The sequence below is a fragment of the Nerophis ophidion genome, linkage group LG24 (assembly GCF_033978795.1).
Source record: "Nerophis ophidion isolate RoL-2023_Sa linkage group LG24, RoL_Noph_v1.0, whole genome shotgun sequence".
Taxonomy (NCBI): Eukaryota; Metazoa; Chordata; class Actinopteri; order Syngnathiformes; family Syngnathidae; genus Nerophis; species Nerophis ophidion.
This window is the reverse complement of record NC_084634.1, coordinates 42,045,348-42,167,992: the sequence shown is the minus strand read 5'-3', so window position 1 is coordinate 42,167,992 and position 122,645 is coordinate 42,045,348. Positions and strand designations below refer to the sequence as shown.

At 39.6% G+C, this 122,645-nt stretch overlaps 4 protein-coding genes across 10 annotated transcripts; 1 reads left to right on the top strand and 3 right to left on the bottom strand.

Moving 5' to 3' along the window:
* Window positions 1–1,584: 1,584 nt before the first annotated feature.
* On the bottom strand, window positions 1,585–3,821 carry LOC133542214 (splicing factor 3A subunit 2-like). Its single transcript, XM_061886111.1, has 2 exons — window positions 3,777–3,821; window positions 1,585–2,691 (listed from the first exon to the last, which is right to left on the bottom strand). Exons 1-2 carry the CDS (start codon window positions 3,819–3,821, stop codon window positions 1,726–1,728), a joined length of 1,011 nt encoding a protein of 336 aa, XP_061742095.1. The 3' UTR covers window positions 1,585–1,725.
* Window positions 3,822–6,991: 3,170 nt separating this feature from the next.
* On the bottom strand, window positions 6,992–87,772 carry LOC133542400 (gephyrin-like). 7 transcript variants are annotated; one of them, XM_061886475.1, is made up of 24 exons: window positions 87,490–87,772; window positions 80,965–81,043; window positions 80,836–80,893; window positions 80,678–80,770; window positions 70,668–70,762; window positions 70,501–70,567; window positions 60,396–60,710; window positions 48,926–49,045; window positions 43,908–44,045; window positions 39,851–39,893; window positions 39,638–39,775; window positions 39,476–39,568; window positions 28,223–28,278; window positions 25,080–25,199; window positions 24,950–25,008; window positions 24,722–24,875; window positions 24,538–24,659; window positions 18,375–18,462; window positions 12,004–12,077; window positions 11,612–11,676; window positions 9,836–9,939; window positions 8,468–8,564; window positions 7,240–7,378; window positions 6,992–7,162 (listed from the first exon to the last, which is right to left on the bottom strand). In XM_061886475.1, the coding sequence occupies exons 1-23, from the start codon at window positions 87,551–87,553 to the stop codon at window positions 7,245–7,247; spliced, it is 2,376 nt and encodes a 791-aa protein (XP_061742459.1). In that variant the 5' UTR covers window positions 87,554–87,772; the 3' UTR covers window positions 6,992–7,162; window positions 7,240–7,244. The 7 variants fall into 7 exon arrangements, with proteins under 7 accessions (XP_061742459.1, XP_061742460.1, XP_061742456.1 ...); XM_061886476.1 differs by having other exon boundaries at window positions 48,926–49,027; window positions 87,490–87,771; XM_061886472.1 differs by having other exon boundaries at window positions 39,476–39,775.
* A 17,692-nt stretch (window positions 87,773–105,464) lies between these two features.
* LOC133541994 (uncharacterized) lies at window positions 105,465–111,005 on the top strand. Its single transcript, XM_061885753.1, has 5 exons — window positions 105,465–105,617; window positions 105,723–106,301; window positions 107,421–107,552; window positions 108,453–108,776; window positions 109,110–111,005. The coding sequence occupies exons 2-5, from the start codon at window positions 105,960–105,962 to the stop codon at window positions 109,344–109,346; spliced, it is 1,035 nt and encodes a 344-aa protein (XP_061741737.1). The 5' UTR covers window positions 105,465–105,617; window positions 105,723–105,959; the 3' UTR covers window positions 109,347–111,005.
* On the bottom strand, window positions 110,535–112,789 carry LOC133541993 (uncharacterized). The gene is made up of 2 exons (XM_061885752.1): window positions 111,892–112,789; window positions 110,535–111,329 (listed from the first exon to the last, which is right to left on the bottom strand). Exons 1-2 carry the CDS (start codon window positions 112,717–112,719, stop codon window positions 111,003–111,005), a joined length of 1,155 nt encoding a protein of 384 aa, XP_061741736.1. The 5' UTR covers window positions 112,720–112,789; the 3' UTR covers window positions 110,535–111,002.
* Between the last annotated feature and the right edge of the window lie 9,856 nt (window positions 112,790–122,645).

Here is a 122,645-nt window from a genome sequence, read left to right as displayed (position 1 = left end):
TATATATATATATATATATATATATATGTTACTGTACATGCAGTCGTCTTTCGGCCAGGCCAAATTTCTTTTAGTCCAACGCGGCCCCCGGGTGAAAAAGTTTGGACACCCCTGGTACAGAATGCAACATGCCTGTGATCAGTAATCATTTGTGATCAGTAATCATTTGTGATCAGTAATCATTTGTGATCAGTAATCATTTGTGATCAGTAATCATTTGTGATCAGTAATCATTTGTGATCAGTAATCATTTGTGATCAGTAATCATTTGTGATCAGTAATCATTTGTGATCAGTAATCATTTGGCCAAAATCCAATCCGTGATCATTTAGGGAGGAGTGCAGTCTCCCTTATTTGGACTTCTGAGGATTTTATGAATCCCCAAAATAAAACCAGCAAACTGCTGACAGCTTTTTTTCAACAACAGAGGAGCAAAAGAAAAATGAGAAATCCACAAAAGTTATTCCAGTGTGTCTGACTGAGTGTTCCTGTCCACAGACAACACGACTGAGTGTTCCTGTCCACAGACAACACGACTGAGTGTTCCTGTCCACAGAGAACATGATTGAGTGTTCCTGTCCACAGACAACATGACAGAGTGTTCCTGTCCACAGACAACACGACTGAGTGTTCCTGTCCACAGACAACATGACTGAGTGTTCCTGTCCACAGACAACATGATTGAGTGTTCCTGTCCACAGACAACATGACAGAGTGTTCCTGTCCACAGACAACACGACTGAGTGTTCCTGTCCACAGACAACATGACTGAGTGTTCCTGTCCACAGACAACATGACAGAGTGTTCCTGTCCACAGACAACACGACTGAGTGTTCCTGTCCACAGACAACACGACTGAGTGTTCCTGTCCACAGAGAACATGATTGAGTGTTCCTGTCCACAGACAACATGACAGAGTGTTCCTGTCCACAGACAACACGACTGAGTGTTCCTGTCCACAGACAACATGACTGAGTGTTCCTGTCCACAGACAACACGACTGAGTGTTCCTGTCCACAGACAACATGACTGAGTGTTCCTGTCCACAGACAACACGACTGAGTGTTCCTGTCCACAGAGAACATGATTGAGTGTTCCTGTCCACAGACAACACGACTGAGTGTTCCTGTCCACAGAGAACATGATTGAGTGTTCCTGTCCACAGACAACATGACAGAGTGTTCCTGTCCACAGACAACACGACTGAGTGTTCCTGTCCACAGACAACACGACTGAGTGTTCCTGTCCACAGACAACATGACTGAGTGTTCCTGTCCACAGACAACACGACTGAGTGTTCCTGTCCACAGACAACATGACAGAGTGTTCCTGTCCACAGACAACATGACTGAGTGTTCCTGTCCACAGACAACATGACTGAGTGTTCCTGTCCACAGACAACACGACTGAGTGTTCCTGTCCACAGACAACATGACTGAGTGTTCCTGTCCACAGACAACATGACTGAGTGTTCCTGTCCACAGACAACATGACTGAGTGTTCCTGTCCACAGACAACATGACTGAGTGTTCCTGTCCACAGACAACATGACTGAGTGTTCCTGTCCACAGACAACATGACTGAGTGTTCCTGTCCACAGACAACATGACAGAGTGTTCCTGTCCACAGACAACACGACAACTGCACCAAACAGGAGACCAAGGTTCAGTGGACCACAGCTGGACTCTCTCTATAGCTGAGGAGTCCAGAGGAAGGCCAGATGCATTACCCGGGTAATGGACTGTGTGACCTGGGTAATGGACTTTGTGACCCGGGTAATGGACTTTGTGACCCGGGTAATGGACTTTGTGACCCAGGTAATGGACGGTGTGACCCGGGTAATGGACGGTGTGACTCGGGTAATGGACGGTGTGACCCGGGTAATGGACTTTGTGACCCAGGTAATGGACTGTGTGACCCGGGTAATGGACTGTGTGACCCAGATAATGGACTGTGTGACCTGGGTAATGGACTTTGTGACCCAGGTAATGGACTGTGTGACCCGGGTAATGGACCTTGTGACCCAGATAATGGACTGTGTGACCCGGGTAATGGACTGCGTGACCCAGGTAATGGTCTGTGTGACCCGGGTAATGGACGGTGTGACCCGGGTAATGGACGGTGTGACCCGGGTAATGGACTGTGTGACCAGGGTAATGGACGGTGTGACCCGGGTAATGGACTGTGTGACCCGGGTAATGGTCTGTGTGACCCGGGTAATGGACTGTGTGACCCGGGTAATGGACGGTGTGACCCGGGTAATGGACGGTGTGACCCAGGTAATGGACGTTGTGACCCGGGTAATGGACTGTGTGACCCGGGTAATGGACTGTGTGACCCGGGTAATGGACTGTGTGACCCGGGTAATGGACTGTGTGACCAGGGTAATGGACTGTGTGACCCGGGTAATGGACGGTGTGACCCGGGTAATGGACTGTGTGACCCGGGTAATGGACGGTGTGACCCGGGTAATGGACCAGGGTAATGGACGGTGTGACCCGGGTAATGGACTGTGTGACCCGGGTAATGGTCTGTGTGACCCAGGTAATGGACTGTGTGACCCGGGTAATGGACGGTGTGACCCGGGTAATGGAAGGTGTGACCCGGGTAATGGACTGTGTGACCCGGGTAATGGACTGTGTGACCCGGGTAATGGACTGTGTGACCCGTTTCCTGAACAGATACATTAAACTAGCACTACACCTCTTTCAAACAGTTTTTGCCCCCCGTCTAAGGACACTTATCCCCGAGCAGGGACTCACTCCTCTGGATAGGGTGTGCAGTTTTACCTGTTTGTCCCGAGTCGTCTAAGTGCAATATTCTGACTTTTGGCCAGTATTTATACATTTCCCTTAATGGGGAGCATCACGGAACATTATGTTATGTTGGCATAATGACTAGAAAGAATCTTGAATCTTCCAATCCATCCATCTTCTTCTGCTTATCCGAGGTCGGGTCGCGGGGGCAGCAGCCTAAGCAGATAAAAACCCAGACTTCCATTTCCCAAGCTACTTTGTCCAGCTCTTTCCTGGGTATCCTTAGGCATTACCAGGCCAGCCGGGAGACATAGTCTCTCCACCGTGTCCTGGGTCTTCCCCATGGCCTACTACTAGCCCCATGTGCCCTAAACACCTCCTCCTTGATGTGGAGGAGCAGCGGTTGTACTTTGAACTCCTCCCGAATGACAGATCTCCTCAGCCTCTCTCTAAGGGAGAGCCAGCTGAGGAAACTCATTTGGGCCGCTTGGACCCGTGATCCAGTCCTTTCGGTCATAACCCAATGCTCATGACCATAGGTGAGGATGGGAATGTAGATCCAACAGTAAATTGAGAGCTTTGCCTTCCTGCTCAGCTCCTCCTTCACCACAACGGATCGATACTGCGGACGACGCGCCGCGCCGATCCTCCTGTGGATCTCACCATCCACTCTTCCCTCACTGTTCAACAAGACCCCAAGGTACTTGAATTCTTCCACTTGGGTCAAGACTTTGTCCCCAGGATGGCAATCCATTCTTTTCCGGGCGACTTGCAAGTACACACTCAGCTGCGAACCGATCCAGTGAGAGCTGAAGATCCTGGCCAGATGAAGCCATCAGGACCACATCATCAGAGACCTAATCCTGCAGCCACCAAACCGGATCCCCTCAATGTCCTGACTGCGCCTAGAACTTCTGTCCATAGAAGTTGTAAATGGAATGGGTGACAAAGGGCAGCACCGGTGGAAACAGGTCCCACTTACTGCGGACCAAGCTCTGACACGACCATACAGGGACAGACCGTGGTCCCATACCCCAAACTCTTGGAGGACTTCCCCAGGGACATGGTCCAATGCCTTCTCCAAGTCCAGTGGTTGGGCAAAGTCCCATGCACCCTCCAAAGTCCAGCAGGATCTTCAATCTTAAAGATGGTAAAAGCCAAACTATGTCGCTCCAAAAGTCAACATCTTGTCTTGGAGGTGACGATTAGATGAAGATGCAACAATACATCTCATTAAGAAGGAACTTTACTTTTACAATCTGGCTCTCTGACGCACTTTGGACACACTTCATGTACAACCTGTGTGGTAGTGATGTAAAAGGTGTGCGGTGGTAGTGATGTAGAAGGTGTGCGGTGGTAGTGATGTAAAAGGTGTGCGGTGGTAGTGATGTAGAAGGTGTGCGGTGGTAGTGATGTAGAAGGTGTGCGGTGGTAGTGATGTAGAAGGTGTGCGGTGGTAGTGATGTAGAAGGTGTGCGGTGGTAGTGATGTAGAAGGTGTGCGGTGGTAGTGATGTAGAAGATGTGCGGTGGTAGTGATGTAGAAGGTGTGCGGTGGTAGTGATGTAGAAGGTGTGAGGTGGTAATGATGTAGAAGGTGTGCGGTGGTAGCGATGTAGAAGGTGTGCGGTGGTAGCGATGTAGAAGGTGTGCGGTGGTAGCGATGTAGAAGGTGTGCGGTGGTAGCGATGTAGAAGGTGTGCGGTGGTAGCGATGTAGAAGGTGTGCGGTGGTAGGGATGTAGAAGGTGTGCGGTGGTAGTGATGTAGAAGATGTGCGGTGGTAGTGATGTAGAAGGTGTGCGGTGGTAGCGATGTAGAAGGTGTGCGGTGGTAGCGATGTAGAAGGTGTGCGGTGGTAGGGATGTAGAAGGTGTGCGGTGGTAGTGATGTAGAAGGTGTGCGGTGGTAGTGATGTAGAAGATGTGCGGTGGTAGTGATGTAGAAGGTGTGCGGTGGTAGTGATGTAGAAGATGTGCGGTGGTAGTGATGTAGAAGGTGTGAGGTGGTAGTGATGTAGAAGATGTGCGGTGGTAGTGATGTAGAAGGTGTGCGGTGGTAGTGATGTAGAAGGTGTGAGGTGGTAGTGATGTAGAAGGTGTGCGGTGGTAGCGATGTAGAAGGTGTGCGGTGGTAGCGATGTAGAAGGTGTGCGGTGGTAGCGATGTAGAAGGTGTGCGGTGGTAGCGATGTAGAAGGTGTGCGGTGGTAGCGATGTAGAAGGTGTGCGGTGGTAGCGATGTAGAAGGTGTGCGGTGGTAGTGATGTAGAAGGTGTGCGGTGGTAGTGATGTAGAAGGTGTGCGGTGGTAGTGATGTAGAAGGTGTGCGGTGGTAGTGATGTAGAAGGTGTGCGGTGGTAGTGATGTAGAAGGTGTGCGGTGGTAGTGATGTAGAAGGTGTGCGGTGGTAGTGATGTAGAAGGTGTGCGGTGGTAGTGATGTAGAAGGTGTGTGGTGGTAGTGATGTAGAAGGTGTGCGGTGGTAGTGATGTAGAAGGTGTGCGGTGGTAGTGATGTAGAAGGTGTGCGGTGGTAGTGATGTAGAAGGTGTGCGGTGGTAGTGATGTAGAAGGTGTGCGGTGGTAGTGATGTAGAAGGTGTGCGGTGGTAGTGATGTAGAAGGTGTGGTGGTAGTGATGTAGAAGGTGTGCGGTGGTAGTGATGTAGAAGGTGTGCGGTGGTAGTGATGTAGAAGGTGTGCGGTGGTAGTGATGTAGAAGGTGTGCGGTGGTAGTGATGTAGAAGGTGTGCGGTGGTAGTGATGTAGAAGATGTGTGTTGGGAAAGTGCAGTGATGCAAGCCTTTGAAGGATGTTTCAGTTGTATTGCAAGTGGAGTGCAGCAAGAATAGTTTTAGTTTGGAGCGTTGCTCACTGCTCATTGCTCACTGCTCAGTGCTCAGTGCTCAGTGCTCAGTGCTCAGTGCTGCTGTCCACTTCCTCTTCTTGCTGGCAAGGAGAATTGTTCCCAAAGAAGAGACAAGAAGCAGCTGGCTTGTTGTGACTTCCTCTCCCCTCTTCACTGCCTGGCAAATCTCTACCAAATGAAAACTTCTGGACAAAAACACCAGATCACAAATCCAAGTACCGTTGCACTCGTATTATTGGACAATTTAAGAATCAAGTGGAACTTTTAGAAAATACCCCACAGGCTACATGTACCGAAAGTTACAGACTATAAGCCGCTACTTCATTCCTACACTGTGAACCCTGCGGCTTATAAAATGGTGGGGCTTATTGGAGGGTTTTTCTGCACTGACGGTCATAATACAATTAGCTTTAAAAAACAAGCAAACACACTAAAATGTGTTTTATTGTTTGTGCTATGGCGCCATCTTTTGGACGAGTTGGCTGCGGTGTCCTTCTATTGAGTGCTTTAAACCAGAAGTAGAGGGCTGTCCATAGCGTTTCTACTGGTATGGATTCTTCATTCATCGCTCCAAGCAACATTGGCAAGTTTTACAATATAACTAAAACTGTTTATACTTACTTAAGTGTCCCATGTGTGATGTCTGCAAGACTGTTTTCATGCATATTTTGACCTGCTAATGACGCTAGCATCGTTAGCATTAGCTAACTTGCTAAACGTTAACTTACGACAGCATTCTTTTTGTATGGTTTCACTTTCACAAATTCCGCCAAACGTCAGTGATGAGTTCTTCAGTCTGTTTAGCTGATTGGAGAGCTAGCTTGCGCAGGGTTTCGTTTGGAAAGAAATAAGGTGTGTCAGTAAACATTTACAAAATCTTTCTGTATAAATAACTCATTTTGCAACGTATATATCTGCCACTTATAGTCCGGAAGAAGAAAACAATTCCTTTAAATAGAGTGGGTGGGGCTCACGAAGCACAAATGCGGGAGGTGACCCTAAACAGGCTACGTCAGCAAGAATTCAACTTTTTTGTCACTTGTATCAAATAATAGTCAAATATGCCACGTGTAAAAAAATTTGACTTTTTCTGCCGATGTTTGTCTTGGTGACAAAGTCATTGTGGTAATATTTGATCCACCTGAGGTCTTCTGGCTTTCCTTTAGCAAATAGCGAGCAGGGTTGTGGACTCAAATGCAATATCAGGGATGATTGAGGACTTTGGCTCAATGAAAGTATGGAGCTGTGATGAGGAAGCAGGAGTCCTTCTCCAGCGTGACTACGCAGGGAACATGAGGAGGTGAGCACCACTAAGGAATGCCAAGAATACTAGAAGATGAAGTAAGAAGAATCATTCTAACCAAGATGGTGATGTGGTATTAGAGAAGAAATGTCATATTTATACAGAGTTTGAGTGACTTTCCTCAATGCAGACATGAGAGTTGAGCCTGTGCTGTTGCATATGACATCACAGCTAAGAGCGGCCAGGTAGACATGCTTCAGGAGCTCCCAGCACCACAGTCACAAGTGAAAATCTCATCTGGGGAAAGAAGGGTGGAATGGTTTTTCTCCTCCACCTGACACTGGAGACCTCCATCCACCCGGGAGAAGAAGTACCTGCATCATAGTCGTCCGATGACCATGACATCCACCACCTCTCCCTTGTGCAGCTCCACGTACTGCTCCGTCTTCGGGGGCAACATCAGCAGCCCGTTGGCACTGCGCATGGACATGAGCCTGCTGGACACCTGGTTACCTGGGGAGTTAGCACACCTTCACACCTCCACTCACACACAGACATGAAGTTGACCTTCACACTTGCCCTCTAGTCCCTCTCTTGTGCATTGCTCCAAACAAAGTGCTGGACGTCAGCTTAGCGGGACCAGAAAGGACACGTGTGAAGGCCTCCTTAGATAGGCGCACACACTTGTGTGGGCGAGGTGGACGGGAGATGTCAACAACCTCATTTCAAAAGAGTAACGCTTCAATTAGCAGCTTGCACTGTTTCTTTTCCCGAACACTTGCTACCCTATTTGCCAGACTATAAGAAGCACTCAAAGTCCTTTTGTTTCCTCAAAACTCCACAGTGTGCCTAATGGAAGGAATAATTGTGGTTTTGCTTACCCACCTCAAAGCTGTTTTATTTGGTACATGGTGTAATGATAGGTGTGACCAGGAGATGGCAGTCAAACATAAGACATATGTTTGGACTGCAATATGACCCAAGAAGTGGTGTCCCGGTACCAAAATTATTTCGATACTTTTCTAGATAACGGGTACCACCAAAAATGTCATTATTGGCTTCAACTAATCTTAGTGTAGATGGAAACATGTTTATTATTGTCATTTAGTGCCTCAATAAAATGTTGAACATACTAGACAACTTGTTCTTTTAGTAGTAAGTAAACAAAGAAAGACTCCTAATTAGTCTGCAGTAACATATTGTGTCATTTATACACCTATTATTTTATACACATTATGAGGGACAAACTGTAAAAATGCATTATTCCTCTACTATATGGTAAGGAGAGGTGTAAAATGTTACATGGTAAGGAGAGGTGTAAAATGTTACATGGTAAGGAGAGGTGTAAAATGTTACATGGTAAGGAGAGGTGTAAAATGTTACATGGTAAGGAGAGGTGTAAAATGTTACATGGTAAGGAGAGGTGTAAAATGTTACATGGTAAGGAGAGGTGTAAAATGTTACATGGTAAGGAGAGTTGCCTTGCTTTTAGCAAGATACATGAAGATGGAAATGGAAAAAATCTCAAAACAAAACATTTCATAAAAATATTGTTTTTATTTGCACCAGTGTGTGTGTGTGTGTGTGTGTGTGTGCTCACACCTGTGCTTTGAGCCCAAGGCAGTGGCTCCTGGTGATGCCAGGTGAGAATACAGCGATGGTACTCGGGTCTGGGATCTAGCTTCACATCACATGAAAGCTAAATAGAGACACAAGCAAAAGGCAATTACTGCTTGGACCTCAAGTATTCTTATCTGATTTAGAAAGAACAAAAAAAACTAAATGCGTCAGAAATGAAAAAACAACTTTTTGACGCTTTGAACCCTGCGGCCTGTATAACTGTGCGGCTAATTTAAGGATTTTTATTGGCTGACGGCCACAACACAAATCGTTTTCATTCCATTTCTTTTCCATCCTTGTAAGTAAGCTATTGTGTGGAACAATTTCCCCTGTGGTTTGTGTAAGTCTAAGTCCAAACTGAGGCACTGAAAAGTGTGTGATTGTTTGGGATGACTTTGATCACTGCATGTGCTGCTGGGTAAACGCCTGCAAGGGTTTCCTGACCTTTAAAGCTTTGAACTGGAAGTAAAAGCGCCGTAAATAGTGTTTCTACTCGTAAGGATTCTTCATTCATCACTCCGAGCAATGTTTGGAAGTTTTACAATATAAGTACAACTGTCATACTTACTAAACCGAATATTCAGGCATAGTTGTACATGCTCTCATAATGTGAGGAAGCTAGCATCGCTAGTCCTAGCTAACACGTCTACCAGTGTCCGTGTTAGTATTATTAACTTACGACGACATTCGGTTTGTGTTGCTCCAGTTCCACTCACCATGACCACATTGTCCAGTTATTGAGTCTGTTTGGCTGATGGGAGAGCTAGCTTGCGCAGTTCGTGGGTTCATGGCAATGACTTCTGTTTTTTTTTTGATCAGCCGTTTTACTGCCATGTTCCGTTTGGAAACAATTATATGTAAATAAACATTTAAAAAATCTTTCTGTGTAAATAAGTCATTTCACAACATATATATCTGCGGCTAATAGTCCGGTGCAGCTAATATATGCATTTTTTAATGATTATTTAGTGGGTGCGGCTTATCAGAATCAGAAATACTTCATGAATCCCTGAGGGGAAATTCAGACCGGGTGCGGTCTGTAGTCCAGAAAAAACGCTATCTATTGAACAATGAAGAATTGTGGTCTTTGTCTGTTTAGGTATTGGCAAAGCCAAGTGTTCGGAAAGAGGAAAGTTCAACCCCAGAAGAGGCTCTCTAGGGTCTGGCTCCCCCTTGATACTTTGACTAGCCAGGACCTAAGACTGGGCTGCACTGGATGTGTTTGACACTCACACTCCACCTACATGTACAGTAACTAAGACATAATGCTGCGTAACATTCCTTTCACATGTTTGAGCTGGCGCAGACCAAAGCCCCGCCTAACGCGCACTGAAAGAGGAAGTGTGTTACCCTGGCTTTAATAATCGTAGGTCTGGGGTCCAGAATGCCTTGCATCTTTCTCAGTGCAGGAATGACAAAGAGATTGCATGTCACCACTGCAGACACTGGGTTACCTGCAAGACACAACCACCACAGCCTGATGAGCACTTTGGAGGCTTCTACGCTGTACCACTGCCAGCATAGTACCGCCATGCCCTCTTCTTTTGTTTTACGGGCATGACGGCGCGTGGTGACATTGCTGCTTTTAGGAGCAGAGGAGTACTTACAAGTGTGTAGACAGAAAAGGGAGAATGGACGGATCTTGGTGTAAAAAGTCAAGATAAAGGTGAAGTTATAACACTGAAACAGCCTCAGGAAGAGCTGCTAAGCCACATGCTGTCTGCCATCTGCCCTGAACAGGGAAAACCGGGACTCATCCATGAGGAGAAGACCTCTCCAACGTGCCACACACCATCGGGTGTGAGCAGTTGCCCGCTCAAGTCGGTTAAGACGACAAACTGCAGTCAGGTGGAGACCACGATGAGGACGACGAGCATGCAGATGAGCTTCCCTAAAACGGTTTCTCACAGTTTGCGCAGAAATTCTTTAGTTATGCAAACCAATTGTTGCAGCAGGTGTCCGGGTGGCTGGTCTCAGACGAGCATGGAGGTGCACCTGCTGGATGTAAAGGTCCTGTCCTGGTTAAGTTAAAGTTAAAGTACCAATGATTGCCACACACAATAGGTGTGGTGAAATCTGTACTCTGCATTTGCCACACCCCTTTGTTACCCACTGGTAGTTGAGGGGGGCAGTGGGCAGCAGCGGTGGCCGCGCCCAGGAATCATTTTGGTGATTTAACCTCAAATTCCAACCCTGGTGTGGTTACACCTGGTCTGCGGTTGTGAGGCCGGTTGGGTGTACTGCCAAATTCTCTGAAATGCCTTTGGAGACGGTTTATGGCAGAGAAATGAACATTCAATTCACGGGCAAGAACTCTGGTGGACATTCCTGCAGTCAGCATGACAACTGCACGCTCCCTTAAAATGGTACATGGGTTACACCTGTATAGCACTTTTCTACCTTCAAGGTACTCAAAGAGCTCTGACACTATTTCCACATTCACATAAATTCACACGCTGATGGCGGGAGCTGCCATGCAAGGCCTTAACCATGACCCATCAGGAGCAAGGGCGAAGTGTCTTGCTCAAGGACACAACGGACATGAAGAGGTTGGTAGAAGGTGGGGATTGAACCAGGAACCCTCAGGTTGCTGGCACGGCCACTCTCCCATAACGTGGGACATCTGTGGCATTGTGCTGTGTGATAAAAGTGCACATTTCAGAGTGGCCTTTTAACAGGCACACCTGTGCAATAATCATGCTGTTTCATCAGCATCTTGATATGCCACACCTGGGAGCTAGCAGGGATTCTCTTGGCAACAAAGAAATGCTCACTAACACAGATTTAGACGGATTTGTGAACAATATTTGAGAGGAATAGGCCTTTTGTGTATATAGTCAAAGTTTTATATTTTTGAGTTGAACTCATGTAGAATGGAAGCAAAAACAAAAGTGTTGTGTTTATATTTGTGTTCAGTGGAAATCTATTTAAACAATATATCTGTGTAAACAACTCATTTCCCAACGTAACATATCTGTAGATTATATAGTCCAGTGCGGCTAAGATATGGAATAAAAAAAATTTCGCCCTAAAATTGAGTGGGCGCGGCTTATAGGGACACTATAGTACACTCTATAGTGAAGAAAATAGGAGATCTAGAAATGTGTCTCCATGAAAGTGTAGTACCTGGCAGAGCAAAGATGAGTTTCCGGGCTCCATCAATGTCAACGGTGGCAAAGGTAGTCGGAAGACTGAAAACACAAGCACACTTCAACATTTACAGGTTAGGACTACATTTTCATCAAAATAGGTCTTACTATGTAACAGACATGTGACTACAGTTACCTTAGGAACCAATTACAAGTCAAATTCTAAACGTAAATGTTTCAAAACCAACATGATGATGATGATATTACACATAAACACTCTGCACACCATCATAGCCAAGTGATTGAGTAGTTTAGGTCTTAATGGGCCACTCCATGTGCAATGACTGATGACATTGTAGAAGATGAGCCAGTAGGGGGCAGTGTAGTACAACAGAGTACAGGATGAAAAAGGCAAGCAACAAGTCTCACCCTGGCTTCATAAAGACACGCCCAAAGTGGATCTGAGCATGAAGATCGATGTCCAGTACTTGCTTCAGGTAGTCCTGGTTGGACACAATCAATGAAATGTGCCAGTCCAAACTCATCAATTGATGTCAATCCTCATTGATACGTGCCTCAGTGTTGCCAGTTGGGAAATGAGAAATGATTGTTCAGTAACTGTCAATGACCATACGTACTCCATTTGGCGCTACCCAAGACTTTGGGCTAAAATAAAACATTACCACAGACCTTGAATAGTATAACACATGTGTGTCCAAATTTTGACTCCGACTACATATTTATAAATGTGTGTGTGTATAACTAATATGATTGGATATTAAAGGAGACACATTTATAAATGTGTGTGTGTATAACTAATATGATTGGATATTAAAGGAGACATATTTATAAATGTGTGTGTGTATAACTAATATGATTGGATATTAAAGGAGACACATTTATAAATGTGTGTGTGTATAACTAATATGATTGGATATTAAAGGAGACATATTTATAAATGTGTGTGTGTATAACTAATATGATTGGATATTAAAGGAGACATATTTATAAATGTGTGTGTGTATAACTAATATGATTGGATATTAAAGGAGACGCCTCCATTGCTTATTTCCATGACGACTTCCTTCCGAGTTTTGTAGTCAATCGGAAATATCAAGCAGCTAAAATGCGTCAACCATACCTTCAATCAGAAGTATGGAGAGAGTGATTTGCATGTTTCCCATCATGCATTGCAGGGGATTTAAATGGGTGTGATTTGGAGTGATCCTAGCAGGCACAGAACATTGACACAAGGTTGAGAGCATGTTGAATTAGGTCTGAGCGCCGAGCAACTCAAACTCCAAATTGGAACAACATGCTTCTTGACAACCTTTAGTCAATGTCAGGTTTGACCTTGATTTGACATTGAAATTTGCTCAGTTCCTAACCGATATTCTAAAAACGCAAATACAACTTTGAAACAACATGCTTATTGACAACATTTAATCAATGTCAGGTTGTGACCTTGATTTGACATTGAAATGTGGTCATTTCCCAACCAACAACATGGATCCAACGTTGTCTCAATTCACAAATAGTAACTATTTTGCAACTTTGTTTCAAAGTCAGTTTTAAAGGACATCCATCCATTTCCTACCCTCTCAGGGTCGCTGGAGCCTATCCCAGCTGCACCCTTGAGGAAGGCGAGGCGGGGTGCAGCCCGGCCTACTGGGATGTGTTCGAACATTTTTTTTTATAATATCCAGAAAAGTTGAGTGCGTAGTTAGTGTTATGTCTGACTGTTGTGTTTTGTTGACTTGTTGTGTTAGTTTATACTCGCCATGAGTGGGAAAGCTTGTTTGAACAGGGGACATGTGACCTGTTTACCATCCTTTCCTCATTAACTTCAATTACTCCTTATGTCCACAAGATGGTGACAAAGTACCAGCAAGTATACTGAATCCTGGATGTGTTTGCCAATAACCATTATTATACTGAATCCTGGATGTGTTTGCCAATAGCTATTATTATACTGAATCCTGGATGTGTTTGCCAATAACCGTTATTATACTGAATCCTGTATGTTTGCCAATAACCATTATTATACTGAATCCTGGATGTGTTTGCCAATAACCATTATTATACTGAATCCTGGATGTGTTTGCCAATAACCATTATTATACTGAATCCTGGATGTGTTTGCCAATAACCATTATTATAATGAATCCTGTATGTGTTTGCCAATAACCATTATTATACTGAATCCTGTATGTGTTTGCCAATAACCATTATTATACTGAATCCTGTATGTTTGCCAATAACCATTATTATACTGAATCCTGGATGTGTTTGCCAATAGCTATTATTATACTGAATCCTGTATGTGTTTGCCAATAACCATTATTATACTGAATCCTGTATGTGTTTGCCAATAACCATTATTATACTGAATCCTGTATGTTTGGCAATAACCATTATTATACTGAATCCTGTATGTGTTTGCCAATAACCATTATTATACTGAATCCTGTATGTGTTTGCCAATAACCATTATTATACTGAATCCTGTATGTGTTTGCCAATAACCATTATTATACTGAATCCTGTATGTGTTTGCCAATAACCATTATTATACTGAATCCTGGATGTGTTTGCCAATAACCATTATTATACTGAATCCTGGATGTGTTTGCCAATAACCATTATTATACTGAATCCTGGATGTGTTTGCAAATAGCCATTATTATACTGAATCCTGGATGTGTTTGCCAATAGCCATTATTATACTGAATCCTGGATGTGTTTGCCAATAGCCATTATTATACTGAATCCTGGATGTGTTTGCCAATAACCATTATTATACTGAATCCTGTATGTTTGCCAATAGCCATTATTATACTGAATCCTGGATGTGTTTGCCAATAGCCATTATTATACTGAATCCTGGATGTGTTTGCCAATAACCATTATTATACTGAATCCTGTATGTTTGCCAATAGCCATTGTTATACTGAATCCTGGATGTGTTTGCCAATAACCATTATTATACTGAATCCTGTATGTGTTTGCCAATAACCATTATTATACTGAATCCTGGATGTGTTTGCCAATAACCATTATTATACTGAATCCTGGATGTGTTTGCCAATAACCATTATTATACTGAATCCTGGATGTGTTTGCAAATAGCCATTATTATACTGAATCCTGGATGTGTTTGCCAATAGCCATTATTATACTGAATCCTGGATGTGTTTGCCAATAACCATTATTATACTGAATCCTGTATGTTTGCCAATAGCCATTATTATACTGAATCCTGGATGTGTTTGCCAATAACCATTATTATACTGAATCCTGTATGTTTGCCAATAGCCATTGTTATACTGAATCCTGGATGTGTTTGCCAATAACCATTATTATACTGAATCCTGTATGTGTTTGCCAATAGCCATTATTATACTGAATCCTGTATGTGTTTGCCAATAGTCATTATTATACTGAATCCTGGATGTGTTTGCCAATAACCATTATTATACTGAATCCTGTATGTGTTTGCCAATAGCCATTATTATACTGAATCCTGTATGTGTTTGCCAATAGCCATTATTATACTGAATCCTGGATGTGTTTGCCAATAACCATTATTATACTGAATCCTGTATGTGTTTGCCAATAGCCATTATTATACTGAATCCTGTATGTGTTTGCCAATAACCATTATTATACTGAATCCTGGATGTGTTTGCCAATAACCATTATTATACTGAATCCTGGATGTGTTTGCCAATAGCCATTATTATACTGAATCCTGGATGTGTTTGCCAATAACCATTATTATACTGAATCCTGTATGTGTTTGCCAATAGCCATTATTATACTGAATCCTGGATGTGTTTGCCAATAACCATTATTATACTGAATCCTGTATGTGTTTGCCAATATCCATTATTATACTGAATCCTGGATGTGTTTGCCAATAGCCATTATTATACTGAATCCTGTATGTGTTTGCCAATAACCATTATTATACTGAATCCTGGATGTGTTTGCCAATAACCATTATTATACTGAATCCTGGATGTGTTTGCAAATAGCCATTATTATACTGAATCCTGGATGTGTTTGCCAATAGCCATTATTATACTGAATCCTGTATGTGTTTGCCAATAGCCATTATTATACTGAATCCTGGATGTGTTTGCCAATAACCATTATTATACTGAATCCTGTATGTTTGCCAATAGCCATTATTATACTGAATCCTGGATGTGTTTGCCAATAGCCATTATTATACTGAATCCTGGATGTGTTTGCCAATAACCATTATTATACTGAATCCTGGATGTGTTTGCCAATAACCATTATTATACTGAATCCTGGATGTGTTTGCAAATAGCCATTATTATACTGAATCCTGGATGTGTTTGCCAATAGCCATTATTATACTGAATCCTGTATGTGTTTGCCAATAGCCATTATTATACTGAATCCTGGATGTGTTTGCCAATAACCATTATTATACTGAATCCTGTATGTTTGCCAATAGCCATTATTATACTGAATCCTGTATGTGTTTGCCAATAGCCATTATTATACTGAATCCTGTATGTGTTTGCCAAAAACCATTATTATATTGAATCCTGGATGTGTTTGCCAATAACCATTATTATACTGAATCCTGGATGTGTTTGCAAATAGCCATTATTATACTGAATCCTGGATGTGTTTGCCAATAGCCATTATTATACTGAATCCTGTATGTGTTTGCCAATAGCCATTATTATACTGAATCCTGGATGTGTTTGCCAATAACCATTATTATACTGAATCCTGTATGTTTGCCAATAGCCATTATTATACTGAATCCTGGATGTGTTTGCCAATAGCCATTATTATACTGAATCCTGTATGTGTTTGCCAATAACTATTATTATACTGAATCCTGGATGTGTTTGCCAATAACCATTATTATACTGAATCCTGGATGTGTTTGCAAATAGCCATTATTATACTGAATCCTGGATGTGTTTGCCAATAGCCATTATTATACTGAATCCTGTATGTGTTTGCCAATAGCCATTATTATACTGAATCCTGGATGTGTTTGCCAATAACCATTATTATACTGAATCCTGTATGTTTGCCAATAGCCATTATTATACTGAATCCTGGATGTGTTTGCCAATAGCCATTATTATACTGAATCCTGGATGTGTTTGCCAATAACCATTATTATACTGAATCCTGGATGTGTTTGCCAATAACCATTATTATACTGAATCCTGGATGTGTTTGCAAATAGCCATTATTATACTGAATCCTGGATGTGTTTGCCAATAGCCATTATTATACTGAATCCTGTATGTGTTTGCCAATAGCCATTATTATACTGAATCCTGGATGTGTTTGCCAATAGCCATTATTATACTGAATCCTGTATGTGTTTGCCAATAACCATTATTATACTGAATCCTGGATGTGTTTGCCAATAACCATTATTATACTGAATCCTGTATGTTTGCCAATAGCCATTATTATACTGAATCCTGGATGTGTTTGCCAATAGCCATTATTATACTGAATCCTGTATGTGTTTGCCAATAACCATTATTATACTGAATCCTGGATGTGTTTGCCAATAACCATTATTATACTGAATCCTGGATGTGTTTGCAAATAGCCATTATTATACTGAATCCTGGATGTGTTTGCCAATAGCCATTATTATACTGAATCCTGTATGTGTTTGCCAATAGCCATTATTATACTAAATCCTGGATGTGTTTGCCAATAACCATTATTATACTGAATCCTGTATGTTTGCCAATAGCCATTATTATACTGAATCCTGGATGTGTTTGCCAATAGCCATCATTATACTGAATCCTGTATGTGTTTGCCAATAACCATTATTATACTGAATCCTGGATGTGTTTGCCAATAACCATTATTATACTGAATCCTGGATGTGTTTGCAAATAGCCATTATTATACTGAATCCTGGATGTGTTTGCCAATAGCCATTATTATACTGAATCCTGTATGTGTTTGCCAATAGCCATTATTATACTGAATCCTGGATGTGTTTGCCAATCACCATTATTATACTGAATCCTGTATGTTTGCCAATAGCCATTATTATACTGAATCCTGGATGTGTTTGCCAATAGCCATTATTATACTGAATCCTGTATGTGTTTGCCAATAACTATTATTATACTGAATCCTGGATGTGTTTGCCAATAACCATTATTATATTGAATCCTGGATGTGTTTGCAAATAGCCATTATTATACTGAATCCTGTATGTGTTTGCCAATAGCCATTATTATACTGAATCCTGGATGTGTTTGCCAATAGCCATTATTATACTGAATCCTGTATGTGTTTGCCAATAGCCATTATTATACTGAATCCTGTATGTGTTTGCCAATAGCCATTATTATACTGAATCCTGGATGTGTTTGCCAATAGCCATTATTATACTGAATCCTGTATGTGTTTGCCAATAGCCATTATTATACTGAATCCTGGATGTGTTTGCCAATAACCATTATTATACTGAATCCTGTATGTGTTTGCCAATAGCCATTATTATACTGAATCCTGGATGTGTTTGCCAATAACCATTATTATACTGAATCCTGTATGTTTGCCAATAGCCATTATTATACCGAAGAGCACAAATGATCATAAGTTAACAGATTTTCCGTTTTTAATTATTGATCCAACATGATTGATTGTGTGAAATGATTGCAGTGGACTAGTGATTTAGGGCTATATAAGTAAACATTGATTGATTGATTGCTAGAAATGTGATGATTATCTGGCAACTCTGAGACGTGGTGGGAGGTTACCTTCTCTCCCATGGACACACCCCCTGAGGTGATGATGACATCCGCACGACTGATCCCTTCATGGAGTGCAGACAGCAGGTCATCAGGACTGCACATAAGAGTTATGATACATTAGAGCAGTGCTTCTCAACCTTTTTCAGTGAAAATAAAGAAGTGAATCAAGTATAAATGCAGATTTCTCCACATAGAAGTAATCATCAACTTAAAGAGCCCTCTTTGGGGATTGTAATAGAGATCCATCTGGATTCATCAACTTACTTCTAAACATTTCTTCACAAAAAAAGATATCTTTAACATCAATATTTATGGAACATGTCCACAAACAATCTAGCTGTCAACACTGAATATTGCATTGTTGTATTTCTTTTCACACTTTATGAACTTACATTCATATTTTGTTGAAGTATTATTCAATAAATATATTTATAAAGGATTTTTGAATTGTTTTGCTATTTTTAGAATATTTTTTAAAAATCTCACGTACCCCTCGGCATACCTTCAAGTACCCCAGGGGTACGCGTACCCCCATTTGAGAACCACTGCTTTAGAGCAGTGGTTCTCGACCTTTTTTCAGTGATGTACCCCCTGTGAACATTTTTTTTTAATTCAAGTACCCCCTAATCAGAGCTAAGCATTTTTCGTTGAAAAAAAGAAATGAAGTAAAAAACCGCACTATGTCATCAGTTTCTGATTTATTAAATTGTATAACAGTGCAAAACATTGCTCATTTTGTAGTGGTCTTTCTTCAACTATTTGGAAAAAAAGATATAAAAATAACTAAAAACTTGTGGGAGGTGTTTCCGACCGGTAGGAGGCCACGAGGAAGACCCAGGACACGTTGGGAAGACTATGTCTCCCGGCTGGCCTGGGAACGCCCTCGGGATCCCCCGGGAAGAACTGGACGAAGTGGCTAGGGAGAGGGAAGTCTGGGCTTCCCTGCTTAGGCTGCTGCCCCCGCGACCCGACCTCGGATAAGCGGAAGAAGATGGATGGATGGATGTCCACAAACTATCTAGCTGTCAACACTGAATATTGCATTGTTGTTGTATTTTTTTCAGTTTATGAACTTACATTCATATTTTGTTGAAGTATTATTCAATAAATATATTTATAAAGGATTTTGAATTGTTTCTATTTTTAGAATATTCTAAAAAAATCTCAAGTACCCCTTGGCCTACCTTCAAGTACCCCCATTTGAGAACCACTGCATGAGAGTTCCTCAATAATGAAATAAGTTAATAAGTACATTTTATTTCTAAAGCTTTTGGACGGTTCTGGGTGTCTAAAGTCTGGCATCTGAAGTCTCTTTAGCGTTGACTAGTTGAGAAGAGTGAAGAGAGAATTGCAATAGTCAATAGCAGATGATATGAAGGTGTGAATGATCGTTTCCAATTTTAACGGCAAATTTCTCACTTTAGAAATATTTCTGGGGTGACAAGAACAGTTTTTGGTCAGTTGAGGACAGAGACCCTCCAAAGACTTGGACTCATCCGACACAAGCCCAAGGTTTGTGAGGCTGCTGTGAACGGATGCACCCAGAGCACCATGGGAGTCCTTGATCAGGGGGATCTTTTTATCGGGAGCAAATATCAGAGTTTCCATTTGGTTAGAATTTATCTGGAGGAAATTTGAGGACAAGCAGTTTTTGATAGAGGATACACATTCCAAGAAGTGAAAGTGAATCACTGAAGGAGCATAAGAGTTGAATCTCATCTGCAAGGAAATGATAAGAAACATTTGTGACACTAGTGATGAAGACATCACAAGGTTTGTGTTCTTCAAATGAAAGATGCAAACTAAGGGCATGTACTGTGTTTCCCCGGTCATTGGTCAGTGGGAACTATTGAAATTGCTGTCTTCTTTTTTCTCCACGTTTGGACGCCTTTTTGAGGCGCTTAAGATGCAGGAAAAGCCCACATGGGTTAGGTATGGTGAACCCACAGCTTTCTGTTCTAGGGGGACTTTTTTCTTCCTGCTGTCCCCAGCTCATTGCCGAAGTGAGGTTTGTTCGGCTTTAATGAATGAATGAGAAACATGATTGTAGACCTGCCTTTTGTTGTCAGTTGGTTTTCTATACAAAAGCCAAAAGCAGTGAAGTTGGCACGTTGGGCAAATTGTAAATAAAAACAGAATACAATGATTTGATCCGGAGAAATCACTGCACGTAAGCAGCAAGGCCCGAAAACCAACTTTAAATGCCAGTGACCTTGGATAACTACGGCGGTACTGCGTCAAAAAACCACATCAGTGTGTAAGGGATATCACCACATGGGCTCAGGAACACTTCAGAAAACCACTGTCAGTAACTATAGTTGGTCGCTACATCTGTAAATGCAAGTTAAAACTCTACTATGCAAAGCCAAAGCCATTTATCAACACCCAGAAACGCTTCGCTGAGCCCGAGCTCATCTAAGATGGACTGATGCAAAGTATATAAGTCTTCTGTGGTCTAACAAGTCCTCATTTCAAATAGTTTTTGGAAACTGTGAACGTTGTGTTCTCTGGACCAAAGAGGAAAGAACCATCCGGATTGTTGTAGGGTGAAAGTCTTCTAGGCAGCATGTGTGATGGTATGGGGGTGTATTAGTGATTGTTGTAGGGTGAAAGTGTTCTAGGCAGCATGTGCGATGGTATGGGGGTGTATTAGTGATTGTTGTAGGGTGAAAGTGTTCTAGGCAGCATGTGTGATGGTATGGGGGTGTATTAGTGATTGTTGTAGGGTGAAAGTGTTCTAGGCAGCATGTGTGATGGTATGGGGGTGTATTAGTGATTGTTGTAGGGTGAAAGTGTTCTAGGCAGCATGTGTGATGGTATGGGGGTGTATTAGTGATTGTTGTAGGGTGAAAGTGTTCTAGGCAGCATGTGTGATGGTATGGGGGTGTATTAGTGATTGTTGTAGGGTGAAAGTGTTCTAGTCAGCATGTGTGATGGTATGGGGGTGTATTAGTGATTGTTGTAGGGCGAAAGTGTTCTAGGCAGCATGTGTGATGGTATGGGGGTGTATTAGTGATTGTTGTAGGGTGAAAGTGTTGTAGGCAGCATGTGTGATGGTATGGGGGTGTATTAGTGATTGTTGTAGGGTGAAAGTGTCCTAGGCAGCATGTGTGATGGTATGGGGGTGTATTAGTGATTGTTGTAGGGTGAAAGTGTTCTAGGCAGCATGTGTGATGGTATGGGGGTGTATTAGTGATTGTTGTAGGGTGAAAGTGTTCTAGGCAGCATGTGTGATGGTATGGGGGTGTATTAGTGATTGTTGTAGGATGAAAGTGTTCTAGGCAGCATGTGTGATGGTATGGGGGTGTATTAGTGATTGTTGTAGGGTGAAAGTGTTCTAGGCAGCATGTGTGATGGTATGGGGGTGTATTAGTGATTGTTGTAGGGTGAAAGGGTTCTAGGCAGCATGTGTGATGGTATGGGGGTGTATTAGTGATTGTTGTAGGGTGAAAGTGTTCTAGGCAGCATGTGTGATGGTATGGGGGTGTATTAGTGATTGTTGTAGGGTGAAAGTGTTCTAGGCAGCATGTGTGATGGTATGGGGGTGTATTAGTGATTGTTGTAGGGTGAAAGTGTTCTAGGCAGCATGTGCGATGGTATGGGGGTGTATTAGTGATTGTTGTAGGGTGAAAGTGTTCTAGGCAGCATGTGTGATGGTATGGGGGTGTATTAGTGATTGTTGTAGGGTGAAAGTGTTCTAGGCAGCATGTGTGATGGTATGGGGGTGTATTAGTGATTGTTGTAGGGTGAAAGTGTTCTAGGCAGCATGTGTGATGGTATGGGGGTGTATTAGTGATTGTTGTAGGGTGAAAGTGTTGTAGGCAGCATGTGTGATGGTATGGGGGTGTATTAGTGATTGTTGTAGGGTGAAAGTGTCCTAGGCAGCATGTGTGATGGTATGGGGGTGTATTAGTGATTGTTGTAGGGTGAAAGTGTTCTAGGCAGCATGTGTGATGGTATGGGGGTGTATTAGTGATTGTTGTAGGGTGAAAGTGTTCTAGGCAGCATGTGTGATGGTATGGGGGTGTATTAGTGATTGTTGTAGGATGAAAGTGTTCTAGGCAGCATGTGTGATGGTATGGGGGTGTATTAGTGATTGTTGTAGGGTGAAAGTGTTCTAGGCAGCATGTGTGATGGTATGGGGGTGTATTAGTGATTGTTGTAGGGTGAAAGGGTTCTAGGCAGCATGTGTGATGGTATGGGGGTGTATTAGTGATTGTTGTAGGGTGAAAGTGTTCTAGGCAGCATGTGTGATGGTATGGGGGTGTATTAGTGATTGTTGTAGGGTGAAAGTGTTCTAGGCAGCATGTGTGATGGTATGGGGGTGTATTAGTGATTGTTGTAGGGTGAAAGTGTTCTAGGCAGCATGTGCGATGGTATGGGGGTGTATTAGTGATTGTTGTAGGGTGAAAGTGTTCTAGGCAGCATGTGTGATGGTATGGGGGTGTATTAGTGATTGTTGTAGGGTGAAAGTGTTCTAGGCAGCATGTGTGATGGTATGGGGGTGTATTAGTGATTGTTGTAGGGTGAAAGTGTTCTAGGCAGCATGTGTGATGGTATGGGGGTGTATTAGTGATTGTTGTAGGGTGAAAGTGTTCTAGTCAGCATGTGTGATGGTATGGGGGTGTATTAGTGATTGTTGTAGGGCGAAAGTGTTCTAGGCAGCATGTGTGATGGTATGGGGGTGTATTAGTGATTGTTGTAGGGTGAAAGTGTTCTAGGCAGCATGTGTGATGGTATGGGGGTGTATTAGTGATTGTTGTAGGGTGAAAGTGTCCTAGGCAGCATGTGTGATGGTATGGGGGTGTATTAGTGATTGTTGTAGGGTGAAAGTGTTCTAGGCAGCATGTGTGATGGTATGGGGGTGTATTAGTGATTGTTGTAGGGTGAAAGTGTTCTAGGCAGCATGTGTGATGGTATGGGGGTGTATTAGTGATTGTTGTAGGATGAAAGTGTTCTAGGCAGCATGTGTGATGGTATGGGGGTGTATTAGTGATTGTTGTAGGATGAAAGTGTTCTAGGCAGCATGTGTGATGGTATGGGGGTGTATTAGTGCTTGTTGTAGGGTGAAAGTGTTCTAGGCAGCATGTGTGATGGTATGGGGGTGTATTAGTGATTGTTGTAGGGTGAAAGGGTTCTAGGCAGCATGTGTGATGGTATGGGGGTGTATTAGTGATTGTTGTAGGGTGAAAGGGTTCTAGGCAGCATGTGTGATGGTATGGGGGTGTATTAGTGATTGTTGTAGGGTGAAAGTGTTCTAGGCAGCATGTGTGATGGTATGGGGGTGTATTAGTGATTGTTGTAGGGTGAAAGTGTTCTAGGCAGCATGTGTGATGGTATGGGGGTGTATTAGTGATTGTTGTAGGGTGAAAGTGTTCTAGGCAGCATGTGTGATGGTATGGGGGTGTATTAGTGATTGTTGTAGGGTGAAAGTGTTCTAGGCAGCATGTGTGATGGTATGGGGGTGTATTAGTGATTGTTGTAGGGTGAAAGTGTTCTAGGCAGCATGTGTGATGGTATGGGGGTGTATTAGTGGCCAAGGCATGGCTAACTTACACATCTATGAAGGCACCATTAAGGCTGAAAGGTACATACAGCTTTTGGAGCGACATATGTTGCCATCCAAGCAAGGTCCTTTTCATGGACGCCCCTGCTTATTTCAGCAAGACCATTCCAAGCCACGTTCTGCACGTTAAAACAACGTGGCTTCGCATTAAAAGACGAGACTGGCCTGCCTTTAGTCCAGACATTGAAAATGTGTGCAGGCTAAAATATGAGGCAGGAGACTGTTGAACAAGTTAAGATGTACATCAAGCAAGAATGGGAAAGAATTCCACTTCAAAAATGTGTCTCCTCAGTTCCCAAACCTGCACTGAGTGTTGTTCAAAGGAAATGCCATGTAACACACTGGTAAAAATAGCTTTTTTGCAATGTGTTGTCGCCATTAAATCCTAACTTCATGATTATTTGCAAAAATAAAAAAGAAGAAAGTTTGTCAGTGTGAAGATGAAATATCTTGTCTTTGCAGTCTATTCAATTGAATATAAGTTGAACAGTTTTTTTTGTATTCTCTTTTTATTTAGCATTTACACAAGCTGACTAATCCACTGCTTTTGGGCTTTGTGAAAAATATATAATATATAACATGGAGACATTTCTATCCACTCACTTGTCTCCAACAATGCCCAGGTTGATAGTGGGGTAGCCATGTTCCTGGATGGTGGCCAGCAGAGTGGAGCGGTTAGAATCCCTGATCTTACCAGGGTGGAGGTCGTCCTCTGGATTCAGCAGCTTTAATCAAAGAAATGCCATCAACAAGACAGTCCAGAAGACCTGTTTGCACGGATACACACCTCGTTTCCAGTGGACATGACAGCCACCACTGGGAACTTGTGCACACTGACGTCTGTCACTCCCACTGTAGCCAGCAGACCTATCTCTGAGGGGCCCATGTGTGTCCCTTTGGCTAATACACACTCCCCTCGCCTGATGTCATGACCTATTGGTCTAAACACACAATTCTTTCTAACAACAATCATGTGAGAGTTCAGTAGTGCATGTCTTTTTGTTCTCTTTGTTACCTGATGTCCTGCCCAGGTCGAGCTTGGACCATAATCCTGACTTCTAACTCTTCTGTACCCTGAATCACACCGGAAATAATGTCACTTGAGAAGACACATACAACCCCCGAACAAATGATGGTGTGCTGACATCTTCAGACTCCCTTAGTAGTTCTGTATCTTCCACTTGGACCACCGCATCAGCACCGCAGGGAATTGGAGCTCCGGTGGTCACTCTCATTACTTGGCCTGGCATCACTGTGTGAGTGGGCTGCAAAGATAAACATATAGATTTATCTATATATATATATATATGTGGGTATATGCGTGTTTGTATGTATATATATATATATATATATATATATATATATATATATGTACATGTATGTGTATACATATATATATAGTATATATACATACATATGTGTACATGTATGTGTATATAAATATATTTACACATGTTTATACATTTACATGTATAACCTTGCCCTTATGTGGGCATACCGAGGATGTCGTAATGGTTTGTGTTGTGGTTTGTGCAGCCCTTTGAGACACTAGTGATTTAGGGCTATATAAATAATAATTGATTAATTGATTGACATATATACAGTACATGTATGTGTGTATATATATATATATATATATATATATATATGTATTTATATCAGAGCTGTGAATCTTTGGGTGTCCCACGATTCGATTCAATATCGATTCTTGGGGTCACGATTCGATAATATATCGATTTTTTCGATTCGATTCGATTCTCGATTGAAAAACGATATTTTTCCGATTGAAAAGGATTGTGTATTCATTCAATACATAGATTTCAGCAGGATCTACCCCAGTCTGCTGACATGCTAGCAGAGTAGTACATTTTTTTTTTTTAACTTTTATAATTGTAAAGGACAATGTTTTATCAACTGATTGCAATAATGTACATTTGTTTTAACTATTAAAGGAACCAAAAATATGACTTATTTTATCTTTGTGAAAACATTGGACACAGTGTGTTGTCCAGCTTATGAGATGCCATGCAAGTGTAAGCCACTGTGACACTATTGTTCTTTTTTATTATTTTGATAAATGTCTAATGATAGTGTCAATGAGGGATTTTTAATCACTGCTACGCTGAAATGATAACTAATATCGATACTGTTGTTGATAATATTCATTTTTGTTTCACTACTTTGTTCTATGTCGTGTTTGTGTCTTTATTGCAGTTCTGAGTGTTACTGGGTCAGGTTTGGTTTTGGAATTGGATTGCATTGTTATGGTATTGCTGTGTAGTGGTTTGTTGGATTGATTAAAAATAAATAAATAAATACATTATTATTATTTGGGGTTTTTTAAATTGATTTTTTAAAAATGAGAATCGATTCTGAATCGCACAACGTATTTGATTCGATTCGTATTCGAATCAATTTTTTCCAACACCCCTAATATATATATATATATATATATATATATATATATATATATATATATATATATATATATACACACACACACGCGCACAGCTTATTATTTACGCACCATTGAGAGTTTTGGCCAAAAAAAGACAGTTTGATCACCAGAACAGCGCTGGCAAAACCCAATGTTGTGACGACGTAAGCCGTCCACCGGTGTTGTCTGGATGGAAGGCAGCATGTCCGCGCTGTGGTGTACTTGAACATATTGGAGATATACGCGCAGACAGAGATCTTCTGAATTCAAGATGACACTGTTGGCTTTTAAGGCGAGAAAGACTCCCAGCAGCGCAACGCAAGTGCGACGTCAGGCTCTCTGCAGCCTGCTTGTCGTTGCGGACATGGAGCGACATAAGTCAAGAGTCTCTAAACACCTGTACAGTCTACAATAACACCGGAAGTAGATGCTAGATTTGCTGGCAGTTATTTTAATAAAGAAAAGGATTGGAGAAATATCTCTGGAATAAAAAACATTCTCAACATAATACATTATACAAGAAGGAGCAACAATTGAAAAATACAACAATTATGTAAGAAAAAACATCCGTTACTATTATAAATGATAAAAGATTTGTTTTAAAGGTAAGTATGAATTATTTTTGCCTTTTTAAAGAAGATAATAATGGAAATAGAGTGCTGACGTCATATAGACCACGCCCCCAGGGCCACTTCAGGCTGATATGTCACCAGTCATTGTTGTCTGGGAGAAGTCTTCCTCCTGACTAAGTTGCAGCACATGTTCAACAAACAACAAGGTCTGCAAGTAATGCTGAAGACAAAATGGAATTGAGGAAAAACACGGAGCATTGCTGTGTTTCCTTCTATACGTTTGGACGCCTTCACATGCTCCCAAAGTCACCATGTTTGGCAGCTAAGGCGGAAAATGTTAGTTTTGGTGCCTAAAAATGACATTTTGAAAATTGTCTCTCTAGCGCCACCTTCAAAAGCAGAAACCATGAACCCCTCCTAGCAGTTTCATGTAGCCCCACCAAAATCACAGGATACGTGTATGCTGACAGGCCGCACATCAAAGTCCCAGAAACCCATACCGGAAACAAACGGGAAGTCGGCCTTCTTGGTTTTCGTCTTCCATTTTTTGGGGTGAAAAAAAGTAGTCGTACTTTAACAAACTCCTCCTAGGGACTTTGACCAAATGAGTCGCGGTTACAATTACAGAAAGAAACCATGATAAATTGTTAACAAATTTCGCCTGCGCCATTAAATGTGGGCGTGGCATGGCGCTGGACATTGCTCCGATGATACGCCACAAAACACGAAACGTTAACTCCACTCTGAAAAATTCAGATCTTCAACTTATTTGGTAGAAATGATGGCGACACCCGGAACTGCCCGGTTCACCACCTGTTCATCGTTACTTGTAGCGGCGAAAAGGACCCCACGCCAAGTAACTTTCTGCACTTTTTGATCAGAGAGACTAAACTGACGGCTGATCATTTGCAAAAAACGTAATAATCCGGCACCAAACTTTGATCCACTGATTCGCTGCAACACGTTAATAACTCCACCCTAATTGCTACAAATGATGATGAACGTTTGGCCCTGCGATGAGGTGGCGACTTGTCCAGGGTGTACCCCGCCTTCCGTCCGATTGTAGCTGAGATAGGCGCCAGCACCCCCCGCGACCCCAATAGGGAATAAGCGGTAGGAAATGGATGGATGGACGATGAACGTCTAAAGTGGCCTATTTTTATTTTATACAATTTATCTGGACGTTCTGACTCCTTAACATGCAGGAAAAGTCCCCATACTAGAAAAAAAGGTATAAATTGGGGGTCGCGAAACACATATGGAAAGTAGAGAGGCTGACCTGTTGTCCGGCTTGTGACTCTCCCATGATGAAGCGATCTCCTGGGCCATCAGCAGCTGCGGGACAAGAAGAAGAAGAAGAAGAATACATGTCACAGAAAACGACAACCTGGTTTCCACTTTCTTCAAATCCAAACCAAACGTCAATGCACCCTGATTTCAATCCTGCCTGCATCGCTGCCTCTCTAATCCAATACTAACATATTCTGTTGCAAACTCTACACTTGCTTTTCTACGCCACACATTCTCACAGCCTTAAAGGGGAACATTATCACAATTTCAAAAGGGTTAAAAACAATAAAAATCAGTTCACAGTGGCTTGTGTTATTTTTTGAAGTTTTTTTCAAAATGTTACCGGTCCCGGAATATCCCTAAATAAAGCTTTAAAGTGCCTTACTTTCGCTATCTTCAAAACCACTGTCCATTTCCCTGTGACGTCACACAGTGCTGCCAATACAAACAACATGGCGGTTACCACAGCAAGATATAGCGACATTAGCTCGGATTCAGACTCGGATTTCAGCGGCTTAAGCGATTCAACAGATTACGCATGTATTGAAACAGATGGTCGGAGTATGGAGGCAGATAGCGAAAACGAAATTGAAGCTATTGAGCGAATAGCTATTGACGTTACTCGGTCATAGCGTGGGTGTACCTAATGAAGTGGCCCATAGCATGGCTGCCTTATTAGCATTGCCGGTAAAATGTGCGGACCAAACGATCAGGACTTTCGCATCTTGTGACACTGGAGCAACTTAAATCCGTCGATTGGTAAGTGTTTGTCTCGCATTAAATGTGGGTATCTAGTTTCAAATGTACATACAGCTAGCAAAAATAGCATGTAGCATCGATTAGCGTAGCATGTTAGCATCGATTAGCTGGCAGTCATGCCTTGACCAAATATGTCTGATTAGCACATAAGTCAACAACATCAACAAAACTCGCCTTTGTGATTTTGTTGACTTTATAGTTGCAAATGCATCTGCAGGTTATCCATACATCTCTGTGCCATGTCTGTCTTAGCATCGCCGGTCAAATGTGAAGACACTTTGGTACATTCAATGGGGGTCTGGCGGCAGATTTCTTGCCAGTGGTGCAACTTGAATCCCTCCCTGTTAGTGTTGTTACACCCTCCGACAACACACCCACCAGGCATGATGTCTCCAAGGTTCCAAAAAATAGTCGAAAAAACGGAAAATAACAGAGCTGAGACCCGGTGTTTGTAATGTGAAAATGAAAATGGCGGGTGTGTTACCTCGGTGACGTCACTTTCTGACGTCATCGCTAAAAGACTGATTAACAGAAAGGCGTTTAATTTGCCAAAATTCACCCATTTAGAGTTCGGAAATCGGTTAAAAAAATACATGGTCTTTTTTCTGCAACATCAAGGTATATATTGACGCTTGCATAGGTTTGGTGATAATGTTCCCCTTTAAGTTGTGTGGACTTTGTGTTTATTTGGAACATGCATGCTGTTGAGACGCATTTTTAGTGCCGTCTCACCCGACCCGGGAGCAGGAAAACAATTCGAGGAGGCAGGAGTTGAGTCAAGTAGAAGTATTTAATTTAATGCAGTCTGCAGAGAGCGGAGATCGTTTAGTACACTTGAACAGTAGTACCAGGAAAACCCAAAGCGATCTGTCTGAGAGTTTGTTGTACAGCATCTATATACCCTGTGCCAGTAGTTATCTGATTGGTGAGTCTACTGACTGACGTCAGTTGCTATGTGTCTCGTGTCTAGGAACCTCCCTTGGTCTCCTGTTATGTTGGTTGTTGCTCAAGCATCTGTTTCCTGTTAATGCAGTGTTTGGCACACTGAGCCAAATTGAGATCAGGACGTTTGCTTTGTACACTCATTAATCACCCTTTTGATCTCTATTAAAGAGATCACAAATCAAAACATTAAACACATCACCTACGATGACAACTAAAGGGATGCTGAGTCCCAACAGGGGTTTCCAGTTACCGTATAACATATTAGCAAGCAGTGAACTCTTTTGTGACGAGCAAATCTATATCTCATGTAGTCCTTGGTAGGGTTACTCTTCTACTGACTCTTTTAGTTTTTATGTTTTCTTACAAGTACATAGGACAGGACACTATTTTAGTAGTTTCCAATATGCAGAATTTGTTTTAACAGGTTTCTGTTTACCTTATTTGTAAGTGCCGGCTAGTGTCTTAGTCCTTTGTCAACAAGACTCATCACACATGCATGCATACAACATCACACATGCATGCAGACAACATGATGCATTACACATGCATGCATACAACATGATACATCACACATGCATGCATACAAAATGATACATCACACGTGCATGCATACAACATGATACATCACACATGCATGCATACAACATGACACATCACACATGCATGCATACAACATGACACATCACACATGCATGCATACAACATGATACATCACACATGCATGCATACAAAATGACACATCACACATGCATGCATACAACATGATACATCACACATGCATGCATACAACATGACACATCACACATGCATGCATACAACATGATACATCACACATGCATGCATACAACATCACACATGGATGCATACAACATGACACATCACACATGCATGCATACAACATCACACATGCATGCATACAACATGACACATCACACATGCATGCATACAACATGATACATCACACGTGCATGCATACAACATGACACATCACACGTGCATGCATACAACATGACACATCACACGTGCATGCATACAACATGATACATCACACGTGCATGCATACAACATGATACATCACACATGGATGCATACAACATGATACATCACACATGCATGCATACAACATGATATATCACACATGCATGCATACAACATGACACATCACACATGCATTCATACGATATGATACATCACACATGCATGCATACAACATGACACATCACACATGCATGCATACAACATGATACATCACACATGCATGCATACAACATGACACATCACACATGCATGCATACAACATGACACATCACACATGCATGCATACAACATGATACATCACACATGCATGCATACAACATGATACATCACACATGCATGCATACAACATGATACATCACACATGCATGCATACAACATGATACATCACACATGCATGCATACAACATGATACATCACACATGCATGCATACAACATGATACATCACACATGCATGCATACAACATGACACATCACACATGCATGCATACAACATGATACATCACACATGCATGCATACAACATGATACATCACACATGCATGCATACAACATGATACATCACACATGCATGCATACAACATGATACATCACACATGCATGCATACAACATGACATATCACACATGCATGCATACAACATGACACATCACACATGCATGCATACAACATGACACATCACACATGCATGCATACAACATGACACATCACACATGCATGCATACAACATGATACATCACACATGCATGCATACAACATGATACATCACACATGCATGCATACAACATGACACATCACACATGCATGCATACAACATGATACATCACACATGCATGCATACAACATGATACATCACACATGCATGCATACAACATGATACATCACACATGCATGCATACAACATGATACATCACACATGCATGCATACAACATGATACATCACACATGCATGCATACAACATGATACATCACACATGCATGCATACAAAATGATACATCACACGTGCATGCATACAACATGATACATCACACATGCATGCATACAACATGACACATCACACATGCATGCATACAACATGACACATCACACATGCATGCATACAACATGATACATCACACATGCATGCATACAAAATGACACATCACACATGCATGCATACAACATGATACATCACACATGCATGCATACAACATGACACATCACACATGCATGCATACAACATGATACATCACACATGCATGCATACAACATCACACATGGATGCATACAACATGACACATCACACATGCATGCATACAACATCACACATGCATGCATACAACATGACACATCACACATGCATGCATACAACATGATACATCACACGTGCATGCATACAACATGACACATCACACGTGCATGCATACAACATGACACATCACACGTGCATGCATACAACATGATACATCACACGTGCATGCATACAACATGATACATCACACATGGATGCATACAACATGATACATCACACATGCATGCATACAACATGATATATCACACATGCATGCATACAACATGACACATCACACATGCATTCATACGATATGATACATCACACATGCATGCATACAACATGACACATCACACATGCATGCATACAACATGATACATCACACATGCATGCATACAACATGACACATCACACATGCATGCATACAACATGACACATCACACATGCATGCATACAACATGATACATCACACATGCATGCATACAACATGATACATCACACATGCATGCATACAACATGATACATCACACATGCATGCATACAACATGATACATCACACATGCATGCATACAACATGATACATCACACATGCATGCATACAACATGATACATCACACATGCATGCATACAACATGACACATCACACATGCATGCATACAACATGATACATCACACATGCATGCATACAACATGATACATCACACATGCATGCATACAACATGATACATCACACATGCATGCATACAACATGATACATCACACATGCATGCATACAACATGACATATCACACATGCATGCATACAACATGACACATCACACATGCATGCATACAACATGACACATCACACATGCATGCATACAACATGACACATCACACATGCATGCATACAACATGATACATCACACATGCATGCATACAACATGATACATCACACATGCATGCATACAACATGACACATCACACATGCATGCATACAACATGATACATCACACATGCATGCATACAACATGATACATCACACATGCATGCATACAACATGATACATCACACATGCATGCATACAACATGATACATCACACATGCATGCATACAACATGATATATCACACATGCATGCATACAACATGATACATCACACATGCATGCATACAACATGACACATCACACATGCATGCATACAGCATGATACATCACACGTGCATGCATACAACATGATACATCACACGTGCATGCATACAACATGACACATCACACATGCATGCATACAACATGACACATCACACATGCATGCATACAACATGACACATCACACATGCATGCATACAACATGATATATCACACATGCATGCATACAACATGATACATCACACATGCATGCATACAACATGATATATCACACATGCATGCATACAACATGATACATCACACATGCATGCATACAACATGACACATCACACATGCATGCATACAACATGATACATCACACGTGCATGCATACAACATGATACATCACACATGCATGCATACAAAATGATACATCACACATGCATGCATACAAAATGATACATCACACATGCATGCATACAACATGACACATCACACATGCATGCATACAACATGATATATCACACATGTATGCATACAACATGATACATCACACATGCATGCATACAACATGATATATCACACATGCATGCATACAACACGATACATCACACATGCATGCATACAACATGACACATCACACATGCATGCATACAACATGATACATCACACGTGCATGCATACAACATGATACATCACACATGCATGCATACAACATGATACATCACACATGCATGCATACAACATGACACACCACACATGCATGCATACAACATGATACATCACACATGCATGCATACAACATGACACATCACACATGCATGCATACAACATGATACATCACACATGCATGCATACAACATTATACATCACAAATTGCAGTTTTTCTATTCAACATGTTGGAAAAGGAGTAGGAAAAAGCAGAGCTTATTTAATCCTACACCTTTTCCTTTACTTAGCAGTTGCTAACACTTTTGTTCACTCCCTGTTCTCAATATATTCACAATACACACCATAAGTAATAATGACAATAAATAATAATTGGTGAAGTAAATTATATTTCATAAGGTGAGATGAGTAAGATGACGTAGAAAAATGTATGGATGGATGACATAAATTGAGAACGTTTATCATGGTTCTTCTGCTTTGCAAACACTAAGTTAGAAGAGTTTGTTGAAGTGGATCATATTAGTACATTGTTGGAGTTACTGATCCATTGCATCAATTAATTCCACATGCAGATATACTGAAAGTCTTAAGTGTTGTACGCATGTACAAATGTTTTAAATGACATGTTCCTCTCAGATTATATTTCTCCTCTTTTGTTGAGAAGAATTGTTGTACATTCTTGGCTTGCAGGTTATAGTTCCGTTTGTACATAATTTTAGCAGTTTGCAAATTCACTGTTGTTGAATTTCTGTGTTTTCGATTCAATAAATAAAAGGTTTGTATGTTCTCTATATCCAACATGATGTATTATTCTAACTGATATTTTTTTCCAACACCGTTATTGAATGAAGTGCACTTTGGTTATTATTTCCCATATTTCTGCACAATAACTCCGATATGTAACAATAGTGAGCAGTATCGACTTGAAGAAGAGAATGACCCCTGTGGAGCCCATCAAGATCCAGGCCCGGGAGGTGGCAGTACAAGTACCCGGGAGTCCACTTGAACAGCAGACTGGACTGGAAGGACAACAGCAAAGCTGTGTCCAAAAGGACATGAGCAGTAGAGATACGCAGATAGGCAATTATATCATCCGCAACCGCATCACTAAAGTCGTCATCCACCCGAACATTTTATCAGAACCGCAACCACCCGCCCGTTGTTATATATCCGGAGTCGGCGACCTTTACCACTAAAAGAGCTAGTTTGACTTGTGCCACAAAGTAAAGAAGGCAATGGGAGCCGCTAACGTTCTCGCAAATATCCGATGGTGCTCACTCAGATAACAGGAAAAAGGGCATGCTCTGAAGCCATTGCCTTTGACACCTTCAACAACATGTACGAACTGTTTGCCAGTCCAGCAACATGCAGTTTCCGCAAACACACGTACAAGATTGAAGGGCATACTGGGTGATACAGAGTACACTAATGGTTGTGATATAAACAATTTTAACACTCTCACTAATATGCGCCACGCTGTGAAGCCACACCAAACACATTTCGGGAGAACATCCTCACAGTAACACAACATAAACGCAACACAACAAATATCCAGAATCCTTTGCATCCATGACAATTCCAGAATATACTTTACACCCCCGCGACCCCAACCCCGCCCACCTTACCGACGGGTTGCGGGGTTTGCTGCTAGTGGGGTGTATAATATAGTCAGAAATTGTCATGGATGCAAAGGATTCTGGGTATTTGTTGTGTTGCGTTTATGTTGTGTTATTGTGAGGATGTTCTCCCGAAATGTGTTTGGTGTGGCTTCACAGTGTGGTGCATATTAGTAAGGGTGTTAAAATTATTTATATCACAACCATTAGTGTATTTTGTATCACCCAGTATGACTCTCAGTCGTGTGCGTCTGTCAGTGGAAGCCACACACAACATATTGCTGGACTTGCAAGCAAATTGTACATGTTGTAGAAGGCGGCAAAGTCAAAGGCTTCATAGGGTGTGCTATAACTGGGTGGTTGCCGGCAGTCATTCTTCAGAATGTTTACGTCAACTAATGTCTTCTTCGCTTTGTGACACGGGTCCAAAATGGCTCTTTGAATGGTAAACGTTAGTGATCTCTGATCCATGTATATCATATATTTCCAAATGGTTCAACCGCCACCCGCCCGAATCTATTTAAAATCTATTTTTTCGTCATGTCACCCGCCCAACTCCGCGGATAAGACCGCAAACCGCGCATCTCTAATGAGCAGACTCTTTTTCCTGAGGAAGCTTAGGTCCTTTAATGTGTGCAGCAAGATCTGTTGTGGCCAGTGCCCTGTACTTTATCAGTCTGTTGTGGCCAGTGCCCTGTACTTTATCAGTCTGTTGTGGCCAGTGCCCTGTACTTTATCAGTCTGTTGTGGCCAGTGCCCTGTACTTTATCAGTCTGTTGTGGCCAGTGCCCTGTACTTTATCAGTCTGTTGTGGCCAGTGTCCTGTACTTTGCACTGCTTTGTTGGGGCAGCAGCACCAACAGAAGGGACTTCAACCGCATTGAAAAACTGATCCGGAAAGCCGGCCAAACTATTGGCACGCACTTGGAGGCGTTTGTGTCAGTGATGGACAGGAGGACAAAGTCAAGTGTTTGTGTCAGTGAGGGACAGGAGGACAAAGTAAAGTGTTTGTGTCAGTGAGGGACAGGAGGACAAAGTCAAGTGTTTGTGTCAGTGAGGGACAGGAGGACAAAGTCAAGTGTTTGTGTCAGTGAGGGACAGGAGGACAAAGTCAAGTGTTTGTGTCAGTGAGGGACAGGAGGACAAAGTCAAGTGTTTGTGTCAGTGAGGGACAGGAGGACAAAGTCAAGTGTTTGTGTCAGTGAGGGACAGGAGGACAAAGTCAAGTGTTTGTGTCAGTGAGGGACAGGAGGACAAAGTCAAGTGTTTGTGTCAGTGAGGGACAGGAGGACAAAGTCAAGTGTTTGTGTCAGTGAGGGACAGGAGGACAAAGTCAAGTGTTTGTGTCAGTGAGGGACAGGAGGACAAAGTCAAGTGTTTGTGTCAGTGAGGGACAGGAGGACAAAGTCAAGTGATTGTGTCAGTGAGGGACAGGAGGACAAAGTCAAGTGTTTGTGTCAGTGAGGGACAGGAGGACAAAGTCAAGTGTTTGTGTCAGTGATGGACAGGAGGACAAAGTCAAGTGTTTGTGTCAGTGAGGGACAGGAGGACAAAGTCAAGTGTTTGTGTCAGTGAGGGACAGGAGGACAAAGTCAAGTGTTTGTGTCAGTGAGGGACAGGAGGACAAAGTCAAGTGTTTGTGTCAGTCAGGGACAGGAGGACAAAGTCAAGTGTTTGTGTCAGTGAGGGACAGGAGGACAAAGTCAAGTGTTTGTGTCAGTGAGGGACAGGAGGACAAAGTCAAGTGTTTGTGTCAGTGAGGGACAGGAGGACAAAGTCAAGTGTTTGTGTCAGTGAGGGACAGGAGGACAAAGTCAAGTATTTGTGTTAATGAGGTACAGGAGGACAAAGTCAAGTGTTTGTGTCAGTGAGGGACAGGAGGACAAAGTCAAGTGTTTGTGTCAGTGAGAGACAGGAGGACAAAGTAAAGTGTTTGTGTCAGTGAGGGACAGGAGGACAAAGTCAAGTGTTTGTGTCAGTGAGGGACAGGAGGACAAAGTCAAGTGTTTGTGTCAGTGAGGGACAGGAGGACAAAGTCAAGTGTTTGTGTCAGTGAGGGACAGGAAGACAAAGTGTTTGTGTTAGTGAGGGACAGGAGGACAAAGTCAAGTGTTTGTGTCAGTGAGGGACAGGAGGACAAAGTCAAGTGTTTGTGTCAGTGAGGGACAGGAGGACAAAGTCAAGTGTTTGTGTCAGTGAGGGACAGGAGGACAAAGTCAAGTGTTTGTGTCAGTGAGGGACAGGAAGACAAAGTGTTTGTGTTAGTGAGGGACAGGAGGACAAAGTGTTTGTGTCAGTGAGGGACAGGAGGACAAAGTGTTTGTGTCAGTGAGGGACAGGAGGACAAAGTCAAGTGTTTGTGTCAGTGAGGGACAGGAGGACAAAGTCAAGTGTTTGTGTCAGTGAGGGACAGGAGGACAAAGTCAAGTGTTTGTGTCAGTGAGGGACAGGAAGACAAAGTGTTTGTGTTAGTGAGGGACAGGAGGACAAAGTGTTTGTGTCAGTGAGGGACAGGAGGACAAAGTGTTTGTGTCAGTGAGGGACAGGAGGACAAAGTCAAGTGTTTGTGTCAGTGAGGGACAGGAGGACAAAGTCAAGTGTTTGTGTCAGTGAGGGACAGGAGGACAAAGTCAAGTGTTTGTGTCAGTGAGGGACAGGAAGACAAAGTGTTTGTGTTAGTGAGGGACAGGAGGACAAAGTGTTTGTGTCAGTGAGGGACAGGAGGACAAAGTGTTTGTGTCAGTGAGGGACAGGAGGACAAAGTCAAGTGTTTGTGTCAGTGAGGGACAGGAGGACAAAGTCAAGTGTTTGTGTCAGTGAGGGACAGGAGGACAAAGTCAAGTGTTTGTGTCAGTGAGGGACAGGAGGACAAAGTCAAGTGTTTGTGTCAGTGAGGGACAGGAGGACAAAGTCAAGTGTTTGTGTCAGTGAGGGACAGGAGGACAAAGTCAAGTGATTGTGTCAGTGAGGGACAGGAGGACAAAGTCAAGTGTTTGTGTCAGTGAGGGACAGGATGACAAAGTCAAGTGTTTGTGTCAGTGATGGACAGGAGGACAAAGTCAAGTGTTTGTGTCAGTGAGGGACAGGAGGACAAAGTCAAGTGTTTGTGTCAGTGAGGGACAGGAGGACAAAGTGTTTTAAAAAAAAAACATGTTGAGAATGGATGGGAAGGATGTCAAATGAAGATGATGGAGCTTTTGTATACATTTTCTTGTGATGAAAGGTAAAACAACAGCATGCATAAAACATTGGTGGTTATTTTCTGTTCCTGTTTGGTAAACACACAGAGATGATGTGTAATAAGCTACAGCTTCTGGCTATTCCAGTTCAGACTAGATGTATATAAAAAGGTCTTCTCTTTAGCCGTCAGGACCAGCGAGGCCTTCTGTGCTTGTCTAACATAACCAGGAATCATCATCATAATTAAAGTCATTTTTAATGGACTTTCCCTAAATATGTAACATTATTCACATTCTCTTCATGTCATGGGAGGCTCCTTCCAGTGCTGTTGTTTCTACTTTGACTTTGTATCCAATCAGAATTCAGCTAGCTTATGTTGCCATGCTGTTGCAAATCTGCCTGCAGAATCAACAATGTGTGTGCACATACAGTTGATAGATCAGTGCCATAGCCAATCAGATCAACAGTTGTGGTCAGTCAGGCCTTCTAGCTGGCCTCACGCCGTGATTGGATACTCACTGATATTTTTCCCGCCCTAACCATGTGCTGACATAAATGATGGTATCTTGAGAGGTGATTATTGAGGTCACAGGTGGGAAACACTCTTCCCGCCACTGGCCAAATGTTTCAAAAAGGTCTGAAGAAATGAAGCTTGAAACCTACCTCTTACAGCGTAGCCATCTTTAACAGAGGCTGGAAATGGAGGAAGGTTGTCTTTGGCATAGATGTCCTGAGCGAGCACTCGACCCATACCGTCTAGAGACAAGAGGGCGGCCATTGTTGAACACTTCTCTTCAAGAAGACTGATTGTCAGCACACACTCACCTCGGTAGTTAATGACTTCAATCCCAAGAATAGGAGTCATCTCTAGAACAGTGATGAAGGCTTTGTCCATGGATGTCAGAGGAAACGGGGACATGCGATGACGTCGCGCCACCTTGCTGATGTCCACCGCACTGTGACCTGACACATGTCACAGTGACACTTGGCAGCGGAACGACACGCTCGCTGAAAGTCGGAATGCTAAACAAGACTTACTGGCTCTGAGAATGTTCTCGTTACTGCCACACCGGGACTGAACCTGAAGAGGGACACGGGTTGTCAAAGTGAGTATCAACACGTCCATCCGACTGTCCAAGGAGGCGGGTGTCTACCTCGCTAAAAGCCAAACTGAAAGTTGCTTCCACATTTACTTGTGACTTTGGCGAGAGATAAAAGAAGGAGTGATTCATAGTACAGGATCTATGAACCTTGGTGGATTAATGTTGCGTCTTCTATGAAATGTTATACTCTTATTTGATTTTCTTGGATGTTTCTTTTAAATACAACATTTTTAATCAGTCCAACAGAAAAAAAACACAACACAATTCCGATCCAAAGGCGGCTCAGCAACATTGGAAAAAGCAATCGAGAGAGTCATTGAGGACACACAAACTATCCAAAGTAGTCAAAGAAAAATGGAAAATATCAACAACAGCATCCATGCCAAGAAGAATTAAAAATCCTTCATTTACCTTACTATCACTGCCGTTTATAAAGAATTGAAAAAATAACTAAACAATCCCATAAGATTGACAACACATTGTGTGCAATATTTACCACAAAGAGGAAAGTCCTCATATTTTAGGTTCATTTGATACTTGAAACACATTTAAATAATGGATCCCATATTCCAATAAATGACTCATTATTATCTCCACTAAACACTGTTTTTTCTACTGATATCATCTTCATAGCTTGTGTATACCAGTCAGTGTGTATTATGTGTGTGTATACCAGTCAGTGTGTATTGTGTGTGTGTGTATACCAGTCAGTGTGTATTGTGTGTGTGTGTATACCGGTCAGTGTGTATTATGTGTGTGTATACCAGTCAGTGTGTATTATGTGTGTGTATACCAGTCAGTGTGTATTGTGTGTGTGTGTGTGTATACCAGTCAGTGTGTATTATGTGTGTGTATACCGGTCAGTGTGTATTATGTGTGTGTATACCAGTCAGTGTGTATTATGTGTGTGTATACCAGTCAGTGTGTATTATGTGTGTGTATACCAGTCAGTGTGTATTATGTGTGTGTATACCAGTCAGTGTGTATTATGTGTGTGTATACCAGTCAGTGTGTATTGTGTGTGTGTATACCAGTCAGTGTGTATTGTGTGTGTGTGTATACCGGTCAGTGTGTATTATGTGTGTGTATACCAGTCAGTGTGTATTATGTGTGTGTATACCAGTCAGTGTGTATTGTGTGTGTGTGTGTGTATACCAGTCAGTGTGTATTATGTGTGTGTATACCGGTCAGTGTGTATTATGTGTGTGTATACCAGTCAGTGTGTATTATGTGTGTGTATACCAGTCAGTGTGTATTATGTGTGTGTATACCAGTCAGTGTGTATTATGTGTGTGTATACCAGTCAGTGTGTATTATGTGTGTGTATACCAGTCAGTGTGTATTATGTGTGTATACCAGTCAGTGTGTATTATGTGTGTGTATACCAGTCAGTGTGTATTAGAATAGAATAGAATAGAGTTTTTATTGTCATTATTGCAATGAACAGGTTCAAAGAACAACGAAATTGGAGCAGCTCCTCCTAAGGTGCATATACAATATGGTAGTATAAATTTAAAAAAATAAATAAAATAAATAAATAAATAAAAAATAAATTAAAAAAAAAAGATAGAGATGACAGATGTATCCATGTATACATACATAAAACATTATTTCACATTGTAGTCCAAAAAAATAGAAAAACATTTAAACATGACACATGAGGACATGATGGACATATGGACACTCAGTGCCTGTTTAGTGCTACTATGGCTCTTGGGTAAAAGCTATTTTTTAGTCTATTGGTGCTCGCTTTTAGCACCCTGTAGCGTCTGCCTGAGGGTAGCAGTTCCAGGTGGCTGTGCCCGGGGTGGAATGGGTCTTTCAGGATGCTCTGTGCTTTCCTGAGACAGCGGGAGCTGTACAGGTCAGCCAGGGAGGGGAGGGGGCATCCGATTAACTTCTGGGCGGTCTTTATGACTCTCTGGAGCGCCGTTCTCTCTGCGGCCATGCAGCTGCTGAAGCACACGCAGATGCAGTAGGTCAGGATGCTCTCAATGGAGCACCGGTAGAAGGACACCAGCAGTTCCTGTGAGAGGTGGTTGTTCCTGAGTATTCTCAGGAAGTGCAGTCTCTGGTGTGCCTTCTTGATGGTAGCCGTGGTGTTGGTGCTCCAGGATAGGTCGTTGGCCAGGTGGACTCCCAGGGAGCGGAAGTCGGAGACCCTCTCCACACAGTCACCACTGATGATCAGGGGCAGGATGTCCGTTTTTTTCCTCCTGAAGTCTATGACCAGCTCCTTGGTCTTGGAGGTGTTCAGGGCCAGGTTGTTGACTTTGCACCAATCCGACAGCTTCTCCACCTCATCCCGATATGCAGCCTCGTCTCCCTCCGAGATGAGCCCAACTACGGTGGTGTCATCCGCAAATTTGATGATGGAGTTGCTGGAGTGGGCAGGTGTGCAGTCGTATGTGTAGATGGAGTAGAGAAGGGGGCTCAGCACGCAGCCTTGTGGAGAGCCGGTACTGAGGTGCAGGCTTGATGACATGTGGCGACCCAACTGCACCCTCTGGGGGCGCTTGGATAAGAAGTCCTTAATCCACATGCAGATGGAGTTCGAGAGACCCAGGTCTGACAGTTTGGACACCAGTCTATCAGGAATAATGGTGTTAAATGCCGAGCTATAATCCACAAAAAGCAGCCGCACGTAGCTTCCCCCCGTCTCCAGGTGACCCAGGGAGGAGTGTAGGGCTGTGGCGATGGCGTCCTCTGTGGACCTGTTGGCTCTGTAGGCAAACTGGTGTGGGTCGAGCTCGGGAGGGAGGACTGAGGTGATATGGGTCCGTACCAGCTTCTCGAAGCACTTCATAGCTATAGGTGTAAGTGCAACTGGACGGTAGTCATATTATGTGTGTGTATACCAGTCAGTGTGTATTATGTGTGTGTATACCGGTCAGTGTGTATTATGTGTGTGTATACCGGTCAGTGTGTATTATGTGTGTGTATACCGGTCAGTGTGTATTATGTGTGTGTATACCAGTCAATGTGTATTATGTGTGTGTATACCAGTCAGTGTGTATTATGTGTGTGTATACCAGTCAGTGTGTATTATGTGTGTGTATACCAGTCAGTGTGTATTATGTGTGTGTATACCAGTCAGTGTGTATTATGTGTGTGTATACCAGTCAGTGTGTATTATGTGTGTGTACCAGTCAGTGTGTATTATGTGTGTGTATACCAGTCAGTGTGTATTATGTGTGTGTGTACCAGTCAGTGTGTATTATGTGTGTGTATACCAGTCAATGTGTATTATGTGTGTGTATACCAGTCAGTGTGTATTATGTGTGTATACCAGTCAGTATGTACTGCATTATGTGTGTATACCAGTCAGTATGTACTGCATTATGTGTGTATACCAGTCAGTATGTACTGCATTATGTGTGTATACCAGTCAGTATGTACTGCATTATGTGTGTATACCAGTCAGTATGTACTGCATTATGTGTGTATACCAGTCAGTCTGTACTGCATTATGTGTGTATACCAGTCAGAATGGGTTGGACTATCAACATCTATCCATGTTTTAAATATCACCATTTTTGTTGTGATGCATAATGAAAAAAATGCCTTTGTAGTCTTGGCTGAGACGTTACTAAATGGGTGCAGATCAGCAGGAGTACTAGTTCACATTTAGGAATGTGATTGACTGCATTAGGGTGGCACCAAAAATAACTGTTTTGAATTTTGCATCAGACCTTGGTTAGGCTAGAAAACAAGTGAGGTAAAATATTCAGCTCATTTCTGACACTCTTCTCAAAACGGTTATTTTCTTCAAGACAAGTTCTCCGACCTGGACGCAATCATGTTCTAAACGTGTTACTTCCAACACACTTGGACCCGCTGTTGACCTCCCATCTTGTCCAGCCAGCCATGGGCCGTGGGAGGCGAGTCAGAGGCCAGACTACAGTCAAGTGTGCTTGGAACTGTGGCTCCATGCTGACTGGGTAACACACACCTGTGCTCGGCCAACAGGAAAGGTGTGCATGTGTGCCTACCTTGGGAGTCGGGCATGATGCAGTGGAGAGGCGTGAAGTCGCCTGAGTGGCCCGGGGTGACTCAGAAGGGGTGGAACTCAAAGAGGCAGAATCTCGAGGAAGCACCTGAACACCTCGAGAAATGATGGAGTCCGGAATCTACAGGTTAAGACAGCGTAAACATTAAGATCATCCATAAGTTCTTCTTTGAAGCACAACTATGTCCAAGTCTAACTGGAATTGGATTTTTCAACACAAACATTGTTTTATACAGTCTTTATAGCTGATATATATTTATTAGGGATGCACCGATTAATCGGTAACCGAATATATTCGGCCAAATATGGCAAAAAAAGCCACATTTGGCCTTCGGTGGAATGAGTTAAAAACAAGGCCGAATAGTGGCGTGTGACGCAATTTTTGGACGCGGTGACGCAATCAACCAACGTGCGGTGACATTGGGATATGTTGTGTACCTGTATAAGTGTATGAGGTTACAAGCACACACTTAATTGAGATTTAGTGGGTTCTCTCTTTACATTATTAGCCTGTTGTGTAGGCTACCTGTATAAGTGTATGAGGTTACAAGCACACACTTATTGAGATTTAGTGGGGCCTCTGTTTACATTATTAGCCTGTTGTGTAGGCTACCTGTATAAGTGTATGAGGTTACAAGCACACACTTATTGAGATTTAGTGGGGCCTCTGTTTACATTATTAGCCTGTTGTGTAGGCTACCTGTATAAGTGTATGAGGTTACAAGCACACACTTATTGAGATTTACTTGAGCCTTCTGTTTACATTATTAGCCTGTTGTGTAGGCTACCTGTATAAGTGTATGAGGTTACAAGCACACACTTAATTGAGATTTAGTGGGTTCTCTGTTTACATTATTAGCCTGTTGTGTAGGCTACCTGTATAAGTGTATGAGGTTACAAGCACACACTTATTGAGATTTAGTGGGGCCTCTGTTTACATTAGCCTGTTGTGTAGGCTACCTGTATAAGTGTATGAGGTTACAAGCACACACTTAATTGAGATTTAGTGGGGCCTCTGTTTACATTATTAGCCTGTTGTGTAGGCTACCTGTATAAGTGTATGAGGTTACAAGCACACACTTATTGAGATTTAGTGGGGCCTCTGTTTACATTATTAGCCTGTTGTGTAGGCTACCTGTATAAGTGTATGAGGTTACAAGCACACACTTAATTGAGATTTACTTGAGCCTTCTGTTTACATTATTAGCATATCTACTGTGGCTAAGCAGACTTTTGCCAAAAGGACAATAATTCATTTGTTGTGGGTTTATCCACTTTAATGCACTTTATTTTTTTTTTGGAATGCATGTTTTGTTTGAAGGCCTAATATAAATGAAAAACTTTGTGCTTTTTTTGAAAAGCAAAGGCTACTGGAATATTAAAAAAAGGTCAATATTCAATAAAAATTACTTTATTTGAAAAACATGTCTAAATATTTATTCTAGGCTACTTATGCAACATAAAACAAAAATGTGAAAAACTGCATTCATTCGGTATTCGGCCAAGCGTTTAAGTTTTATTCGGCTTCGGCCACAAATTATCATTTCGGTGCATCCCTAATATATATATATATATTTTTTTTTTCTACCGCTTATTCCCTTTGGAGTCGCACGGGGGGCGCTGGAGCCTATCTCAGCGACAATTGGGCGGAAGGCTGAGTACACCCTGGACAAGCACCTTCTCATCACAGGGCCAACACAGATAGACAGACAACATTCACACTCATATTCACACACTAGGGACCATTTAGTGTTGCCAATCAACATATCCCCAGGTGCACGTCTTTATATATATATATATACACACAAAAAATATAATAAAAATTCAAACGACAACACAAAAAGTCAACACAGTCACGCGTAACAACCTGCTCACAGAACTGTGTGGATATAATAAAAAAAAAAGTCACATGATCATAAAAAATACAAAATGACACCTATTTAAATCCGTTAGTGTCAGACGGTTTGGTTATGTTTGCGTTTTCCTGTGTTTAAAATCACTTCCTGTCAGAGTGCTCTTGTTTTGTCAGTGTTTCCTGGTTGGTGATCTTGTTTTGCAGTACCTTTACTTTCTGTTCCATGTCCTGTCAGCACACCTATTCCCCTTTAGTTAGTTCTACTTAGTTCCACCTGGGTCCGTCCTTCAAAATGCATGATTATCCATGTTTGGAGCTGCTTGATATTTCTGATTGGTTACAAAACGTTAAGGCAGTTGTTACAAAAGTAAACAAAGCAAGAGTTCAACTTTCACATCCTCTTAATAACTAATGAGAGTAATGATATATCCATAGGCACCAGCGCCCCCCGCAACCCCAAAGGGAATAAGCGGTAGAAAATGGATGGATAATCATATCCATTGTGTACATATATACATGTATGTATGTATGGGCTATATATGTTCTTACTTTTGCTACATTTTTTTGAGCCCAAGTCAAGAAGTTGGACACCACCCGGATAAGATAACCAGTAGGCAACTCCTACTCTTCAATGATAGTCATTGGTTAAAGCGGGGGTCTGTTTAGCACCGCCCTAGTGGCTCCTTGGAGCGTTTTGAAAAATGGAAAAAGATAAGGTAAAAATATATTTGCTCTTTTAATATGGTTTGTGTAGGAGGACAAACGTGACACAAACCTTCCTAATTGTTAGAAATCCCACTGTTTGTATCAAACATGCTTCACTGATGAGAGGATTTGGCCAGCGCCGTTTTGTCCTACTCATTTCGGCTGTCCTTGAACTCACCATAGTTTGTTTACATGTACAACTTTCTCCGACGCTGCCACAGAAAGACGTGTTTTATGCTACTCCTTTGTATCATTATGTCCAACAAACATTTTATGCTGTGCGTGAATGCACAAAAGTGAACTTTGTCGATGTTGTTGACTTGAGTGGAGTGATAATAATGTATGCTAACATGCTATTTAGGCTAGCTGTATGTACATATTGCGTTATTACGCCTTGTTCGTAGCTATATTTGAGTTAATTTAATTTATTTTACGTATGTCCTCTGTGTATTTCATTTATATTTGCATGTCTCATGACACATTATCTGTATGTGACATTGGCTGCATTTCTGATTGTGTGCCATGTTGTTCCAGACCACAGCAAACGTTGCCCAGCTTGCAAAGATTGTTGTAAATCCAATATAATTGATTGCCAATTCCTGGAACATGGGCACACTCATCTTTACCTTTGGCAGTTTTAAGCCAGTCATTTCTAGGAGTTAGCTTAGTCTTTGTGACACTTACAGTGGTGGTCAAAAGTGTACGTACACGTGTAAGAACATGAACAGGCTGTCTTGACTTTCCAATCATTTATACAACTTTTTTTTTTTTTTTGTGATGTAGTGATAGGAGCACATACTTTTTGGTCACAAAAACCATTCATGAAGTTTGCTTCTTTTATGAATTTATTATGGCTCTACTGAAAATGTGCTGGGTCACAAGTATACATACAGCAATGTTCATATTTGCTTACATGTCCCTTGGCAAGTTTACCTGCAATAAGGCGCTTTTGGTAGCCATCCACAAACTTCTGTGCACATTTTTCACCACTAAATTGCTGCAGTTCAGCCAAAATTGTGACATGGACTTGTTTCTTCAGCATTGAGCACACGTTTAAGTCAGGACTTTGGGAAGGCGATTTTAAAACCTTCTGATTTAGCCATTCCTTTACCACTTTTGAGGTGTGTTTGGGGTCATTGTCCTGTTGGAACACCCAACTGCGCCCAAGACCCAACCTCCCCCCTGATGATTTTAGCTTGTCCTGAACAATTTGGAGCTCATCCTCCTTTTTCATTGTCCCATTTAAAGCAGCAGTTCCATTGGCAGCAAAACAGGCCCAAAGCATAATACTACCACCACCATACTTGAAGGTAGACATGGTGTTCCTGGGATTAAAGGCCTCACTTTTTTTCCTCCAAACATATTGCTGGGTATTTTGGCCAAACAGGTCCATTTTAGTTTTATCTGACCACAGAACTTTCCTCCAGAAGGTCTCATCTTTGTCCAGGTGATCAGCAGCAAACCTTAGAGGAGCCTTAAGGTGTGGCTTGTGGAGCAAGGACGTCCTTCTAGCATGGTAGCCTCTCAGTCCACGGCCATGCTTGACTGGACACTGACACCCGTGTTCCAGCAGCTTCCAATTCATTGCAGACCTGCTTTTTGCTGCTTCTCGCTTGACTCTTGATCATCCTAACAACTTTCTCACAGCAACAGGTGATAGCTTGCATTTTCTTCCTGATCATGGCAGTGACAAAACTGTGCCATGCACTTTATACTTACCAACAATTGTCTGCACACTTGCTCTTGGGACCTTAAGCTGATTTGAAATGGCTCCAAGTGACTTTCCTAACTTTTTGAAGTCAATTATTTTTTTCAGATCTGTGCTGAGTTCCTTTGACTTTCCCATTGTGGTGTTTGTAAGCCAGTCTAATGACTGCATCACAGGAGCCCTGCTTAAATGTGCTCAGACAAGTCAACAATCATAATCACTCACATGAAGTTAAGAGGCCATGAAGATACTTGGATTTGAATGTAACTTTTCTACATCAGCAACATTGATCATGTACGTGCTGTATGTATACTTTTGACCCAGCAGATGTGCTCACATTTTCAGTAGAGCCATAATAAATTCATAAAAGAAGCAAACTTCATGAATGTTTTTTGCGACCAATAAGTATGTGCTCCAATCACTACATCACAAAAAAAATAAGAGTTGTAGAAATGATTGGTAAGTCAAGACAGCCATGACATCATGTTCTTTACAAGTGTACCTACACTTTTGACTTACATAAGGCTTTACATTTTTTGCGCTCCAGACAGATTTGTTTTTTGTATTTTTGGTCCTTTTGCCAATGGTTCTTTCAAAACATGTTGGGTTGCCAACCCCTGGTTTAAAGTGTAAAAAGAACATCATCATTTGAGGTCATCCTCCTAATTAGCAAAAAGAAAAGTTAAAGTGTGAAGCGATAGGTGAGGGAGAGGAAGGGATGGCGTTGCCTCACCTGCTGGTCATGGCTACAGGAGCAGGTGAAATGAGTGGGAAGTGCAGGCGTGGTGCTGGGCAGGTAGGGAGCCCCCTTAGCCATGACCCCAGCATGGCTGGTCTGATGGAACACAACAACATGCAAGAAAGACACACACAGATGCATGACATGAAATGGGCTGATTGAGGACAACAGAGCACCGTACGTACAGTGGACCTTCAGAAGTAGTGGCATGACACACAAGGACTTGACATCATCTAGTCTCCGCTGCCACCTCCGTCCCCAAGTGTGTGCTTTTCAAAATAGACTTTCTGTATTTGGATGATCCCGCCTCCATGTTTGTGTCCAACTAAAGTCCTGTACATGGAGAACTGAAGCCTGAAGCTGACATGGCTTGAAGCCACGTGGACCCAATATATTCAGTCTTGGCGTTAACGCACTTTTTCTGTCTTTTTACACATTGAAATCACAAAGGACGGCAATTTCCGGGAGTCCGCGCATCTTCCGGACGCGGTTTTTCCGCCCGGTTTTCTTGGTTTTTTTACTTTTTTTTTTTTATCGATTATCGCTTTTGTTTTGTTTATATTTGCCTGGACAAATGATTCATTATTAACAGACTTTAAGGTAATGATGCACTTTCAGGTACAATTTCTTACATTTTGATTCACTGAAAGTTTTATTGATCACAAACACTGCATTTGCAGGCGTGTTGTTGTTTTTGTCATGGCGGGCAATAAAGCCCAGAAGCCGAGCTTCAATGACAAGTGGCTTCAGGAGCTGACTTGTTAAGATGAAAGATGTTTTGCACGCCATGTAAACGAGCTAAGAAAAAGAAGAGCTTTACGAGTGGGTGCACTGATGTTCAAAGATCCAGGCTCACCAGGAACCAAGAAACCCTCTCCTATTTGGCTCTTCTGCTCTTTGCTGGGAACGACCATTTGTTCCAAGTCTTTATTCATGTTTTCCACAAAGGACATCACCATGCTACTAACACTCCTCAACATGCTAGCACTCCCTCTCCTAACTTACACACCGCCATTCTTAAAGGGCAACACACAGCTTATGGCCAGAGTGCAACTCTATTAAATGACATTGAAACCAACTTGCCAAATTCTAACTTTGTTGGTTTTGTTTGCCATAAAAGTGTAGATGTAAGCTTTTTAAAAAGGACCGATGATCTACATACTGGTGAGAATAATCAATGACATTTGTCACATGCATGTATGCCCTGGCACACCATTATCATCATTTCATGACCCAAGCAGAACACTTTTATACTGAAATAAATGCACCTTTAACTTATTGAATGAAAATATAGGGGGGGGGAAGCGGTAAAGTTTAGATCAATGAAGGAAAGAAGAAAGTGAATGAATGTTTCTAACTAAATAAATGTACATATGCATAAAAATGTGTTTTCTTTTCTATTGTTTTTTTTTTAATGAATTAAATAACATATATGACAACCTTTTTCCAAAACACAATATAGATTGTGAGATACAACAGGATCTTGCATACAATGATCATTTGTTTTCAAAACACTTAAAAAAAAGTTGGACCCCAAAAATTTCATGTGGGACCCCATTTTGAAAATTTCTAGCGCCAACACAGATATACTTTTACAGCCATTCAAGCAGATTTGAAATGTCCATCTATATATCTGCACGTGCTCTACAACACACCCGGTCTGGTCTTTAACATCTCACCGTGCATATGGTGGAAGCACTTTGTCAGCAACCTGTCTAATTCCACACACTCATGGCCCACTCTCCTCTTCTTCTTCCTAAAAAAAACACATCCACACGCCAAGTGATAAAGTGGAACCCGCTTATGTTGCTGCCCCTCGGACTGGCTGACTAACCTCAACTCCAACCGAAATCTGAACTAGGGTAGCCATCTTTTGCATACTTTCACGGACTTAAAGGGGAACTGAACCTTTTTTTGGGATTATGCCTATTGTTCACAATCATTATGAGAGACAAGAACACCTCTTTTTTTCTTTAACAATTTCAAAGATGATAAAAATTGCTTGAAAGATGGGGCTAATTGTGGGTGTCACCGTTCACCTTCATAACAATATGTCATGTGTACAATATACACACTGCAAGTATATATATATCATATAGTAACACCTTCATAACAATATGTGATATGTACAATTTACACACTGCAAGTATATATATATCATGTAGTAACAGAAACCTTCATAACAATATGTAATATGTACAATATACACACTGCAAGTATATATATCATGTAGTAACAGAAACCTTCATAACAATATGTAATATGTACAATATACACACTGCAAGTATATATATCATGGAGTAACAGACACCTTCATAATAATATGTAATATGTACAATATACACACTGCAAGTATATATATATCATGTAGTAACACCTTCATAACAATATGTAATATGTACAATTTACACACTGCAAGTATATATATATCATGTAGTAACAGACACCTTCATAACAATATGTAATATGTACAATATACACACTGCAAGTATATATATCATGTAGTAACAGACACCTTCATAACAATATGTAATATGTACAATATACACACTGCAAGTATATATATCATGTAGTAACAGACACCTTCATAACAATATGTAATATGTACAATATACACACTGCAAGTATATATATCATGTAGTAACAGACACCTTCATAACAATATGTAATATGTACAATATACACACTGCAAGTATATATATCATGTAGTAACAGACACCTTCATAACAATATGTAATATGTACAATATACACACTGCAAGTATATATATATCATGTAGTAACAGAAACCTTCATAAAATTATGTAATATGTACAATATACACACTGCGAGTATATATATCATGTAGTAACAGACACCTTCATAACAATATGTAATATGTACAATATACACACTGCAAGTATATATATCATTTAGTAATAGACACCTTCATAACAATATGTAATATGTACAATATACACACTGCAAGTATATATATCATGTAGTAACAGACACCTTCATAACAATATGTAATATGTACAATATACACACTGCAAGTATATATATATCATGTAGTAACAGAAACCTTCATAAAATTATGTAATATGTACAATATACACACTGCGAGTACATATATCATGTAGTAACAGACACCTTCATAACAATATGTAATATGTACAATATACACACTGCAAGTATATATATCATGTAGTAACAGACACCTTCATAACAATATGTAATATGTACAATATACACACTGCAAGTATATATATCATGTAGTAACATACGCTTTCATAACAATATGTAATATGTACAATATACACACTGCAAGTATATATATATCATGTAGTAACAGACACCTTCATAACAATATGTAATATGTACAATATACACACTGCAAGTATATATATATCATGTAGTAACAGACACCTTCATAACAATATGTAATATGTACAATATACACACTGCAAGTATATATATCATGTAGTAACATACGCTTTCATAACAATATGTAATATGTACAATATACACACTGCAAGTATATATATATCATGTAGTAACAGACACCTTCATAACAATATGTAATATGTACAATATACACACTGCAAGTATATATATCATGTAGTAACATACGCTTTCATAACAATATGTAATATGTACAATATACACACTGCAAGTATATATATATCATGTAGTAACAGACACCTTCATAACAACATGTAATATGTACAATATACACACTGCAAGTATATATATCATGTAGTAACAGACACCTTCATAACAATATGTAATATGTACAATATACACACTGCAAGTATATATATCATGTAGTAACAGACACCTTCATAACAATATGTAATATGTACAATATACACACTGCAAGTATTTATATCATGTAGTAACAGACACCACAACAACATGTAATATGTACAATATACACACTGCAAGTATATATATCATGTAGTAACAGACACCTTCACAACAACATGTAATATGTACAATATACACACTGCAAGTATATATATCATGCAGTAACAGACACCTTCATAACAATATGTAATATGTACAATATACACACTGCAAGTATATATATCATGTAGTAACAGACACCTTCATAACAATATGTAATATGTACAATATACACACTGCAAGTATATATATCATGTAGTAACAGACACCTTCATAACAATATGTAATATGTACAATATACACACTGCAAGTATATATATCATGTAGTAACAGACACCTTCACAACAACATGTAATATGTACAATATACACACTGCAAGTATATATATCATGTAGTAACAGACACCTTCATAACAATATGTAATATGTACAATATACACACTGCAAGTATATATATCATGCAGTAACAGACACCTTCATAACAATATGTAATATGTACAATATACACACTGCAAGTATATATATATCATGCAGTAACAGACACCTTCATAACAACATGTAATATGTACAATATACACACTGCAAGTATATATATCATGTAGTAACAGACACTTTCATAACAACATGTAATATGTACAATATACACACTGCAAGTATATATATCATGTAGTAACAGAAACCTTCATGAGTTTTGTCATTTCCAGAAGTGGAGTTCCAAAGCTAACAGCGCGAGGGCTAATAGTCTGGCCAGAAGCCGCGGGACCACCCGACTTCACACCCGTAGTAGGATGTTAGCGTTAGCCAAGTTAGCTGTGGGCGACAAATAAGGTTCCTTGTTTTGGAAAAAAGTATTGTCGCTTTACTTTTAGTGTTGAGTAAGCACAAAAATGAAGGAGTAATATTTTCAAAGAGGGAGTGCAGTGATCAAAGTAACAACGGCCTTGTGTTTTGGGGGCTAAACGAGGCAGTGGGACCTCACCCCCAATCTCCGGTGAATCCGAAACGGCCGCGGATCCTTCCCGTTTTTAGTCACTTTCCAGCGCTAAATATACACAGTTTCTATTTTTGCTGGACGCCGCACAAAAATCATTTCGATTTAGCTCATATCTGCAAGTGTTGGACAGGAAGTCATGCACACAAAAAAAATAAAGTACCTGGTTTGCTTTCAAAACAAATGACTCTGTCTTCAAGTCGGATTGTATTTTACACTTTCGAAGGTCAACTTGTCAAAAGGTTTTCGCACTTAATTTCATCTTGTTGACACAAATGGATGAGGACATGCAGATTCCGGCGGTCCAAAATGAAAGTATAATGTACAGGCAGATCTTGGGCAGCTAAAAGGGGTAAAGGGAGTCTGTGTCAAATATCAGCTGATACGGAGAACGGGGAAGCAGAGGACTGATTGTGTCTGGGGGTGGAAAAAACGGAATGGATTTTTTTATTTTTTTACTGAATGTCACAGCCAGAATTAAATGAAAATAAAGAATGTTAACTATGGAGGATAAAACACTGAATATTGACAATTTATGAACGTCACACCCCCTCCCATCCACATATTTCATAATCAAGTGAAACCCAACAAAAATGCAACAAACAGTGAAATACAAACGTGAAGGGTGAAAAACCAAACACCTACAATCTGATATATGTGATCTATCACTAAGCTTTAAGATCTCCTTCCGCGTCTGTCCCTGACACACACATTTCACTCTGGAAACACTCTGTGGAAACACTCCTCACCCACACTGTTTGGTGCCTCCTCTGAGCTGCTGGGACTTACATGACCATAGTAACTCATTACATGACCATACTAACTCATTACATGACCATACTAACTCATTACATGACCATAGTAACTCATTACATGACCATAGTAAGTCATTAGATGACCATAGTAACTCATTACATGATCATTGTAAGTCATTAGATGACCATAGTAACTCATTACATGACCATAGTAACTCATTACATGACCATAGTAACTCATTAGATGACCATAGTAACTCATTAGATGACCATAGTAACTCATTACATGACCATAGTAACGCATTACATGACCATAGTAACTCATTACATGACCATAGTAACTCATTACATGACCATAGTAACTCATTACATGACCATAGTAACTCATTACATGACCATAGTAACTCATTAGATGACCATAGTAACTCATTACATGACCATAGTAACTCATTACATGACCATAGTAACTCATTAGATGACCATAGTAACTCATTAGATGACCATAGTAACTCATTACATGACCATAGTAACTCATTAGAAGACCATAGTAACTCATTAGATGACCATAGTAAGTAATTAGATGACCATAGTAACTCATTACATGACCATAGTAACTCATTAGATGACCATAGTAACTCATTAGATGACCATAGTAACTCATTACATGACCATAGTAACTCATTACATGACCATAGTAACTCATTAGATGACCATAGTAACTCATTAGATGACCATAGTAACTCATTACATGACCATAGTAACGCATTACATGACCATAGTAACTCATTACATGACCATAGTAACTCATTACATGACCATAGTAACTCATTAGATGACCATAGTAACTCATTACATGACCATAGTAACTCATTAGATGACCATAGTAACTCATTAGATGACCATAGTAAGTAATTAGATGACCATATTAACTCATTAGATGACCATGGTAACTCATTAGATGACCATAGTAACTCATTAGATGACCATAGTAACTCATTAGATGACCATAGTAACTCATTAGATGACCATAGTAACTCAGATGACCATAGTAACTCATTAGATGACCATAGTAACTAGTTAGATGACCATAGTAACTCATTACATGACCATAGTAACTCATTACATGACCATAGTAACTCATTACATGACCATAGTAACTCATTAGATGACCATAGTAACTCATTAGATGACCATAGTAACTAATTAGATGACCATAGTAACTCATTAGATGACCATAGTAACTAATTAGATGACCATAGTAACTAATTGCATGACCATAGTAACTAATTAGATGACCATAGTAACTAATTAGATGACCATAGAAACTAATTAGATGACCATAGTAACTCATTAGATGACCATAGTAACTCATTAGATGACCATAGTAACTCATTAGATGACCATAGTAACTCATTAGATGACCATAGTAACTCATTACATGACCATAGTAACTCATTAGATGACCATAGTAACTCATTACATGACCATAGTAACTCATTAGATGACCATAGTAACTCATTAGATGACCATAGTAACTCATTAGATGACCATATTCACTCATTAGATGACCATAGTAACTCATTACATGACCATAGTAACTCATTACATGACCATAGTAACTCATTGGATGGCCATAGTAAGTAATTAGATGACCATAGTAACTCATTAGATGACCATAGTAACTCATTAGATGACCATAGTCACTCATTAGATGACCATAGTAACTCATTAGATGGCCATAGTAACTCATTAGATGACCATAGTAACTCATTAGATGACCATAGTCACTCATTAGATGACCATAGTAACTCATTAGATGGCCATAGTAACTCATTAGATGACCATAGTAACTCATTACATGACCATAGTAACTCATTACATGACCATAGTAACTCATTACATGACCATAGTAACTCATTAGATGACCATAGTAACTCATTAGATGACCATACTAACTAATTAGATGACCATAGTAAGTCATTAGATGACCATAGTAACTAATTAGATGACCATAGTAACTCATTAGACCATAGTAGCTCATTAGATGACCATAGTAACTCATTAGATTACCATAGTAACTCATTAGATGACCATAGTAACTCATTAGATGACCATAGTAACTCATTAGATGACCATAGTAACTAATTAGATGACCATAGTAACTCATTAGATGACCATAGTAACTCATTAGATGACCATAGTAACTCATTAGATGGCCATAGCAACAAACTAGATGACCATAGTAACTCATTAGATGACCATAGTAACTCATTAGATGACCATAGTAACTCATTAGATGACCATAGTAACTCATTAGATGACCATAGTAACTCATTAGATTACCATAGTAACTCATTAGATGACCATAGTAACTCATTAGATGACCATAGTAACTCATTAGATGACCATAGTAACTCATTACTTGACCATAGTAACTCATTACATGACCATAGTAACTCATTGGATGGCCATAGTAAGTAATTAGATGACCATAGTAACTCATTAGATGACCATAGTAACTCATTAGATGACCATAGTCACTCATTAGATGACCATAGTAACTCATTAGATGGCCATAGTAACTCATTAGATGACCATAGTCACTCATTAGATGACCATAGTAACTCATTAGATGGCCATAGTAACTCATTAGATGACCATAGTAACTCATTAGATGACCATAGTAACTCATTAGATGACCATAGTAACTCATTACATGACCATAGTAACTCATTACATGACCATAGTAACTCATTAGATGACCATAGTAACTCATTAGATGACCATACTAACTCATTAGATGACCATACTAACTAATTAGATGACCATAGTAACTCATTAGATGACCATAGTAACTAATTAGATGACCATAGTAACTCATTAGATGACCATAGTAACTCATTAGATTGCCATAGTAACTAATTACATGACCATAGTAACTCATTACATGACCATAGTAACTCATTACATGACCATAGTAACTCATTAGATGACCATAGTAACTCATTACATGACCATAGTAACTAATTAGATGACCATAGTAACTCATTAGATGACCATAGTAACTCATTAGATGACCATAGTAACTCATTAGATGACCATAGTAACTCATTAGATGACCATAGTAACTCATTAGATGACCATAGTAACTCATTACATGACCATAGTAACTCATTAGATGGCCATAGCAACAAACTAGATGACCATAGTAACTCATTAGATGACCATAGTAACTCATTACATGACCATAGTAACTCATTAGATGGCCATAGCAACAAACTAGATGACCATAGTAACTCATTAGATGACCATAGTAACTCATTAGATGACCATAGTAACTCATTAGATGACCATAGTAACTCATTAGATGACCATAGTAACTCATTAGATGACCATAGTAACTCATTAGATGACCATAGTAACTCATTAGATGACCATAGTCACTCATTAGATGACCATAGTAACTCATTAGATGACCATAGTAACTCATTAGATGACCATAGTCACTCATTAGATGACCATAGTAACTCATTAGATGGCCATAGTAACTCATTAGATTACCATAGTAACTCATTAGATGACCATAGTAACTCATTAGATGACCATAGTAACTCATTAGATGACCATAGTAACTCATTACTTGACCATAGTAACTCATTACATGACCATAGTAACTCATTGGATGGCCATAGTAAGTAATTAGATGACCATAGTAACTCATTAGATGACCATAGTAACTCATTAGATGACCATAGTCACTCATTAGATGACCATAGTAACTCATTAGATGGCCATAGTAACTCATTAGATGACCATAGTCACTCATTAGATGACCATAGTAACTCATTAGATGGCCATAGTAACTCATTAGATGACCATAGTAACTCATTAGATGACCATAGTAACTCATTAGATGACCATAGTAACTCATTACATGACCATAGTAACTCATTACATGACCATAGTAACTCATTAGATGACCATAGTAACTCATTAGATGACCATACTAACTCATTAGATGACCATACTAACTAATTAGATGACCATAGTAACTCATTAGATGACCATAGTAACTAATTAGATGACCATAGTAACTCATTAGATGACCATAGTAACTCATTAGATTGCCATAGTAACTAATTACATGACCATAGTAACTCATTACATGACCATAGTAACTCATTACATGACCATAGTAACTCATTAGATGACCATAGTAACTCATTACATGACCATAGTAACTAATTAGATGACCATAGTAACTCATTAGATGACCATAGTAACTCATTAGATGACCATAGTAACTCATTAGATGACCATAGTAACTCATTAGATGACCATAGTAACTCATTAGATGACCATAGTAACTCATTACATGACCATAGTAACTCATTAGATGGCCATAGCAACAAACTAGATGACCATAGTAACTCATTAGATGACCATAGTAACTCATTACATGACCATAGTAACTCATTAGATGGCCATAGCAACAAACTAGATGACCATAGTAACTCATTAGATGACCATAGTAACTCATTAGATGACCATAGTAACTCATTAGATGACCATAGTAACTCATTAGATGACCATAGTAACTCATTAGATGACCATAGTAACTCATTAGATGACCATAGTAACTCATTAGATGACCATAGTAAGTAGTATATTGTGCAAAATCACAGATTCCAAGCATGTAAAGACTTAGTATAGTAGAAGAGTTAGGGTGATTATAAAAGATGAGTGCACATCATAATGGCAGCTACACTTTCCATCTTAAACATCTAAATAAATGATTTGGGAATGTCTGGCGGGCCAGATTGAGAAGCTTATACGGCCGCATGTGGCCTCCGGTCCTTCACTACCGGGCCGCATGTGGCCTCCGGTCCTTCACTACCGGGCCGCATGTGGCCTTCGGTCCTTCACTACCGGGCCGCATGTGGCCTCCGGTCCTTCACTACCGGGCCGCATGTGGCCTCCGGTCCTTCACTACCGGGCCGCATGTGGCCTCCGGTCCTTCACTACCGGGCCGCATGTGGCCTCCGGTCCTTCACTACCGGGCCGCATGTGGCCTCCGGTCCTTCACTACCGGGCCGCATGTGGCCTCCGGTCCTTCACTACCGGGCCGCATGTGGCCTCCGGTCCTTCACTACCGGGCCGCATGTGGCCTCCGGTCCTTCACTACCGGGCCGCATGTGGCCTCCGGTCCTTCACTACCGGGCCGCATGTGGCCTCCGGTCCTTCACTACCGGGCCGCATGTGGCCTCCGGTCCTTCACTACCGGGCCGCATGTGGCCTCCGGTCCTTCACTACCGGGCCGCATGTGGCCCCCGGTCCTTCAACTGCCCAGGTCTGGCCTAAACCCATTAGGTCTGTAAAATTGTCAATTTAAGAATGTAAAACTGTTTGTTTATTTTGTTGACCACTGACCAAAAAAACTAATAATCTCAACTAAACTTTGAAATTGAAGCAGAGCATTTAAAGGAGCTTCAGTGATCTATTAGTGTTTTACTTGATGTCCATCCTGTCATTTTCATCTGTCACTTTGCTGCCTCTTGGCCAGGACTCCCTTGGAAATAAGCTTTTTCATTTCAATGGGATTCTTTTAGCTGGTTAAAAAAAGTGAAACCAAATAAAAATGGCGTGGCCTGGTCGGAAGCAGGTGGTGGAGCAGGACTTGATGTGCAGACAAGAAAGTAAATAAAGTACTATCTAACGTAATCTAAGAAAAGTGGGAGCGACTAGATCTGCTGAATCATCAGTATTGTTTGAGCCACAGTGACCTTACTCATTGCTGCAATCATTTGCTGACTTTTCAGGGGTGCAAATTACCTTTGCAGCAATAGCAGCTGCAGTGATGTGGGAAGAGCCGTGCTGGTGGTGGTGGTGGTGGTGGTGGTGGTGCGCGTGTCGACCTCTCCGCCGGTCGTCATCCTCCTCCTCCTCCTCCTCGTCCTCCTCTTCACACTGGGTGCCACGCTCCATGGTGTGCGAGTGGGCGTGCGTGTTGGTGTGGGCGTTGGCCAGCAGGAAGGAAGGAGAGGGCAGCTGCTCCAAGGCGGCATGTACGGACTTCACCCTGACCGTGGCCTCGCGCAGCAGATCGATAGCATGGGGCAGAGCAGGCAGGATGAACTGAAAACACTCCTGGAAACAAACAGATCTTCAGTATGTACGTATGTGGAGTTTGAACATGTGTGAACGACCAAGGTGAGAGAGGGCGAGTTAGGCTGCAGGCAGACGTTTGCTCTTCCAGTCTGCACATCATGGTAGAACCAGCACACCACATTTTTAACTTCAAGTACCAATGATTGTCACAAACACACACTAGGTGTGGCAAAATTATTCTCTGCATTTGACCCGTAACCCTTAATCACCCCCTGGGAGGTGAGGGGAGCAGTGAGCAGCAGCGGTGGCCACACTCGGGAATCATTTGTGGTGATTTAACCCCCAATTCCAAGCCTTGATGCTGAGTGCCAAGCAGGGAGGTCATGGCTCCCATTTTTAGAGTCTTTGGTATGACTCGGCCGGGGTTTGAACTCACAACCTTCCCATCTTTGCTCAGCGTGTGTGTAAAAAATATTTGTCTGTCCATATTATGATTTGTCTATGTGTAAAAATATATTTGTCAGTATTTTGCTCGGCTTGTGTGTAAAAAGAATATCTGTGTGTCCATATTATGATTTATCTGTGTGTAAAAAATATGTCTCTATTATGATTTATCTGTGTGTAAAAAATATGTCTCTATTATGATTTATCTGTGTGTAAAAAATATGTCTCTATTATGATTTATCTGTGTGTAAAAAATGTCTCTATTATGATTTATCTGTGTGTAAAAAAATATGTCTCTATTATGATTTATCTGTGTGTAAAAAATATGTCTCTATTATGATTTATCTGTGTGTAAAAAATATGTCTCTATTATGATTTATCTGTGTGTAAAAAATATGTCTCTATTATGATTTATCTGTGTGTAAAAAATGTCTCTATTATGATTTATCTGTGTGTAAAAAATATGTCTCTATTATGATTTATCTGTGTGTAAAAATATGTCTCTATTGTGATTTATCTGTGTGTAAAAAATATGTCTCTATTATGATTTATCTGTGTGTAAAAAATATGTCTCTATTATGATTTATCTGTGTGTAAAAAATATGTCTCTATTATGATTTATCTGTGTGTAAAAAATATGTCTCTATTATGATTTATCTGTGTGTAAAAAATATGTCTCTATTATGATTTATCTGTGTGTAAAAAATGTCTCTATTATGATTTATCTGTGTGTAAAAAAATATGTCTCTATTATGATTTATCTGTGTGTAAAAAATATGTCTCTATTATGATTTATCTGTGTGTAAAAAATATGTCTCTATTATGATTTATCTGTGTGTAAAAAATATGTCTCTATTATGATTTATCTGTGTGTAAAAAATGTCTCTATTATGATTTATCTGTGTGTAAAAAATATGTCTCTATTATGATTTATCTGTGTGTAAAAATATGTCTCTATTGTGATTTATCTGTGTGTAAAAAATATGTCTCTATTATGATTTATCTGTGTGTAAAAAATATGTCTCTATTATGATTTATCTGTGTGTAAAAAATATGTCTCTATTATGATTTATCTGTGTGTAAAAAATATGTCTCTATTGTGATTTATGGGGACGGCGTGGCGCAGTGGAAGAGTGGCCATGCGCAACCCGGGTTCAAATCCCACCTAGTACCAACCTCGTCACGTCCGTTGTGTCCTGAGCAAAACACTTCACCCTTGCTCCTGATGGGTGCGGGTTGGCGCCTTGCATGGCAGCTCCCTCCATCAGTGTGTGAATGTGTGTGTGAATGTGGAAGTAGTGTCAAAGCGCTTTGAGTACCTTGAAGGTAGAAAAGCGCTATACAAGTACAACCCATTTATCATTTATCTGTGTGTAAAAAAAAGTCTGTGTGTCCTATTATGATTTATGAGTGTAAAAAAAAAATCTGTCTGTATTATGAGTTCTCCATGTGTAAAACTATATAACATTTATATAAATATATATAAAATATATAACCCTAACCCATCTCAGGGCGTGCAGATGTCATATATTATTTTCTCAGAAACTGACAAAGAAGGTCCTCATACGGTCAGTGACTACACCAGATTCAAAGTGGTGAGCCAGCGAGCATCTTTGTCCTACACTTGCATTGTTTTCAGCTGTTGCAACTTTTCAAATTCCGGAAAAGATAAAAGGTTTTTCAGATTTTGTCGCTAGATTCTCAAGAAGGGCAAAAGACATCAGGATTTGACACGAAAAACGGGGCCTGCACTCCAGAGTCCAAGAATGTGCCCCAGGGTTCAGTTTTGGGGCCTATCCTTTCTTGTCGTGAGGACTTTCCCAGGTAATGTCATACCACATGTACGTCCATCACCTTCACACATGTACTGTACGTCCATCACCTTCACACCTGTACTGTACGTCCATCACCTTCACACCTGTACTGTACGTCCATCACCTTCACACCTGTACTGTACGTCCATCACCTTCACACCAGTACTGTACGTCCATCACCTTCACACCTGTACTGTACGTCCATCACCTCCACACCTGTACTGTACGTCCATCACCTTCACACCTGTACTGTACGTCCATCACCTTCACACCTGTACTGTACGTCCATCACCTTCACACCTGTACTGTACGTCCATCACCTTCACACCAGTACTGTACGTCCATCACCTTCACACCTGTACTGTACGTCCATCACCTTCACACCAGTACTGTACGTCCATCACCTTCACACCAGTACTGTACGTCCATCACCTTCACACCTGTACTGTACGTCCATCACCTCCACACCTGTACTGTACGTCCATCACCTTCACACCAGTACTGTACGTCCATCACCTTCACACCTGTACTGTACGTCCATCACCTCCACACCTGTACTGTACGTCCATCACCTTCACACCTGTACTGTACGTCCATCAGCTTCACACCTGTACTGTACGTCCATCAGCTTCACACCTGTACTGTACGTCCATCAGCTTCACACCTGTACTGTACGTCCATCACCTTCACACCTGTACTGTACGTCCATCACCTTCACACCTGTACTGTACGTCCATCACCTTCACACCTGTACTGTACGTCCATCACCTTCACACCTGTACTGTACGTCCATCACCTTCACACCTGTACTGTACGTCCATCACCTTCACACATGTACTGTACGTCCATCACCTTCATTTATCCCTGATAAGACACTACCATTGTGCCAATACCAATATTTTGCTACCATTACCCAAATGTATTTCCATGTAAAGGGAACTACAAAAAATGTCACTTTTGTCTTTATTTTAACAAAAAAAATGTTAGTGTAGATGAAAGATATGGTTATTATTGTCATTTAGTGCTTCAATAAAATGTTGAACATACTAGACAACTTGTATTTTAGTAGTAAGTAAACAAACAAAGACTCCTAATTAGTCTGCAGTAACATATTGTGTCATTTATACACCTATTATTTTATACACATTATGAGGGACAAACTGTAAAAATGCATTATCCATCTACTTGTTCATTTACTGTTAATATCTGCTTATTTTCTCTTTGAACATGTTCTATCTACACTTCTGTTCAAATGTAATAATCACTTATTCTTCTCTTCTTTGATACTTGATATTAGTTTTGGATGATACCACACATTTAGGTATGGATCTGATACCAAGTAGTTACAGGATCATACATTGGTCATATTCAAAGTCCTCATGTGTCCAGGGACATATTTACTGACTTTATAAACATAATATACATTTTTAAAAAGGAAAAAATATTTTGTGACGATAAAAAATATAAATGTAATCATAGTAGTATCGACTAGATACACTCCTGTACTTGGTATCATGACAGTGGATGTCAGGTGTAGGTCCACCTATGGTGTTTGTTTACATTGTGACGGCGGTGAGCTATTGTATCCTCCTACGCTGTGTAGCGAAGCAAGTTTAGATATTTCTCGTCCACTTATTACTTATTAGAAACATACTTTATTTGTTGCCATGGTAATCAGGACTAGTGATTTAGAAGTAGCTAAAACACTGTGGATGGATGTTAGCTGCATGTGTTAAAGCATCTCTTCCTGAGGGTGTTTCAGTGTTAGAACTTCACCTTTATTTTGACATTTTACAGCAAAATGCATCCATTCTCCCTTTTCTGTCTACACACTGTGTCTGCTTGTAAGTACTCTGTGTGTGTGCACTGCCCAACATGCTCCTCTGCTCCTAAAAGCAGCAATGTCACCATGTGAAGACACACCGTCATGCCCGTCAAAAAAAAAAAAAGAGGAAGCGGTACTTTTAAAACAGAGAATATAGTACCGTTTTTGATTCATTTGTACGGCCATATTATACTAGAAGCGGTATAGCGTCCAACCCTATAAAACACATGAAAATAACACATTGTCTGTCTGAAGTTAAAGACTGGATGGCTGGTAGTTTCATGACTGTCTGAAATTAAAGACTGGATGGCTGGTAGTTTCATGACTGTCTGAAGTTAAAGACTGGATGGCTGGTAGTTTCATGACTGTCTGAAGTTAAAGACTGGATGGCTGGTAGTTTCATGACTGTCTGAAATTAAAGACTGGATGGCTGGTAGTTTCATGACTGTCTGAAATTAAAGACTGGATGGCTGGTAGTTTCATGACTGTCTGAAGTTAAAGACTGGATGGCTGGTAGTTTCATGACTGTCTGAAGTTAAAGACTGGATGGCTGGTAGTTTCATGACTGTCTGAAATTAAAGACTGGATGGCTGGTAGTTTCATGACTGTCTGAAATTAAAGACTGGATGGCTGGTAGTTTCATGACTGTCTGAAATTAAAGACTGGATGGCTGGTAGTTTCATGACTGTCTGAAATTAAAGACTGGATGGCTGGTAGTTTCATGACTGTCTGAAATTAAAGACTGGATGGCTGGTAGTTTCATGACTGTCTGAAGTTAAAGACTGGATGGCTGGTAGTTTCATGACTGTCTGAAATTAAAGACTGGATGGCTGGTAGTTTCATGACTGTCTGAAATTAAAGACTGGATGGCTGCTAGTTTCATGACTGAAGTTAAAGACTGGATGGCTGGTAGTTTCATGACTGTCTGAAGTTAAAGACTGGATGGCTGGTAGTTTCATGACTGTCTGAAGTTAAAGACTGGATGGCTGGTAGTTTCATGACTGTCTGAAGTTAAAGACTGGATGGCTGGTAGTTTCATGACTGTCTGAAATGAAAGACTGGATGGCTGGTAGTTTCATGACTGTCTGAAATTAAAGACTGGATGGCTGGTAGTTTCATGACTGTCTGAAGTTAAAGACTGGATGGCTGGTAGTTTCATGACTGTCTGAAATTAAAGACTGGATGGCTGGTAGTTTCATGACTGTCTGAAATTAAAGACTGGATGGCTGGTAGTTTCATGACTGTCTGAAATTAAAGACTGGATGGCTGGTAGTTTCATGACTGTCTGAAATTAAAGACTGGATGGCTGGTAGTTTCATGACTGTCTGAAGTTAAAGACTGGATGGCTGGTAGTTTCATGACTGTCTGAAATTAAAGACTGGATGGCTGGTAGTTTCATGACTGTCTGAAATTAAAGACTGGATGGCTGCTAGTTTCATGACTGAAGTTAAAGACTGGATGGCTGGTAGTTTCATGACTGTCTGAAGTTAAAGACTGGATGGCTGGTAGTTTCATGACTGTCTGAAATTAAAGACTGGATGGCTGGTAGTTTCATGACTGTCTGAAATTAAAGACTGGATGGCTGGTAGTTTCATGACTGTCTGAAATTAAAGACTGGATGGCTGGTAGTTTCATGACTGTCTGAAATTAAAGACTGGATGGCTGCTAGTTTCATGACTGAAGTTAAAGACTGGATGGCTGCTAGTTTCATGACTGTCTGAAGTTAAAGACTGGATGGCTGGTAGTTTCATGACTGTCTGAAGTTAAAGACTGGATGGCTGGTAGTTTCATGACTGTCTGAAATTAAAGACTGGATGGCTGGTAGTTTCATGACTGTCTGAAATTAAAGACTGGATGGCTGGTAGTTTCATGACTGTCTGAAGTTAAAGACTGGATGGCTGGTAGTTTCATGACTGAAGTTAAAGACTGGATGGCTGGTAGTTTCATGACTGTCTGAAGTTAAAGACTGGATGGCTGGTAGTTTCATGACTGTCTGAAGTTAAAGACTGGATGGCTGGTAGTTTCATGACTGTCTGAAATTAAAGACTGGATGGCTGGTAGTTTCATGACTGTCTGAAATTAAAGACTGGATGGCTGGTAGTTTCATGACTGTCTGAAGTTAAAGACTGGATGGCTGGTAGTTTCATGACTGTCTGAAGTTAAAGACTGGATGGCTGGTAGTTTCATGACTGTCTGAAGTTAAAGACTGGATGGCTGGTAGTTTCATGACTGTCTGAAATTAAAGACTGGATGGCTGGTAGTTTCATGACTGTCTGAAGTTAAAGACTGGATGGCTGGTTGTTTCATGACTGTCTGAAGTTAAAGACTGGATGGCTGGTAGTTTCATGACTGTCTGAAGTTAAAGACTGGATGGCTGGTAGTTTCATGACTGTCTGAAATTAAAGACTGGATGGCTGGTAGTTTCATGACTGTCTGAAATTAAAGACTGGATGGCTGGTAGTTTCATGACTGTCTGAAGTTAAAGACTGGATGGCTGGTAGTTTCATGACTGAAGTTAAAGACTGGATGGCTGGTAGTTTCATGACTGTCTGAAGTTAAAGACTGGATGGCTGGTAGTTTCATGACTGTCTGAAGTTAAAGACTGGATGGCTGGTAGTTTCATGACTGTCTGAAATTAAAGACTGGATGGCTGGTAGTTTCATGACTGTCTGAAATTAAAGACTGGATGGCTGGTAGTTTCATGACTGTCTGAAGTTAAAGACTGGATGGCTGGTAGTTTCATGACTGTCTGAAATTAAAGACTGGATGGCTGGTAGTTTCATGACTGTCTGAAGTTAAAGACTGGATGGCTGGTAGTTTCATGACTGTCTGAAATTAAAGACTGGATGGCTGGTAGTTTCATGACTGTCTGAAATTAAAGACTGGATGGCTGGTAGTTTCATGACTGTCTGAAGTTAAAGACTGGATGGCTGGTAGTTTCATGACTGTCTGAAATTAAAGACTGGATGGCTGGTAGTTTCATGACTGTCTGAAGTTAAAGACTGGATGGCTGGTAGTTTCATGACTGTCTGAAGTTAAAGACTGGATGGCTTGTAGTTTCATGACTGTCTGAAATTAAAGACTGGATGGCTGGTAGTTTCATGACTGTCTGAAGTTAAAGACTGGATGGCTGGTAGTTTAATGACTGTCTGAAATTAAAGACTGGATGGCTGGTAGTTTCATGACTGTCTGAAATTAAAGACTGGATGGCTGGTAGTTTCATGACTGTCTGAAATTAAAGACTGGATGGCTGGTAGTTTCATGACTGTCTGAAGTTAAAGACTGGATGGCTGGTAGTTTCATGACTGTCTGAAATTAAAGACTGGATGACTGGTAGTTTCATGACTGTCTGAAGTTAAAGACTGGATGGCTGGTAGTTTCATGACTGTCTGAAATTAAAGACTGGATGGCTGGTAGTTTCATGACTGTCTGAAATTAAAGACTGGATGGCTGGTAGTTTCATGACTGTCTGAAGTTAAAGACTGGATGGCTGGTAGTTTCATGACTGTCTGAAATTAAAGACTGGATGGCTGGTAGTTTCATGACTGTCTGAAGTTAAAGACTGGATGGCTGGTAGTTTCATGACTGTCTGAAATTAAAGACTGGATGACTGGTAGTTTCATGACTGTCTGAAGTTAAAGACTGGATGGCTGGTAGTTTCATGACTGTCTGAAATTAAAGACTGGATGGCTGGTAGTTTCATGACTGTCTGAAATTAAAGACTGGATGGCTGGTAGTTTCATGACTGTCTGAAGTTAAAGACTGGATGGCTGGTAGTTTCATGACTGTCTGAAATTAAAGACTGGATGGCTGGTAGTTTCATGACTGTCTGAAGTTAAAGACTGGATGGCTGGTAGTTTCATGACTGTCTGAAATTAAAGACTGGATGGCTGGTAGTTTCATGACTGTCTGAAATTAAAGACTGGATGGCTGGTAGTTTCATGACTGTCTGAAGTTAAAGACTGGATGGCTGGTAGTTTCATGACTGTCTGAAATTAAAGACCGGATGGCTGGTAGTTTCATGACTGTCTGAAATTAAAGACCGGATGGCTGGTAGTTTCATGACTGTCTGAAATTAAAGACTGGATGGCTGGTAGTTTCATGACTGTCTGAAATTAAAGACTGGATGGCTGGTAGTTTCATGACTGAAGTTAAAGACTGGATGGCTGGTAGTTTCATGACTGTCTGAAATTAAAGACTGGATGGCTGGTAGTTTCATGACTGTCTGAAATTAAAGACTGGATGGCTGGTAGTTCATGACTGTCTGAAATTAAAGACTGGATGGCTGGTAGTTTCATGACTGTCTGAAATTAAAGACTGGATGGCTGGTAGTTTCATGACTGTCTGAAGTTAAAGACTGGATGGCTGGTAGTTTCATGACTGTCTGAAGTTAAAGACTGGATGGCTGGTAGTTCATGACTGACCTCGACACTGCAATTTCCAATATAGCCTCGGCCGCACATTTAACCACACCCTGCGTTTTGATGAGCACACCAAAAGTATTACCCGCTCTTGCTTTTTCCACCTCAGAAACATTTCCAAACTCAGATCCATACTATCGCATGCTGACCTAGAACTAATCAATCATGCTCGTTTCCTCACCTCTTGACTAGTGCAAGTCAACCGTCTACCGTCCCAACAAAACATCTCTAATTACGTTCAGAGCGCTGTTGCTCGGAGGCTCTTGTCAAGATATAAGTTCAAAGTTAAAGTTAAACTTTAAGTACCAATGATTGAGCTCTGCATTTGACCCATCACCCTTGATCACCCCCTGGGAGGTGAGGGGAGCATTGGGCAGCAGTGGTGGATGCGCCCGGGAATCATTTTTGGTGATTTAACCCCCAAGCCACCCTGCACACAACCTGTTCAGCCTCCTTCCCTCTGGAAGACGATACAAGAGCCACCAAACTCACCAACAGTTTTCACCACCTGGCTGTTAGGCTGCTGAACTCTCTCTCCCCCCGCCGTGCCCCCCCAATCCTCAGCCCGATCCAACAGGCTGTCAGGACTTTGAAATCCCCCTCCCCGGAACAACCTGAACTCTAAACCCCATGACCCACAGAAAAAATGACCATGCAAAATTGCACACATCTGCTGCTATATCATAACTGTTTGCACTACTGATGAAACACTCATTGTTTACAGCCATATCCTATTTAAAAACAACAGGAACTATATATATTGTCATTTTAGTAGGTAGACATATTTACGTTGCACTTTAATGTTTTCTTTTCTTTTTGTCTACGCATGGGAGAGTGCGAAACAAAATTTTGATTCCTTTGTATGTCTTTACATGTAAAGAAATTGACAAATAAAGCTGACTTGACTTGACTTGAATTCCAAGCCTTAATGCTGAGCGCCAAGCAGGGAGGTAATGGTTCCCATTTCTATAGTCTTTGGTATGACTCGGCCCAGGTTTGATCTCACAACCTACCCATCTCAGGGTGGACACTCTAACCACTAGGCCACTGAGTAGGTCATGGTCAATCATGGTCAAGTTCTTTCAGCATCCCTGCACTGGCTGCCTGTTCCTTTCCTTGATATATTCTATTCGTGACTTTATTTTGTTATGTTTCTGTTGTTGCATCATCTTGTTTTCTTGGTACTATTTGTAAGCACTTTGTGAGCTCTCTCTGGAAGAAAGGCTATATAAATAAAATGTACTTATTTACCAGTGAAATTTGTCTTCAAATGGATCAGTTAGGTGAGAGAGAAAAGCAGTGTTCCCAAGGTCCAAGAACTATACCTGAGAGCCTTTCTTGCTCCCCGGAAGGTTGATGATCAGAGTTTTACCACGGATACCACACACTGGCCTGAGAAGGAAAGCACAGGAAGACAGGCTGCAGTCAAACCACAGTAAGTTGTGCTAAGAAGTGAGTATTGAAGGCTGAAAAGTGCGAGTGAAATCTTCACCTGGACAACATGCCGAGTGGCGTGACGTTAAGGGATCCCATCAGCATGGCCAGAGCCATGCCTGGAGCCTCTCTCTCGATCACGTCTCTGGTTGCCTACAGGGGTAAGAGGGATGGAGGGTCAGGAGACGACTGATCAATATTCCACAACCACACAAACATTGTAAGTCACGGTTTGATCATGTTCTTATTTCAAACATCTGCTATTACAAAAGCCAAAAGCAGTGAAGTTGTCAGCTTGTGTAAATGCTAAATAAAAAGAGACTACAACAAATCCTTTTCAACTTATATTCAATTGAATAGACTGCAAAGACAAGATATTTCATCTTCACACTGACAAACTTTCTTCTTTTTTGCAAATAATGATGAACTTAGAATGCAATGGCAGCAACACATTGCAAAAAAAGCATTTTTACCAGTGTGTTACATGGCCTTTCCTTTTAACAACACTCAGTAAAGGGTTGGGAACTGAAGAGACACATTTTTGAAGTGGAATTCTTTCCCATTCTTGCTTGATGTACAGCTTAACTTGTTCAACAGTCTCCTGCCTCATATTTTAGCCTTCACACATTTTCAATGTCTGGACTACATGCAGGCCAGTCTACGTAGTACCCGCACTCTTTTACTATAAAGCCACGTGGCCTGGCATTGTCTTGCTGAAATAAGCAGGGGCGTCCATGATAAGGTTGCTTGTATGGCAACATATGTTGCTCCAAAAGCTGTATGTACCTTTTAGCATTAATGGTGCCTTCACAAATGTGTAAGTTCGCCAACTAATACACCCCCATACCATCACACATGCTGCCTAGAACGGACTGTTCTAGGGTCCTCTTTGGTCCGGAGGACACGACGCCCACAATTTGAAATGCAGACTCGTCAGACCACAGAACACTTTTCCACTTTGCATCAGTCCAACTTGGATGAGCTCAGGTCCAGCAAATCCTGTGGAGTTTGTGGGTGTTGTTGATAAATGGCTTTGGCTTTGCATAGTGGAGTTTTAACTTGCACTTACAGATGTAACAACACACTGTAGTTACTGACAGTGGTTTTCTGAAGTGTTGCTGAGCCCATGTGGTGATATCCTTTAAATACTGATGTGGCTTTTCGATGCAGTAGCGCCTAAGGGATCCAAGGTGTGTAATATCATGGCTTACGTGCAGTTATTTCTCCACATTCTCTCAACCTTTTGATGATATTACGGAGGGTAGATGGTGAAATCCTAAATTCCTTGCAATAGCTGCTTGAGAAATGTTCTTAAACAATTTGTTGACAAAGTGGTGACCCTCGCCCCGTTCTTGTTTGTGAATGAGTGAGCATTTCACGGAAGCTGCTTTTATAGCCAATCATGGGACCCACCTGTTCCCAATTAGCCTGTTCACCTGTTGGATGTTCCAAATAAGTCTTTGATGAGCATTCCTCAACTTTATCACTCTTTTTTGCCACTTGTGCCAGCTTTTTTGAAACATGTCGTAGGCATCAAATTCCAAAAGAGCTAATATTTGCAAAAAAGAATAAAGTTTGTGTGAAGATGAAATATCTTGTCTTTGTAGTCTATTCAATTGAATATAAGTTGAAAAGGATTTGTTGTATTCTCTTTTTATTTAGCATTTACACCAGCTGACAACTTCACTGCTTTTGTAGAAGTGTATATATACAAAAACAAATACACATATTTATGTGTATATATACACACACATACGATAATATATACACATACATACATACATACATTTTATATATATATATATATATATATATATATATATATATAAAACATACACACACACACACACACACACACACAATATTGGTACTGGTACTAAAATTATTTCAATAAACATATGTTTATTATTGTCATTTAGTCCTTAAATAAAATGTTGAGCATACTAGACAACTTGTCTTTTAGTAGTAAGTAAACAAACAAAGTCCTAATTAGTCTATGCAGTAACATATCGTGTCATTTATACACCTATTATTCTGTACACATTATGGAGGGACAAATTGTATATATATATATATACACACACACACACACACACACAGTATATACATATACAAAAATATATATATATTTGTATATGTATATACTGTGTGCGTATGTATGTATATATATATATATATATATACAGTGGGGCAAAAAAGTATTTAGTCAGCCAGCGATTGTGCAAGTTCTCCCACTTCAAATGATGACAGAGGTCAGTCATTTTCATCATAGGTACACTTCAACTGTGAGAGACAGAATGTGAAAAAAAAATCCAGGAATTCCCATTGTAGGAATTTTAAATAATTTATTTGTAAATTATGGTGGAAAATAAGTATTTGGTCACTTCAAACAAGGAAGATCTCTGGCTCTCACAGACCTGCAACTTCTTCTTTAAGAAGCTCTTCTGTCCTCCACTCGTTACCTGCATTAATGGCACTTGTTTGAACTCGTTATGTCCACTATGACCAAGACCAAAGAGCTGTCAAAGTACACCAGGAAAAGAATTGTAGACCTGCACCAGACTGGGAAGAGTGAATCTACAATAAGCAAGCAGCTTGGTGTGAAAAAATCAACTGTGGGAGCAATTATCAGAAAATGGAAGACATACAAGACCACTGATAATCTCCCTGGATCTGGGGCTCCACGCAAGATCTCACCCCGTGGGGTCAAAATGATCATGAGGACGGTGAGCAAAAATCCCAGAACCACACGGGGGGACCTGGTGGATGACCAGAGAGCTGGGCCTGAAGTAACAAATGTTACCATCAGTAACACGCTACGCCGACAGGGAATCAAATCCTGCAGTGCCGGACGTGTCTCCCTGCTTAAGCCAGTGCATGTCCAGGCCCGTCTGAAGTTTGCCAGAGAGCACATGGATGATACAGCAGAGGATTGGGAGAATGTCATGTGATGAAACCAAAATAGAACTTTTTGGTATAAACTCAACTTGTCTTGTTTGGAGGAAGAAGAATACTGAGTTGCATCCCAAGAACACCATACCTACTGTGAAGCATGGGGGTGGAAACATCATGCTTTGGGGCTGTTTTTCTGCGAATGGGACAGGACGATTGATCCGTGTTAAGGAAAGAATGAATGGGGCCATGTATCGTGAGATTTTGAGCCAAAACCTCCTTTCATCAGTAAGAGCTTTGAATGGTTGACCAAATACTTATTTTCCACCATCATTTACATATAAATTCTTTAAATTTCCTACAATGTGAATTCCTGGATTTTTTTCACATTCTGTCTCTCACAGTTGAAGTGTACCTATAATGAAAATTACGGACCTCTGTCATCATTTTAATTGGGAGAACTTGCACAATCCCTGGCTGACTAAATACTTTTTTGCCCCACTGTATATATATATATATATATATATATATATATATATATATATATATATATATATATATATATATATATAGACATTACTGTATATATAAATGAGTATATCCATCCATCCATCTTTTTCCGCTTATCCGAGCTCGGGTTGTGGGGGTGGCAGCCTAAGCAGGGAAGCCCAGACTTCTCTCCCTCTTCCCAGGCCAGCCGGGAGACATAGTCTTCCCAACGTGTCCTGGGTCTTCCCCGTGGCCTCCTACCGGTTGGATGTGCCCTAAACACCTCCCGAGGGAGGTGTTCAGGTGGCATCCTGACCAGATGCCCGAACCACCTCATCTGGCTCCTCTCGGTGTGGAGGAGCAGCGGCTTTACTTTGAGTTCCTCCCGGATGACAGAGCTCCTCACCCTATCTCTATGGTAGAGCCCCGCCACTCGGCGGGGGAAACTCATTTGGGCCGCTTGTACCCGTGATCTTGTCCTTTAGGTCATGACCCAAAGCTCATGACAATAGGTGAGGATGGGAACGTAGATCGACCGGTAAATTGAGAGCTTTGCCTTCTGGCTCAGCTCCTTCTTCACCACAACAGATCGATACAATGTCCGCATTACTGAAGACGCCGCACCAATCCGCCGGTCGATCTCACCATCCACTCTTCCCTCACTCGTAAACAAGACTCCTAGGTACTTTAACTCCTCCACTTGGAGCAGGGTCTCCTCCCCAACCCGGAGATGGCACTCCACCCTATTCCGGGCTAGAACCATGGACTCAGACTTGGAGGTGCTGATTCTCATTCCAGTCGCTTCATACTCTGCTGCGAACCGATCCAGTGAGAGCTGAAGATCCCGGCCAGATGAAGCCATCAGGACCACATCATCTGCAAAAAGCAGAGACCTAATCCTGCGGTCACCAAACCGGAACCCCTCAACGCCTTGACTGCGCCTAGAAATTGTCCATAAAAGTTATGAACAGAATTGGTGACAAAGGACAGCCTTAGCGGAGTCCAACCCTCACTGGAAATGTGTCCGACTTACTGCCGGCAATGCGGACCAAGCTCTGACACTGATCGTACAGGGAACGGACCGCCCCAAACAGACAGTCCGATACCCCATACTCTCTGAGCACTCCCCACAGGACTTCCCGAGGGACACGGTCGAATGCCTTCTCCAAGTCCACAAAGCACATGTAGACTGGTTGGGCAAACTCCCATGCACCCTCAAGAACCCTGCCGAGAGTATAGAGCTGGTCCACAGTTCCACCACCAGGACGAAAACCAGACTGTTCTTCCTGAATCCGAGGTTCGACTATCCAGCGTAGCTTCCTCTCCAGTACACCTGAATAAACCTGACCGGGAAGGCTGAGGAGTGTGATACCACGATAGTTGGAACACACCCTTCGGTCCCCCTTCTTAAAGAGAGGGACCACCACCCTAGTCTGCTAATCCAGAGGTACCGCCCCCGATGTCCACGCGATGCTGCAGAGTCTTGTCAACCAAGACAGCCCCACCGCATCTAGAGCCTTAAGGAACTCCGGGCGGATCTCATCCACCTCCGGGGCCTTGCCGCCGAGGAGCTTTTTAACTACCTCAGCGACCTCAGCCCCAGAAATAAGAGAGGCCACCACAGATTCCCCAGGCACTGTTTCCTCATTGGAAGACGTGTTGGTGGGATTGAGGAGGTCTTCGAAGTATTCCTTCCACCGATCCACAACATCCGCAGTCGAGGTCAGCAGAACACCATCCGCACCATAAACGGTGTTGACAGTGCACTGCTTCCCCTTCCTGAGGCGGAGGATGGTAGTATAAAATTGCTTCGAAGCCGTCCGGAAGTCGTTTTCCATGGCTTCCCCGAACTCCTCCCATGTCCGAGTTTTTGCCTCTGCGATTGCTGAAGCTGGACACTGCTTGGCCTGTCGGTACCCATCCACTGCCTCCGGTGTACTAATAGCCAAAAGAACCTGATAAGACTCCTTCTTCAGCTTGACGGCATCCCTCACTGCTGGTGTCCACTAACGTGTTCTAGGATTACCGCGACGACAGGCACCAACAACCTTGCGGCCACAGCTCCAATCAGCCGCCTCGACAATAGAGGTGCGGAACATGGTCCACTCGGACTCAATGTCCAGCACCCCCCTCGTGACATGTTCAAAGTTCTTCCGGGGGTGGAAATTGAAACTTTCTCTGACAGGAGACTCTGCCAGACGTTCCCAGCAGACCCTAACAATGCGCTTGGGCCTGCCAGGTCGCAGCAAACTCACCACCAGGTGGTGATCGGTAGAAAGCTCCGCCCCTCTCGTCACCTGCGTGTCCAAAACATGAGGCCGTAAGTCCGATGACATAACTACAAAGTCAAACATGGAACTGCGGCCTAGGGTGTCCTGGTGCCAAGTGCACATATGGACACCCTTCTGTTTGAACATGGTGTTTGTTATGGACAATCTGTGATGAGCACAAAAGTCCAATAACAAAACACCACTCGGGTTCAAATCTGGGCGGCCATTCTTCCCAATCACGCCTCTCCAGGTTTCACAGTCGTTGCCAACATGAGCGTTGAAGTCCCCCAGTAGGACAAGGGAATCACTCGGGGGAGCACTTTCCAGTACTCCCTCGAATGTTTCCAAAAAGGGTGGGTACTCTGAACTGCTGTTTGGTGCGTAAGCACAAACTACAGTCAGGACCCGTCCCCCCACCCGAAGGTGGAGGGAAGCTACCCTCTCGTCCACTGGGTTGAACTCCAACGTGCAGGCTTTGAGCGGGGGGCAACAAGAACTGCCACCCCACCCCGTCGCCTCTCCCTGCCGGCAACGCTACAGTGAAAGGCAGTCCAGTCCCTCTCGAGAGAACTGGTTCCAGAGCCCTTGCTGTGCGTCGAGGTGAGGCCGACTATATCCAGCCGCAACTTCTCTACCTCACGCACTAGCTCAGGCTCCTTCCCCCCCAGTGAGGTGACGTTCCACGTCCCAAGAGCTAGCTTACGTAGCCGAGGATCGGACCGCCAAGTACCCTGCCTTCGGCTTCCGCCCAGCTCACAATGCACGCGACCTCCATGGCCCCTCCTATGGGTGGTGAGCCCATTGGAGGGATGACCCACGTTGCCTCTTCGGGCTGTGCCCGGCCGGGCCCCATGGGAACAGGCGCGGCCACCAGGCGCTCGCCATCGTGCCCCACTTCTGGGCCTGGCTCCAGAGGGGGGCCCCGGTGACCCGCGTCTGGGCAAAGGAAATCTGAGTCCATATTGTTGTGTATCCATAGAATTCTTCGAGCTTTGAAATGTGTATATATATATATATATATATATATATATATATATATATATACCCATAAATAAATATACATACATACATATATAAACACATAACAACAATATACACATTACACAAAGACACAAACACCTATCGAGAATTGATTCTGAAAGGAATTGTTACCCTAGGAATTGGAATCAATTTAGAATCGTGAGTTGCTGAGAGATTCCAATCTCAAACATGACCATCCCTGACTAAATGTGTGTACCTCTGCAGTCACATCTGGAAATGTGTGTACCTCTGCAGTCACATCTGGAAATGTGTGTACCTCTGCAGTCACATCTGGAAATGTGTGTACCTCTGCAGTCACATCTGGAAACGTGTGTACCTCTGCAGTCACATCTGGAAACGTGTGTACCTCTGCAGTCACATCTGGAAACGTGTGTACCTCTGCAGTCACATCTGGAAACGTGTGTACCTCTGCAGTCACATCTGGAAACGTGTGTACCTCTGCTGTCACATCTGGAAACGTGTGTACCTCTGCAGTCACATCTGGAAACGTGTGTACCTCTGCAGTCACATCTGGAAACCTGTGTACCTCTGCAGTCACATCTGGAAACCTGTGTACCTCTGCAGTCACATCTGGAAACGTGTGTACCTCTGCAGTCACATCTGGAAATGTGTGTACCTCTGCAGTCACATCTGGAAATGTGTGTACCTCTGCAGTCACATCTGGAAATGTGTGTACCTCTGCAGTCACATCTGGAAATGTGTGTACCTCTGCAGTCACATCTGGAAATGTGTGTACCTCTGCAGTCACATCTGGAAATGTGTGTACCTCTGCAGTCACATCTGGAAATGTGTGTACCTCAGCAGTCACATCTGGAAATGTGTGTACCTCAGCAGTCACATCTGGAAATGTGTGTACCTCTGCAGTCACATCTGGAAATGTGTGTACCTCTGCAGTCACATCTGGAAATGTGTGTACATCTGCAGTCACATCTGGAAATGTGTGTACCTCAGCAGTCACATCTGGAAATGTGTGTACCTCTGCAGTCACATCTGGAAATGTGTGTACCTCAGCAGTCACATCTGGAAATGTGTGTACCTCTGCAGTCACATCTGGAAATGTGTGTACCTCTGCAGTCACATCTGAAAATGTGTGTACCTCTGCAGTCACATCTGGAAATGTGTGTACCTCTGCTGTCACATCTGGAAATGTGTGTACCTCTGCTGTCACATCTGGAAATGTGTGTACCTCTGCAGTCACATCTGGAAATGTGTGTACCTCTGCAGTCACATCTGGAAATGTGTGTACCTCTGCTGTCACATCTGGAAATGTGTGTACCTCTGCTGTCACATCTGGAAATGTGTGTACCTCTGGTGTCACATCTGTAAATGTGTGTACCTCTGGTGTCACATCTGTAAATCTGTGTACCTCTGCAGTCACATCTGTAAACCTGTGTACCTCTGCAGTCACATCTGGAAACGTGTGTACCTCTGCAGTCACATCTGGAAACGTGTGTACCTCTGCAGTCACATCTGGAAATGTGTGTACCTCTGCAGTCACATCTGGAAATGTGTGTACCTCTGCAGTCACATCTGGAAATGTGTGTACCTCTGCTGTCACACCTGGAAATGTGTGTACCTCTGCAGTCACATCTGTAAATCTGTGTACCTCTGCAGTCACATCTGGAAATGTGTGTACCGCTGCAGTCACACCTGGAAATGTGTGTACCTCTGCAGTCACACCTGGAAATGTGTGTACCTCTGCAGTCACATCTGGAAATGTGTGTACCTCTGCAGTCACATCTGGAAATGTGTGTACCTCTGCAATCACATCTGGAAATGTGTGTACCTCTGCTGTCACATCTGGAAATGTGTGTACCTCTGCAGTCACATCTGGAAATGTGTGTACCTCTGCAGTCACATCTGGAAATGTGTGTACCTCTGCAGTCACATCTGTAAATGTGTTTACCTCTGCAGTCACATCTGTAAATGTGTGTACCTCTGCTGTCACATCTGGAAATGTGTGTACCGCTGCAGTCACATCTGTAAATGTGTGTACCTCTGCTGTCACATCTGGAAATGTGTGTACCTCTGCAGTCACATCTGGAAATGTGTGTACCTCTGCAGTCACATCTGGAAATGTGTGTACATCTGCTGTCACATCTGTATATGTGTGTACCTCTGCAGTCACATCTGGAAATGTGTGTACCTCTGCAGTCACATCTGTAAATGTGTGTACCTCTGCTGTCATATCTGTAAATGTGTGTACCTCTGCAGTCACATCTGGAAATGTGTGTACCTCTGCAGTCACATCTGTAAATGTGTGTACCTCTGCAGTCACATCTGTAAATGTGTGTACCTCTGCAGTCACATCTGTAAATGTGTGTACCTCTGCAGTCACATCTGGAAATGTGTGTACCTCTGCAGTCACATCTGGAAATGTGTGTACCTCTGCAGTCACATCTGGAAATGTGTGTACCTCTGCAGTCACATCTGGAAATGTGTGTACCTCAGCAGTCACATCTGGAAATGTGTGTACCTCAGCAGTCACATCTGGAAATGTGTGTACCTCAGCAGTCACATCTGGAAATGTGTGTACCTCTGCAGTCACATCTGGAAATGTGTGTACCTCTGCAGTCACATCTGGAAATGTGTGTACCTCAGCAGTCACATCTGGAAATGTGTGTACCTCTGCAGTCACATCTGGAAATGTGTGTACCTCTGCTGTCACATCTGGAAATGTGTGTACCTCTGCTGTCACATCTGGAAATGTGTGTACCTCTGCTGTCACATCTGGAAATGTGTGTACCTCTGGTGTCACATCTGGAAATGTGTGTACCTCTGGTGTCACATCTGGAAATGTGTGTACCTCTGGTGTCACATCTGGAAATGTGTGTACCTCTGGTGTCACATCTGGAAATGTGTGTACCTCTGGTGTCACATCTGGAAATGTGTGTACCTCTGCAGTCACATCTGGAAATGTGTGTACCTCTGCTGTCACATCTGGAAATGTGTGTACCTCTGCTGTCACATCTGGAAATGTGTGTACCTCTGGTGTCACATCTGGAAATGTGTGTACCTCTGCTGTCACATCTGGAAATGTGTGTACCTCTGGTGTCACATCTGGAAATGTGTGTACCTCTGCAGTCACATCTGGAAATGTGTGTACCTCTGGTGTCACATCTGGAAATGTGTGTACCTCTGGTGTCACATCTGGAAATGTGTGTACCTCTGGTGTCACATCTGGAAATGTGTGTACCTCTGGTGTCACATCTGGAAATGTGTGTACCTCTGCAGTCACATCTGGAAATGTGTGTACCTCTGCTGTCACATCTGGAAATGTGTGTACCTCTGCTGTCACATCTGGAAATGTGTGTACCTCTGGTGTCACATCTGGAAATGTGTGTACCTCTGCTGTCACATCTGGAAATGTGTGTACCTCTGGTGTCACATCTCTGGGTGCGAATCCGGTTCCTCCAGTGGTGAGAATGAGATTCAGCTCCTGTTCATCACACCACTCCAAAAGAGTTTCCTGTGAGGAAAAGACAAAAATGGCAACACCCTGATTGCACGTCGACTTGAAGCAAAGTCAGTTACCTTGATTTCATCAAGCTCATCTGGGACAATTTTATAGGCTGTGATGACGCCACCTAACCTGCAGGTGGGGAAAAGAGAGAATTAGCGTGAATGTAAAGATCTATGTGCTGATTGCAGGTGCAGACTTACAGCGAAGGATCATGGACCAGGTCCTTCAAATTGACCCCACTTCTGTCCTCAGCCAAGTTCTTGTAACAACTGTCACTGACTGAGGAGGACATTGTACAAAAGGCCAAACATAAATTACAGCATAAGAACTACTGAAAGTCTGTTTGTGATAATGGGGACTTGCCAGTTCAGAGGGTAGTAATACCACAGTTATTAGTCACATGGACAACATGTATCACACCAAGATAAATGCAGAAATGAACATATTAGTCAACAACCACGGGCATCCTTTCCACTTACACTTAGTCCATCACTTTTGGAACATCATCAGCATTACAGGTGCTGTTCATATTATTAGAATATCATGAAAAAGTTGATTTATTTCAGTAATTATATTCAGAAGGTGAAACTTACATATTATATCAATTCATTACACACATAGTGATATATTTGAAATGTTTATTTCTTTAAATTTTGATGATTAGTACTGACAATTACTAAAAATCCCAAATTCAGTATCTCAGAAAATTAGAACATTAGTTACGACTAGTACCAAAAAATATTTTTTAGAAATGTGGGCCAAGTAAAAAGTATGAACATGGAAAGTTTCAGCATGTACGGCAATCAATACTTAGTTGCAGCTCCTTTTGCCTGAATTGCTGCAGCAATACATGGAGTCCAGCAGTCTGTTGCACCCTCAGGTGTTATGAGAGCCCAGCTTGCTTTAATAGTGGCCTTCAGCTCTTCAGCATTGTTGGCTCTGGCATCTGGCATCTTCCGCTTCACAATACCCCATAGCTTTTCTATGGGGTTAAGGTCAGGTGAGTTTGCAGGCCAATCAAGAACAGGGACACCATGGACCTTAAACCAGGTACTGGTAGATTTGGCACTGTGTGCAGGTGCCAAGTCATGTTGGAAAATGAAATCTTCACCTCCATAAAACTGGTCTGCGGCAGGCAGCATAAAGTGTTGTAAAACTTCCTGGTAGACTGCTGCATTGACCCTAGACCTCAGGAAACACAGTGGACCAACACCAGAGGATGACATGGCACCCCAGACCATTACCCATTGTGGACCTTAGACACTGGACTTCAGGCAACGTGGATTCTGTGCCTCTCCTGTCTTCCTCCAGACTCTGGGACCTTGATTTCCAAGGGAGATACAACATTTATTTTCATCTGAAAACATAACTTTGGACCACTCAGCAGCAGTCCAGTCCTTTTTGTCTTGAGCCCAGGCGAGACGCTTTTGACGTTGTCTCTTATTCAAGAGTGGCTTTACACAAGGAATGCGACAGCTGAAGCCCATATCTTGCATACGTCGGTGCGTGGTGGTTCTTGAAGCACTGACTCCGCTGCAGTCCACTCTTTGTGGATCTCCCCCACATTTTTGAATCGGTTTTGTTTGACAATCCTCTCCAGGGCGCGGTTATCCCTCTTGCTTGTACACTTTTTTCTACCACATCTTTTGTCTTCCCTTGGCCTCTCTATTAATGTGCTTGGACACAGAGCTCTGGGAACATCCAACCTCTTTGGCAACGACCTTTTGTGTCTTGCTCTCCTTCTTTAAAGTATCAATGGTCATCTTTTGGACAGTTGTCAAGTCAGCAGTCTTCCCCATGATTGTGTGTCATACAGAATCAAAACGAGAGACCATTTAAAGGCTTTTCCAGGTGTTTTGAGTTGGTTAGCTAATAAGAGTGTGGCACCAGGTGTCTTCAATATCTGACCTTTTTACCATATTCTAATTTTCTGAGATGTTGAATTTAGGGTTTTCATTGGTTGTCAGCTATAATCATCTCCTTTTTGGCAAAAAAAACACTTGAAATGTATCAGTCTGTTTGGAATGAATGTATACATTCTACAAGTTTGACTTTCTAAATGGAATTAATGAAATAAATCAACTTTTTCATGATATTCTAATAATATGACCAGCACCTGTACTTGCTTATTTCTCAAAGTTTGCACAAGTTTGAAATATTATTTTTCTTATATTTTCATCACAGGTCATAAAACAGCACACCAAGTAAAACCCGCCGGTAGCCACAAACTCACAAGATCAGATGTATTCCAACAAAAACTAAATTAAAAAAATTTAAAAAATGATTTAAAAAAACATCCAAAAAGCGCAAACAGTATTCCATTTACATTTGGCGAGTTCATCCATCCATCCATTTTCTACCGCTTATTCCCTTTCGGAGTCACGGGGGGCGCTGGCGCCTATCTCAGCTACAATCGGGCGGAAGGCGGGGTACACCCTGGACAAGTCGCCACCTCATCGCAGGGCCAACACAGATAGACAGACAACATTCACACTCACATTCACACACTAGGGCCCATTTAGTGTTGCCAATCAACCTATCCCCAGGTGCATGTCTTTGGAGGTGGGAGGAAGCCGGAGTACCAATATTATCCAAATATTAGTGCTGTTATTATAAATTTTAACAAGTATTAGCGATATTATAATTTTAACAAATATTAGCGATATTGTTATCCATCCATCCATTTTCTACCGCTTATTCCCTTTGGGGTCACGGGGGGGCGCTGGTGCCTATCTCAGCTGCAATCGGACGGAAGGCGGGGGTAAAACCCTGGACAAGTCGCCACCTCATCGAAGGGCCAACACAGATAGACAGACAACATTCACACTCACATTCACACACTAGGGACCATTTTAGTGTTGCCAATCAACCTATCCCCAGGTGCATGTCTTTGGAGGTGGGAGGGGCCTATCCCCAGGTGCATGTCTTTGGAGGTGGGAGGGGCCTATCCCCAGGTGCATGTCTTTTGGAGGTGGGAGGGGCCTATCCCCAGGTGCATGTCTTTGGAGGTGGGAGGGGACTATCCCCAGGTGCATGTCTTTGGAGGTGGGAGGGGCCTATCCCCAGGTGCATGTCTTTGGAGGTGGGAGGGGCCTATCCCCAGGTGCATGTCTTTGGAGGTGGGAGGGGCCTATCCCCAGGTGCATGTCTTTGGAGGTGGGAGGGGCCTATCCCCAGGTGCATGTTTTTGCAAGTGGGAGGAAGCCGGAGTACCTGGAGGGAACCCACACATTCACGGGGAGAACATGCAAACTCCACACAGAAATTGTTATAAAAAATACTAACAAATATTAGTGATATTGTTGTTCTAAATACTAACAAGTATTAGTGATATTGTGTGTGTGATTAGGTGGTGTTTTGTCCAGGGTGTACCCAGCCCAAATGCAGCTGAGATACTGTAGGCTCCAACGACCCCCAAGGACCCCGAAAGGGACAAGCTATATAAAATGGATCGCTGGATGGATGGATAGGATAGTGATATTGTTATTATTAATATTAACAAGTATTAGTGATATTCTGTCTGTGATTAGGTGGTGTTTTGTCCAGGGTGTACCCAGCCCAAATGCAGCTGAGATACTGTAGGCTCCAGCGACCCCCAATGACCCCGAAAGGGACAAGCGGTAGAAAATGGATGGCTGGATGGATGGATAGGATAGTGATATTGTTATTATTAATATTAACAAGTATTAGTGATATTCTGTCTGTGATTAGGTGGTGTTTTGTCCAGGGTGTACCCAGCCCAAATGCAGCTGAGATACTGTAGGCTCCAACGACCCCCAAGGACCCCGAAAGGGACAAGCTATATAAAATGGATCGCTGGATGGATGGATAGGATAGTGATATTGTTATTATTAATATTAACAAGTATTAGTGATATTCTGTCTGTGATTAGGTGGTGTTTTGTCCAGGGTGTACCCAGCCCAAATGCAGCTGAGATACTGTAGGCTCCAGCGACCCCCAATGACCCCGAAAGGGACAAGCGGTAGCAAATGGATGGCTGGATGGATGGATAGGATAGTGATATTGTTATTATTAATATTAACAAGTATTAGTGATATTGTTATCATAAATATTAACAAGTATTAGTGAAATGGTTAATCTAAATATTAACAAGTATTAGTGAAATTGTTATTCTAAAAATGAACAAGTATTAGTTATAATATTATAGGGAGACAAACTATAGTGGCGCTGTCATCACGATGTTGACATGACCGACTGATAAGCTGCTTCCTCGTTTCCTTGCTCTTCAAACTTGATTCTTGATCATCAATCATTCCTCTCACTGGATAGTAAAAGGATGAGCATGTATTCCGACAAGTCGCTACACTTTGACAGTCAATTTAGACGCTTGCTTCCACCCCCCTTATGAGTCATTCTTTATCTAAAAGGGAATATATTAACATTCTAGGAGTCGGCCTACTGATGACAGCAGACATTGTACAGTTAGTGATGTTTTATTATGTGTGTTGGCTCTCATAGTAATCAGTGATGTTCAAAAAAAGGAAAACATTTTGAATGCTGCTTATGCTTAAAATTATCAAAACACAAATACTAAATGTTATTATAAATGTTACTACATTACATATAAAACCTTAATAGAGGTGTTCGTAATAACTTCAAAACCATGATAGTTAGACCAAAACTTTTTGAAGCACAAACCAACAATTGGTACTGGTTTGGGGAGGTTTTTAGTGGGGTGGGGGTAGTGCAGGTTATGAATAGTGAAACATTAACTTAAAAACTATAATAGTTAGACTAAAAAAACGTTGCAGCACAAACGGTTTGGACACGTTTGGGTAGATTTGGACAAGATGGAAGGTTTGATGATATCACTGGTCAGAAAATGTATGTTAGAGAAATTCAAAACCGTCAAGGCGCAAATGATTGGGAACAATTGGAGAGAAGTTTGGGTAGATTTGGACAAGGGGCGGGGGGGTCGTGAGGGACACTTCTCCCACTGATGTGATCCAACTGTACTGTTGTCATGTTCGGTACCACTACATGTGTGGATGTGATCCAACTGTACTGTTGTCATGTTTGGTACCACTACGTGTGTGGATGTGAGCCAACTGTATTGTTGTCATGTTTGGTACCACTACATGTGTGGATGTGATCCAACTGTACTGTTGTCATGTTTGGTACCACTACATGTGTGGATGTGATCCAACTGTACTGTTGTCATGTTCGGTACCACTACATGTGTGGATGTGATCCAACTGTACTGTTGTCATGTTTGGTACCACTACATGTGTGGATGTGATCCAACTGTACTGTTGTCATGTTCGGTACCACTACGTGTGTGGATGTGAGCCAACTGTATTGTTGTCATGTTTGGTACCACTACATGTGTGGATGTGATCCAACTGTACTGTTGTCATGTTTGGTACCACTACATGTGTGGATGTGATCCAACCGTATTGTTGTCATGTTTGGTACCACTACATGTGTGGATGTGATCCAACTGTACTGTTGTCATGTTCGGTACCACTACATGTGTGGATGTGATCCAACTGTACTGTTGTCATGTTTGGTACCACTACATGTGTGGATGTGATCCAACTGTACTGTTGTCATGTTTGGTACCACTACATGAGTGGATGTGATCCAACTGTACTGTTGTCATGTTCGGTACCACTACATGTGTGGATGTGATCCAACTGTACTGTTGTCATGTTTGGTACCACTACATGTGTGGATGTGATCCAACTGTACTGTTGTCATGTTTGGTACCACTACATGAGTGGATGTGACCCAACTGTAAAGTTGTAATATTTGGTACCCACTGGTACCACTACATGTGTGGATGTGAGCCAAGTGGATGGTCAGCAGGGTCCAACTTGTGACAATCTATTCGGATATTCCTAGTCAGCTGCTGGCTTGCATCCTCTTTAAGCATTTTCCTCACGTCTCCTCCTGCCTTGGAGAAACAGGCAGTGGGCCTACTTGTGACTGTCATGCGACTATCCTGTTCTTCGCCACGCTGCAGAAAAAAAAGGTCAGCCGCGCTAATTAGTAGACCTACAGAAGAGTATTACGTTTGATGCGCCTCGCCTAATGACATGATGATGTCATTGATGTGTTAAATATGACAGACAGCGCCGTCGAAGTGTGTCCAACGGACAGATGTGGTGGGGATCAGTAAATGCTGCACACACGCAAAGGCAGCCAACAAATGTGCAAAAAGACATGAATTATGCAGCTCGTGTAGACAATCGTTATTACACGGCGAGAAATGATACCACACTCTAGCATGAAGGTAGCAAACGGAAGAGACCTTAACCGGAAACTGGGCGCGCGACGTCAAAATAAAAGCAGCACATGGCCAGGAGAGCAAAGGGAGCCCGTGCGGGAATGGCCTCTCATTTTGAAAGCCCTTTCCCGCATGTCCGCTTCCACTCCGTCGCTTGACGCTGCTTCCACAAAACCGCCATAGAGCATATGTCCAATGACACAGAATAAGACATGAAGGTTGAATAAAGACGATGAAACACTCTTAAGGAGCGGTGCCGCCGCGCTTTTAAAGCCTCCGCCGCACCTTAGCACCTGCCAGGCGGCGGCAGTATGGTCCAAGCACCGCTTCTCACGCGGCTAGCTAACTAGCTCGCCATGTAGCCCAGCTCGCATCGTGACGCCAAGCAAGCGCACAAGATTGCTCCTTTCGTCCGTCTTTAGTGGCCCTACGTCGGCCTTAGCGCTCACTGTGACGGCCTGTTGGGGGGCCTTACCGGTCAGGATGCCCACTCGAGTCTGATGGTCGTGGTTGGTGAGCACCATCCCGTCCGTCGCCATGTTGACCAGTCCTGCCTGCCCTCTAACACCACCTACACCACCTCCCGCGTCTACTGCCTGCCCTCTAACACCACCTAAACCAGCTACACCGCGTCTACACCACCTCCCGCGTCTACTGCCTGCCCTCTAACACCACCTCCCGCGTCTACTACCTGCCCTCTAACACCACCCAAACCAGCTACACCGCGTCTACACATATAGCACCTAGGACATAGTGGGCGGGGCCAGCAACTAGACATATAACATGTAGAACACAGTGGGCGGGGCTCACATCTAGACATATAGCATGTAGAACCTTTGATTGATTGATTGATACTTTTCTTAGTAGATTGCACAGTACAGTACATATTCCGTACATTTGACCATTAAATGGTAACACCCCAATAAGTTTTTCAACTTGTTTAAGTCGGGGTCCACGTTAATCAATTCATGGTAAGTAACCATTGGCGTTGTTAGGCCTATTTTAGGGAGGCTCCAGCCCCCCCTAAAATATTCTTAAGCCCCCCTAAATAATTTGGTGTTATATTTTAATTTATCTGCGACTTGTCCAGGGTGTACACCGCCTTCCGCCCGATTGCAGCTGAGATAGGCACCTGCGACCCCCGACCCCAAAGGGAAAAAGCGGCAGAAAATTGATGGATGGATGGATGGATTTTATTTTTTTATTTTATTTTTTTTTACAAATACATGCCGACATATTCATTATAAAGAGAGCCTAATATGAGTTGAAATAAATAATCATATAACCTGTCATTATTCACTCAGTTTCCCTTCACTTCATAGCATAAGGTAGAGAGTCCCTATAGTGCGTCGGTATCCAATCCATTCCACTTGTTCATATAGAAAATGCCCACATCACTCAAAATCCAGTCCACGTTTTTTCTGCGACCTTGCTTGCGGTCCTGCAGGTGAGCAGCTTTGAAGCACACAGCGCTGCAGAACAAGAACGTGAACGGATGCCAAATGGACATAAGAACAGAGACCTGCACATGATTATAGAGGGGCAGGGCCTCAAAGTCAAAAAAGGAGAGGACATTTTTTTGGGGGGTCCTTTACACAATATGGAAATTAATGTAAAATTACATTTGCTAATAGGAAGCCAATTAACTAGTTAGCTGTGTGTCCTTTGTAGGTATTGTCATAATGAGTTAATTCACATCATAGGCTTGAAAGACATGAAAAGCAACAAAACACTGGTTTATTATTAAGCTATTTATTGTTAAAGATAAGCACTTTAATATTGAACATTGAACAGTGCAACATGAACTTCGAAAAAAAATAAAAATAAATACCCTAATGGAAAAAACTTAAATGTGAAAATCTGTGCTTCTTCCTTTAACTTGATGAAAACACCATGAAGTTGTAACTTAGGGTCTTTTTCACTTAATGTTCTGACTAAACAACTGAAACGCAATACAACTTTATATCTAAACCTCTACTGTGAGAGAAATGTGATCTGCCATAAACACAGTGCATTTTATTTAGAAAATTAACCCGGTGTTTTATTTTGTATTTTGTACACTACTTCCTGTCCCGCACGACCAGCTCTGCTCTGTGCGGAATTGATGTGCCGTGCTCAATTGATGCGCTGTGCTCCGACGTCCGGCAAAAACAGAAGCTGACATATTGAATAATAGAATAATTCACCGTTTTTCTGAAATATTACCCATATTAGATGCTGAATAAGTGGACGGCGACTAGACCATAACTCACAGGTTCAAGTTGCTCCACTGTCACGTGTCCTCAGGGGCGCAGTTGGCCCTCTCTCTCTCTCTCTCTGTCGGAAGCGGCAGGCTCAAACAACCCGGTATTTTAAGAAAACGTGAAGTTTTTGTACCGCTGTTTTTTTGTTTTGTTTTGTTTTTTTACATCCCTAACAGAAATTTATGAATGTTGTTTAAAGAAAAAAGAAAAATAAATACACACAGGCAAAGGGCACTTTTTAAGACGAGGCAAAAAGGGGCAGAGGCTCAAGCACCCATAGGGCCCTATGTGTGCACGTGCCAGCATAAGAAACTATATATATATATATATATATATATATATATATATATATATATATATATATATATATATATATACATATATATGTATTTACAGTACATACATACATATATATATACATATACACGTATACATATACATATATATATATATATATATGTATATATGTATTTACAGTACATACATACATATATATACACGTATACATATATATATATATATATATGTATTTACAGTACATACATATATATATACAAATACACGTGTACATATACATATATATATATGTATTTACAGTACATACATACATATATATACATATACATAAATATTCATATATATATATATGAAGAGTTCATACGCAAAAACCGATAAACGCCATTTTGATAAAGTTTAGCCCAGCCTCGGTAATATATAGTCCGCCACTTCTATTGTGGTATACCAAAATCAATTTGTTTGCAAATGCGGACAAATGCCGCTTTTAACGTCATTTAGTTCAGCGATTTATTGCAACGGCCGATAAGCGCCATGGATCATCTACCACAAAAGCCGATATATCCCTTTGCCCAACCAGCGCTGCAGTACGGGATCACGTGACAAACAAAATGGCGGCGCGCACGGAGTCACTCAGTGTTGTTATCCACGCATGAATCATTTGGAAGCTTCTCCTGTGAACACTGTTAAGCCAGCGAAAAAAAATGACGTGTTGAAGTTATTATTTGATGTTGGCGCTAGCACGCGTGTCCGTGAGTTTTACACCGTTGCGTTAAACGATGTTGTCGAGCATGGAGCTAATGTCGATAGCGATGATGAGTCAGCTGTTATCTGCACAGGAGCGTTTTTCATAGGCAAACCAGGTTGAGCATTTGTGCTTGTTTTATTAATCAAACATTGTCTTCATTGCGACACAGTTTTTTTTGTTTTTTCATTTTGTGCTGAAAAGCACAAGGTAAATATGTCAAGTCACAGTTCCAAAAAAGCATGTCCGGTTAGCAAGTACGAAAAAACAATGTTCGCAGGGACAGCTAGATTTATACGTACCAAGGGATCCAAACTGTTAAATAATGAAGTAAAGAAATGTGAACAGTTGTTACCTTGAAATGTGGCTTTCGATAAATTTCACGTTCTGTTTTTCTCTCTATCTTTATCTTGAATATTATGCGAAATAACGACCGCAAAGAAAACGATTTTGGAGATATCTGTTTTTGCAACATATCATACTTTGGATATATCTGCTTTTGACGTAAAACCACATCAAACACTCTTACTTGAAAGCCATTCATTACATCAGCATTTCTTAAAAGTTTAGGCTTTAATGACTTGCTTATCCATCCATCCATTTTCTACCGCTTATTCCCTTTTGGGGTCGCGGGGGGCGCTGGCGCCTATCTCAGCTACAATCGGGCGGAAGGCGGGGTACACCCTGGACAAGTCGCCACCTCATCGCAGGGCCAACACAGATAGACAGACAACATTCACATTCACACTCACATTCACACACTTATGTTGATATTAAATAAACCATTGTACATGTACCGGCAACACCAGCAGGCAGAAAATCGTTAATATACAGAATCGGTCAAAATGGATTTATCTGCTTTTGCATATGAACTCTTCATCTATATATATATATATATATATATATATATATATATATATATATATATATATTTATACATTTTAGTGGTGTGGGAATAAATCGATTCGAATACGAATCGCGATTCTCACGTTGTGCGATTCAGAATCGATTTTCGTTTTTTTAAAATCAATTTTATTTCTATTTTTATTTTATTTTTTTAATCAATTCAACAAAACAATACACAGCAATACCATAACAATGCAATCCAATTCCAAAACCAAACCTGAGCCAGCAAAACTCTGAACTGCAATAAACAGAACAATTGAGAGGAGACACAAACACCACACAGAACAAACAAAAAGTAGTGAAACCAAAAATGAATATTATCAACAACAGTATCAATATTAGTTATAATTTCAGCATAGCAGTGATTAAAAATTCCTCACTGACATTATCATTATACATTTATCAAAATAATAAAAAAGAACAATAGTGTCACAGTGGCTTACACTTGCATGGCATCTCATAAGCTGGACAACACACTGTGTCCAATGTTTTCACAAAGATAAAATAAGTCATATTTTTGCTTCCTTTAATAGTTCAAACACATTTACATTATTGCAATTAGTTGATCCATCAATCAATCAATGTTTATTTATATAAATCACAAATGTCTCAAAGGACTGTACAAACCACTACAACTACGACATCCTCGGAAGAACCCACATGAGGGCAAGGAAAACTCACACCCAGTGGGACGCCAGTGACAATGATGACTATGAGAAACCTTGGAGAGGACCTCAAATGTGGGCAACCCCCCCCCCCCCCCCCCCCCCCTCTAGGGGAACGAAAGCAATGGATGTGGAGCGGGTCTAACATGATACTGTGAAAGTTCAATCCATAGTGCCTCCAACACAGTTCAGTTCAAAGCGGATCCAAGACAGCAGCAAGAGTCCCGTCCACAGGAAACCATCCCAAGCGGAGGCGGATCAGCAGCGTAGAGATGTCCCCAACCCATACACAGGCGAGCGGTCCATCCTGGGTCTCGACTCTGGACAGCCAGTACTTCATCCATGGTCATCGGACCGGACCCCCTCCACAAGGGAGGGGGGGGGACAGAAGAGAAAAAGAAAAGAAATGGCAGATCAACTGGTCTAAAAAGGAGGTCTATTTAAAGGATAGAGCATACAAATGAGTTTTAAGGTGAGACTTAAATGCTTCTACTGAGGTAGCATCTCGAACTGTTACCGGGAGGGCATTCCAGAGTACTGGAGCCCGAACGGAAACCGCTCTATAGCCCGCAGACTTTTTTTGGGCTTTAGGAATCACTAATAAGCCGGAGTCCTTTGAACGCAGATTTCTTGCCGGGACATATGGTACAATACAATCGGCAAGATAGGATGGAGCTAGACCGTGTAGTATTTATACCTAAGTAGTAAAACCTTAAAGTCACATCTTAAGTGCACAGGAAGCCAGTGCAGGTGAGCCAGTACAGGTATATATGTATGTATATATGTATATAAAGGTATATACAGTATAGGTATATATGTATGTATAAATTTATATAAAGGTATATACAGTATAGGTATATATGTATGTATATATGTATATAAAGGTATATACAGTATAGGTATATATGTATGTATATATGTATATAAAGGTATATACAGTATAGGTATATATGTATGTATATATGTATATAAAGGTATATACAGTATAGGTATATATGTATGTATATATGTATATAAAGGTATATACAGTATAGGTATATATGTATGTATATAAAGGTATATACAGTATAGGTATATATGTATGTATATATTTATATAAAGGTATATACAGTATAGGTATATATGAATGTATATATGTATATAAAGGTATATACAGTATAGGTATATATGTATGTATATATGTATATAAAGGTATATACAGTATAGGTATATATGTATGTACATACAGTATGTACGTAAAGGTATATACAGTATATGTATATATGTATGTGTATATGTATATAAAGGTATATACAGTATAGGTATATATGTATGTACATATGTATATAAAGGTATATACAGTATATGTATATATGTATGTATATATGTATATAAAGGTATATACAGTATAGGTATATATGTATGTATATAAAGGTATATACAGTATAGGTATATATGTATGTATATATTTATATAAAGGTATATACAGTATAGGTATATATGAATGTATATATGTATATAAAGGTATATACAGTATAGGTATATATGTATGTATATATGTATATAAAGGTATATACAGTATAGGTATATATGTATGTACATACAGTATGTATGTAAAGGTATATACAGTATATGTATATATGTATGTGTATATGTATATAAAGGTATATACAGTATAGGTATATATGTATGTACATATGTATATAAAGGTATATACAGTATATGTATATATGTATGTATATATGTATATAAAGGTATATACAGTATAGGTATACATGTATGTATATATGTATATAAAGGTATATACAGTATAGGTATATATGTATGTATATATGTATATAAAGGTATATACAGTATAGGTATATATGTATGTATATATGTATATAAAGGTATATACAGTATAGGTATATATGTATGTATATATGTATATAAAGGTATATACAGTATAGGTATATATGTATGTATATATGTATATAAAGGTATATACAGTATAGGCGTAATATGATCAAATTTTCTTGTTCTTGTCAAAAGTCTAGCAGCCACATTTTGTACCAACTGTAATCTTTTAATGCTAGACATGGGGAGACCCCAAAATAATACGCTACAGTAATCGAGATGAGACGTAACAAACGCATGGATAATGATCTCAGCGTCTTTAGTGGACAGAATGGAGCGAATGTTAGCGATATTACGGGGATGAAAGAAGGCCGTTTTAGTAACGCTTTTAATGTGTGCCTCAAAGGAGAGAGTTGGGTGGAAGATAATACCCAGATTCTTTACCGTGTCGCCTTGTTTAATTGTTTGGTTGTCAAATGTTAAAGTTGTATTATTAAATAGAGGTCGGTGTTTAGCAGGACCGATAATCAGCATTTCCGTTTTTTTGGCGTTGAGTTGCTAAAAGTTAGCGGACAGCCATTGTTTAATTTCATTAAGACACGCCTCCAGCTGACTACAGTTCGGCGTGTTGGTCAGCTTTAGGGGTATGTAGAGTTGGGTGTCATCAGCATAACAGTGAAAGCTAACACCGTATTTGCGTATGATGTCACCTAGCGGCAGCATGTAGATGCTGAAGAGTGCAGGGCCAAGGGCTGAACCCTGGGGAACTCCACACGTTACCTTAACATAGTCTGAGGTCACACTGTTATGGGAGACGCACTGCACCCCAGGGCCAAGGGCCGAACCCTGGGGAACTCCACACGTTACCTTAACATAGTCCGAGGTCACATTGTTATGGGAGACACACTGCATCCTATCAGTAAGATAAGAGTTAAACCAAGACAGGGCTAAGTCTGACATACCAATTTGTGTTTTGATACGCTTTAATAAAATATTATGATCAACGGTATCGAAAGCAGCGCTAAGATCGAGGAGCAGCAACATAGATGACGCATCAGAATCCATAGTTAGCAATAGATCATTAGTCATTTTTGCGAGGGCTATTTCAGTAGAGTGATTTGCCCTGAAACTGGATTGAAAGGTTTCACATAGATTGTTGGACGCTAAGTGTTCATTTAACTGCTCTGCAACAATTTTTTCGAGGATTTTCAAAATAAAGGGAAGGTGAGACACCGGTCGGTAGTTTACCATGAGGTCAGGATCGAGGTTAGGTCTTTTAAGGAGAGGATGAATAACCACTTTTTTGAATGCTAGGGGAACAGTGCCCGAGGAAAGTGATAAGTTTATAATATTTAGCACTGATGGACCTAATAATACAAAGAGCTCCTTGATAAGTTTCCCAGGAAGTGGGTCAAATAAACATGTTGTTTGTTTTATTCCATTTACACGTTGTAACAATTCTTCTAATGTTATTTCATCAAAACGAGAGAAACTATTTCTGATATTTGCAGTTTTTGTTGTATATTAGTGCGACCCCTCCTCCCCTTTTAAGGGGACGGGCAATATGCGCATTCGTATAGTTAGGAGGAGATGCCTCATTTATTGCAAAAAAAAGTCGTCTGGTTAAAGCCAGGTTTTGCTAAGACCGATGACGTTAAGGTTGTTGTCTCTAATGACCTTATTAACTAATAACGTTTTGGGAGACAATGATCTGGTGTTTAGAAAGCCCATATTATAGGTAGGGGGCTGTTTTAAGGAGTTGTTGATCAAATGATCCGTAGTAGCAATATTAATAATGTTGTGTTTATTATGCGCAGTGCACTTAAAATAGCTACGACCATATCTAGGAATTGACATGACGGGAATTTTCAGATTGTCTACTTGGTGCTGCGATAAATTGAACGCATCATAATTTGCCACCTCAGTAGAACGCATGTCCAACTCTGACGTAGTCATAGTCATAGCAGAAAAACCATTATGTGAGTTGTGTATTATTCTAAGAAAATTGCTATGTGTACAGGGATTATCCAGCCTGGCGCTGGCTAGTTCTAATTTAACTGACTCCATACCCAGGCTAGCAGGCTCTGTAATTGCCTGTGACCGGGCTTGCACTAGTGCAGTTAGTCAAATGTGGCTCAATGCGAAATCTATGTTCCGAGACAAGAGGATAGCGCCTTCCTGGTTAGGGTGAAGGCCGTCTCTCCTCAGCAAGCCAGGTTTGCCCCAGAAAGAGGGCCAATTATCAATTAACGTAAGTCCCTGTTGTCTACAGAATCTATCCAGCCACTTGTTAAGAGAGACTAATCTGCTTTATCTCTCATCATTGCCTCTCCCAGGCAGGGGGCCAGAAACAATTACTCGATGCCTGGACATCTTTCTAGCGAGATTACAAGCCCTGGCTATGTTTCTCTTTGTAATCTTTGATTGTCTCATCCTAACGTCATTGGAGCCAACGTGTATATCTATGTTCGCATAACTAGTGGTGCGGTTAGCCTGTCGTACGTGTTTACTAGGCCAGTTGCGAGTCAGCTCCCTAAGATTAGCTTCTATGTCAGGTGCTCTGCCCCGGGAATACACTTAATTGTGGCTGGTTTGCTAAGCTTTATGTTTTGGGTGATGGAGTCCCCTATAACTAAAGTGTGGTGCCCGGTAGACTGGGGTGTAGGACTAGCTAAAGGGCTAAATCTATTATGCGTCTCAACCGGTACACCGTAGCTTGTAGGCCGCTTAGGGCTACTACAAGCTGGGCTAGTTAGCTCGCTACAGCTAACGCTAGCAGATGTGTCCGCAACATCTAAAGTTACGAAATGACACTGCTCCAACTGGCGGACACGGCTCTCTAGCAGAGCCAACCTATCCATGAGTAAAGTGCACGAAGTGCAGGAAGCCATACTCACAGAACTTTCTGTCGCCGAGTGGAGTGCCAGCTGTCTTCGGGAAGTGGTGGTCACGGTGGCGGGGGAGAAGCTTCCTTCAGACCGGTGCTGCATTTCTCCGCTAGCCTTGTTAGCTTAGTCGCTAGCTAGCTGAGGGCGGAGTGGTGAGACAGAGATCGGGTGATTTGCAAGTTAAATTGAACTATTAAATATGTTCGAGAAGTTGTAAATAAATCTGCAAAACAGTTAAAAGCAAACAGATAGAAGATACTTAGCTTTTTTGCAACAAAAGCAGTCAGCAGGCAGTCATTCATGTTGATAAAACATTGCCCTTTACAATTATGAAAGCTTTTTTTTTCAAATCTACTACTTTGCTTGCATGTCAGCAGACTGTGGTGGATCCTGCTAAAATCCTTTGTATTGAATGAATACAGAATCGCGTTGAATTGAAAAAATCGATATATTATCGAATCGTGACCCCAAGAATCGATATTGAATCGAATCGTGGGACACCCAAAGATTTGCAGCCCTAATATATATACATATATATATATATACATATGAATATATAAATACGTACAGTACATACATACATATATACATGCATACATACATCCTCTCTTCTCTTAGGCGGTCCATCGTATCGAAGATGACGTAGCTTCCATTTTGTTGCTCTGGTGGGTGGCTATCGTTGCTGGCGACGATGCCACTCCATATGACTATGAAGTCCAATCCTGGAACCACACGTCCTGACACAATGGGGACATGTCAGGCCTGGATCAGGGGGCTGGGATGGTTTTGGAATTGCAGGGTGGTGTCTTCGCCTCCGCTGATCTCCTCCGTTGTTGGTTCTGACACTCCTCCAGGAACATGACCTCGTCATGGCACAGCGAATGCCACAGCGATCAATTAGCTGCAGCTGTCTCAAGTTGCTGGGGTTTGATGTTGCACCTCTTCAATATCCCTTTCAGGTGGTCTTTTGTCCTCTGGGCTTTCTGCTGGCTGAAAGGAGCTGACCATAAAGCAACTGACGAGGCACAAAAAGAAATCACTGCACGTAAGTGATGATATGAAGGACTTTTGATCCCTCAGGGGTACTGCACCAAAAACCGACTTCAGTGTGTAAAGGATATCACCACATGAGCTCAGGAACACTTCATAAAACCACTGTCAGTAACTACAGTTGGTCGCTACATCTGTAAGTGCAAGTTAAAACTCTACTATGCAAAGCCAAACCCATTTATCAACACTATCCTGAAACGCCGCCGGCTTGGCTGGGCCCGAGCTCATCTAAGATGGACTAATGCAAAGTGGAAAAGTGTTCTGTGGTCTGACGAGTCTTCAATATCGATTCTTGGGGTCACAATTTGAATATATATCGATTTTTTCGATTCAATGCGATTCTCGATTCAAAAACGATATTTTTCCAGTTCAAAAGGATTGTGTATTCATTCAATACATAGATTTCAGCAGGATCTACCCCAGTCTGCTCACATGCTAGCAGAGTAGTAGATTTAATTAAAAAAAAGCTTTTATAATTGTAAAGGACAATGTTTTATCAACTGTTTGCAATAATGTAAATTTGTTTTAACTATTATTCATTCCATCCATCCATTTCTACCGCTTATTCCCTTTTTTGGGGTTGCGGGGGGCGCTGGCGCCTATCTCAGCCACAATCGGTCGGAAGGAGGGGTACACCCTGGACAAGTCGCCACCTCAACACAGATAGACAGACAACATTCACACACTAGGGCCAATTTTAGTGTTGCCAATCAACCTATCCCCAGGTGCATGTCTTTGGAGGTGGGAGGGGCTTATTCCCTTTTTTGGGGTCGCGGGGGGCGCTGGCGCCTATCTCAGCCACAATCGGGCGGAAGGAGGGGTACACCCTGGACAAGTCGCCACCTCAACACAGATAGACAGACAACATTCACACACTAGGGCCAATTTTAGTGTTGCCAATCAACCTATCCCCAGGTGCATGTCTTTGGAGGTGGGAGGGGCTTATTCCCTTTTTTGGGGTCGCGGGGGGCGCTGGCGCCTATCTCAGCCACAATCGGGCGGAAGGAGGGGTACACCCTGGACAAGTCGCCACCTCAACACAGATAGACAGACAACATTCACACACTAGGGCCAATTTTAGTGTTGCCAATCAACCTATCCCCAGGTGCATGTCTTTGGAGGTGGGAGGAAGCCGGAGTACCTGGAGGGAACCCACGCATTCACGGGGAGAACATGCAAACTCCACACAGAAAGATCCCGAGCCTGGGATTGAACCCAGGACTGCAGAACCTTCGTATTGTGAGGCAGACGCTCTAACCCCTCTGCCACCGTGAAGCCTGCTGGCAGAGTAGTAGGTTTAAAAAAAAAAAAGCTTTTATAATTGTAAAGGACAATGTTTTATCAACTAATTGCAATAATGTAAATGTGTTTGAACTATTAAAGGAACCAAAAATATGACTTATTTTATCTTTGTGAAAACATTGGACACAGTGTGTTGTCCAGCTTATGAGATGCCATGCAAGTGTAAGCCACTGTGACACTATTGTTCTTTTTTATTTTTATAAATGTCTAATGATAATGTCAATGAGGGATTTTTAATCACTGCTATGCTGAAATCATAATATTGATACTGTTAATCATTTTTGTTTCACTACTTTTGGTTTGTTCTGTGTGGTGTTTGTGTCTCCTCTCAATTGTTCTGTTTATTGCAGTTCTGAGTGTTGCTGGCTCAGCTTTGCTTTTGGAATTGGATTGCATTGTTATGGTATTGCTGTGTATTATATTGTTGGATTGATAAAAAAAATTAAAAATAAAATAATATAAATAAATAAAAAAAACGATTAAAAAAAAAGAGAATCGATTTTGAATCGCACACTATATTCAAATCGATTTTTATTCCCACACCCCTAATTCATAAATGCATACATATGTATATATATATATATATATATATATATATATATATATATATATATATATACATATATACATATATATGCATATATATACATGTATACATAAATATATATGCATATACTGTATATACATATACATACATACATATATACATATGTATATACAAATATATATATACATGTATGCTGTATATACATATATATGTATGTATATGTATATATATGTCTGTATGTATATATATATATATATATATATATATATTTCTGTATGTATAAATGGGGGGTGGGAGGACGTTTTCTACATGTTTGGTCTATAAGTATTAAATACATGTTTAGTGTATGAATATTAAAAACATCCATCCATCTTCTTCCGCTTATTCGAGGTCGGGTTGTGGGGGCAACAGCCTAAGCAGGGAAACCCAGACTTCCCTCTCCCCAGCCACTTGGTCCAGCTCTTCCCGGGGGATCCCGAGGCGTTCCCAGGCCAGCTGGGAGACATAGTCTTCCCAACGTGTCCTGGGTCTTCTCTGTGGCCTCCTACCAGTGGGACGTGCCCTAAACACCTCCCTGGGGAGGCGTTCGGGTGGCATCCTGACCATATGCCCGAACCACCTCATCTGGCTCCTCTCCATGTGGAGGAGCAGCGGCTTTACTTTGAGTTCCTCCCGGATGGCAGAGCTTCTCACCCTATCTCTAAGGGAGAGCCCCGCCACCCGGCGGAGGAAACTCATTTGGGCCGCTTGTACCCGTGATCTTATCCTTTCGGTCATGACCCAAAGCTCATGACAATAGGTGAGGATGGGAACGTAGATCGACCGGTAAATTGAGAGCTTTGCCTTCCGGCTCAGCTCCTTCTTCACCACAACGGATCGGTACAACGTCCGCATTACTGAAGACGCCGCACCGATCCGCCTGTCGATCTCACCATCCACTCTTCCCTCACTCGTGAACAAGACTCCTAGGTACTTGAACTCCTCCACTTGGGGCAGGGTCTCCTCCCCAACCCGGAGATGGCACTCCACCCTTTTCCGGGCAAGAACCATGGACTCATATTTGGAGGTGCTGATTCTCATTCCAGTCGCTTCACACTCGGCTGCGAACCGATCCAGCGAGAGTTGAAGATCCCGGTCAGATGAAGCCATCAGGACCACATCATCTTCAAAAAGCAGAGACCTAATCCTGCGGTCACCAAACCGGAACCCCTCAATGCCTTGACTGCGCCTAGAAATTCTGTCCATAAAAGTTATGAACAGAATCGGTGACAAAGGACAGCCTTGGCGGAGTCCAACCCTCACTGGAAATGTGTTCGACTTAGTGCCGGCAATGCGGACCAAGCTCTGACACTGATCGTACAGGTATTTATGGTATTAATATCAAATACATGTTTAGTGTATAAATATTAAATACATGTTTAGTGTATAAATATTAAATACATGTTTAGTGTATAAATATTAAATACATGTTTAGTGTATGAATATTAAATACATGTTTAGTGTTTAGATATTAAATATATGTTTATTGTATAAATATTAAATACTTGTTTAGTGTATTAATATTAAATACATGTTTAGTGTATGAATATTAAATACATGTTTAGTGTTTAAATATTAAATATATGTTTATTGTATGAATATTAAATACATGTTTAGTGTATGAATATTAAATACATGTTTAGTGTTTAAATATTAAATATATGTTTATTGTATAAATATTAAATACATGTTTAGTGTATGAATATTAAATACATGTTTAGTGCTTAAATATTAAATATATGTTTATTGTATAAATATTAAATACTTGTTTAGTGTATTAATATTAAATACATGTTTAGTGTATGAATATTAAATACATGTTTAGTGTTTAAATATTAAATATATGTTTATTGTATAAATATTAAATACATGTTTAGTGTATGAATATTAAATACATGTTTAGTGTTTAAATATTAAATATATGTTTATTGTATAAATATTAAATACTTGTTTAGTGTATTAATATTAAATACATGTTTAGTGTATGAATATTAAATACATGTTTAGTGTATAAATATTGAATTCATGTTTACTGTATGAAAATTAAATATATGATTAGTGTATAATTACATATACGTTTAGTATATGATTATTAAATACATAATCAGTGTATTAATATTAAATACATGTTTAGTGTATGAATATTAAATACATGTTTAGTGTATAAATATTAAATACATGTTTAGTGTATAAATGTTAAATACATGTTTAGTGTATGAATATTAAATACATGTTTAGTGTATGAATATTAAATACATGTTTAGTGTTTAAATATTAAATATATGTTTATTTTATAAATATTAAATACATGTTTAGTGTATGAATATTAAATACATGTTTAGTGTATAAATATTAAATACATTTTAAGTGTATAAATATTAAATACATGTTTAGTGTATGAATATTAAATACATGTTTAGTGTATGAATATTAAATACATGTTTAGTGTATAAATATTAAATATATGTTTATTGTATAAATATTAAATACATGTTTAGTGTATGAATATTAAATACATGTTTAGTGTATGAATATAAAATAAATGTTTAGTGTACGAATATAAGTGTATGAGAAACCTATTTTATGTAAAAAAAAATACAATTACAAAAAATAAAATTAAAATGAAGAGGGAACGTGCGCCCTCGGGTGGAGTTCTGCTGTAACTGCACACAAATAAATTAATTATTTCCGAGTGTGCCTTATTTAGAGAATAATAAATACATGTTTACTGTATGAATGTTAAATATATGATTAGTATATGAGTAAATACATGTTCAGTGTATGAATATTAAATATATGATTAGTATATGATTAAAAATATGTTTAGTATAAGATTATTAAATACATGTTTAGTGTATGAATATTAAATACATGTTTAGTGTATGAATATTAAATACATGTTTAGTGTATGAATATTAAATACATGTTTAGTGTATTAATATTAAATACATGTTTAGTGTATAAATATAAGTGTATGAGAAACCAAACTTTTGTAAAAAAAATAAACATAACAAAAAAAAGGAAAAAGAGAGAGAGGACCAGATTTATAAAGAGGGAATGTGCGCCCTCGAGCGGACATCTGCCGCAACTACACACAAATAAATTAATTATTTCCATGCGCCTTATTTAGAGAATATTAAATACATGTTTACTGTATTAATATTAAAAATATGATTAGTATATGAATATTAAATATATGTTTAGTATATTATTATTAAATACATGTTCAGAGTATGAATATTAAATACATGTTTAGTGTACGAATATTTCAGTGTATAAATATTTAATACATGTTTAGTGTATACATATTAAATACATGTTTAGTGTATGAATATTAAATACATGTTTAGTGTATTAATATTACATACATGTTTGGTGTATAAATATTAAATACATGTTTAGTGTATAAATATTAAATATATGTTCAGTGTATGAATATTGAATACATGTTTAGTGTATGAATATTAAATACATGTTTAGTCTTTAAATATTAAATACATGTTTAGTGTATGAATATTAAATACATGTTTAGTGTAAAAATATTAAATACATGTTTAGTGTATTGATATTAAATACATGTTTAGTGTATTAATATTAAATACATGTTTAGTGTATAAATATTAAATACATGTTTAGTGTATTAATATTAAATACATGTTTAGTGTATGAATATTAAATACATGTTTAGTGTATTGATATTAAATACATGTTTAGTGTATAAATATTAAATACATGTTTAGTGTATAAATATAAGTGTATGAGAAACCAAACTTATGTAAAAAAAAAAAAATAAACAGAACAAAAAAAAAAGGAAAAAGAGAGAGAGAGAGAGAGGGAGAGGACCATATTTATAAAGAGGGAATTTGCGCCCTCCTGTGGACTTCTGCCGCAACTGCACACAAATAAATTAATTATTTCTGAGTGTGCCTTATTTAGAGAATAATAAATACATGTTTACTGTATTAATATTAAAAATATTAATATATACATAGGGCTTCACGTTGGCAGAGGGGTTAGTGCGTCTGCCTCACGATACGAAGTTCCTGCAGTCCTGGGTTCAAATCCAGGCTGGGGATCTTTCTGTGTGGAGTTTGCATGTTCTCCCCGTGAATGCGTGGGTTCCCTCCGGGTACTCCGGCTTCCTCCCACCTCCAAAGACATGCACCTGGGGATAGGCCCCTCCCACCTCCAAAGACATGCACCTGGGGATAGGCCCCTCCCACCTCCAAAGACATGCACCTGGGGATAGAACCCTCCCACCTCCAAAGACATGCACCTGGGGATAGGCCCCCCCCACCTCCAAAGACATGCACCTGGGGATAGGCCCCTCCCACCTCCAAAGACATGCACCTGGGGATAGGCCCCTCCCACCTCCAAAGACATGCACCTGGGGATAGGTTGATTGGCAACACTAAATTGTCCCTAGTGTGTGAATGTGAGTGTGAATGTTGTCTGTCTATCTGTGTTGGCCCTGCCATGAGGTGATGACTTGTCCAGGGTGTACCCCGCCTTCCGCCCGATTGTAGCTGAGATTGGCGCCAGCGCCCCCCGCGACCCCAAAAGGGAATAAGCGGTAGAAAATGGATGGATGGATGGATAAATACATGTTTACTGTATTAATATTAAAAAATATGATTAGTATATGAATATTAAATATGTGTTTAGTGTATGATTATTAAATACATGTTTAGTGTATAAATATTAAATACATGTTTAGTGTATAAATATTAAATACATGTTTAGTGTATGAATATAAGTGTATGAGAAACCAAACTTATGTAAAAAAAATAAAATAAACATAACAAAAAAAGGAAAAAAAGAGAAAGGACCAGATTTATAAAGAGGGAATGTGCGCCCTCCAGTGGACTTCTGCCGCAACTGCACACAAATAAATTAATTATTTCTGAGTGTGCCTTATTTAGAGAATAATAAATACATGTTTACTGTATTAATATTAAAAAAGTATGATTAGTATATGAATATTAAATATATGTTTAGTATATTACTATTAAATACATGTGCAGAGTATGAATATTAAATACATGTTTAGTGTATTAATATTAAATACATGTTTAGTGTATAAATATTAAGTACATGTTTAGTGTATGAATATTAAATACATGTTTAGTGTATAAAATATTGAATACATGTTTAGTGTATTAATATTAAATACATGTTTAGTGTATTAATATTAAATACATGTTTAGTGTATTAATATTAAATACATGTTTAGTGTATAAAATATTGAATACATGTTTAGTGTATTAATATTAAATACATGTTTAGTGTATGAATATTAAATACATGTTTAGTGTATGAATATTAAATACATGTTTAGTGTAAAAATATTAAATACATGTTTAGTGTATTAATATTAAATACATGTTTAGTGTATTAATATTAAATACATGTTTAGTGTATAAATATTAAATACATGTTTAGTTTATTAATATTAAATACATGTTTAGTGTATGAATATTAAATACATGTTTAGTGTATAAATATTAAATACATGTTTAATGTATGAATATTAAATACATTTTTTGTGTAAAAATATTAAATATATGTTTAGTGTATAAATATTAAATACATGTTTAGTGTATGAATATAAGTGTATGAGAAAATACATGTTTACTGTATTAATTAATATTATTAAATATTAAATATTAAATATATGTTTAGTGTATAAATATTACGGAGCCCCTAAAGGGACATGGGGATTTTTATTTTTTTTAGACATGTATCTCGTGCGCACGAGAAACTATCTCGTGGCCACGAGAAAGTTTCTCATGGCCACGATAAACTTTTTATTTAAAAAATTAAAAAAAATGTTTTTAAATAAAAACTATCTCGTGGCCACGAGAAAGTTTCTCGTGCGCATGAGAAAGCATTGGATGCGTGCACGTGGTTTGAGGTGTGTTTTAAAATGGCAGTTCAGGAGTTTATGCGGCTCTATTTCCAACAAAGACGTTCCCTCGCCCATAATCTCCCGTTGCTCAGCAGTTTTGATACCTGTTATTAAACAAAGATGGCTGCAGTAGATTTATTCATGTTCCTTAAAATGCGGAATATACCTGAAAGTGTCATCAACAAACTAAAAGAAGACAAGGTGAGGAAACTTATTAACTTTTATATAAAGTAAGAAATAGCCTACTTTTAATGTTGCTATTTTACTGTAGGAAATACCATTTAGCAAACGTTTTGCTTTTTACAGATCGACACCAATGTCATAGGCATTATGACAGATAAGGAGTTAAGCAAGTATATCGAAAGATATGGGGATCGACTTGCGCTCAGAGCATTTTGCCGTCAAAGAACTGTGTCGGGTGGAGCCGAGACAGTGAAGTCCTCCCTCATGCAGAAATGAAGAGACAGGTTAAGAACTCCTAATACTGTACAAGACACCGCTACTGGCCAAAAAAATGCAGCCAAAATCACCCGGCGGGTTGAAATGGGATGGCTCCACTTTGAGAGTGGAATGTATCACCAGGTTAGAACGAGAAAAGGAGGAGGAACACGGAATCTGTCGGTCCAGAAATCAGTGACTATGGGTGAACTGTTGGAGACAGTTGGCAAATGCTGGTTTTTTGCAAATGGGGATTCATCAAAAGGACTGATAGAAGACTTCGAGTTTGACATTTGTGATTACAGTCCCAGTCCTGTGCCCCGTGAAGTCACGGTGGGCCAGCTGTACCAACAGACTAAACTAAAAATGCTACGCGTCTACACAGCCACCAAGTCTAACAACATTCTACTTCTCTCTGATGAATCATCGGACATGGAGCCAACACAGGTAATTATCCTCTGCCACATTTGTGATATCAATACATAGATTACTGTAGGTATTCTATTTATATTGATTGCATGCGTCGCCAGGCTCTGCTTTTTATCCACAGACTTATCAGATTTAATGTTTTATTATCTCTAGCAGGGGTGTCAAAAGTGTGCCCCGCAGGCCATTTGCGGCCCACAGCTAATGTTTTAAAGGCCCACGTCACATTCTAAAAATACTAATAAAATAAACAAAAAAATAACAAAAGTGGAATGAAAAAGTTTAGAGGTGGAATGTAATTTAGAAAAAGGTGCACTGTTGACTAATAAAACAAAGCTGTTTTTTCTTTAAAACTGTCATTGCTCAAAACATAATATTGAATGAAAATGTATGTTTTTATGAATTATTGAACTATCCTAGGCAGCTGAGATAGGCTCCAGCACCCCCTGTGATCCGGAAAGGGACAAGCAGTAGAAAATGGATGGATGGATGGATGGATGGATGTTTGTTTGACAAAAAGGGTATAAAACAAACAAACGAAAATGTATGTATGCCCTGGCACACCATTATCATCATTTCATGACCCAAGCAAAAAAGTGTTTACACTTTTATACTGAAATAAATACACCTACCACTTATTAAATAATAATACAGAAACAAATTAAGTTAGAATCCATGAAGGAAAGAAGAATGTGAATGAATGTTTATAACTGAAGACATTTACATATGTATTAAAATGTGTTTTCTTTTGTATTATTTGTTTAATGGATTAAGTAACGTCGATAACAACGTTTTTCCAAAACACAGTACAGAATGTGAGATATAACAGGATAATGCATACATTTATCATTTGTTTTAAAAAGCTTACAAAAAAGTGGAACCCCCAAAATTTAGTGTGGGGCCCCATTTTGAAAATTCCTAGCACCAATACTGATTATGGTTGTGTACCACACCTGTCTCATATGACGGATATGATGTTGATATTCACGTTTGCTTTCTTACCTGTGGTCTTATTCAATGTGATCTGTACTTTCACAGATGTCTTTTTTTTTTTAGGATAAATCTAGTGTCTTATTTCTATGTCAAGTCTGTATAAGCTCACAATGTGCTGCTCACAATTTGCTGCTCACCGTTTTATAGGCTAGGTCTAGGACAATGAAGACACGATCCTTGAGGAACAAGACCAGGAGACTCAATGAAGTGGATCATCCAGAGAGCTCCTCTGATTTAGATCTATCTCCAAGTGGCTCAATGCAGCAAAACCATGAACAAGTAAGCACTCGTATTGCATTTTTATGGAACCAGTCTTTGCTAAACAGTACTGAACTTGTGTTGTCTGAAGATTTTATTGTACCAAAATGTTCAGTATTCATTAAAATTCAAACATATTTTTATAGTTATAGTTTCCTGTAGTGTCATTTAAATTAAATCTGCATGACACAGGAGCTATGTTTATTATAAATCACAGGTGAAATATATGAGGGCACAGAAATGGCCTTTAAGAAACCATAATTTATAGTTTTAGTTTTAAATCTGCAGTTAAGATGGAAGTCTGTGAATGCTTTAAATGTTATCCTACATTAAGTAAAAATGCATACACCAAATAATTTACTCAGGTGCAGAGTGTTATAGTCACATGAATATATATAGCAGCTTCCATCCATCCATCCATTTTCTACCGCTTGTCCCTTTTGGGATCGCGGGGGTTGCTGGTGCCTATCAGCTGCATTTGGGCGGAAGGTGGGGTACACCCTGGACAAGTTGCCACCTCATCACAGATAGACAGACAACATTCACATTCACACACTAGGGCCAATTTAGTGTTGCCAATCAACCTATCCCCAGGTGCATGTCTTTGGAAGTGGGAGGAAGCCGGAGTACCCGGCAGCTTGGATGAGATTATTCAAACTATAGATAATATGATAGGTTGATTGGCAACCCTAAATGGTCCCTAGTGTGTGAATGTGAGTGTGAATGTTGTCTGTCTATCTGTGTTGGCCCTGCGATGAGGTGGTGACTTATCCAGGGTGTACCCTGCCTTCCGCCCAATTGTAGCTGAGTAGGCACCAGCGCCCCCCGCCACCCTAAAGGGAATAAGCGGTAGAAAAATGGATGGATGGATGGATAATACATTTGTTTGTTTTCTTGTTTTTTATATGAAATGATCAATAGAGAAGAGAGACAATCAGCCAGTCAAGATCAGCAACTCCTGAGATGGGTAACACAGAGCTCCTGCATACACAACCTACTGAGGATGTTGGCAGTCATACTCAGCAGTCAACAAGAAGGCATGGATCTGAAGATGACTGTTTAACGGCTGTGCCAAGTCAAGATGCAGACCAGTTGTTAAGTGATGTCTCAGATTCCCCTCTTAATCCTGCCATTCAACAATCTCTTGAGGACTCTGAAGTGAAGTTTGGACCCATTGTTGGTGATGATAGTGATTCTCAAGACACCACACTTCCCTGGAATCCACATGACTTGAGCAGCATGCAGGTACAATGTAGCACTAACGTCTTACAGTCCTGTAAAATTGTTACATTTTACATTTTTAAAATGTACAAAAACTGTAACATTACCATCCGAAGATCTTTCATCCTAAGCATATGTTTTTAGATTCATGTTTCATCCAACCATTCCAAAACTCATTTGTAATTTAATGCATCGTTGTATGAAATAGAAAAGCGGCAAATTTAAAACCACAACATTATCACCATTTTTGCATGCTATTTGATACATTGATTGTCAAAATCTTTGATTCTTTTCTGTTCACAAAAGGATTAATCAATCAATAATCACACCTAATTACCTTTTTAAAATATCTTGCAGCATTCCACATTCAATGATGGTCCTGTATCATCAAGCTGTCTTCCAGCATCACCAGATCCATTTGACAAAGAAATCCTTATTTTGAAATTAAGACGAGTAAACATAGTTGATGATGTCCTTAATGTCTTCATGGATCCAAAAGTACTGAATGCTCGTCTAAGAATGGAGTTTACAAATGAGAAAGCTATCCTCTTTGGACTGGACTCTCGCGACTGTGTTGGATCCATTGTGGATTGAACTTTCACAGTATCATGTTAGAACCGCTCGACATCCATTGCTTTCCTCCTCTCTAAGGTTCTCATAGTCATCATTGTCACCGACGTCCCACTGGGTCATTATTGTCACCAATGTCCCACTGGGTGTGAGTTTTCCTACCGAGGATGTCGTGGTGGTTTGTGCAGCCCTTTGAGACACTAGTGATTTAGGGCTATATAAGTAAACATTGATTGATTGATTGATGGACAGTGATGGTGTGTCAAGAGAGGCGTACTCCGCATTCTGGGACCACTTCTTGGACCAGTGTGAGGGGGAAGATGAACGAGTACCCAGGCTACGACCAGACTATTCTGAGAAGAAATGGCAAGCGCTCGGAAGAGTGTGGTTGAAAGGATACCTGGACCACAAAATCCTACCAACCAGCCTTTGTTCTTGCCTGTTGTAAAGGAGTTAGCTCAGTGGATGAAGAACTATTAATGATGTCATTTGCCAGATTTCTTTCAGAAAATGAGCGTGTGTCGCTTGAAAAAGCACTACAGGGTACCATTGATGAAACTGTTGAGGAGGACTTACTTGATGTCTTCTCCAGAATGGGCTCACACTGCCTGCCCCCTAAAAACAATTGACGGGCTGCTATTTTAACAATGGCCCACAAAGCTCTTCTTCAAGAGCCAAAGTTTATAATTGACTGTTTCCACTCCAGTGTTCATAATGCTATGCCAACGCTCATAACCACAGACAACATAATGGAGATATATGAATCTAAGAGGCCAACTAACAAGAAAGTGGCCCAGATGATAAAACCATCACTTGAAAGCCTAAATCCACAAGAGCAGACTGCTCTTAACCACCTGCTACGGTATGTGAGAAGCATCGACCAAAGAAAATTGGAGATTTTCTTACGCTTCTGCACAGGATCTACTGTGCTGTGCAAAGACACAATTGAAGTCATTTTTAACACATTGTGTGGTTTAAGTCGCAGGCCTGTAGCACACACATGTGGAGCAGTTCTTGAGTTACCATGCACTTACATCACATACCCTGAGTTTGGCAAAGAATTTGATAATGTCTTGTCTGGTGACTGCTTCACAATGGATATTGTGTAGTGAATGGAAAGCACATCTATCTTCTACACTGAGTTTTGCATTTGTCTGATGCAAAACTGTTTCTACAGATTTTCATTTATTGTTCTTATTAAAACAGAGACCGTTTACATTTTTAAAATTGTTTTATTTTCTTATTTTTTTCTGTAAATTGTTAGTACATTGAGATTCAGTTTTTTTTCCACAAGACAGTTTAATAATTTTGATAAGTCAGCAGGGTCTGTTCTCATAGGTAAATGTCCCTTTTTGTACAATTATTACATTTTCATGTGCATCTTTTATACAATTGTTATTCTGAATAATGTTCAGAATTTATGTCATCATTCAACAAACAAGTTCATGTTCAATGCAAGTACAATACATTTCTAATGGTTGTTCAGTTCTGTTCATTTCCTCTTTCATGTCCTGCCTTGTTTCTCTTTGCAGTCAGTGTGCATATAGTGACATATCAATCCTATTTGCACCTCAGTTTTGCTGCAAAATGTTCTTAATGTTTGTGGCATAGCACTGTTCAAGTGTAGTCAGTGTGGACATGTTGTAGCTCTGAATAATCTGAATAAAAATCCATCTCAAATTAGAGAGTTGATGTTATCTCATTCCTCAAGTGAAGGTACAAATCCAATGCCTGATAAGCATCAGCTGGAAGATGCAGCTGTGACTCTGCCATCAGAATGTTGCAGATGTTGTAGATGTCTGTGTCACATGGCACTGCTGGTCCAAATGTGCAGTTACTCTGACACAACTGTACATCAGCTCTGTCCACTGGGGAAATGCAATCACAAGTTGTGTAGAGTTCTGGGAACATGTACATGATTCGGGGGCGACCACTGGGCACCCTGTCATTCTTTGATGGTCTGATGACATGTGCATCCCACACATTGATGGTCTCGTCTAATTCATCCTGGAAAAACAGTACAGAGAGAAAGAAAAGTACATTAATATGCAATTTGTTATTATCATCATGTGCTCTTTAATTTAGTTATGAGATTACTTCAAATAAATTATGTTAAATCTTGAGGTTTTTGATGACGTTAGGAGAAAATGAGTGGAAAAGGCCAAATATAAATATATAAATTAATAAACATAAATGAATAAAAACAGTTTGCTGCCCACTATGCTTGTACGGGGGGGGGGGGGGTTATTAGGGCTACCAAACCCCCCGACACTGATGATGAATTAATAGGGTATTGTAGGACACCAATAACAGTAATTAAGAAGACACATAGACATGAGACACAAGTGCTAATATTCACACCCACTGTCTGCTCATGGAAGGATGTTAAAAGACAAAAACGAAAATGTAATTCAGTAGTTTTTCCATTAGATGGCACTGTTGTACTGTTGATTCATTCCATCTCTGCAGCCCGCTTGTAAAAAAGAGATGCACTTGCTATATTACATGTGTGTGCATGCCAGTCAATAAAAACATCAGAAAATAGATAAAACAATGCATTGTCGCTTACCTGAATGAAGCTCATAAAGCAGAACTGAATTAGACCTCGGTCCAAGTATGTACCACCGAACAAACCACGGTCCTTCAGGTCAGTGAACATAGAGATATAGAACTCCATTGATTCTCTTCTGAGGAAACCCCACCAACTCTCTATGCGCTGATTTGCTGTGCTTGCCCCTTCGATGTAGCTGTCAATACCAGAACCGTCATCAATGTTGCGACGGAGAAAACGCTGAAAGTCTCTGACTTTAACATTTTCAGTGCCCCGATCGCCTCTGACAATCCTCGGACAACCACCAAATTTCTTCACTGCCTCCATATAGTAGCCTCCAATGATTTTTGGGTCACTGCTGGTCGTAAATGCATTCATCCAGATAATTTTCCGGGAGAATCCGTCAATACAGCCGTTTATACAGATACCAAATGGTTTCAGTTTGTCATAAGAGTCAAAGTGCCAAATATAATTGGGCCCTTTTGCGAAATAGTTGCGACGATGGAGCCGTCTCCTTGCTCTGAGTTCAACACCCCTCGGGTCAAGTTCTTTAAGAATTAAGCGTACTTCTTCTTTCTTGACGTGTAATCCATCCTCCTTGCATTTAGTGTACATCCACCTATATCCACACAGCAGGCCACTTGTTTGTAACTGCTGCTGAATGAAATCTACCACGCGATCCAAAGAGGTGTATCCTTTGCGCCGAAACAGACTACATGCCTTCATAATTCGTTTGAAATGTCTTTCAGACACAATATACCGATGACGACTTGCAAGCAAAGCAGCAATGTCCTTACAATGAAGTCCGAGTTGGAAATACAGCCGAATTAACTCCTGAACTGCCATTTTAACACACACCTCAAACCACACGCACGCATCCAATGCTTTCTCGTGCGCACGAGAAACTATCTCGTGCGCACGAGAAACTTTTTATTCAAAAAAAAAAAAAAAAAGTTTTTATTTTTTTTATAGAAAGTTTCTCGTGGCCACGAGAAACTTTCTCGTGGCCACGAGATAGTTTCTCGTGTGCACGAGATACATGTCTAAAAAAAAAAATCCCCATGTCCCTTTAGGGGCTCCGTAAAATATTAAATACATGTTTAGTGTATAAATATTAAATACATGTTTAGTGTATGAATATAAGTGTATGAGAAACGGCTTCACGGTGGAAGAGGGGTTAGTGCGTCTGCCTCACAATACGAAGGTCCTGCAGTCCTGGGTTCAAATCCAGGCTCGGGATCTTTCTGTGTGGAGTTTGCATGTTCTCCCCGTGAATGCGTGGGTTCCCTCCGGGTACTCCGGCTTCCTCCCACCTCCAAAGACATGCACCTGGGGATAGGTTGATTGGCAACACTAAATGGTCCCTAGTGTGTGAATGTGAGTGTGAATGTTGTCTGTCTATCTGTGTTGGCCCTGCGATGAGGTGGCGACTTGTCCAGGGTGTACCCCGCCTTCCGCCCGATTGTAGCTGAGATAGGCGCCAGCGCCCCCCGCGACCCCAAAAGGGAATAAGCGGTAGAAAATGGATGGGATGGATGGATGTATGAGAAACCAAACTTATGTAAAAAAAATAAAAAAATAAACATAACAAAAAAAAGGAAAAAGAGAGAGAGAGGACCAGATTTATAAAGAGGGAATTTGCGCCCTCCTGTGGACTTCTGCCACAACTACACACAAATAAATTAATTATTTACGAGTGTGCCTTATTTAGAGAATAATAAATACATGTTTACTGTATTAATATTAAAAAATATGATTAGTATATGACTGTTAAATATATGTTTAGTATATTATTATTAAATACATGTTCGGAGTATGAATATTAAATACATGTTTAGTGTATTAATATTAAATACATGTTTAGTGTATTAATATTAAATACATGTTTAGTGTATGAATATTAAATACATGTTTAGTGTATGAATATTAAATACATGTTTAGTGTATTAATATCAAATACATGTTTACTGTATGAATAATACATGGATATTGTACAAATAGTAAAATAATGTTTTGTGTATAAATATTAAATACATGTTTAGTGTATGAATATTAAACACATGTTTAGTGTATAAATATTAAATACATGTTTAGTGTATAAATATAAGTGTATGAGAAACCAAACTTATGTAAAAAAAAATAAACATAACAAAAAAAAGGAAAAAGAGAGAGAGGACCAGATTTATAAAGAGGGAATGTGCGTCCTCCAGTGGACTTCTGCCGCAACTGCACACAAATAAATTAATTATTTCCGAGTGTGCCTTATTTAGAGAATAATAAATAAATGTTTACTGTATTAATATTAAAAACTATGATTAGTATATGAATATTACAATTTTTGTTTAGTATATGATTATTAAATACATGTTCAGAGTATGAATATTAAATACATGTTTAGTGTATTGATATTAAATAAATGTTTAGTGTATAAATATTAAATACATGTTTACTGTATTAATATTAAAACATATGATTATTAAATGAATATTAAATATGTGTTTAGTATATGATTATTAAATACATGTTCAGAGTATGAATATTAAATACATGTTTAGTGTATGAAAATTAAATACATGTTTGGTGTATGAATATTAAATACATGTTTAGTGTAAAAATATTAAATACATGTTTAGTCTATAAATATTAAAGACATGTTTAGTGTATAAATATTAAATACATGTTTAGTGTATAAATATTAAATACATGTTTAGTGTATTGATATTAAATACATGTTTAGTGTATAAATGTTAAATACATGTTTAGTGTGTTAATATTAAATACAGGTTTAGTGTATAAATATTTAATACATGTTTAGTGTATGAATATAAGTGTATGAGAAACCAAACTTATGTAAAAAAAAAAATAAATAAACATAACAAAAAAAAAAAGGAAAAAGAGAAAGAGGACCAGATATATAAAGAGGGAATGTGCGCCCTCTAGTGGACGTCTCCCGCAACTGCGCACAAATAAATTAATTATTTCCGCGTGTGCCTTATTTAGAGAATATTAAATACATGTTTACTGTATTAATATTAAAGAATATGATTAATATATGAATATTAAATATGTTTTCAGTATAGGATTATTAAATACATGTTCAGAGTATGAATATTAAATACATATTTAGTGTATGAATATTAAAAAATATGATTAGTATATGAATATTAAATACTTGTTTAGTGTACGAATATTTCAGTGTATAAATATCAAATACATGTTTACTGTATGAATAATACATGGATATTGTACAAATAGTAAAATAATGTTTAGTGTATAAATATTAAATACATGTTTAGTGTATGAATATTAAATACATGTTTAGTGTATGAATATTGAACACATGTTTAGTGTATAAATATTAAATACATGTTTAGTGTATGAATATAAGTGTATGAGAAACCAAACTTATGTAAAAAAAATAAAATAAACATTAAAAAAAAGGAAAAAGAGAGAGAGGACCAGATTTATAAAGAGGGAACGTGCGCCCTCCTGTGGACTTCTGAGGCAACTACACACAAATAAATTAATTATTTCCGAGTGTGCCTTATTTAGAGAATAATAAATACATGTTTACTGTATTCATATTAAAAAATATGATTAATATATGAATATTAAATGTGTGTTTAGTATATGATTATTAAATACATGTTTAGTGTATGAATATTAAATACATGTTTAGTGTACGAGTATTTCAGTGTATTAATATTAAAAAATGTTTAGTGTATGAATATTAAATACATGTTTACTGCATTAATATTAAAAAAATATGATTAGTATATGAATATTAAATATATGTTTGGTATATTATTATTAAATACATGTTCAGAGTATGAATATTAAATACATGTTTAGTGTAAAAATATTAAATACATGTTTAGTGTAAAAATATTGAATACATGTTTAGTGTATAAATATTAAATACATGTTTAGTGTAAAAATATCAAATACATGTTTAGTGTATTAATATTAAATACATGTTTAGTGTATAAATATTAAATACATGTTTAGTGTATGAATATTAAATATATGTTTAGTGTATGAATATTAAATACATGTTTAGTGTAAAAATACTAAATACATGTTTAGTGTATAAATATTAAATACATGTTTAGTGTATGAATATTAAATACATGTTTAGTGTATAAATATTAAATACATGTTTAGTGTATGAATATTAAATACATGTTTAGTGTATGAATATTAAATACATGTTTAGTGTAAAAATATTAAATACATGTTTAGTGTAAAAATATTAAATACATGTTTAGTGTATGAATATTAAATACATGTTTAGTGTAAAAATATCAAATACATGTCTAGTGTATTAATATTAAATACATGTTTAGTGTATAAATATTAAATGCATGTTTAGTGTATAAATATTAAATATATGTTTAGTGTATGAATATTAAATACATGTTTAGTGTATTAATATTAAATACATGTTTAGTGTATAAATATTAAATACATGTTTGGTGTATGAATATTAAATACATGTTTAGTGTAAAAATATTAAATATATGTTTAGTGTAAAAATACTAAATACATGTTTAGTGTATAAATATTAAATACATGTTTAGTGTATGAATATTAAATACATGTTTGGTGTATGAATATTAAATACATGTTTAGTGTATAAATATTAAATACATGTTTAGTGTATGAATATTAAATACACGTTTAGTGTATAAATATTAAATACATGTTTAGTGTATGAATATTAAATACATGTTTAGTGTATGAATATTAAATACATGTTTAGTGTATAAATATTAAATACATGTCTAGTGTATAAATATTAAACACATGTTTAGTGTAGAAATATTAAATACATGTTTAGTGTATGAATATTAAATACATGTTTTGTATATAAATATTAAATACATGTTTAGTATACAAATATTAAATACATGTTTAGTGTACAAATATTAAATACATGTTTAGTGTACAAATATTAAATACATGTTTAGTGTATAAATATTAAATACATGTTTAGTGTACAAATAGTAAATCAACGTTTAATGCATAAATATTAAATACATGTTTAGTGTATGAATATTAAATACATGTTTAGTGTATGAATATTAAATACATGTTTAGTGTATTAATATTAAATACATGTTTAGTGTATAAATATTAAATACATGTTTAGTGTAAAAATATTAAATACATATTTACTGTATAAATATTAAATACCTGTTTAGTGTATGAATATTAAATATATGTTTAGTGTATAAATATTAAATACATGTTTAGTGTATTAATATTAAATACATGTTTAGTGTATAAATATTAAATACATGTTCAGTGTATAAATATAAGTGTATGAGAAACCAAACTTATGTAAAAAAAAAAAAATAAACATAAAAAAAAAAGGAAAAAGAGAGAGAGGACCAGATTTATAAATTGGGAATTTGCGCCCTCCAGTGTACGTCTGCCGCAACTGCACACAAATAAATTAATTATTTCCGAGTGTGCCTTATTTAGAGAATAATAAATGCATGTTTACTGTATTAATATTAAAAAATATGATTAGTATATGAATATTACATATGTGTTTAGTATATGATTATTAAATACATGTTCAGAGTATGAATATTAAATACATGTTTAGTGTCCGAATATTTCAGTGTATAAATATTAAATACATGTTTAGTGTAAAACTATTAAATACATGTTTAGTGTAAAAATATTAAATACATGTTTAGTGTATAAATATTAAATACATGTTTAGTGTAAAAATATTAAATACATGTTTAGTGTAAAAATATTAAATACATGTTTAGTGTATGAATATTAAATACATGTTTAGTGTAAAACTATTAAATACATGTTTAGTGTAAAAATATTAAATACATGTTTAGTGTATAAATATTAAATACATGTTTAGTGTATGAATATTAAATACATGTTTAGTGTATGAATATTAAATATATGTTTAGTGTATAAATATTAAATACATGTTTAGTGTATTAATTTTAAATACATGTGTAGTGTATTAATATTAAATACATGTTTAGTGTATAAATATTAAATATATGTTTAGTGTATAAATATTAAATACATGTTTAGTGTATTAATTTTAAATACATGTTTAGTGTATAAATATTAAATACATGTTTAGTGTATAAATATAAGTGTATGAGAAACCAAACTTATGTAAAAAAAAATAAATAAACATAACAAAAAAAAGGAAAAAGAGAGAGAGGACCAGATTTATAAAGAGGGAATTTGCGCCCACCTGTGGACTTCTGCCGCAACTGCACACAAAAAAATTTATTATTTCCGAGAGTGCCTTATTTAGAGAATAATAAATACATGTTTACTGTATTAATATTAAAAAATATGATTAGTATATGAATATTACATATGTGTTTAGTATATTATTATTAAATACATGTTCAGAGTATGAATATTAAATACATGTTTAGTGTACAAATATTTCAGTGTATAAATATTAAATACATGTTTAGTGTATAAATATTAAATACATGTTTGGTGTATAAATATTAAATACATGTTTAGTGTATGAATATTAAATACATGTTTAGTGTAAAAATACTAAATACATGTTTAGTGTATAAATATTAAATGCATGTTTAGTGTATGAATATTAAATACGTGTTTAGTGTATAAATATTAAATAAATATTTAGTGTATTAATATTAAATACATGTTTAGTGTATAAATATTAAATACATGTTTAGTGTATAAATATTAAATACATGTTTACTGTATGAATATTAAATACATGTTTAGTGTATGAATATTAAATACATGTTTAGTGTATGCATATTAAATACATGTTTGGTGTATGAATATTAAATACATGTTTGGTGTATGAATATTAAATACATGTTTAGTGTATGAATATTAAATACATGTTTAGTGTATGAATATAAGTGTATGAGAAACCTAACTAAGGTAGAAAAATAAATGAATAAATAAAAAAAGGCCGATAGAGCTGTGCGACAAAACAATACCAATATTTATCGCAAAACATTAATAAATAAAAAATATAGCATGACATAAAAAAAATAGGAAAAATGGAAAAATGCCGATAGGGCTGGGCGATTAAACGATCAATCAATCAATGTTTACTTATATAGCCCTAAATCACTAGTGTCTCAAAGGGCTGCACAAACCACCACGACATCCTCGGTAGGCCCACATAAGGGCAAGGAAACACTCACACCCAGTGGGACATCGGTGACAATGATGACTATGAGAACCTTGGAGAGGAGGAAAGCAATGGATGTGGAGCGGGTCTAACATGATACTGTGAAAGTTCAATCCATAATGGATCCAACACAGCTGCGAGAGTCCAGTCCAAAGCGGATCCAACATAGCAGCGAGAGTCCCGTTCACAGCGGAGCCAGCAGGAAACCATCCCAAGCGGAGGCGGATCAGCAGCGCAGAGATGTCCCCAGCCGATACACAGGCAAGCAGTACATGGCCACCGGATCGGACCGGACCCCCTCCACAAGGGAGAGTGGGACATAGGAGGAAGAGAAAAGAAACGGCAGATCAACTGGTCTAAAAAGGGAGTCTATTTAAAGGCTAGAGTATACAAATGGGTTTTAAGGTGAGACTTAAATGCTTCTACTGAGGTGGCATCTCGAACTGTTACCGGGAGGGCATTCCAGAGTACTGGAGCCCGAACGGAAAACGCTCTATAGCCCGCAGACTTTTTTTGGGCTTTAGGAATCACTAATAAGTCGAAGTCCTTTGAAGGCAGATTTCTTGCCGGGACATATGGTACAATACAATCGGCAAGATAGGATGGAGCTAGACCATGTAGTATTTTATACGTAAGTAGTAAAACCTTAAAGTCACATCTTAAGTGCACAGGAAGCCAGTGCAGGTGAGCCAGTACAGGTATATATGTATGTATATATGTATATAAAGGTATATACAGTATAGGTACATATGTATGTATATATGTATATAAAGGTATATACAGTATAGGTATATATGTATGTATATATGTATATAAAGGTATATACAGTATAGGTATGAATGTATGTATATAAAGGTATATACAGTATAGGTATATATGTATGTATATATGTATATAAAGGTATATACAGTATAGGTATATATGTATGTATATATGTATATAAAGGTATATACAGTAAATAAATAAATAAATGGGTTGTACTTGTATAGCGCTTTTCTACCTTCAAGGTACTCAAAGCGCTTTGACACTACTTCCACAGTATAGGTATATATGTATGTATATATGTATATAAAGGTATATACAGTATAGGTATATATGTATGTATGTATGTATATAAAGGTATATACAGTATAGGTATATATGTATGTATCGGTATATACAGTATAGGTATATATGTATGTATATATGTATATAAAGGTATATACAGTATAGGTATATATGTATGTATATATGTATATAAAGGTATATACAGTATAGGTATATATGCATGTATAGGTATATACAGTATAGGTATATATGTATATAAAGGTATATACAGTATAGGTATATATGTATGTATATATGTATATAAAGGTATATACAGTATAGGTATATATGTATGTATATATGTATATAAAGGTATATACAGTATAGGTATATATATGTATGTATATATGTATATAAAGGTATATACAGTAAATAAATAAATAAATGGGTTGTACTTGTATAGCGCTTTTCTACCTTCAAGGTACTCAAAGCGCTTTGACACTACTTCCACAGTATAGGTATATATGTATGTATATATGTATATAAAGGTATATACAGTATAGGTATATATGTATGTATGTATGTATATAAAGGTATATACAGTATAGGTATATATGTATGTATCGGTATATACAGTATAGGTATATATGTATGTATATATGTATATAAAGGTATATACAGTATAGGTATATATGTATGTATATATGTATATAAAGGTATATACAGTATAGGTATATATGCATGTATAGGTATATACAGTATAGGTATATATGTATATAAAGGTATATACAAGATAGGTATATATGTATGTATATATGTATATAAAGGTATATACAGTATAGGTATATATGTATGTATATATGTATATAAAGGTATATACAGTATAGGTATATATGTATGTATATATGTATATAAAGGTATATACAGTATAGGTATATATGTATGTATATATGTATATAAAGGTATATACAGTATAGGTATATATGCATGTATAGGTATATACAGTATAGGTATATATGTATATAAAGGTATATACAAGATAGGTATATATGTATGTATATATGTATATAAAGGTATATACAGTATAGGTATATATGTATGTATATATGTATATAAAGGTATATACAGTATAGGTATATATATATGTATATATGTATATAAAGGTATATACAGTATAGGTATATATGTATGTATATATGTATATAAAGGTATATACACTATAGGTATATATGTATGTATATATGTATATAAAGGTATATACAGTATAGGTATATATGTATGTATATATGTATATAAAGGTATATACAGTATAGGTATATATGTATGTATATATGTATATAAAAGGTATATACAGTATAGGTATATATGTATGTATATATGTATATAAAGGTATATACAGTATAGGTATATATGTATGTATATATGTATATAAAGGTATATACAGTATAGGTATATATGTATGTATATATGTATATAAAGGTATATACAGTATAGGTATATATGTATGTATATATGTATATAAAAGGTATATACAGTATAGGCATAATGTGATCAAACTTTCTTGTTCTTGTCAAAAGTCTAGCAGCCGCATTTTGTACCAACTGTAATCTTTTAATGCTCGACATGGGGAGACCCCAAAATAATAGGTTACAGTAGTCGAGGCGAGACGTAACAAACGCATGGATAATGATCTCAGCGTCTTTAGTGGACAGAATGTCAACGATGTCAATATATATTGCAAAAGACATCAAATCGAAATCAATTAAAAAACACAGTAATTTGAAAAAAAACATAGGGCTGGGCTGTAAAACAATATAATATATATAATGATAGACACATAACTGATGTTAAAAAATAGGAAAGTGGGGGGGGGGCAGACTTATGAAGAGTGAACGTGCGCCCTCCTGTGGACTTCTGCCGCAATTGCACACAAAGAATATTCATTATTTCTAAGTCTGCCTTATTTAGAGAATAATAAATACATGTTTACTGTATGTGTCAGGACTTTGACTTGGATTGATTTTGCTTCTTTGATGCAGAGGGAATTTGGAACGAGCCAGGCGAGAATGTGAGCACATGATTAATTTAATGATATACTATAATTAAAAAAAAGCAAACAAAGGGCGCTCACAAGGAGGTACGAATACTAGGCTACAAAATACAAACATGAAACAAAAACACTTGCTCGATGGCATGAATAATAATGAACTATAAATTAAAACAACGCGATGGCATGGTTATGATCAACAAAAACAAAACACTTACTGTGACCAAACAAAGGGGCATGAAAGCAAGGTGCGTGGCAGGTGATCGGGGGCATGAAGGTAGCATGCAGCATGCAGCATGCAGCATGCAGCATGCAGCATGCAGCATGCAGCATGCAGCATGCAGCATGTAGCATGTAGCATGTAGTGTTGCAAGTAAGCAGTATGCAAGGCACAAGCAAAGTTCCCAGGCCGATGAACAGAAAACAAATGACTTAAATAGTGACTATGATGATGAGAAACAGGTGTGGGGCTGAGGGCAGGGGCGTGACTTGGAGACCAGGTGGAAACTAATGAGTAAC

Excerpts from the sequence above, each read along its gene's own strand:
- LOC133542214 (XM_061886111.1), bottom strand. The coding sequence starts at position 3,821 with ATGTCCCTGGGGAAGTCCTCCAAGAGTTTGGGGTATGGGACCACG. Across the intron at positions 2,692-3,776 it reads GTTTGGGGTATGGGACCACG|TTTAATGTATCTGTTCAGGA; the intron begins GTCTGTCCCTGT and ends GTGTAGTGCTAG.
- LOC133542400 (XM_061886472.1), bottom strand. The coding sequence starts at position 87,553 with ATGGCGACGGACGGGATGGTGCTCACCAACCACGACCATCAGACTCGA. Across the intron at positions 25,200-28,222 it reads AGTCACAAGCCGGACAACAG|CCCACTCACACAGTGATGCC; the intron begins GTCAGCCTCTCT and ends TTATCTTTGCAG. Across the intron at positions 12,078-18,374 it reads GTGTGTCCATGGGAGAGAAG|GACTACCTGAAGCAAGTACT; the intron begins GTAACCTCCCAC and ends GTGTCCAACCAG.
- LOC133541994 (XM_061885753.1), top strand. The coding sequence starts at position 105,960 with ATGGGATGGCTCCACTTTGAGAGTGGAATGTATCACCAGGTTAGAACG. Across the intron at positions 106,302-107,420 it reads CGGACATGGAGCCAACACAG|GCTAGGTCTAGGACAATGAA; the intron begins GTAATTATCCTC and ends ACCGTTTTATAG. Across the intron at positions 107,553-108,452 it reads TGCAGCAAAACCATGAACAA|AGAAGAGAGACAATCAGCCA; the intron begins GTAAGCACTCGT and ends AATGATCAATAG.
- LOC133541993 (XM_061885752.1), bottom strand. The coding sequence starts at position 112,719 with ATGGCAGTTCAGGAGTTAATTCGGCTGTATTTCCAACTCGGACTTCAT. Across the intron at positions 111,330-111,891 it reads GCTTTATGAGCTTCATTCAG|GATGAATTAGACGAGACCAT; the intron begins GTAAGCGACAAT and ends CTGTTTTTCCAG.